The sequence below is a fragment of the Mus caroli genome, unplaced genomic scaffold (assembly GCF_978045245.1).
Source record: "Mus caroli unplaced genomic scaffold, Mus_caroli_1 scaffold_16, whole genome shotgun sequence".
Classification (NCBI taxonomy): domain Eukaryota; kingdom Metazoa; phylum Chordata; class Mammalia; order Rodentia; family Muridae; genus Mus; species Mus caroli.
This window is the reverse complement of record NW_028227271.1, coordinates 95,820,280-95,964,458: the sequence shown is the minus strand read 5'-3', so window position 1 is coordinate 95,964,458 and position 144,179 is coordinate 95,820,280. Positions and strand designations below refer to the sequence as shown.

At 43.4% G+C, this 144,179-nt stretch overlaps 1 protein-coding gene and 1 long non-coding RNA gene across 5 annotated transcripts; both read right to left on the bottom strand.

Annotated features, from left to right (window-relative positions):
- Positions 1-10,861: 10,861 nt before the first annotated feature.
- LOC147000811 (uncharacterized) lies at positions 10,862-18,986 on the bottom strand. 4 transcript variants are annotated; one of them, XR_015045524.1, is made up of 6 exons: positions 18,936-18,986; positions 18,347-18,680; positions 17,250-17,704; positions 16,157-16,586; positions 13,818-13,921; positions 10,862-11,229 (listed from the first exon to the last, which is right to left on the bottom strand). It is a non-coding gene; the product is annotated as an uncharacterized LOC147000811 (long non-coding RNA). The 4 variants fall into 4 exon arrangements; XR_015045526.1 differs by having other exon boundaries at positions 16,339-16,586; XR_015045525.1 differs by having other exon boundaries at positions 17,250-17,696.
- An 18,023-nt stretch (positions 18,987-37,009) lies between these two features.
- Slc1a3 (solute carrier family 1 member 3) lies at positions 37,010-114,921 on the bottom strand. Its single transcript, XM_021183000.2, has 10 exons — positions 114,768-114,921; positions 113,043-113,320; positions 90,719-90,856; positions 53,695-53,899; positions 52,394-52,436; positions 48,415-48,707; positions 45,699-45,932; positions 44,984-45,178; positions 41,900-42,034; positions 37,010-39,216 (listed from the first exon to the last, which is right to left on the bottom strand). Exons 2-10 carry the CDS (start codon positions 113,221-113,223, stop codon positions 39,009-39,011), a joined length of 1,632 nt encoding a protein of 543 aa, XP_021038659.1. The 5' UTR covers positions 113,224-113,320; positions 114,768-114,921; the 3' UTR covers positions 37,010-39,008.
- Positions 114,922-144,179: the final 29,258 nt, after the last annotated feature.

Genomic DNA, 144,179 nt, shown 5'->3' with positions numbered 1-144,179 from the left:
AAGCTCTCGTTGTCAATGAACACACACATCTAAGACTATGTGACTATTGACAGTTTGGAGATGTAGGTGGGGCATCCATGTTCTTGAACAGCATATGTTCACACTTCATCGTTTCATTTAACAAAGTTCTTTTTCTTGTGGTTTCAGCAGGAGATGTCTTGGGGTAAGAGAACAAGACCTGGATTTATGTGAATAGGGTTTTTTTTCATTTCATCGCTGAATCCAAATAGCATCTCCCTAGTGTGAAAGCAGATGGTAGAGACTTTATTTGTGGTCAAAGGTGCTGTGACTGAGAACAAACTTTGCTTGGCAGGCAGATTTGAACAAATCCAGGATGTGATTTAAGATATGACATATCTCCCAGGACCAAATCTATTGACAGGTGTTTTTATTAACAACATTTATACACTCAGACACAGTGATTTGGGGAAGCTAATTCTCATTCTGGCAAATCACAGTTGTTTTTTCTTTTTTCTTTTCTCGTTTGGTCATTGACTATGTATGTAGGAATTAAGACCAACTTGGAAAACCCAGCCCAAGAATAAATATTTGTAAATTTCTTTTTTTTTTAATATTTGTAAATTTCTTACATCCTAGTAGAAGAATGTCTCCTGACCTGGTTTTTGAGACTTCAGTGTATTTGAAAAGAATTGTTTTATAGGAGTAGCTAAATCTTGGTTTGCTATTTACTTTATTAGTCCCAAAATGGTGATTTTAGCATCTCCAACAATGTAAATTTTCACTGATATATTGCCCCTAAAGAATGATGTAATTATACTATAATATCATAAAATAAGAGAAATAATTAAAGAATGTTTGGAATCACAATTTACTTTGCAAATGTAAGAGAGTAATGCTATTTTTATAGCCTATAACCAAATTTCTCCTATATTCTCAATGGGAATTAGGCAACAAGTTTACCCCTTCATGCTTCTAGAGTCAAACTGGATTTAGAACCCAAATAGGACCTAAGGCAGTGATTCTCAACCTGTGAGTTGAGACACCTTTGGGGGTCAAATGACCCTTTTGTAGGGGTTGCCTACAACCATCAGAAAACACAGATATTTACATTATGATTCATAACATAGCAAAATTACAGTTATGAAGTAGCGATAAAATAGTTTTATGTTTGGGGGGGTCACCACAACAAAGGAACTGTATTTGTCAATATAGTAGGAACATTGAGAACCACTGGTCTAAGGAACACACATAAATAGGAGACAGCAGACAATTATAGTGTACTGGTAATGGCTTATTGTTGTCATCTATGCTGGGCTCAGCTTTCTTTGTGGAACTTCTCAGATTATAATTTCTTAATTTTTCTTCTCAGTTGTTTTTTTTAATTTTTATTTTTTATTTTCACTTTCACCAATAAATGCATTGCCTGAAATCTGCAGCAAAGGCAGGTTAGGTGCACCGTTCCTGAGCTGAGAGCCTTGCAGAGGACACACTGACTAGATCAATGACATCATCTCCTGGCCACTTAGAGCTTCCCGGGTCTCCGTTTCCCTAGCAGGCTGCGGCTTCTGGACAATTGAGAATCTTCTGGTTAACAATCGTCTTGTGAACGAAACAGGGCATCGACAGAAACAAAACCAGGTTCCGATCCAACAAGCTAACCTGAACTCAAGACTTCTCCCCATCATTCCATGCAATTCATGTCGCTGGTTGAAAGGTCACAGTTTGAGAAATACTACATAGGGACTCCTATCTGCATGGTGCCTTCACAGTTAAAACTTGATTTTTTTATTACAGAGACTAAAGTAACTTCTTCTTGTATAGAAGCAATGAGGCCTGCCTCAATAAACACAGATGAATCGGTGAGAATGACATGTCTTCTCTCTGAGGATTTGATGCTTCTGGCTCCTTCTTTACCATGATTGGAGATACAAGGTAAGAGTGGGTATGGAGATATAATTTGGTCACAGAGAACACAGAAAGCAGTGCAGGAACGCAGACCTCAGCTTTCAGTGGCCTACACTTGAATCATTCTTTAAGCATTGCATTTTAAATCAGTAAGAAGCAACTGGAGTCAGCCAATTAGTAGATAAACAGAAAACCAGGAGAAGCACAGAAGACAGTGACATAGAGAAGCAGGGACTTAGACAAGAGTGACAGCCCAAAGAGCTGGGAGTAAGATTACGTCAGGAGTGTATATGCACAAGGGAGTCCCTGTATCAAAATGGTTTCTGTTATGCATGTGTTTGTGTATATATACATATGTTCATGCAGGGGGGGAGTTCAGGTTAGGGTGCAGAAGTATGCTGTGTATGCTAGAATGTGCATGTGAGTGAGTGAGTGTGTGTGTGCACGTGCGCTTTTGACTTGCACGCTGCTCTCATGTGTGCAGCAGTGTATGTAGACCAGCAGACAATGTTGAGTCTCATCCCCAGGAATACATCTTTTGAGAAAGGGTTTCTCATTGTCCTGGGCCTCACCAATTAAGCTAGACTGGCTAGCCATAGGGCAGCTAGGATCCTCCAGTCTCCACTTCTCCAGATCTGAGATTTCAAGCATACGTCCCATCCCACCCCCGCCCCAGACCTAGCATTATGCTCTTGTGTGGCTGTCTTAGTGTTTCTATTGCTGCAATGAAACACCATGACCTAAAAAGCAAATAGGGCAGGAAAAGAGTTTATTCAATTTATACTTCCATATCACAGATCATTTACAAAGGAAGTCAGGACAGGAACTCAAGCAGGGCAGTGGCCGAGGGCAGGAGCTGATGCAGAGGCCGTGGAGGCGTGTTTGCTCTATGATGCAGAAGCCATGGAGGGTGCTGCTTGCTGACTTGCTCTGTGTGGCTTACTCAGCCTGCTTTCTTACAGCACCCAGGACCACCAGCCCACTCAGTGCACTCCTTGTAGTGATCTGGGTTTTTATTCTTTTTTGAGGGGTCAACTATATCTCTTAATTCAGAGAGGTTAACATGCTAACTAATTGCTGCAGATCACTGAATTCTAGCTTAAAACTCAAAAGCAAAGCAAAACAAAAAGTTTTGAGTTAAATTGTGCATAAGACAGAACACCGGGTACATTAACGTGCTGATATAATTGGTGCTATGACCAAATAACAGACAGAAATAACTTCAGGAAGGAAGGTTATTTCGACTCACAGTTTCAATGAGTTATGCTGGGAAGGGACTGCAAAGAAGTTCACGCCATGGTGGAGAGGACACAGAACGGAGAAGTCAGAGAAAGAGGCCAGGGCGGGATACATAGGCCCCAAAGAGTTCAACCAGGCTCCACCTTCCACCTGCAAATAGTCTATTAAAAAATCCATCGCGGGTGGGGAAAAATCCATCAATGGATTAAGTCCAGTCATTCTCTCCAAGCCCTTATAATGCAATCTTCTCTGGCAATGAAATGCCCTCTGGGGGGAATGGAGCAATGTATTAGGTTCAGAGACTTTTGAGAACAAAAGCCAAGTCAAATACAAGACTCGATTGGCAGAAATGTGGGCATGAGTTTCTCCTTTCAAAACTTTTGCAAAAGTGGACCTGAGCTGTTCCTCAATCGCTTCTGTGCGGTCTTCTGAGCCCTGATTGCACAAGCGGTCTCAACAGTATAGCTAGCGTCTGATGCCACCCTCTCTTCCCTGTCCTTCAATGTCTATGTCTTGATTGTGCCTCCTTTCCACGTGAGAGATACCAGCCTCTTTCTAGTTCCTTTATGTCCCATTTGTACTTAATTGTGCTCAGCAAAAACTTGTTGAATCCAGTTTGCCTGGAGGATGATAAATCCTTTCTCTACAAGCCTTGTGTTCAGAGGCCCGTGGAGTCTTCCACGACACCCTAACTACGTTGAGACCTCCCAATTAATGGAGCTTGGAAAGTAGCATTTTTAATGAGAGTCAGGGAGCTGAGATCACAGGGCCAGTGCCTTGGGGTGCTGTAACTGTTTTCAGCAGCGATTCATCCTGTGCTCTTTGTATCTGGTTGCGTTCCGATTACTTCACAGCCAGTAGCACTCAGAAGGGACATATATTTTGAAAAAACAAAAAGGATCCAGCCTTTTATTAAAGCTTTCTGTATATAATGAAGCACAAATGTTCTGGGCTTTTCTCCACCTAACTTTCCCCCTCTCTGTTGCAGCGATTGTCAGCAATGTGCAGAGGTTCAGCAGGAGACTGAAGGCTGCACTCCTCTTCAGAGAGCAAGCTATCCAACTGATCTTCAGTATGAATCTAGAGCCACCTACACGTGACTTTTTCTGGTTGCCATTTTTAGGTAGGCAGCTTGTACATTATACAGCTATCAAGAAGCAGCCACAAGTAGTCAATCTGCCCCCCCCCCGGGGGTGGTGGTGTAGTGAATGAGGAGTAACTTAGTTGTACTGAGTCAGAATCTCTAAAGAAGTAACGTTGCGGGGGGGGGGGGGGGGAAGGCAAAAAGCCCAGGACAGGGACAGTGGTTCTCAACCTGTTGGTCGCGACCCCCTCAGTAACCCTCTAGCTCTGAAAATATATCACGATTCATAACGGCAGTAAAATTGTGGTTATGATGATGATGATGATGATGATGAACTAGCAATGGAAATGATTTTATGATTGGAGGAGGGGTCACCACAACATGAGGAACTGTCTTAAAGGGTTGCAGTGTTAGGGAGATTGTGAACCACTGGCTTAGGAGATTGGTTTGAAGAGAAAAGTATCCCAGGAGGGAAGACAGGGGGAGCTCATCCGAGCGCCTCTGCCATCCCTGGATCTTCAGTTTCTCAGCTTCCTGGATAGCTGTGCATCACTGACATTCCTGACCTGTTCTAAGCAGGCCTCTCCTGCTCTCTTTAATTTCAAAGTATCCCAAGCACATGATTTGCTCGGCAACATTCACGTGCCTTATGTGCACGCAGCCGCCTCTGTCTGGGACATTCATCTCCGGTTCAATCGGCATTCTTGTTTCCTTCTTTAGTGCGACAAATCTGATGACCAAAAACAATCTTTAAAGGGAAGGGCTTATTGACATATGTTTCCAGGTCATACTCCATCATGGAGGGGACTCAGGACAGGAACTTGCAAGCAGAAACTACAGAAGAATGTAGCTTGCTGGCTTACCTTGGGGTTCACTCAAAGGTGCATACCCAGCTACAGTAGGTGAACTTTCTTACACTGCCCAGAATTGCCTGCCCAGGGATGGTACTGTTAAAAGGGGGCTGGGTCCTTCTATATCAATTATTCATCAAGACAGTGCCCCACAGACATCCCTACAGGCCATGCTGATCTATTCAATTTCTTGATAGAAGTGACCCCTGTCAGATGACTCTAGGCTGTGTCAAGTTATAATTAAGGGCTATTCAGGACAATAACCATCTAATTGGCTCTGGTATCTTTTTTTTTCCTAAAAAACAAAACATGATTCACTTGTTAAAAAACAAAACAAAACAAAACAAAACAATCCTTGGGGCTGGAGAGGTGGCTCAGCAGTTAAGAGCACTGACTGCTCTTTCAAAGGTCCTGAGTTCAAGTCCCAGCAACCACATGGTAGCTCACAACTATCTGTAATGGGATCTGATGCCCTCTTCTGGTGTGTCTGAAGACAGCAACAGTGTACTCATATACATACAATAAATAAATAAATCTATAAAAATATTTAAAAAGAAAAAAAGAAAAAAGCAAACAACAGCAACAACAAAAACCTCCTTTCTGGTGTGTGTGTGTGTGTGTGTGTGTGTGTGTGTGTGTGTGTAGGGCAGCATGTGGCATGGCATGCATTGTATGTCAGAGGATAACCTTGGGTCTTGGCTTTTGCCTTATCCCTTGTTTGAGAAAAGAGTCCCTGTTCCCTGCTGCATACACTAGGCTAGCTGGCACATGAGTCCTGGGGATTTTCCTGTCTCCACAGTCGTAACCATAGGGATGCTAGGATAACCGATGTGAGCTACTGCATCCAGGTTTTAATGTAGAATCTAGGGATCCAAATTCAGCTACCTGTGCTTGCTTGAGTAGTCTCCCCACTGAACCATCTCCCCAGCCCAGCTTTGGTATTTCAATAAAGAAAGAACATCTCTTCTTCTGAAGAGACCTGTTGTGGTTTGAATCTAAAAAAAAAAAAATACTCTCTAAAGGCTTGATTGCATTCTAGTGGGCTTTTGAAAGGCGATTGGCTCATGAAGGCCCTTCTTTACCAATGGATTAATCCTTGATGATTTCATAGCTGGATGGATTATTAGGAGGCCTGGTGTCTTAGTCAGGATTTCTATTCCTGCACAAACATCATGACCAAGAAGCAAGTTGGGGAGGAAAGGGTTTATTCAGCTTACACTTCCATACTGCTATTCATCACCAAGGGAAGTCAGGACTGGAACTCAAGCAGGTCAGGAAGCAGGAGCTGATGCAGAGGCCATGGAGGGATGTTCTTTACTGGCTTGTCTCTCCTGGCTTGCTCAGCCTGCTCTCTTATAGAACCAAGATTACCAGCCCAGAGATGGCACCACCCGCAAGGGGACCTCCCCTCTTGATCACTAATTGAGAAAATGCCTTACAGCTGAATCTCGTGGAGGCAATTCCCCAACTGAAGCTCCTTTCTCTGTGATAACTCCAGCCTGTGTCAAGTTGACACAAAACTAACCAGTACACCTGGTTAGAGGAAATAGCTCATTGAGGGAGGCCTTTCAAGAGTGTATCTTATCCTTGCCCTCTTCCTTTCTCTGCATCTTTCTGCTTCTTAGCTGCCACGAGATGAGCAGTCTTCCTTTAAAAAAAAAAAAAAGATTTATTTATTTTTATTTATACGAAGCATTGGCATAGACCAGCTGAGCATGGACTGAACAGACTCTGAACCTATAAGTCAAATCTTTCTTTCCAAGTTGTTTCCTCAGGATTTTGTGGTAGCACTGCAGAGTGACCCACACTGGCACTGTAGACATGGCTAGCACTTAGAATCAGGATTTAACGATGTAATATAGCACCCAGGGGCGTGTCCATGATAGCAAGAGCCGATGTGGACTGGAAAGCGCCTTGCTTCAATCTTTTCTAAGCACTGCATTAACATTTAACCCTTCAAAGCAGGACTTTGCCGTAAGTGTTTTACTATTCTCATTTTACAGATTAATTTACTGGGGAATAGAACTTGCCCAGCAGTTTATAGGTGACTCTGTGACTGCAAGTTACATAGTTAAGGAGCCTTAGAGCTAAACTGCTTTTATTTATGAGTATCAGGTTATGCTAGAAATTCAATGTAGTGTGTGTGTGTGTGTGAGTGTGTGTGTGTGAGTGTGTGAGTGTGTGTGTGTGTGTGTGAGAGAGAGAGAGAGAGAGAGAGAGAGAGAGAGAATGTTAAGAGGGAGAATACAAGACAGAAATTAGGTCAGACAACCAAGATTATTCAGAAATCCTGCACTGGAGTGTGTTTTGGGGGGCAGAGAGGGTTAAAAGACATCATAAGCAGCGAGCTAGGCAGAATTCCAGGAAGAAATCTCTGCTCGCTCTCTCTCTCTTTGTGTGTGTGTGTTTGTGAATGTGCATGTGCCTGTGTGTGTGCATATGCACATGAGCATTGTGTGTGTTCTCTTACTCCTTTCTTGACTTCCTATAAAGCAGTAGGAGTGGCATATAATTATCAATGGTTCTGTGTCCCCCCCCTCCCACCCCCCCCACCCCCTGCCATTAAATTCCTTCTTTTGGAGTCGTACCAGCCAGTACCAGCTGGGACCTGCCTCTGTTTGATAGACAAGTAGAGGATTTAGGATTAGACAGGAAAGCTGGGATCAGAGTGCATTTAAAGACATAAGAAAGAGGGGGGTATACATGTACTGTGGAGCAGCGTGGGGTTCACAGCAGGAATGCTGAAAGAGAAGATAACCGTATTGCGATGACTGTTCTTAGGATCCAAGCCCAGAACAGCTACTAAACCTGTAATCCAGTCTCCACCAGTGAGAGGCAATTATTCTAATAATTCAGGTGGAGAGGGAACTATTGAATTACTGGAATAATTATCTCCATTTACTTTCCTTCTTTGGAGAGAGAGAGAGAGAGAGAGAGAGAGAGAGAGAGAGACTGGTCTGCTCATGTCAATACATGCTACCTTACTGGTCTCAAGCTGCCTCCTCAATTAACTTTTTGAGTAAATATTTTTCTGAGTCGCTCTGGAGCTTGGCAAGATCTTGCTCCTGAAACTGATCCTTTCACCCTTTTTAGCTACCTTTCCCTTTCAATCAGTGCCTCGCTAGGTAATGGGAGCGGGGAGGAGACTCATTTGAGAAGAAAATGGCTATTTAGTGTCTCATGTCATTTGCAAGTCACAATCACTTTCTCTAGATTAGGAATGATTTCACAGAGTCTCCACTGAAGGCAGAGGCATGACGACAATGACCTGATCTTCCAAAGTCGAAATCGACAGGTGGGCTATGCAATGGGTAGCCTCTGCCCAATAGTTGATGCCCTGTGTAAATGACTATTTATATATCCAATTAGGTCTTGGTGCTGAGAGCTGATTTTGAAGGAGGGGTTGTTGTTCTCTGGGCCAGTGGTTTCTTTGAGAGACACAAAGATCTTCTGTTTTAGGCAAAGTGATTACTCCAGAGACCTTGGGAGTTTCAAGACAACTGAATGCAAGATAAGAAAGAGGATATCTTGAAAAAGATAGACTGGTCATCCCGGCGGGACGCTTCTGTATGGTACATTATTGACTTCAAGGCAAGAGGCCATGAAAGTGTTTTTCTTCAAGACAGTAAACTCTCTGTGTTGGGAAGTGAATTGGAAAAAAGGGGGTGTTTTGGTTCCCTGTATTAGTTTTCAGAAATGAGTAAATTGTACAATGCCTTTCAAACTATAATGCTACCGACTCTCACAGGAACCTGGATGGTTTAGAAGCTCCTTGGGGACCTCATCAAGATAAACAGACAATGTTCTGTGCTGCAGCAGGGTCAAGGAGACGTTTCTCAATGACATCAAGCAAACAGAAACAAATCAATAACTTGCCCTGACCCACAACTGTCAAAGGATTATACTAGATAGGTGTAAAGGAGAGTTTGCAAAGAGTTACCTCACATGGGCTCATTGTCATTGCTCAAGTAATGGGACAACAGTATTTGGGACTAGTGACGAGTTTAGTAGGTCTGCTCCCCGTGTCCAGCTGACTTGCCTTCTAACTGTGCTTTTCTGTACTGAAGATCGTGGAGTGTTCACATCCCAGTTCCCAGACTCCCTGCCCTCAGGGTTCTGGATTGGATTTATATTTAACTGTGATATTATATGAGTGCAAAGCTGGAAAGACAGCCTGAAGTAGGAGCCATACTTTTGCTGTTTCTATTATTCTTTTGCAACAAAACAAACAAACAAACAAACAAACAAACAAGCAAACCAGTTTTAGAGGTATTGCATTCTGAGTGTCGAGAGGCAGGCCATAGAGATTTCATTTTGCAGGCAAAAATAAAAACATTTCTGGCCTGGTGTAAACCCAACTTTCTGTCCAGGAGAGCTTCTACTCTGTGTGTCCTATAGTAAATCGCTCACTTCTCAAACTTGCTAGAATGGCTTATGTTCTCTTCAGTAGAGCTATAATTATAATTCCTTTGGTACCCAGAAGGCTGGGGACAACAGACTAAAGGAATTAGAACTCCAAATTTCTTTGTTTTAGCATGTTAGGCATGAAAGAAGCATTGTTTAGGTTAGTGTTAAAGTGTAAAATACTGGCATTGCCTGGCAGGTCATGGCAAAATAGTTAGCATCCATTGGTCACCTAGAATAACATATGCAGTGAAGGCAGAGAGAGTTGATGGCATTTTGTTGATTCATGACCTCCACCCAGAGGACCCCACTGCAGCTCTCAGAGTCCTGTTATTTCCCAATCTAAACCTAAACTTCTGTAAGTGAGACCCAGAGACACTGTGTCCCATTCCATCAACCCACAGAGGCAAACGGTAGTCATCTTCAGAATGCATCATCAGCTGACTTTGGTGGGCAGAGTACCTGAGGGGGGGGTAAGAATGAGGGATGTAAAGACTGTAGTAGACAAGGGCTGTTTCTCCTTACATTGAGAGAACTTATGGGGGAAAAAAGTGCTAAGGATTGTAAATTTACTGTTTTTTTTTTTAATTTATTAGGTATTTTCTTCATTTACATTTCCAGTGCTATCCCAAAAGTCCCCCATATTTTCTCCCCCCCCCCACTACCCTACCCACCCACTCACTCTTCTTGGCCCTGGCGATCCCCTGTACTGAGGCACCGGGATCCATCCCATAATCAGCCTCCAAATGCTGAGACCATTGCATACACTAGCAAGATTTTGCTGAAAGGACCCTGATATAGCTGTCTCTTGTGAGGTTATGCCAGGGCCTAGCAAACACAGAAGTGGATGCTCACAGTCAGCTATTGAATGGATCACAGGGCCCCCAATGGAGGAGCTAGAGAAAGTACCCAACGAGCTAAAGGGGTCTGCAACCCTACAGGTAAATTTACTGTTTTGAGGCGTAATCAGATGGGAGAAGAGAGCAGGGAGCTTTTATGACTCCCCAGAAGAATCATTCCTTCAACCATCTGCAAGACTGATGCATTCTGTTGACGAACACAGTGCAATCCTGTGGGCTGATGGAATGGGACCCATAGTGTCTCTAGGTCTCCCATAGAAAAGAACAGGTCTCTGAGAGCTGCGATGGGGTCCTCTCAGTGAGTTCAGTCAAACCGGAGTTCATAAGTCAACCAAATCCCATCAACTCTCTCTTGCCAGTAGAATCTTCTAGTCAATGAAAAGCCTAGTCAATCAATTGCTTGGAGACTTATCATTCTAGACTTGTAATAGAGTAACACTTTAACAGGCCTGGTAAGGACAGGTTCACATACCCAAGAAACCACACAATTTCCATCATTTATATCAGCACCCCCCCAAGAGACTGGAGAATAAGAATGTAAGATACAGAGAAAGAAGCACAAATTTTTATTGGACTTGATTCACTGCTACGGGGCAGCATTTCTCAGATACTTTGAACTCATTTTCCTAGTTGGCATAACTCAAAAAAATGACTGTGACTCAGCCTGTTTTATCAATTAGACACAGAACCAAATGGTGGTACACTTGGAAGGAAAGTATATGTGGGGGACTTCCTAACATTTAGAAGAGTTATTTAGATATACATGCCATGTATGAACCTAACCCACCAAAGTGGCCCTTTCACCAAAGCATTGTGAACAGAAGGTCAGAAGTACATTCTTGGGGGCAGTGCTGCAGTGAAGTCCTATGTAGGAGAGGAGCAGAGGTAGCCGATACTACTGAAAACCAGTGGGTCTGTTGACATGCTGAAAGAAGAGAAAAAGTAATACTAGAAGAAAATATTTTAAAAATTGAATTCTACCCCCCTCCATAGTGACTTCCTGACACTTCAATTCCCACCTAAGCATAACCCCAGTAAGACTTATTTCCAGTGAGTCGAACAGCTCTGGCAGCAGGGCAGGTTGCCATTTTATCTTTGCTGGTAGCTGACTGATTATTGAGGTTTTAGAAATTAAGAGATAGCCAGGTTACCAGGAGGACACACTGGAAGTTCATGTATTTATATCAATATGCGTGCATGCTGGTGCGTATACATAAATGATAAAAAAAAAAATACCGTAGATCTGGAAACCACTGTCACAAGTTGAATTGCAAAGGTGAAATTAGAAAGGCTTTAATCCAATTTTCAGACCTAAGAAGTTTATAAACCTAGAGCCACTGGCTGAAGGGGAAGCCAGAGTCCTGAGCCCTGTTAAGAGGAGCTACTATCACTAACTTTCTCACATATTTGAAGCTATTTGATATCTGAACTCTGCCCTGTGAAAAGGAAGAATTCAAAATATGAGCAGGTATATTGGTATATTAATTTCCAGAGACCCCAAACTGTGAGACCCCCGACTTAGAGCGTTTCTCCCTAGAAGGTAAGACCCCTGGACGTTCCCCAAGCTTGTTTTCCCTGATCTCTAAAAGTACAGCCAGAAAGAAGCTCTTTGTTCTCTATAGCCAGCAAAAAGCCTTTTTGTTTCTATACTGTACAACCAGAGATCCCTGCCTTCCTGTGCCGAGAACACGGAGATAAAAATTCAGAAAGAACTCACTCCCCACTCCTGCCTTGTAAATTTCACCAAGGACACCTGGAAGAGAAGAACTCCTCCCAACTCCTCCCAACTCTCCTCCCAACTCCTCAGCTAACGGTTAAAAGCCCCCTACTGTCACCACTTGGTGTCGAACTCCCCTGCCCTGCATGGCGGAGGGACTTCGTCCTCAGCTAGCTGATAGTAAAACCTCTTGCAGTTTGCATCAGGTGTGATTTTCTCTCGGGACACTGGGGCCAGCTCATCCCGGGACTTGAGCGGGCCCAGCATTGGGGGTCTTACAAAACAACAAAGAGGTTCTTTAGAAGTGGCAAATGAATCATGAGAGACAATGTATCTCTGCAGGTTTGTAAAGCCACCTTGTGATGGTTTCCCCAGCTTCCTAATAGTGTTTAGAGCAGACATTATCAGCAGCTGGATTGTGGGCGCATTGGCTTTGTGCTGTAAAGACTATTAACAATTAAGTGGCAAGTGGAACTAGAACCACTGAGAGAAAACACAAAACTGTGACACACACATTGTGTTATCACAATGAGAAAACAAACAGAAACACTATAACCCCATGGAAATCAGAGATCAGCACCTCCCAGAAGGCTTTTAAAAAGTGAAGGGGACAGTTGTTTTCCTCAAATTTGCCTTTAACTCGTCTATTTGGTCTTTACAAGAAAGGTATGAGTCTTGGAGACATTGAGTTACTTTAAACATTGTGTCATCAGATGGTGACACACTTGTATTCACTGTTCTACATGTCTGTCTTAGTAGGGTTTCTATTCCTGCACAAAACATTATGACCAAGAAGCAAGTTGGGGAGTGTGATGGTTTGTATATTCGTGGGCCAGGGAGTGGCACCATTTGGAGGTGTGGCCTTGTTGGAATAGGTGTGACCTGGTGTGGGCTTAAGACCCTCACCCTAGTTGCCTGGAAGTCTGTCTTCCACTAGCAGCCTTTGGATGAAGACATAGAATTCTCAGCTCCTCCTGCACCATGCCTGCCTGGATGCTGCCATGTTCCCATCTTGATGAGAATGGACTGAACCTCTGAACCTGTAAGCCAGCCCCAAATAAATGTTGTTTTTATAAGCCTTGCCTTGGTCATGGTGTCTGTTCACAGCAATAAAACCCTAACTAAGACAGGGAGGAAAGGATTTATTCAGCTTACACTTCCACATTGCTGTTCATCACCAAAGGAAGTCAGGACTGGAACTCAAGCAGGTCAGAAAGCAGGAGCTGATGCAGAGGCCATGGAGGGATATCACTTACTGGCTTGCTTCCCCTGGCTTACTCAGCTTCCTTAGTAACCCAGGGATGAACCCAAGACTACCAGCCCAGGGATGGCACCACCCACAATGGGCCCTACCAGCCTTGATCACTAATGGAGAAAAAGCTTTTTAACTGGATCTCATGGAGGCATTTCCTCTAGGGATGCTCCTTTCTCTGTGATAACTCCAGCTGTGTCAACTTGACACACAAAACCAGCCAGTACAATGTCCAACCAGTGTAACTTCTGTTCCTGGTATGCAGCTAAACTGGCAAATACTCTTTTTTATCTCCTTTGTTTCAGTTGATAAAGGATACTAGAATCAATTGTTCTTCAGCTCACAGAGACAGCTCATTCCATCACCTCTGGGTTGTGCCAACTACCAGGTTCTCAGGATGACTTTTCGTTATTATTTTATTCTCTTTTATATTAATTGATTGAAGATGGGTGGGCATGTGCACACCGCTATGTAAGTGTGGGTCTTTGCTTCTACCATGTAGAGCCTGAGCACCCAACATAGTTGTAGGGCTTGGTGTCTTTACCTGCTGAGCCATCTCAGCATGACGTTAGCTCCAAGAGTCATGGTCGACACACTGGGACATAGAACACAACTTCTTGAACTGGGGGTTGGCATCCTTTATGGGAACTAAATAAGGGGTTGCAAACAACAATAAATGCAACAGAAAATCATTTCTGGACTTACAATGAGCAAGCACACTGAATCCTAACTATTTCTGGCAGCACTTTGCCCACTGCCCATCATATGGCTTTATGATTCTAAGTGTAGAGGATGTATACTTCACACTGTGTGTACTGTCAAGACACGGAATGCCAATGAACATGCCCGGAACACTTGTGTTCAGAGACTGTTGTATCTTGTGAATGGCAGTGTTTTTAACTGTACTTAACAAAGTTTTTTGTTCTTAGCCATAATGGTTAGATTACAAAAACCAAGCAAACAAAGACACTTCTACTTTGTGTCTTTGGATGTCTTGGGTTACAGTATTTGACTTTAAAACTTGTTATTTGCCTGGCGTGGTGGCGCACACCTTTAATCCCAGCACTCGGGAGGCAGAGGCAGGCGGATTTCTGAGTTCAAGGCTAGCCTGGTTTTCAGGTCAGCCAGGGCTATACAAAGAAACCCTGTCTCGAAAAACCAAAAACCAACCAACCAACCAACCAAACAAACAAACACTTGTTATTTGAGTTCATGGCTTGAGTTCCCTGACAAATCATCAAGTGACTTCTGGCTTGGGAAGAGGACAGATTTTTTTTTTCAACAATATTTGAAGTAGTACTAAGCATGCATCTACTCTATTTGTGCAAAACCATGTGATTGTTATGGTCGGAAGATGGTCCAAGAAAGGAGCTGAGTGAGGAAAAGTCTGAATGCTTGTGCAAAAGCTCCAAGAAAGCAGACAAGGATCTGTGATCTCAGTCTCTTCAAAGCAGGAAGTTGTGTGCAGAATGTGTTTTTGTGCACCGCCCCCCCCCCAGGTGTATCAGATAGGAATGAGTTTTCTTCAGATTATTCATTACTTCTTGCTGATGTTATCAATCAAACATTTAAACTATCCTTTATATGCCTCTGTATGCAGCAAGTCCTTGTGATTGTATACTTTACTCATGGTATTCTTAAACTTTAGAGTATAAATAGTCTGATGCTCTAAATAAAGTTGGCTATCAAATGCGACTTTAGTATACTGCATTCTTACACAACTCCAGGCAATCCTCCTGTAAAGTAATACCTACAAACAAATTTCTCTATGATTTATTGTTTGATATAAACTTATTTATTTGTTTGTTTGATTTTAAAGAAAGGATTTCTCTCAGTAGCCCAGGCGGTCCTGAAACTCACTCTGTAAACCAGGCTGGCTTTGAACTAAAAAAACTGCCTGCATCTGCCTCCTGAGTGCTAAGATTAAAGGCATGCACTACCACAGCCCTGCATAGTCCATAACCTAGAAAAAAAATATATGTAATAATATAATATGTAATCTATAATCTAGAATATATATATACACATAACCTAGAAAAAATATATGTAATAATATAATATGTAATCTATAATCTAGAATATATATATACACATAACCTAGAAAAAATATATGTAATAATATAATATGTAATCTATAATCTAGAATATATATATATACACATAACCTAGAAAAAATATATGTAATAATATAATATGTAATCTATAATCTAGAATATATATATATACACATAACCTAGAAAAAATATATGTAATAATATAATATGTAATCTATAATCTAGAATATATATATACACATAACCTAGAAAAAATATATGTAATAATATAATATGTAATCTATAATCTAGAATATATATATACACATAACCTAGAAAAAATATATGTAATAATATAATGTGTAATCTATAATCTGGAATATATATATATATACACACACACCCATATATGTTTATATATTCTATATTACAGGTTTATCACTTCAGTAAAGTTTATGGAAGTCTGTGGAGCTTTGAGTAAGAAAGGTTTACATTAGCTCATGTATTTGAATGCTTAGCCACCAGGGAGTAGAGTAGAAGGATTAGGAGGTCTGGCCTTATTGGGGGTTAGGTTTGGCCATGTTGGAGGAAGTGTTACTGGGGGTGGGCTTTTAGGCTTCAAAAACTTGTGCTAGGCCCAGTTCTACACACACACACACACACACACACACACACACACACACACACACACACATCCTGCAGATCAGGAGGTAGCTCTTAGCTACTGCCATAGAGGAATTAAGGTTGAAGGTAGAATGGAGTTGTTAATCTAGACTTTGAATGGGGGAGGTTATTCTCATGGACACAATGTAACCATGTGATCCTTAAACTAAGAAGTTTAAGAACTTGCCTTGGTATCCTCTGACAATCCTAAACTGCACTGTCAAGAGAATTTGGTGTAGTTGGTCCAGACAGGCCAAGAATTCCCCTTTGCCACGTAATCTAGCATATTTTCAGCTTCCAGGGACTAGGATGCGACTTTGTTTTACGGACTCTGAGGAAATGACGCACAAGGGTGTGGGGAACAGATACCTGGGGACCCCTCTTCTGTACTTTTTGAATCAGAAGAGACAAATGGAGAGTCCATAGCTTTTTGAAATGGTTGTGCTGTTAGTTCAGATCGGGTGGGCTCTCTGTGCACTGAATATCAGAAGCATAGTTGGCTGGAATAGGTCGCTGTGACGTTAGACGATCTCTTGGGATTGTTTTCTGTTGCCACTTTGAACTATGTCCAAATGTGTATCACAATGTTTTGATGTTTAGAAACAGCTCTTGAATTCCTGGAGGCAAGGAGAATGGAAACATATAAGCCTTCCTGTTAGTCCACCTGTGTGCTCTTGTTAGAGATCAGGGAGCCCTCCCACAAATAGGGGATCCTCAAAACTAGCTGCTATTCTTTTCATTTTTTTAAAGCCACTCGGTAGTAAAAGCCCCACCACAGACAAGGTCTCAGTATACACCCCAGACTGGTCTTGAACGCCCCACTCTCTGCCTCAGCTTCCCATGCCAAGATGACAGCTTTGTACCACCACACCTGGCTTAACCATTGTAAAATGAAAAGCGTTCTTCTTGGAAGTTGCCCTCTCAAGTGCCTTACTCCACCGCCAGTCTCCATCTGCTGCAGGCTCGCTCACCTACTGCCTCTGGGGGCTGTTGCACAGTAATCCACCCAGACAGATTCATGGGGGAAGCTATTCCTCAGGAGAGCACTTTTGAGACTGTTTGTTTGTTTGTTTGTTTATTTGTTGTACCTGGCTGCATGACTGGTAACACGTACTTTGAACATTTTCTATGTCAGGAGTGTTAGAGTTATGACCCCTGATACTGGATGCTGGGAACTTAGCACTTCATTGCTGACATGTTACGGGCTAAGTGTTTCTCCAGGAAATCCCTGGCTTTGCCTATCAGTAGCTTACAGAAGTTCTTTTTGTTCTTTTGCCCACCTGATGTCAAAAGCATCTGGACCCACCCTTCACCAGCATCTCTATGAGCAGGTTAGTCTTCAGTCTGGTTCTGGAGCCACGTAGAAGAGGAAGAAGGGTAGGTTAGTCTACCAGGTCAGGAGCAAGCCCTGCCCCACACTGGCTGTCCTCTTGTGTGCACACACTTGCTGTCTTCCTGGAGATGCTGGAGACTCTTGATGTCCCTTGCTCTCCAGTCTGAGGTGAGCCTCTTGGGTCCAGTTCCTGCGATACCACTTTGGTTGCCTGGAAACCCCTTTCTCCGGTTGAATTGAAGCATAGCTGTAGCACCTGTGACGACCAGGGATTTTCTTCAGTCTTGATTTTCTATTTTTATACGTTGCTGGTCTTTATCCCAGCTTACACACTCTCATAGCAGTGGTGTGTGGTGATGTTGAGAAACTCTTTAAATCCTCTGTGGACCAACAGCTGACACACTGAACGTTAGAACACCAATGGTTAATACCCAGCCCCACCCCACCCCACCCCAGAGAAAAATTGGAGCAGAACACCAGCTATTTATCTCACTTCAGCACACCAACAGGCTGGAGAGGTGGAGGGGTGACCCAAATGCCATCCACTTCACTATGGAGATCAAGGACTTCTTGGTTTCCTTGTGAGGAGGGAGGCGCCTTACCCGATGAACTCCACTTTCCAAGTATTACAGATAGGTACATGGCCCATGAAGCCACGGTACCAGGATTGAATCTCAGGGGTGGGTAGATGGAAAAATAATCGCCACTGGGACTTTCGTTTTTATTAAGAGAAGAAAATAAACAGGGCTAATTGCATTTCCAGCCTTAGACTATGTTTTCTGATATGAAGGAAAACTATGGCATTCTAAACTCGATTGGTGGCATCTAGTGCTCATTCTGGGTGGAGCCTCCCGGGTATATTTATACCGAGGACGCTTGGAAGACCCTTCTGTTGGTCTCTCTTAGCTGACTTCTCTTCTTCCCTGCCTCTCACTGTCCATTTCTCCTTCACACTTCTCCCTTTCCTAATTCTGCATAGAGTTACCATGTGGGCCCCACTGCTGTGCTAATAATAGTGGTAGCTGCCATTAATCAAGCCAGTACCTCTTGCCAGGCGCTAAGTGGACACCCTGGCTCCGTCAGCTCCCTCATTCTTCAGCACAGCCTTCTTGGAGGATGGGGTTTAATTGCTCCGTTATGTCTTTTGTCAGCGCCACAAATAATAAAATTATTGACATTCTTAATATTTTCATGCTTGGCTTGGTAAATACGATGCTGGCCACTGGGAAAATTAAAAGTGGCAGGCAGACCATGGGGAATTGAGGTTATGTTTCATTATTATTTTAAAAAGTCTTTCCTTGAGTAACGATTACTGGCAGCCAATGAAAGTTCTGGAAGCGGTTGTTTGTTTCACATTGAAATTTAGCCGATTCCCTCTCTGCAGTAAAACAGATACCGGTGAGTAAAAGTAAGAGACAGCCAGGTGCTGAGCTGTGAACTCAACTTCTCCTGGTAGGTTTGGTATTAGTCATCATTGTCAATGCCTGATCACTTGAGAGAGCAAAAGCACCACGGCTCTACACTGAATTCCCCAGGGGAGCCCCCCACCCAGACGGTCTGCCAGAGCAGCCTTCGGGATGGAGACAACTGATGCTGGGTTTGGTCTTTTTCTCATTCCTGGACTGTGCGTTACCTTGGCTTGTACATAGCATTCTCCAAAATTCTGCTTCACAGGTAAAGTTCCGAAGGCTGTTTGCAAAGCCAAGGCTCTAGGGACCAGTGAATGTTCCACAGGCAAGCGACCAGTTGTCACGCAGGAGCACGGAGCCAACTTGCTCAGGCACGGCCCCGAGAGCCGGGCCTTACATCATCTGCGAAGGAGATTTCGTCAGTTGTTCTGCCATAGAGGCTGGAATCCCCAGAGCAATGGGACAGGAGGGGCTGGTAGACTGGGACTTAGGTGACCCTCACCCGTGGGACAATGAAAGACAGCATCTGAAAGTGCAGGATTTAACTGGAATCATAACACATCTCTAAGACGACCTCAAAGGGAACCAGATTGAGTCTCTCAGAGGAAAGAGAGCTATTGGAAGATGAGGGTTAGTAGAGAAGAGAGAATTGCCAGAATAGTTTCCTCTTAATTTAATTAACATAAATAGGGTATGATAGGCACTTTGGTCATTGATATTGTGAGTAATGTGTGTGTGTGTGTGTGTGTGTGTGTGTGTGTGATTCATTTTAAGATGAAGAGCTTCAGTATTTTTTGATACTTACTCCAGTGGGCTGAATTACAGTCCTCAAAAACACCAAGTTTTAAACCTTGGGACCTATAAATGTCATTTGTGTGTTGATGGAAAACCACAACTCCCCCCTCAGAGCGCTCTGGGATAGTTTATTCTGGAGCCCACTATGGGTTACCATAGCACAGATTTAGTTTACCCCTAGCTCCATACTCTAACATGGAAGCATTTTCAGGAAGTTTTTATTGCAACAGAAGAATCATTAATCAAGGTACTTTTCAAATATATGTTCAGATTTATTGGCAGTTATTATAGCAAGGCAGAAAAATTTCAGCTAAGGGTCTCAGATGCTATCGATGTCTCTTGGGCTTCCAGGAGGTAGGAACTATGATTTCATTAAATTAATATAGTCCAAAAGACTTGTGTCTATGAGTTATGGGTATTGGGCTTGATACAGGGAATTGGACAGGGAATGCTACTTAGGGGGCTAAAGATAGCCCATGATAAATTATAATTAGGCTCCAGACCTGCCACATTCCAACCTCCCATAGTCACTGACATTCTAATCAGCTAAGCCAACCTCCAGAAGCTCCGGTTGTGCCTTCTTTCTGGGAATCATCGCCCTCAGTTGGAAAAGTATCTTTGCAGATCTTGAGATGGAGGTTCGACCCCACCCCCATCCCCTTTACCCAGTCTGGTCAACAGTGTAACTTTTACAAGAGGGAAAGAGTCAGATTCAATACACACAAAAGTAAAGGCAACAAGACCACAGAAGCAGATCCTGGAGTGATGCAGCCGTAAGCCAAGGAATGTTCCAACCACCAGAAGCTGGAAGAGGAGAGCAACAGATTTTCCAGTAAGGCTTTTGGAAGGACCATGGTCCTGCTGCTACCTCGACTGTCGTCCAGTGATGCTGAGTTTGGACTTCTACAGGGAGAGGATAAATTTCTGTTGTCTTCAGGCACTACGTCTGCGATAGTTTGCTACGGCAGTCACAAGAATCATTTAGATAACGGTGAACTGGCTGAGCGTCATCACCTCAGAGAAAACAGCAAATAGTTAATATGTTTCCTGTGTAGGGCAGGTAATAAAATAAGTCAGTGAAGATACTTCTGTGCTCAACTTTGTATGTTTTCCTAACATTGGAGTCATTGCATAAGAAAAATTAGCATACAACTTTAAAAATATAAGACACATTGTTTGCCACATCCCTTTAGGATCACCCAGAACAAGGAATGGATGCAGAACCTTAAGGGATTTGTCTAGCATGTTTCTGGGATGCAGTATAATGTGTATGCATGTATGTGTGTATATGCATGTATCCATGTGGGTGTTCTTGTGTGTGTGGGTGTACCTGCCAGTGAAGGTGAAAGGTCACCCTAGGGTGGCATTTGTTTTTTATTGAGAGCGAGTTTCTCTCTGTCCTGGAAACTCATTGATTTCTCTAGGGTGGCAGGCCGGTGAGCCCTAGGGATTGTCTGCCTCTACCTCTCAACACTAGCAGTGTATGCCTGTACCTTGTGTCAAGTCCCCCAAGAGGGTTTGGGAGACCACACTCAGATTCTGTGCTTGCAAGGCATTCTCCCCAGCCCCGGGATGCAGGGGTCCTTGAGACTGATGTGAAACAGGGTCAGACTTCCACAGCAGCACTGGATGTAACATCATGATCTGATGTCAGATGTTACACTGTAATGGACTTGCTAGTCTGACCTGCTCTGACCACTTTTCTTGATGGATTTTAGATTCCAGGTACACAGGAAACAATTTCTTTCTTCATTTTACAACTAGTGCAAGACTGCTCTGAATACCCTGTGAGTGTTTCTTGCTTTCAAGAAAGTTAAACATTGGCTTGGGAGCAGAGATGGATGAAAAGGGAGCAGATGATGTGTGTGTGTGTGTGTGTGTGTGTGTGTGTGTTTTTAAAGATACCTCCATAAACTAATGTACATGTGATTGAACTGTGAAAGTGTCAAGCATCCTCCCGTGGATGCAGTTTACACAAAGCTGACCACTGAGCATAAATAGAAACCATCCTCCATTACTTCTCCATGCCAAGGGTCCCGCGTGGTTTCTTCCTACCATTTCCAAATGGTTGCTGTAAAATCAACTGACAAATGTTTATCCTCAGCCTGAGAAGTGTGGATGGAGGCCTACCAAGTGATTGCGGTTCTCACTCCAGCTGCAGCGTGGCTATACTCAGCACGAGCTGTGACACATCCACACTCCTCTGTCACCAGAGAATCCAGAATCTGCATCCTCACCTTGCCAGCAAGAGGCAGCGGTCTGGAGCTGCAGGGGCATCTGAACTGAGCATTCTGCCCCAGTGCCTTTGGGAAAGGGGCGGGGGACCCAACACCTGCAGTGTCTATTCTCTGCTAGGCACAGTTAAAATCCATTCACTCAGTCCTCTTGCCAGGACTCCAAAAACATCTATTAACAGCCCCCGAGTCCTGTGACAGAGGACGAGCTTGGAGTCTTAGAGAAGTCAGGCAAGTCATATAGCTGGGGTGGGACAATACAGCCAGGACACAGGACCTACTCCTGACTCGTAAACATATCACATTTCATAACTTCAGGAAATAAAGATAAATAGTTTTTACTAAGTAGTGTGAAGTAACTAATTAAAAGCAAAACAACAAAACAGTGGTTGTGTTGGAACTCTGAGCCCGTGCACTGGGCTCTGCTCTGCGCTGGGCTTTGCTCTGGGCTCTGCTCTGCTGCGCTGGGCTCCTGTTGTGGGCATCTCTGTTCTCACAGCTCCCTCCTATCCGTGCCATTTCTCTCCTGGAGTCCATCCTGCACACTGATCCTTTCCTTTTGCCTTCAGCCGCTCAGTAACCTCCTCTCTGATTTCTATTAATAACGCTGTGAGCTCTTCCATAGCGCTCTCCTGACGTGCCACGTCATCCACTGTAACTTGCATCAACGTGATTTTGTAATGAGTGTTTCTGTTTCTTCCCTCGTATTCTGAATTTATCACTCTCCATCTTTATGTCTCCAAGGTTTGGCTCAGTGTTCACGGAGTAAGTGATCAGCAATTATTTCTTGGCTGGAATTCCCTTCTGGCTACTTTTGAATGTCCACTGCAACTTCTCTTCCCTCACTGTGTTTCTTTCGTAGCTCTCCTCTATCCATGTGCTTTGGGAGAACCCAACAAACAAGGCTCTTTGCCGTGATAGCAATGTTCTATGTAGCATTTGTTCGCATAGTGCAGTGCTGTAGCCGCTGGCCAATGGTCGGCTATGGTGACCAAAGAATCAACTTGATTTTGTGGAGTTGGAGTTGGTTAAAATCAAGAATTAGCTTTTAGAAGCCCAGGGATGTAGTTGAGTGGGTAAAGCGCTTGGTTATACACCAGGTGGTAAGGCAGGAATGGCGGAACATCCCTGTGACCTCCCACTCAGAGCCTTGTTCAGTTATATGGTGAGTTCAAGGTCAGCTCCGGATTTTTCTCTCACTTCTAAGAGGGGAAAAGGATAAAAAAAGAATCAACTTTAATTGTCTTTGAAATTACATCAGCTGTTTAAATAACAACTGCCTATTGGACAGTGCAAACAGGAAACCCACTCCATCTGAAGCCACACCTGCAGATTAGCTACTTGAGAAAATTCCTCAGAAATACGTTGTTGAGTTTATACAAATTGTCTGATGGAGAGGTGTGGAATTCATTTCCAGGCGAACCATGACTCAGGCTTGCTCTCAAGTTGTTTTGATCGAGTCAGTCTGAGGACTAGCATGTTAGGCACTGCCTATTGCCCATAGGCGGCTCCATTAAGATGACATCCACATCTAAAAGGGAACGCAGGGAGACGATGAAGTGGGCTGTTATTGAATTGCCCTAAATTCTCTCCAAAGACATTGAGATGCTAACCGGGAAAAAAGATTTCTTCTCTTTTTCTTCCCCTTCATTTCTGTCAAATTTAATTTTCTTATTTTCCTTTTCTGAAATTGTAGTAGCTGTCGAAAAATGTACGGCTGGAAGCCAAATTCGTCATTTTATCTCCAGTGGTTGGAGAACTTTGATTTTTCTCTCTAGGAGTAATGTGTCTCCACTTAGAGGGCGCTAAGTGAAAGCGCTCTCCGGAAACCAGATTTGTTCTGCTGGCTTCCTTCAATTTGTCAAGAAGACAAAAACCTCGGCAGCCTCACTTGGTAATAATGCCTCCAAATTACTTGGCGTCATCTTCTGCCTACTTTTCTTGTCTCTGTTATCTTGCACGTGAAGTGGAAGAAAAGTGAACACGTTTACAACATAATGCTCTGCTTATACATAGATTGCCGAAGCTAATTGTTCTAAGTGAGATGCTTTTTCATCTTAAAGCAACCAATGCCTATGAGTATATAAGAAGACAAGACAGAGGGTTGGAGAGATGGCTCAGCGGTTAAGAGCACTGACTATTCGTCTAGAGGTCCTAAGTTCAAATCCCAGCAACCACATGGTGGCTCACAATCCTTTGTAATGAGATCTGATGCCCTTTTCTGGTGTGTCTGAAGACAGCGGCAGGGTACCCATATACTTTAAATAAATAAATAAATAAATAAATAAATAAATATTTCTAAAAAAAGAAGACAAGAAAGAATTTTAAGTCTTTCTTATGACAGTTAGCCCTTTCATGTGCTGATGACATAGATAAAGATGATACAAGGCCTTGCATGAGTAAAGATTGCCCTTCAAACCAGAAAGCTTAACAGTATATTAACTTACTGCAGGCGTTTCTTCTACCTGGATTGAAAAACTGGTATTCATTGAAAAATCTCCATTTGCAAAGGACACTGGGACCACCCATAATTCAAGGCTATCTCCTCTCTCTCATCCTGACTGTGTGTCAGCAGTGTTGGATATTAGCCAAAGCCTTTCCAATCCCAGCATCAGCACCACTTCAAGTGGGCCATTGACTCGCAACTCAAACCTCATATCTATAGCCTGTGTGTCTAAAGTTCACAGTGGACAATGGAAAATCTAGAAAAAAGATTTTTTTTTTTTTTTTTGCTGTTGTTTCAAGGTTGGTTAGGACGAAAAGGGCAAGTCTTCCTTGCTCTGGCAAGCAGACCAACATCTCTGTCTGTGCAGAGTCCTCTTATAATTTCACACCATCCCTATGGCAGGCAGGCTCATAACAACAATACTGTTGTTGGGCAAGCCAAGCTCACCAGCACCCAAGAGAGTCTCCAGGAACTTACAGATGGGCACGACTGGGGAGGAGATAGTGTTAGAGATGGAACATTCAAAACAGAACAGAACACCGTGAGCAGGCCCGACTCAAAGGAAAGTATATTCTATCAGAGTCAGAGCCACCTTTTAGCTATGTGGTTCTCGACCTGGGAAAGATCCTTCCCAGAAGGGCAGTTTCCTTAATGAGTTGCTTCACCCCAGATTCCAACAGAGAAACACTGGAAGAAGGGCTTAGCCTAAAATGGATGCTAACACAGGGCATTGGTCTATCACTCACTTCTCTCTCTCTCTCTCTCTCTCTCTCTCTCTCTCTCTCTCTCTCTCTCTCTCTCTCTATGCATCTATGCATCTATCTATCATCTATCTATCATCTATCTATCTATCATCTATCTATCTATCTATCTATCTATCTATCAGCTGTTTGTCTCTATCACATATCTATTATTTATCAATCAATCAATCAATCAATCATCTATCTATCATCTGTCTCTGTCATATACCTATCTATCATTTATCAATCAATCAATCAAACAATCATATATCTGTATCTATCACCTATTATATCTATCATTTATAAATCAATCATATCTATCTATTGTCTATCTCTATCTATCTATCACCTATTATATCTATCATTTATAAATCAATCATATCTATCTATTGTCTATCTCTATCTATCTATCACCTATTATATCTATCATTTATAAATCAATCATATCTATCTATTGTCTATCTCTATCACCTTTTATATCTATCATTTATAAATCAATCATATCTATCTATTGTCTATCTCTATCTATCACCTATTATATCTATCATTTATAAATCAATCATATCTATCTATTGTCTATCTCTATCTATCACCTATTATATCTATCATTTATAAATCAATCATATCTATCTATTGTCTATCTCTATCTATCTATCACCTATTATATCTATCATTTATAAATCAATCATATCTATCTATTGTCTATCTCTATCACCTATTATATCTATCATTTATAAATCAATCATATCTATCTATTGTCTATCTCTATCTATCTATCACCTATTATATCTATCATTTATAAATCAATCATATCTATCTATTGTCTATCTCTATCTATCTATCACCTATTATATCTATCATTTATAAATCAATCATATCTATCTATTGTCTATCTCTATCTATCTATCACCTATTATATCTATCATTTATAAATCAATCATATCTATTGTCTATCTCTATCATATCTATAATCTATCCATCTACCTATCATCTATCTATTTATTTATCATCATAATCTAAAATGTAATGCTTTATATTGGAGTACAATATGAAATAAAAGACTTTTTGTCTCCCAAAGAAAAATACCATCTGAAAATGAGGAGACATTTTACCACACTAGCAGTCGCCTGGGAAGCCGAGACATAAAAAGGAAGAATCTTCGAAGCCTTTCTGAGGGATCTGCTACCCTCAGAAGTGGATGATCAGGTAGAGGATGGGTAGTGTTTGGGAATGGGTAGCTGGAGTGGGCAATGATGCAAACATAGGTGTGTCAGCCTGGGATTCAGAGAGCCCAGTGCCGCTGGGGTGAGATAAGAAGTCGAGCCTGTTGCCCCCTTGGGTTGGGGATAACAGGATGAAGGCTATGCAATTCTATAGGAATGTGGGGTTTATCCTGGTGCTGGGATTGTGGTTTAAATCAATGGTGACAGAAACCCATGTCAGCACTGTGCCACAGTATTTAGAACCTTACTAACACCAGTATTGTCTTTGCCTTTACCTACTGGCCAGAAAATATGCTAAGAGAAGCCTAGGACATGGTCCTTCTTTGTTACGACTTACGATAGGGTTATGGAGTATTCCTATGGGCTGAGTGGGCCTCTCTTACTAGCTTGGCCTGGTCACAGCAGATACCAACAGCTGCCAGGTGAAGAAGGATTTGTGTGGACAGAGACTGCACAGTGTCTTCATAGCATCTGGGAGGCTGAAATCACAGGAAAGAGACTGGCTAAGGCTGAAGACTGTATCATCAGACTTTCCTGGATGTAACTCCAAGTTCACCATCTGTTCACTCTACAGCTAAGAGTAAGCCAGCCTCAGCTTCCTCACCTAGAGATGAGAGTAATGACAAGATAGCCGTCTATGGGGCTTCATGAAGTATACACAAGAAGAGCCCAGTACTTAGTAAGTGTTGAAAGGTATATGGAACTTAACATTGGAGGAGCTATTGGGGAGTAAACAAAATAAGATACCCTGATTATACTATAGATTTTTTTTTCTCATTGTGATGTCACAGGAACACAGGACAGGAGATGATCCTGACTCTAAGTGGCATTGCTGAGTCCGGCTGCATGAAGAAGCTAGGAGGAGGAGGAGGGACATAGAGAATTCTTCTGCAGAGGGGGTTCCCTGGGCCTGTGCTTTCCTTTCCACAGCCACCAGATGTCAGTGCTGACAGGAGTTGCTCCAGGGTGTTAGTTCCAGAATGCACTCAGGTCCTCATTGAGCAGATAAAGCAAGCGTCTTTCTTGCAGGTGACCATATTCAAATTTGTCAGAGTATGTGATGCTTTTCCGGGCAGTAGACCAGAAGACCACACCAACAGAACTCTGAACTGAATTTTCCAAATATGTGGTAGGAAAGCATTTGGCTTTTTAAAATCCGCAACATTACTCCCTGAAGAACCTGCCTCTAAAAGATGAACCTTGGAAAGCCATGAGTTCTGGAAACTGAAAGGTCCTCAAGTTCTTGGTGTTCATTGCATGGAAAATTATTGATAGGCTATCAGCTATTGGTCAGCAAATGCTTGGAACTAAAGCTTTAAACTTGTGACTTGTGAACTGTTGCTTAGAGTGAAAGCATATGCACGTAACGAAGAGTTGTCAAACTGGAGTTTTCATGTGTGTGACTTCAGATCCTTTCATTTAAATGTGCGATCTGGGGTCCATTAACCTCCAGACCCACAGATGAGTTAGCTTCCAGGGGTAGAGTAGGCCACAGCAGGGGGACACCTGCTTTAGATATAGACAAGGTTTAAATAGAGACTTTACCTCGAATAAACTATGTATCCTCTAAGCCTCCACTTTCTCGTAGGTAAGTAAATAAATTAAGGTCTATTTACAGGCTTCTTTGTGAGATGTTGACATATTTAAGGCTTTTAGCACATTCTTCCCTCTTCTGTATGTGAAGTTTTTATGCTATACAGAACAAGAGAACATTATAACTTAACTAAACAAGGGTATTTCTGATGTGCAAGGAAGACTGAGTACCAAAAACATAGGCCAGAAACACGTAGGCATGGGATAGGCCTACTGTGTAGTCTGTGTGTCATGATGCTTGGGGCAGCATACTGGATTAACTACCTCATAGAGATGTGGAGGGATGAAAACAGACCTGGCCCATAGTGTTGTCCCTTGGATGCCCTGTCTCACCCTCCGCGTGTAATCACCGCATGGATATCATTGCTACATTGTTTTCCCTGATAGGATCTGTGCTTGTCTAACAAGCAGTATTGATGAGTTAGTGCATAGTTATCATGAGCCTGGAACTGGTAGACCAGATGGTTTGCCTAGATGATTATCACTAGGGAATCTTGGGTGATGGGGACATCTGGAGTGTTGACACCAGGAACCTAGGATTGCTTCATTGGAGCTTAGGTAAGGTGGGCTGTTTGTTTTGTTTTTGTTTGCTTGTTTGCACACCAGCTTTTCTGAGTGTTGATCCCTGTTCTCTTGTGATGTGTTTCTGCATAATCTTCCTCACCAGAGCATTAACCCCCTGGACCTGTCTTGCTTGTAGTACTAAATTACCCACTTCCACAGACTGATGTGGCTTTAGAGCCGGGGAGCACAATGGTGACGATTTGCTGCCATCCTGTGGTGGCACTGCTTCCTCTGCAGACATAGCCCTGGGTGACGAAACTCAGGAAGGCAACACTTTAGCGTGGACACGTGTGCTAACTGTGGGAAACGTCTGTTGGGCCCCTGAGCTTTCGGAAGTGGTGTAACCACACAGAGTCCTGTGCCCAGACTGCTGTATAGTGTTCTGCCTAATCTCAGCCCTAATAAAGTTCTAATTTTTTTTTTCATCACTGTAGGTGCTGGGCATGAACCAAAGTGTGGTACAGAGATGTGAGGCCATGCGTGCAGGTAATACAGTGTGTAGAGAGAGGAGACTGTGGCTGGAGAGATGGCTTGGTGGGTGAAAACATTTGCTGTCAAGCTGGATGATTTGACTACCTGGAACCTAGATGGTGGGAGGAGAGATCTGACTCTCATAAGCTGTCCTCTGACCTCCACACATATCCTTTCCAATGGACAGATGATAGATAGATAGATAGATAGATAGATAGATAGATAGATAAAATTTCAAAAGAAAACAAAGCTCTGATGTGTGTCTGGAGCTTCAGGCTACACAGCCCGAGCACGGATGTAACTACCAGGAGCGACTCCTTGCCTCGGGAGCTCACGGCGAACACTGGGTGGGAACAGACTGTGAGCAGAAGCTGATGGGTAAGGGAGTTTTTCATTCTCCAAAGATGGACCCTTGATGTTCCTCTGCACAGTGGGATTCGGGTTGGAGATGCCGTCTCTGCCTTCCCATCAGGACAGGAAACCAATGGTTACTGGCTTTCTTCCCAACTATATCAAAGCTTTCCTTGATCTTGGAGAAGACTCCTGCTAACTTTATGTGGGGCCACCTCTCTCCTCACTTAGGTTTTCATGAGGAAAGAACCAGACAGGATGCAGGCGTGGCGTGAGCCAGAGCTAGAAGTTGGGGCCAAGACCCTTCAGCATCTGACTTCTAGGGTGGCCCATCTCTCTCTCCAGTGAGGGCTTTTACCCTTTTATCTTATGGGGCCTCTGAAGGGCAGGAAGTCCTGGGTGACCGGCTGGCACAGGCTGCAATTTCAAGGCGGGGAAATCTACGTGGAATAAATTATAGAGGCAAAACTCAGCGAGACAGAAAAGGCTTGAAGGGTTTGAGTTTCATAGATGAATAAATCTCCAGGGGAGAAATAGGAAGCAGGGGATGAGCTTTTGAAAAACTTGCATGAAAAAGAACCCCAGAGAAGAATTCTCTACTGCCAGGCCTTGATTTTTTTTTCTATAACGCTGACATAATATTTGAGGGCGAGCTGATGTAATTTTCTCTTTTACTTGTCAGAATACTCTCAGCCAAGCCAGCCAAGGCTACTTATTTGCCTGGAAAAAATTGGAATAATTACAGTAGAGAGAAATTGACAGTACTCAGGTTTTTGGTTCTCACAATAGGATCTCGTCTCAAGGCAAGAGGCTTGAGAGCATATATTACAAAGGAGTCCCATTTGCTAAATTCCCTCATTTCCCTCCTTTCTTATCATAAGCCAGACCGCAGGGTTCTTATGCAAAAGGAGAAGTGGGTAATGCCAAACCCAGTCTTGCCAGCTGTGGGCACGGCTGGAGAAAGAAAGGTTGACATAAGGGGAGTTGCTGAGGATACGGCCTACCCCGACCTCATTTCCTGATTGCCTTTTGCGCCCTGACCAGCAGAGGGCATAACTGGCACATCTGAATTTTTCTTACTCCTGTGAATGCGAAGGACAGGTTGAGAAACTGGAAGTCTCATGGGGCCCTGTGTCGATAGGTCAGCGGGAGCAGATTGAAGAATGTAGAGGGGAGAAGAGGGGGCGGGGAGACCAAGAGACACAGGGTGCCAACCATCTTAATAGGAAGCGGCTGCGTTAGCCGGGAGGGATTGCACGCCGGAGGACAAGCAGGTGAGTTACATATCGTCTTAGTCCCACTACAATCAAATGCCCGGCACTGGGGCATAAAGAGCAAGGATTTACTTTCCCACAATGCTACTGGCTAGAGAAATGAAGATAAAGGTTCTGTGGTCAGGTGAGGAATTCGTTTTCTGGATCGGGAGAACGCTGTCCTCACATGGTGGAAGGCTGGGGTACTAGAAACAGAAGGCTGCATGGAGCCTCCCCCCCCCCCCCCCGCAGCCACTGTCCACGAAGAAGTCCCATCTTCACATCTTAAAGGCCCACTGCTCACTATCACTGTGATGTCAATGTGTAAATTTTGACAGGGACACATTCGAATCTAAAGGAAAGATCTCTTAACCCTTACATTGCTGGAGACAACCCGGCACGCCGAGACTAAAGCCCTCTTCTCCTATGCGATTTGTAAGACCCTCTCAAGTGGACCCTTGGTCCTTGTCTGGCTCCATCCCCCATTCTGCCACACTGCCTCCTTGTGGTACTTTGCTTCCCCCGGGGATGCCCACCAATGCATACCTGAGGTGTTTTACCACCAGCTTTTTCTTCCCTATGAATCCAAGGCTGGTGCCTTCCTTCTTTAAGATCTTTTACAGGAGACTTGCCTGGGCAGCCTCCCTGACTACCCCGTCCTTAAAGTTCTCTAGTTCCTCTCCGGACGTCACCCTGCACTGCTTCCTTCCCATCAGTGACTATACCTGTCCTACATCTTAATCTGCTTGGGCTGCCTTAACACAACAGCACGGACTGGGCAGTTTAAAGGACACACAGTAATTGGTCACAGTCTGGGGGCCGAAAGCCCTTGGCGCGCCAGCATGTTTGACCTCTGAGCTGGTCTTTTCTGGCTTTCAGACACGTGGCCTTTGCTCTGAGCATGCTCTCTCTCCAAATACATGTTCACTGGGGTTGAGTTCCAATATACAAACATTGGAGGTGAGACATAGTTTAGTCTTCGAAAATCTATTTTACACCTGAATAAAATAGAGCTCCGGAGTGGGGGTGGTGGTGGAGTGGTAGCTTTATCTACAGTGCCCATTAATGTGCCTGACATAAGGTTGACACTCCATAAATACCTGGCAAATAAATGAAGGACCTGAGTTTTCTCGATGGGTACGACAAAAAAAAAAAAAAAAAAAAAATTATTACCTCAAATAATAAATTTATTTTATTATTTTTTTTTATTTTTTATTTTTTTGAGACAGGGTTTCTCTGTATAGCCCTGGCTGTCTTGGAATTCACTTTGTAGACCAGGCTAGCCTTGAACTCAGAAATCTGCCTGCCTCTGCCTCCCAAATGCTGGGATTAAAGGCATGTGCCACCACTGCCCAGCAATAAATTTATTTTTAAATTAAAATTAAAAAATTAAAATTTAATTAAAGCATTAGTAAGTCTTTGAACAGTAAGCATGCATGCGCATCAGTGACTTTTCCTTTGTTTTGTATCTATTCTGCCATAATCCTAGGAAATTAAAATGAACGAAGAGAGACATGGGAAGGTTTAGGGCCAGAGAAGAAAAGATAAGGACGCTGGTGGTTAGCTTCGTGGTCCTTGCCTTTTCAGACTCTGGATCAGAGGTTCTAAAACCTTGGCGCGTAACAGTCTTGTTAAAGCACACTGCTGGGTTCTACCTTCCAGAGTCCTGGATGGGGCCTGGGAACTAGCCTTTTCTGTAAGTTCCCAGTTACTATCCATCCCGTCCTACACTCTGGGAATCACACCGCAGACGCGGACTTACTCAAGTTCACTTTTCATTCGGGCTTCTGAGCTGTTTCTCGTTCCACAGCCCTCCTAGAGCCCATCAGTGAGGAGTTTCTAGAGAATGTTGGGTGTTTTATACGGTGTGGGCTGCTCTGGGTCGGGAGGTCCTTGCCACAGGGTGGCAGCAGTATCCCAGGCTTAGAGTGGCCTCCTCTCTGGGCTGCTTTAGTAGCAAATCTCCTGGTTCCCACCAGGGAAGGTTTGACTGGCTTTTCCATTCCCCCTTGGCCGGGAGGTGGGGGTGGGGGTGGGGGTAGGGGACAGCAGTGGGAAGGGGGCCGGCAGAGGGGGAGGTCACCGGCACACAGAGGGACAGTTTTGTTCTCTGGGAGACTCTGGGAGAGGAAGCTGGGTGGTCTCCCTGGAGTGTCGAATTATGCGCTTCACAAAACCACCATGCAGCGCAGGGCTGCTGAGAGAGAGCCAGCACTGACAAAAGCATCGCAGACACTGGCAGGGGAGTCTGCTCTGCCCCCGCCCGGAGCCCCTCCAGAAGAGCTCTGTCAGATTTTGGAGAGTCTGGTTTCCAGCCTCCCTCCCAGAAGACAGCAGTTTTTGCAGCTTCTCACAAGCTTCCTTCCATCCGTCCATCACATCTGTGGACCGCGAAGCCTCTTCTGTCTTCATTGGCCCGTTTCGTTATAAACATTTCAAGAGCTGTCCAGAGTGCCAAGAATTGAGCTGAGAATTTGATGAACACACATAAATGATGTATATGTGTCCCGTTTATTATGTATTTATTATTATGTAATTATGAATAATTACATACATCCGAGATAAAGAAGTTGAACTTCTTTATGTGCCATTTAACTAGCTCTCACTTCATGAGCATTCCTTCTAACATGGTAACCCAATGAGAAAGCTGGTTTGGGGATGGCGACTTTATCCGACCTCCACAGGTACAGAAGGGATCACTGAGGTCCAGCGACTTTTGCAAGCCGATTGAGAAGTCAGGTATATTATGACAGATTAACCAATCGGGTCCAGATTTGGATTTAAACAACATCTCTGAAGCTGAAGATCTTTAAGTTTCAGAAAACATTTCTCTCTCTCTCTCTCTCTTTTTTTTTTTTTTTCTCTCCACCCCTTTCTCTCTCTCAGGTTGAGACATGATCTCATTAGGTAGTCCTAACTGGTTTCAATCTTGTGGTACTTTGGCCTCAACCTGCTGAAGTATAATGACAGGCATAAGTTACTATGCCTGGCGTGCCATTTTCCTTAGGACAGCTGTGCTTTCTGTTTGTTTGGCATAGTTCTCCTAGGTTTAAAAGCAAGCTGGCTTTGGGATCCTGTTGTTTGAATGCAGTGGCTCTGGGTGGTAGTTCCTGACCGAGACCGTTTTGACCAGCTCAGTGCTCCGAACTGAGCTGATTCTAAATGGTCTTTATTTTCTCTTGCAATGGCTATGTCTCCAAACTCCTGTCTGGGCATTTTCAGGACTTTACAATTTCCCCAAACTTACACAATTAGAGAAAGTGCTCCTAAGTTGCCACCTGATGCCATTTCCCATTAGATTTATGGCGGTCTTGAAATCGGTTGTGGACCCACCATCTCCTGGGTGGGAGACGGTGTCTCTACTTGTTCCTTCTGCTGTCCCAGTTGGACCCTGCTTCCCACGCCATCAGACCTGGCTTAATGTAGGGGCTTTTGTGGAATGACTGCCATTTGGAATCTGGAAAAGATTTTGAAAAAAAAAATTCCCCATTTCCCTCTTTACAGCTCCTGGAAAATTGGTCATGTTTGAACAGGACAATAGGGCAGACATATAGGTACTTTTCTAAAAGACACCCTCAAGTAAAGGGGAAAATGTGCCATCTCTTAAAAGCAATGCCAGAGACATTTCTGTATTTTAATGGGTTACAGAGAATGTTCTATGTGGAGTAGGGATGGAGAGGGGATGGGGGATGAGAAGAGGAGAGTGAGAGGGGAGAGAAGCAGATGCCAGCTTTAAAGTACTTCAAGCACGGATAAGCTAAACACCATTTAATTTATTTAAGACAGTTGCATGGAGCCTCAGAAGCGATTCGTCAGGCTTTTAAACGGTGGCCACAAGATTTACAAGGACATAATCAGTGATAATATTACCAGGACAAAGAAACTGTAGGAAATTCTAGATGTGGGAGTTTTAAAGAATGTTTTTGCTTTCACTTAGCAATTAAAAATTGAAGTGGTTATAACAAAGACCCCCCTCCCCCAACACATATTTTTCCCATATTATGTCCACTGTACTAAGGCAAATAGGAATTATTTTCTATTTTTCACTTCACTTGTATGTGGGCTTCCCATATTATCAAATAATAGAACTTCCAGTGCCCTCCTTTTCATAATCACTGTATTATTGATTTAATTCTTACACTAAGACAATATTTGTTCCTTACCTGAAGTTTAAGTTTAATGGGATGCCGTATTTTATGTGATAACCCTTCCTTCAGAGTTAGAACTTAGTGAAAGAAGAGTGTCCTGAAACCCAAGGCTGGAGTAGCAGTTGTGTGGGCTGGACAGCTCTGTCCTAGGTTGGAAGGGGTTGCCATGTTATCTTCAGAGTGCAAGTGTGTGTCTGAGAAAGCGTGGGAGGATGAGAGTCCTCTGTAGTCTATAATCTACAGTCTAGAGCCGTGATTCTCAACCTAATTCTAACTCCTAATCCTGTAACCCCTGTGTTGTGGTGACCCCCAATCATAAAGTTGGTAGCTACTTTATAACTGTGATGTTGCTACTGTAAGAATCATAATCTCTGTGTTTTCTGCTGGCCCTAGGCAACCCTTATGAAAAGGTCGTTTGACCCTCACAAGGGGTCATGACCACAGGTTGTCAAGGATCTCAGAGAGGTGATGGGAGAGAAAAGCTGAAGGGTCCCTAGGAAAATGAAGCCTTTCCGAGAGACCTTGCATAGGTAAGGTGACCGAGGGAACCAAGAAAGGAGAGCCTTCGGGGATTTTAAGCCACTAGATGGCTTTTACAGATTGAGCCCATTAAGCCCTCCTGTTATTGCACTTTAGAACTAGATGTAGCTCAGGTGACTTCTCAGGTGGCAAACCAGAGCATTCTCACCCGTTTAGACACAGTGGATGTTCTCATCACTTCTTAGGACACAACTCCCCCGTTCCCTTCCCTCCCCATTCCCTTTTTGTGGGCTTATTCATTCAGAGTGTGCCCCAGTCGTAGCACTCAGCTGCCCTGGCCCCAAGAGAAGGCCACACAGAGCTAGGCATTGTTGATCCAGATCTGGGACCACCCGGGTGGGAGCAGTGGAAACCCAACCTAGTAACACAGAGGCCTCATGACTGACAGCAGCTTCGGGTCAAGTGCCCTGCGGGTTGCCCGGAAAGAGGCCCTGCATTCCGGGGGCCCCATCGGGGTCTCCTCCACAAAGCCCCATCCAGAGGGAAACAAACCCTCCCTCCAAGCTCCCTTCAGACTCTATGCTAGAATCCCTGTGCTAGAATCCCGTCCACCTCCCTTGAATACAGGAAAAGGAAAACAAGGACCTTAACTTCTGAGGGCCTAGAAACTTAAAGAAAATGTGTGTGTGTGTGTATGTGTGTATGTGTGTGTGTGTGTGTGTGTGTGAGAGAGAGAGAGAGAGAGAGAGAGAGAGAGAACAACCAACAAAACAAAAACAACAAACAACCAAAACAAACAAAAAAACCTAAATATATTTACTTAGTAGCAGTAGAAAATGTTAGCCTACTTTTTTTTTTTCATAGTTCTGTTTGTGAACAGACTTATGACCACCCATGTGGGGATCTCTCCCTCTTTCCTTCTCATTCTGGTCAGACTGGGACTGAGATTCCCTGTTCCACAGACACAATGGCCCTGGCCAGTCTCACACAGTCCAGCTTCTTAAGATGGCTCGGTGGCCTTCACAAACTAACTCCACCTTAGGCTGTAGAGTGCAGAGAAATTGGCTAAGAAACAAATACTTTGTAGCAGTGGGTTGACTTCCTCTGTGCTTCCCAGATCGCTTTCCAACGTCTAGAATATTCCACAGGCTTGTGGATATTGATCTCTTGTTGATAACTGAGTTTTGTTCTCTCTGTTTTGAGCCATCTCCTTCCTATTCCCAGATTGGCTACGTGAGTATCGTCTATGCCTTAGAAAAAGATTCAAATACATTGATTTATAAAAGAAACCTCCTATAGGAAAACTGATGAAAATTAAGAAAAATGCAAATGTGCTAAATTTTATAATATCAAACATGAGTCATTCTACTGAAGTCTTCCCAAGGATGGCCTACACTCTGCAAGCTCTATTTAGGAAACTTGTCTGTAGGTGACTGCCCCCTGCTGGTAGCCAGCGAGATTAAAGGCTATACAGCTAGAACTTCAAGCTGGAGGTTTTGTGATATTGCTCATCAGTTCTTTTATTACGAAGCTTGAAGGAGGATGGTCTCCCATAAGTGGCTATTAGTAACCGGGGCTGCTTTGAAATGTCTTTTGGGATCTAATTCTGTTCTTTCTCTAAATGGCAGCGGTAATAACAGAGATAAAGCTATTTAATTTGAAGGTCAGACTGTTTGAATGAGCCCCATGGTAGAGTTCTGCTTTTCTAAGCCCAACACAGAAATGATCCCTTTTATGTGTGAAATCAGAATCTGACCTGGGCAACCAAGTGCAAGTGTCGTAGCACCATGACTCCCTCATCTCCTCCTCCTTTTGACTCCTGTTTTAAGAGACTGAGCGTGTCATTACATATTGCCTCATGGCTGACATCCCCAGCTGATTCTGCCAAGATTTTACTGTCCAGAGAGGCATCTTTCTCTACACTTCTTGAGCTCACTACCATATGTCCATCAACGGGGAAAAGAATAAATAACATACAAATGTATTAATGTAAAACTATTTTTTCTTTATTGAAAATACATCTACAAAGTGAAGTTTCCCAGTCCACAGTGGGTACACACATAGGCAGAGCCTGGGATGGACCGGCAAAAGGATCACCCTAGTGGATCTGTTTCCGTAAGAAATGGTTAGTATAAAAAATATCACACCGGGTAAACAGCATTAATTTGATGCGATTAAGGTCTGTTCAACTAGTGTCGAAAAATGACTGCCACATAGATTAACCTCTGTAGTGTATTTCCCAAATAGAGCTGGCCATTAAATGATTACTCCCCCGTAGCCTAATGTTAACCTTTCTATGCATGGGATGCTCAGGATCTCTAGAAATTACCTCTAACTGTAGATTGGGAGATGCCATTCTAGATGCTCAGTCTGTTAGCATAATTATGTCCATTCATCATTTTCGGTCAGAAAGTCTGACACAGCTGGTACTGTCAGATGGCTCTCACTGAGTATCTTTGATTGGATATTCCTAAGGGAGTGAATATAATCTCTTTTAAACCTGGGAGCTGCCTCGCCTGAAAAGAATTCTCCTGCTGTGTTTTCTTCCATCCTCAGTGATGTTATTCTCATGGTGACTCATCTGTCTTTTTTTTTTTTTTTTGGTAGGGACATAAACAAGCACACTCCACTCTAGATGAGAGTTTTGAATGATTTGTCAAGAGACATCTCTATACAAAAAAAAGTATGTTGTTTTGTCATCCTAAGAATGCCTGGTTAAAATAGTAAAAACAAAACAAATAAAAAACCAAAAAAAAAAAAAATCTTTTTCAGAAATGAGACCATCCACCTAGCTTATGGATCTGTCCCAGAGATGCCATTGGTTGGACTGGGAGATAAGGAAGAAGTGGTGTTAGAACGTTGTTTCTTTGGGGACTGATCAGGAACTGAAGGCGGAATGTTTAGGCTAATAGAAAAAGGGTTGAGATGTAGCTCTCCATTTTAGTCTTGAAAGAAAACCAACTTTTCCTGATCTTTCAAAGACTCCTCCCTTTTGTAATGTTGGCCATACTCTATTCTTTCTCTACTCTTTAGTGTTCCATAGTAAGACCTTGAGCACACTTGCTAGTCTTCTCTTTATTTCCTAAACATCTAATTGTCAGTTGAAGAGACTGTCTTCCCTTGGATTTGGGAAGTGTACCCCAGAAGGGAGTGCTTTCTAGTATTGGAAAACAAAACAGGACAATAGGCCTTCTAGGATGGCCTTCCACCTGTCTATTTATAGAACGAACATTTTGGACCCAGGATCTAGTGAGCCACACACAGCCCGCCCCTAGAGAGAAACGTCCATTCCCAATAAGTGTCCTGTCTGAGATCCTCATGGTATACAGGGGCAGGGTCCTTCCTGATGTTACAGAAGTTTGGGCTAGAGAGGCCTATCCAGGAGTCACCCATTTTCCGGATGAGAACACTGAGGCCAACAGATGAGACAAGGCTCACTCTAGACCATTTGGGAGCCTCACTCTCCGCTCCTCCTCACAGCTGTGCTGTGTGCATGTGGGGATTGCCCTGATGCTGACAAAGTCGGGGCAGGAGTCAGAAGAAATGGGAAACCTCTCAGCTACTCAATAGGTAACTGATAATTGCTCATCAAGTTGTAATGTTTTAAGATTAAAACTCAGTTGCGTTCTGAAGGATTTTTACATCTTGAAAGTTGATTTTAAAACTTTTTTTTTTTGGTAGCCTATCATTTGCTTAATTCTTTTACTTACAGAACAACGCACAGGATCGTTTGCCACCTAAATTGGTAATATCGAAACTGTGTTTGATTGCAGTAACTTACTTGGTAAGAATAATAGGAAATGATTTAAAATTTTCAAATGTGGGCTAAAACAGATAGGTTTGGGCTGCTGCAGAGCCCTCCTTAGTGTTTGGCCATTTTCCAATCCTATCAGAGTAGGGAGGAAAGAGGGGCTCACTGGGAAAGTGAGCCCAAGGAGATGGATACATTGTAGAACAGTTTCCAACACTTGGTGCTTAAGAAAGCACATCTCTGTCAGTCTACATCTTGGTTTCGCTGTCTGCCACGGGTTTCTCGGGTTCATTGTCCTGGGCAATCAGCTGATACGGCTTCTTCATTTCGTTCTCCTCAATCACGGAGTTCCCCATTTCAACATCTCGGTTCTTCAGTTCATGTCGGGACAAGTGCTCAACGATCCCTGCTCCGAGGGAGTCACCCAGCACGTTGGTGGTGGTTCGGAGGCGGTCCCTGCAGGTGAGGAAGGCAGGAAGGAAAAGAGAGGGTCCCATGAAAACCACTAGATCCCAGCACCTATCGTGAGTTGGCTGGAGAAGGCTCTAGAAGGATCTTTTAGGGGCTGGAGAGATGGTGCAGTGGTTAAGAGCACTGACTGCTCTTCTAGAGGTCCTGAGTTCAATTCCCAGCAACCACATGGTGCCTCACAACCATCTGTAATGAGATCTGATGCCCTCTTCTGGAGTGTCTGAAGACAGCTACAGTGTACTTAAATATAATAAATAAAAAATCTTTAAAAAAAGAAGTATCTTTTAAGTTCTGGGTAGTGTAATAATGGAATGATTTCATACTTGAACCTACAACACCTACAACTAATTACAAGTGATTCGTTTCCAGCCATTTAGTGTGGCTATAAACAGAAGGTGAACAGTGAGGACTTTCGCCCCCCACCCACCACGTGTGTGTGTGTGTGTGTGTGTGTGTGTGTGTGTGTGTGCTCGAGCACTCGCACACGCTCTATGTGTGCATGTACATATCTGTGGAAGCCAGAAGTGTGGTCTTTAATTATTCTCCGCTTTATGTTTTGAAATAAGGTGTCTCACTGGAGATTTAGCTAGAGTGGCTTGCTAGCCGTTCCAAATCTTGTTTCTCTCTGCCTTTCCAGTGCCAATGTTGGAGATTATAGGTGTGTGACATTGTGCTCTGCTCTTTTTACATGGGCACTGTTCCGAGGATGGAACTCAAGCCCTCATGCACACATCAAGCAATCATACCAAATGAGTCATTTCCCCAGTCTTCTTTTCTGAGTTTATTTAACATTTTCTCTTTCTTTCATTCACCTTCCATTGTACTAACAGTTCTCAAAGCATGGGACAGAGTCTCCTTGGAGAAGTGTCCTGGAATAAAAACTATTTTTATACTAATACTATGGGCTCATTTGTTCTTTTTACTCTTTTTTAAAAAAAGGTTTATTTATGTATGTATATGAGCATGCTATTTCTGACACACCAGAAGAGGGCATCAGATCCAATTACAGATGGTTATGAGCCACCACGTGGTTGCTGAGAATTGAACTCAGGACCTCTGGAAGTGCTCTTAACTGCTGAGCCATCTCTCCAGCCCCTCTTTTAATGTACTCTTTATTTTCTCAGAAATTTCTCAGTATTGCGTAGACTTCAGCTGTATTACATCATAGAACACTGGATACAGGAGGAGCTGGGGTAGTTGTAGCTGTCTGATGTTAACCAAGACATTTTGGAGAATCACAAAATGTAATCCAGCAACATTCTTTCACTAAACATTTTGTTTAAAAGTGATTATTTTTCACAAAAATTGTTATCTATATCAACATATAATGAATCATTATTCTAACTTAAAAACATAAGAAAAGGAAATGTCAGGCATTGTGGTGCACACCTTTAATCCCAGCACTAGGGAGGTAGAGGCAGGTGGATCTCTGTGAATTAGAGGCCAACCTGGTCTACAGAGTTGAGTTCAAGGATAGCCAGGACTACACACCAAAACACCAAAACAAAACAAACCAAACAAACAAACAAACAAAAAACCTTGAGAGTAAAAGCTTGCATTCTACCAAAGTACTGTTTGGTTTTGCTGAGACAAGTTTTCATTTGGCCCAGGCTGCCTTTGAACTCATTATGTGGCTGAGGCTAGCCTTGAACTCTACTTCCCAGGCGCTGAGATTACAGGATTGAACAATCCTCCCTCCTCCCTCCCCTCTCAGTTTATGTGGTGCTGGGAAGGAACCCAGAGCCTCTCGAACACTAGGCAAGCACTCTAGCGACTGAGCTACATCCTCAGCCCCAAAGGGCTTCTGTCAGTTGATGCCTGGGGCCAGACCATAGGCTAAATTCTTACCTGTCATTGAATTTAATCCCTATAGTGTCAGCAGAAGGCAGAGAACATGGTAGGCTGACTACTGTCTAAGTGGCCTGGATGAGCTCTGTTCCCTAGACTCTTCCTAGGTGTAGTGACACCATTACACATGGACTCTGGCATCCACTGTGTCCTCCTGGGGCCCCTCTTTGAGCATCCCTTAAACAGTTTCTTCCCAGTAGAAGGATATTTATGAGAGACAAGGGACAGACAATGTCCCTGGATGGGTGAGGAACGAAGGCTTGATGATGGGCCCTACGAGGTGGGGTCTGAGGACACGTAGGGTACATTTCTTGGGATTTTCCTCAGAGCCCCAAAGCAATTTCACTTGATAATGAGAGCCTTGCTTCCCACTGTCTGCACAGCTATCCTTCACTTCATGAGTCTCAGAAACATCTGTCCTGCATTGTCTCACTGTAATGGGAAGCACAGGGGGGAAGGCCTGAGCTGGCACGTGGGGTCTGCAGCTCCAGCTGCTGAGAGGATATGTTGCGCAACTCAGAGAGAGTCTGGCTGACTTATGTCAGCTTTGCAGACAGTGAGTGGCTTTATGGAGTGGGAGGGAGATGTGCCAGATGTGCCCCGCCCGCTGGTTGAGGGAGGAGGGAGTTTGCCTGACATGTTAGGATGGGACTCTAGGTAAGGACTGGGGGTCTGATGATGAAGATGATTCCATTACAAGCCAGGGTGTCTTCTGCAAGCCCACTAGGCTGATACCATTCTAGAACTGTGGGGATACTGGAGGGAGATAGGCTTGAAGATGGGAATCTGTGTGTCAGCACACAGTCCTCCAAATACTCACAGAAACCAGTCCACTGCAATGATGAGTGTGATGTCATCTGTGGGCAGGCCCACAGATGTCAGCACGATGACCATGGTGACCAGACCGGCCTGAGGAATCCCGGCTGCCCCGATGCTTGCGGCCGTGGCTGTGATGCTGTTGACAGAGGACCAAAACCGAAAAGTTTATAAATGTCTCCTAGTGGAGAGTACCTCACAAGACTCGTGTTCCCATGCTCGAGAGGAGGACCTGCCTTAGAAGAATGGGAATAAATAAATACATAAATAAACAAACAATTCGCTGACTTAATGGTCAGACTAATTAAAATTGATCATGCACTTTTTATTAGGCGTCATCTAATATGCCAAGCATGCTTTGCCTCATTTGATTGTCACAATGGTGGGGTGGCCCACAGTGAAGTGGGCTTTACTTTGTGACCATTTTTTAAGTGAAGAAACTGGTGGCTACATTCTTTTCTATGTCCTTAAAGTCATTTTGTAAGGTACAACCAGCACCAGAAGGGGGGGATGTGACTCTGTGGTAGAGCATTTGCCTAATGCTTGTGGGGCGCTGGATTTACCCCGGCACCAAAATGGAACTTAGAGGTGGACTTGAGCTTTAAAGGCCCGTAGAGTTACAGCGACAACTTATTTCTAATAATTGCCTCATTCAAGAGACTGAATTTCTATGATTGATGTGGCCACAAAATTAAGTTTATTAATTCAAATGCAGAATGATTTATGAACAAAATCCTGTAGTGTTACAATCCTCTGTGTGTATGTGTGTGTGATTAGTATGTCCCCAGCTCGAATGTATGTTAAGTGTCTAAGACATATTTGATAGGGTGATGTGAGAGTGTGAAAATGTCTCTTCAGGAATAATAAAGCATTGGCAAGACTCCAGCAATATTAATAAAGCAGTGAGACCATGGGTAAAACACTTATGACTCCACCAAGTCCTACCATGCTACGGCACTGGAATGGCTAGTTGGTATGGCCACCTGGAATGGGAACTACACTTCCCAGACTCCTTAGGGGCACAGACTAAATTCTAGCTCGTGAAACACAGATGGAAGTGATTGGCCAACCTCTGACTTCCCCTCTTCCCATTGGCAAAAATTTGACAGTTTTGAAAAGCCACCGTAGATCATTTGGGTGAAGGGGATTCCTAGAAACTTTGCAACTGCAGCCTTTGTCCCTGACATTGCGGAATACCAAACAGCCTTGACGACTTTATGGATCAAACTTTAAAGGGAGTGTATTTGTACCTTGTTTAGGTCTTGTTTAGGTCACTGGTACCATTTTCATTATTAGCTCACATGAAGCTGAATCTTTGAACTCAGCCAATATATCAAGGTGTATGTGAGAATAGGTTATACTGTCCCAAGGCACTGTTCTCCAGCCTCCAGTTAGCCCACGATCCCTGGGCATGGTAACCTAACCTCAGCACTGTATGCTAATGCTTACTACAGCTATTACCCTTCTCAATGGTGTACATGCATACAGGATAGAAGCCATTTCTAAGGAAGTGTCAGGAAAATGTGGGACGAGTGACAGAGATTAAAAGAGATCACAAAACATACTTTAGGGTATAAAATCAAGATTCAATCTCTATCTGAGGAACAAGAAAACTGTTAAGGACATGAGGGAGGGGCAGTTAGGGGGAAAGTCTGAAGGTAGACCAGTACTCTGGAAGAACTTTTGAGATTCTATTACTGTGGGTACATAGAAGAATATACTTATTCTTAGAAGATGAATGTTGAATGGTGTAAGTGAAACATGACAGGAATATGAAGACAAGAGGGAGGGGGAAGGGAGGAGAAGAGGGAGAGGGGGAGATGGAGGGGGAGAGAGAGAAGAAGGAAGGGAGAGAAGGAGGGAGAGAGAGTGGGAGACCACAAAAATGGCAAAATACTAATTTCTAGATCTCAGTAGAGGATATTGCGATATTGTTTTAACATTTCTAAGGATAAGGTAATTTTCCTAGTAAAGAGCTGCAAAAATAAAAGCCTGATTTCTGAAATTGTTAATATTAGCTAAACCAAGCCCACAGCAATGAAGGGCACAGGTAATCTGAACTGGGGGTCTTTAAAGCCTACTGTTCATTGCCTTGGTCTCTCAGGCTCGTCATGCCTAGTCCAGTAGTAAGAAAGGGCGAAGGGTTAGATCTGCATGCACACATGGACTGTTTTTGCAGACTACAAGGAAAGCTGCCAGGAATGATAGCTGACCGTGCAGAATGAAACCAGGAGATCTGAGAAAAGCACAAATAGGGAAATTATTTTTCACTGGACATCTTAAGTTATCAGTCAAATGATTCTCCATAAAACTGAGTTCTCAGCCTCACTTGTATGATCTGTTATTCCCCTTATACTGCCTAAAAATTAACCCAAGAGAATAAGTTAACCTAGTTTTCAAGTGTATTTTCATTTTTTCAATATTGTCTACAAACATAGTTGAATGTTTTCAAAATTATAGTCTAACTTAATGGTTTTGGTTTGGTTTGGTTTGGTTTTTCGAGACAGGGTTTCTCTGTATAGCCCTGGCTGTCCTGGAACTCACTTTGTAGACCAGGCTAGCCTCGAACTCAGAAATCCACCTGCCTCTGCCTCCCAAGTGCTGGGATTAAAGGCGTGCGCCACCCCCACGCCTGGCTCTAACCTAATGTTTTAAAAATGGAGTTATCTGTACATATATTTTGTAGATATTTTTAGAAATGAGCTAGATGTATTTGTAAGTTTTGATTTGATAAGCAAAGCAATCAAGGAGCACATGATGTGTGTGGTGTGGTTAATTACTAAGAAGAAGTGTGCACATATCCTTGCACTGGGAGAGGTCTTTGGGAATCAGTCGTGGACAATGGTAACCTACAGAGAAATTTAGAGTGATATGGTAACAGGCAACTCATTCCTTCCAAGTCATATACGTCTGTATTATTTGAGAGAATATTCACACCAGAAATTAAAAAGCTGAGGAATACAATGGCTCCCTAATCTCCTATTTATGTGTGATTCCTTCCCAACCAATGTCTTCACCCAGCTCTCTCGCACTCTCATTGTTAAAAACCATTCTGAAGGAAATGATGAATGGAAATCTCCCGTTGTACCTTATTGTTATAATCTGTCCAAAGTTCAGGTCAAAGTTGTTCACTTGAGCGATGAAAATGGCAGCCAAAGCCTCGTAGAGGGCGGTCCCATCCATGTTAATGGTGGCCCCCACAGGGAGCACAAATCTGGTGATGCGTTTGTCCACACCATTGTTCTCTTCCAGGCACTTGAAAGTGATGGGTAGGGTGGCAGAACTGAGGGCAGCAAAACAGGGCATGTCAGCTGAGGGTGCCCCCGGGAGTTCTGTGGTTGGTCTTTGCTCTTTGGCACAGACAGTTCCTTCCCCTCTCATGTCCTGACTAGGTCAGCATTGTCTACAGTGCTAGGAGGTTAGGGGTAGTGCGGTGCCCTCACAGGGGCACTTGGGCACTCATCTGTGCCTGGATTCCTCTGAGGCATTACTTGGCACGATTCCCATACCATAGATGCCTGCCCCACATTGTTTTTCTCCCTTTTTCTCAGGCAGATGTCAGTGGAAAACAGGAAGTCTGTGGTTAGGAAAGGGTTTTCCCTTTGCCCCTAAAAGGACTTATAGATAGCCATTTTCCGGGACTCAAGGAGCTATGATCAGTATCAGAGGTGGAAAAAGCCAATTCCTGAGACTTAAAACCCAGAACACAATGACTCTACTTGCCCCAAACCCTAGGCTCAGATCCAAGGTAAAGGTTTAGACACACTTTCTTAGAGGAATAAACCGCGTGTATACATACATACCTTGAGGAGGTCCCAAGGGCTGTGATGAGCGCTTGCAGCAACCCTCCAATGAAAACCCAGGGGTTCTTCCTGGTTACCAGGAAGTAGAGGAGAGGCAGGACGATGACGGCGTGAATGAGGAGGCCGACAATGACTGTCACCGTGTACATGGCAAGCTGTCCCCCAATTACACCCATGTCTTCCATCTCAACAATCTTCCCGGCGATCAAGAAGAGGATGCCCAGAGGCGCATACCTACGGCAAAGCAACACATGCTCAATTGGAAGCTTGGTTTCCTATAACTTGTTGCATGTAAATTACCAAGTAGGAGAGAAAAAGGAATAAAACAAAGCAAAAAAAGGGAAAGACAGGGGATTTCCAAGCTAAGACGCGTAGAAACTACAAATGTCATTCTTTTCTATTTAAAATACTAAATTCCCCAGGCATCTCTAAATCCAGCCTTGCTTTCCCTCTGAATTGCTCTAGGACACCCCCACCCTATCCTCACTGGCCTCAGACCTTAGGAAGGAGAAGAATTTGGGTCCTCACCTCCACTTTCCTAGGCACAGATCCCTGTTTGGGTCTTCAGATGCCTGCAGCTCCCATTCCCTCTTGACTCCTGCTAAGCACTGGGAACAAGCCACTATACCAATATCATGCCTTTCAGAACGTTGTCCACGCCACAGCCTGCTTCCCAAGCTAAAGCAGGCAACATGCTATGGCATGCCATGCCATGCAATGCCAGTGTGTTAGATGTACACTTAACTCTAGTACTCTAGGGCACTGGGTCTCAACCTATGGGTCGAGACCCCTTTACTGTGTCAAACAGCCCTTACCACCTAAGACTATCCGAAAGCACAGATATTTACATTATGACAAATAACAGAAGCAACAAAATAATTTTATGATTGGTGGTCACCACAACATGAAGAACTGTATTAAAGGGTCACAGTGTTAGGAAGGCTGAGAATTACAGCTGTAGGGCCACTTTTATTGCTTTCTTCCATAGCTATGTCCCACCTAAAATATTACTCATTAATTTTCTTCAAGTAACCTTTCATACTTAAGTAAATTTCCTTTCACAGGAAATTTTATGTTACTATGTAAACTAAATACTAGTACCGCATGCCATAAATAGAAAACCATAAAAATAAACCCAGAGCTATTAAAATTAATAAAGTGTGTGGATGTACGACTACAGTTAGGTTATAGGCATTTGAATTAAGTAATTACCCACAGGCTGCTACTCACAGCCCCTGCAAGAATGGGCAACTGACCCCAAGATGACTCATACTGAATTAACCCTACTTGCTCAAAGGCCGATTTTCAACTCCCTTTGTGTGATGTGTGCACTAAGCTACAACAAAACGCACTGCCAAAGACAGAAGCCAATCACCCTTGAGGAGAAGGGTCTGCTGGGAAGTGCGGGGGACTCGTTGCAACTAGAGAAACACAGTGCTTCTTTCAAAGTTCCTTTAAAAAGGCAGGCTAGAAAATCACAGAAGTACCTGTTCTCAGAAATGTCATAATTCAATGTTGAGTGGGTAGGCAAATGTATAGCTAGAAGAGCCCCATGTGAGGTTCATTCAGTGGCCCTGAATGGGCTCCTTTCATAGACGAGGTGAAAGGTGGAGGGATTTTAATAATATGAAGATAAATGTCCACTTTCAGCCCAGCCAGGATTTCGAAGGAGCTTTCCAATTGAAGGCTCCTGTGGGGACCACATTCCGACCTGTCTTTGTGCCAAGTTCATATTCGTCTTGTGCAAACTCCTAAAGATGTGGATTTCTATGGGCTTTGTGGGCATTAGAGACAAAGGATATTTTTAATCCTGTTGGTGAGTGAACACTTTTCTTAGCGATTGATGCCTTCCTGCCCCGGGTGCCAAGAAGGACCCTAGATATTAAAAACGAAGGATGAAGGAAAAGCAATTTCCACACTGCTGCACCAAGCAAGGCTCTCTCCCTGCCTGGGAGAGTTTATTTTTCAAAGTGAATTCTCCCCCGCTCTCCCCTTTGGATTTAGTCTTTTCTTTTGTCTCCTGCTCCGAATCTTATTAAGGGAAGTTTGGTCCTAAGTTGTGACTGAGCACTCCATGATACTTCCTTTCATCCTCTGGATGCTGCCAGAGCTCTGCCACAGATACTTTCTTGGGGTTGAAACAGAAGGGAGAACTCAGCCCCTACTCCCACCCCAATGATCTTGGGCCTGTGTTTGCTTTTTCTCCTACTGGGAATGTTCTTTTTGTATGACAGGATGTGCCCAGTCATTCTGACCTGAGCAGAAAGAGCCACCTCAATCCTTTCTGTACCATCCAAGGCAGATGGCCTTCTCTCTCTTCACCACACTTATCAGGACCATGATATTTATTTGCTTATTCTTTGTTTCCTTTAGAAGTGTCTGAGATGTAGAGTACCCTTGCTGCTCTCTGCTGCAGCGGCTAGCATGCTGGGTACTCTAAACTAATCATAGAGTAGAGAAGCTCAGGAACTGTGTGAAGAAATAACCAAGCACATGCAAGTGGATGAATGCGGTACGGGAGTCAAACCTTTCCAAAGCAGGGGAGGAAATTTAGGCTCAGGGCCTCTGCAGTGCTAGAAACACACCGACTTTCTTGTGGCTTCCACAGGAAGATCACTGTAAGAATTCACCTTGGTGGCATCTTTCTCAGGATGGAACTGACACAGAATGCACTAAGCCTCTTGTACACAGGTAGGGAGCGCAAAGAAACACATACCACATTATCACCGCGACCAATCGCATGATGGCTTCATTAAGAGAATCAAAGAACTCTCTCAGCGCTTGCCCCTGCTCCTTCATGTTTCCGATCACAAAACCGAAGCACATGGAGAAGACAACTAGGCCCAGGGCATTGACCCCATTCACAGATCCAGGCACGGGCACCATCTCCTCCCGGATCCGGGTCAGAGTCTCCATGGCCTCTGACACGTTGTTGATCACGGCGCCCAGAAGTGTTTCGTTGGACTGGACAGGCACTTTAAAGCTTCTCTTCTCGTAGCTGGTTTTAAACTTAAAAATAAGAATCATAATAGGAATTAAGTGATTGCTATACTTTCTTGCTATCCAAATTTTCTATCATGATAATGTTATTTTGTATTCAAAGGATAATGTTACAGCAGTATGTATATATCTACCTACCTATGTATGGTCTATCTAATTTGTGCCAAGTCTTTGTTTCTCAACACAGACACACATACACACACACACACACTCGAGTATATAACAAATTACAATAAAAAGATGAGATCTGGCTAAAGATGTTAGACTCAACAACATACACATACATCTCTGCTTTTTTTATTTTATTTATTTATTTATTTATTTATTTATTTATTTTTGGTAATTGTAGTAGAATGACTATAATGAGATTTCTCAAAGGGCCCAAAACGCAAACAACCTTGAGTCCTCTTGCCTTCTATGGCCATCATGCACAAACCTACCATCTTTCTTTTTATATCCCACAGCTACATAACAGGATAGACACTGCCTTTACCTCACAGGGTTGTGGCAAGGACCACATTGGTGCACCACAGGGGACACCATTATATAAAATGTAAGGTATTTAACATTAATGTGGACTAATGGTGTTCAATGGCAATGGCCTTCAGGATTAGACCTGGTTGGAAACTTCAGAGGATAGGAGTGAAGATCTTCAAGTGACCAGCCTTCAAGTCAGTCCAGATGCTATAAATACCAATCCTTAATAGCTCCTTGGTGAGGAAAATTTGCTTGCTCCAAGTCACTTCTCTCCTAAGCTAACCCATTCCCCAACCCCACCCCATAGCTCCTGCATAGATGTTTGAGTCAGCCAGTGCTGAGAACTTACAGTGGATAAAATTAAGTCTATCCCACTTTGAACTCCAGAAAAGTGAAATTGCCACCCTGGCTTTGACAGCATTGGTAGGAAAGCTTCAATCATTGAGTAATGGTGTATGGACGCTGACTGGGTTTAGAATCTAGGAAGGCACAGCCACACATGGAGCGCTTGGCTATTTTTGTATCAAGAATGAACAGGAGACTTTCTGGTCTACTGGAAAACCACTGTCTCCAAACAAGGACACGGTCAGCTGTCAATACTGTGGATTGTTGGTAATTTTAAAAACACATAAAGTTCTAGTACACTCAACTCTCAGTCTCTTTGCTCTTGGGTATTTGTGGGTTCTGTGGATTCTCTGGGGGTACATTTTTCAAGCCTGGTTGTTTTGTCTTAATCCACCTACTCTTTACCTTTGCACACAGTTTAGAGCCCGCTCAGAAACTGCAACCTTATTTGCAGTCTAATCTAAACCAAATAGGTCTTAGGGCACCACGTCTGACCCCCCTTCCCCCCAGGGCTGCCAATGCATACAAGCTAACGGCAGGTCTGTGAAGTTCAGTGCTTTTCTCATCTAACAGAACTGGAGATCGGCAGTTTCCATATCACCCTTGCCAGCGAGTGAGCAGTCAGACCCATGATGCTGGGCTGCTGGGTTGGGTTGAAAGGGATTTATTATCCATTGTCATTGTAGTTCTTGAATAAAGAAAGTTAGATTTTTCACCTGCTTGTGCAATTTTGACTTTTGTCAAAATTGGAACTAAACTTAGGGTCTTTCATGTGCTCTCTAAGCATTCTATACCCAGACTGTACCCACATCTCTTCATACACACACACACACACACACACACACATATATACATACATATATATATATATATATATATATACACATACACATATATATACATATATATTTCAAACGTTATTTTATTTATAATGAATTATTTTAATTTTTTAGACTAAATATATTTAACTAAAATTTTATTGCATTTATCTCTCTAGTAGGGATAGGGACACATGCCATGGGGCCTACGTGGAGATCAAAGAGCAATTTGAGAGAGTTTGTTCTCCCCTTCCAACACGTGGGGTGCAGGGATTGACTTCAAGCTACCAAGCTTAGTGGCAAGCGCCTTTACCAGGTAAGCCATTTTGCCTGCCCTTTGCTTTATACTGTAAAATGATACCTCATTAAATGACCCAGGGTAGGCTTGAACTCACTCTGTAGCCCAGGTTAGCCTTGGAATTGTCATCCTCTTTCCCTCCATTGGCTTTTTTGTTGTTGTTGTTTTGTTTTTGTTTTTGTTTTTTTGAGACAGGGTTTCTCTGTGTAGCCTTTGGCTGTCCTGGAACTCACTCTGTAGACCAGGCTGGCCTCGAACTCAGAAACCCGCCTGCCTCTGCCTCCCGAGTGCTGAGATTAAAGGCATGAGCCACCACTGCCCAGCTCCGATGGCTTTTTATCTTTTTCTTTGTTTCCTCCCTCCCTCCCTCCCTCCCTCCCTCCCTCCCTCCCTCCCTCCCTCCCTCCCTCCCTCCCTTTTTTGTCTTTTTTTTTTAAAGAGTGTGTTTGAATCTTTCAATCTGCTTGTGCATTAGCTTTTACAAATAATCTAAGTGTGTGTGTGTGTGTGTGTGTGTGTGTAGGTGTTGCCTAACATATGTAAGTTAAAACACAGTGCTCGATGAGGTCAGACTTTGGTTTTATTTTGTATGTCTCAAGCCAAAAGGTTAGGTGATTTGATATCACATAAAGGAGTGCTGTGGGAAGTAGAATTTAATCTGCTATACGTTTTCCCTTTCATAGCTTGGGCAGCAAAGCTTTACTAATCAATGAACTATATTTCCCAATGCTAAAGGATAATTGTGTCCAACATATAGAGAGCCAAGAACGGCTTAGATGTGCGGCAGAAGGGTTGGACCCTACCATAGCCTCCAGGTGGAGTCTCTTGGTTGCCGGGAATCAGCATGGAGTGGTAGGAAGAGGTTGGATCATACAGATCTGATCTGGGCTCTGCCATTTCCTACGTGTGAGAACTTGTGCTCGTTACCTAATACCCCAGTCTCATAAATGAGTGAAATGAAGACAGTGGTACTCATCATGTTCATGTGAGGACTCAATCTAACACTGGTGCTTGGCACACAGCAGGCATTCCATACATGGCGATTGCATCCCTTTGTGATACGGGGCCTCTTTAGCATCCCTGAGGCCCTTCATAGACTTTTAATAAGTAGGTCAATGATTTTTAAATCAAATCCAGAAATAGAATAGTCTAACTTTAAAGCAAGTCATTAATGTATTTATTTATATTTGCATTGGCTTTCTTTGGTGCATTTTTTCTGCATGGGTGCACAAAGAGGGGAAGAAAGAGGGGAAGCCTCCCAATTAACCCTCTTTAAAATAACCCAATAGACCCAATGTGCTGTTGTGTGCAAGATGAATGTGCCTGGCAAGAAGGCCACCTTTAATACAAGTAAGGGACCATTGTCACTAAAGTTTCCCAGGTAACCCCTGATGCTTTCCATGTGGTTAGCCAGAAGTATTTTTTACTGCAGAGCAATGAGAAGGCAAGAGAAGAGGGTCCTACTGGCTTGCTACATCTCATTGTTTTTAAGTGAATGAGTGAGTGTGTATGTGTGTGTGTGTGTGTGTGTGTGTGTGTGTGTGTGTGTGTGTGAATAATATGCAGGTACCTGAAGAAGTCAGAGGTGTTGTTAGATCTACTGGAGCTGAAGTTCCTGGGGCTTGTGAGCCACTGGGCATAGGTTCTGAAAACCTAGCTGGGGTCCTCTGGAAGAGCTCTTTCTTTACAACTGAGCTACCTTTCTAATCTCCCCTAGAAGAATTTAAAAGGTGACTTGGTAACTGCACAGTATTTACCTGTTTAAAGCAGGCTTCTACCAGATTGGGAGGGAACATGTTCCTGCAAAGAAAACAGCAGTCATTTGCAAAACTTCCTGAAATATCACCGCTTCACTGTGTCTAAGGTAAGAACTGCATTGAATCAAGCTGCAAATAGATAAACGGAAATTGTGACTTGAAGCTGGATATGTGGTGGTTCCTAGGTATGGCCCATGCAATTCGTAGTTTTCTGGGGAAGCTGACAGCTTACAGAGCAGTGAGAAATAAAAAGTCCATATACATATTCCATTAGTACCCTGGTTCAGTTTGATTGACAAGCTCTCCTTGTCACTACAGTTAGAGCACCTACCCTGAGGCCCATAGCTGCAGTTCTTTCTGGGCTGCACTACCAGCTCCTTCCTGTGTCCCTTCACAGACAGGATTGATGACAAGACAGATCCCTACTTGTCTCATTATACCTTGGAGCCTCCCAGACTGTTTAAACACAAGGTCTTACTAGGCAGCCTGACTGAGGCCGGTCTCGAACCTGTGAGTCTCCTGCCTTGGTCAGCCAGTGCTGAGATTATAGTTTGCATGGCATGTTGACTTTCAAAGTTCCTTTTGAAGATGTAGTGTGCTTCTTGCTAGGTGCCGACTGATGCAAGGGCAGGTATGGAGAGAAAGAAGGAAAATGCCAGGCTCAAACTTGGCCTCCCATTGATGGTCATCAACTCCATTGCAAGTAATAGATAAGACTCGACTGTAATCAGTGTCTAGTTGTTTATAAAACACTACTAAAGAGCATCCTTCAATGTTTCACTCCTAGTCTGCCACATACTTCCTTTGCAAATAGTATAAAAGAAGGAGCATTAGTCAGGAGTGGTCAGATGAACACCGAAGTCCCTGCTGAGCTGCGTGTGCTGTTGTTTGCCATGGACAACGATACAGACTATTCATTTTAGGTTTGGAGTCTAAGGAACAGGTCACACTTTGCTGAAAACTAGCTCTACAGAGTTAAGACTTGGGAAAAGAACATTAAGAATTATCCAATTATTCCAGGGTGAAGTGCAGAGTCTCCACTTAGTGGCGAGGGTTTTGAAGCCTACAGCAGGGCTCCCCAGATCAGCCACTTCATCTTCACCTCACATCATCTATGTGGGATCAGAAGACACACTCAACACCAACCTCTGCTTGAGGAAAGGAGAGATGTGACTTCTACTTCAAGCCCGACAAGGCTGGCGCTGTCAAATCCCTCTCTGAGAGTTTGTTTGGCTTCCCAAAATTTAAGAGGGATCGGGAGGTCAGAGTACACACCCCAGGGGTGGTTTTCAAGGACATACCTGATCAAATCCAGGAAGGCATCTGCTGCAGTCACCTGCACGATTTTACCTTCTCTGTACATGTTTTCCTTTGTGCCCTTTCCAGGGTGGATGATGATGACAATGATTATGCCAATCACCACAGCAATGATGGTAGTAGTCATGTAATAGACTACAGCTCGCATCCCCATCTTCCCGGATGCCTTACTATCTAGGGCCGCCATTCCTGGGGAAGGCAAACAGAAGGTTTTCAGGAAGTCAGTCCAAGGGATTCTCCAGTGGAAGACGAGGAGTCAGCACTTCCCCCTACCCTCGATTTCCTCATCCCTCCCGAAATACCTACTGTGAGAATGCCAGCGCCTACGTGATCACCCATGTCTACTCCAGGAGTCGATTTCATGTGGCTAAGTAACACCAGCCTCCCCACAGCTTGAGGTGCAATTATTTTCTTCTCTCCATTATTAGTTGGGAAGCCTACTACATGTGTAAGCAGTGTGTGTGTGGATATAATTTCTTAAACTGATTTCCATCAGCATAGGCTAAGTTCACCTTGTGAAGAATTATTATTTTATATGTGTTTCGTGTAGTCGGGTATCTGTTCTACAGTGTTTGTTTTCATTGTACTTCAGGCAAACATTTGGGTCCTAAAAGCTAAAGTTCTTCTATTGCTTCTTTGCTGTTTTATTTGATCTCATTTAATAAAGTTGAAATGTTGGGTTTGTTTGTTTGTTTGAGAAGTTCTCATTTTTGTACCCTGTCTTCCTCTTTCCTGTCCTGCAGGCTATCTCACGACAGGTTAAAAATGGTTCTCATTATTTTCAAGACATATTCAGTGTCTACTTAAGGTAAATTCTAAGTGTTAATCAATGTGAAAAAGGACATTTGGTTTTTAAGGGCTCCTAGTGGTGTAGGATAATGGGATATACCTCAGAGTTTGTTGGTCTGTAAAACAGTGAGAAAGAAACCCTCAGTAGACTAACTCAGCCATAATAACACGGCACTTCCTGCTTTGTTTTTCCACTTTATTCTCTCCAATTCTATTACAACACTGAAACCTAATTATTATATAATCTAATCAGACTGCTTTATTTACTGTTTTTTAAGATTTATTTTTACATGTGTGTGTGTGTGTGTGAATATAAAAGTTCACAGAGTCCAGAAGAGGGAATCAGATTCCCAGGACGTTGTAAGGTACCCAGTGTGCGTGATGGGAATTGAATTTGGGTCCTCTGGAAGATCAGAAAGCACTCTAAGTGCTGACCCCATGACTAAGTTCTGTTTTTATAAACGTACTAAAAAACAATAGTGTATTCCTTTTTAAATGATTTTTTTATTTTTGTTTTATGTGTGTAGCTGCATGCATGTCCGTGTGAGGGTGTTCACTTCCCTGGAGCCAGAGTTGCAGACAGTGTGAGCTTCTGGGACTTGAACCCGGGTCCTTTGAAAGAGCTGCCAATGTGCTCAACTGCGGAGCCATCTCTCTAGGCCCAATGATGTATTTCAATGACAGGTATCAGTGCCCACATTTATACAGACATATTTAGGGTAAGTATTGGAAAAAGTATTTATGATTGTTAAGTAACTGGTTAGATTTGCCTAAAAATGTTGATGCATAGGTATTGAAAGAGGGATTAAAGTTATGACTTTCACCTTGTAATTCCAATAATATTCTAGTTATATCATTTATAATCTTCATAAGCACTTACTTAGTAGCACCTAAAGTCTAAGGTTTTAGTGACTAGCAAGTAGAACAGACTGGGGACTCAAATTAGACCATATGTCACTAAGTGTGGTAAGCGTGTTGCTCTGTGACACCCAGGATCAGCTCTCACAGATGAGGAGGCTGACCAGCTCTTAGCCTTGAAACCAGGGGCTAAGCATCCATTTACTGAGATGGCACTGCTCAGGGCTTCAACCAGTTACAGGTGGACTACTCTGTTCTCAGCGGGAGTGTCCCTCTCCATTTTCACTCTCATCTGATCCATGCACCAAAATATCTTTATTTGGCTGTAATTGCAATGACAGCTCCTCGAGGAGGGTCGCGCGCTATCAGGATGGCCTGGCTTGACAGCACTGTGCTGGGCCAGCCTTCTGGCTCTTTCCCTGTCTGCTTGGGGAGGGCTACAAGTGCAGTAGTTGCTATCTGGGCTGGGAGGTACCAGGCAGCAGGATTTCCTTCCTCCCGGAGGAGGCTTTCTTTTCCTTTGCCTCCTATCCTGCAGTCCTTCTCAGATGTCTTCTCTGATGCTTGTGCCCATGACTGTCAACCTATAACTATTTAGAGAGAACACTGGTGGTCAAGATAGCAACGGGGGTCCAAAGTTGCAGACAGAAGAGGAGGATTGCTTACCCTTCCCCCACCCTGGCCAGAGGGGTGGGGATGTCATCATGATACCCTCAGTGAAGGGACAGAAACGTCAGGAAATGATTTGTACGGTTATATATATTTTTTAACGCTGTGAATGAAAACCAACATAAAAAGTATCTTTCCATACTTTCTGAAATGATGAAGACAACCATCTGAAGGCATTTTCTTAGCAACGGGCATAAAAATGAGGCCTGCTAACCAAAAGCGGGGACTCTGCTACTTCTGCATATTGGCCCTTTCATCTGAAAGAAAATAAACTGCTCTTGTTTCAATCAAAGAAGATGCTTTCCACTAACCAATTCCCCAGGGAAGGACCACTTGCTCACTTCTACTCCTGCCATACTCCAGCTTGTAAAACTAAAGACCCCATTAAGAACAGGGCCATGCATTGTTGCCAGGAAAACAGCAGGGTGAGGTGTACAAGTTGTTCCTTGCACACTAGCCTTGAGACTGGTGGAGTCCCAGACACAATAGGAAAATTCCAGAAGACAAAACCGAGTGAGCAGGGATTGTTCTTCCTGTCCCACACCTGAACTCTGGTAACCATCTTCTCTCCCCAGCGTGATGAAATATGAGAGGCCAAGTTCTGCACGGGAGACTAAACACATGTAAAGAGAGTCTGCCGCAAGGCTAAGGCACTAAATCACTTGGTAGAAAGGGGGACTTTGGCAGGAATGTCCCAAATGGTTAGGGAGGGAAAGTTTGCATAGATCCTTGTCATTTGGTTTAAAATATAGGGAGAAAAGGGCATGGAGGTGGTGGGGAGATGGGAAGTCACTTGGGTGTGGGGGTGTGTCATGATAGCCGTGTATTTGCTTAACATGTCTGAAAAACACATTCCAGAGAGAGTTGTTAAGATAGAGAGCTCATTGGTTTCCTTTTGTTCGTTGACATCACAAATGTCTTTATTAGGAAAAAGCCCCACCCCCAGAATCCTGGAATCCAAAGAAATCCTCTACTGTGTTCTTCCTAAAGTACCCCTGTAGCTCTTCCAGGCACAGCAGTCGGCCCATACATTTTGCATACTTTGAATTAAGCTTTATTTTCATCCACAGGCTCATTCATGAAGCCCTAATGGTATACATTCATTTGACACCATGAAATGGCATAATGCCGATATCATTGATATGGTTTTGTAGGTAAAGAATCGAGACTCTAGAGAAGCAAAGTCGCTTGCTCTGTTTTACAGCTAGTAAACCTCAGCGGCAGGATAGAAACACCGCTTCTGAAAGACGGTCTTCCTGCTTCACGTTCTTCTGGGAGTTGTCCACATCACGCTTGCTTGTTACCCATGTTGACGCTCCCTAGCCTTCATGTGTTGAGATGAGATACGGTCCTTAGCTTGAGGAGGACACTATTACAGGGATGTCATTATAGAGAGCCTCTGCTCCTCTACATTCCTTAGATCTACCCAAGGGCCAGCCTGGTACTCCTAGTCACTGGGAGAAAGAGCCAGAGAGGCGATCCGACCCGGCAGTGTGAACCTCCCTCCCCGCACTCCTGGAGATGCGGCCCAGAACAGGCAGGCGTGCTGTCATGGAGGGTGAAAGGTGATTGATTTCAGTTCTGAAAATCTATTCATCAATAGCCAATCACCTAAAAACTATTTCTGAAAACCTTCCATATATTTAAGAGTTAAGTACTGAACAGAGCTACAACAGGGTGGGTTCTAGAATATCAAAGACTTAAAAATTGCTACAAACACCTGTGTGGCTGAGTTGGTCAGTCACTTGCAGATATGAAGCAAACTTCTCCAAGCAAATATAGAAAAACTGTTTTACTTATGAAGAAAGTCTTTTGGTAATCAGTTTACCATGGCAAGTGCACACCAAAATTCATGAGATATTTCAGAGGGGGAAGAGAGGGAGTATTTCCTGCATACTACGTGGAACTATGAATTGTAAATTAAAAATTTTTTTGATACGATGCTCTCTAGACTTGGATAAATGAAATATGTCTTCAGCCAAGTTTTAAAGGGGGACATAAATAACTCCAAGCTCCCAAGGTTCTGTCATTTTCATGGATTCCACTCTCCCATCTGCTAAAAAATGTATGCCTTTCAGATGAGCGTGTTTTGGTCTGCTTCCCCTCATAGTTCCTGTTTCTGGTTTTGGAACAAGAAATCCAAAGCAACCTTCTGTTTTGAATTGTCTTTCCACGTATCCTCATGATATTGCATTGTTCTACCAAGGGCCCTGGACCCAGCCCAGGGGGGACGGAAAAGGGTGACGGCAGATGCTGACTCAAGACGATCACTCTGCTTTGGTTTTGAGTTTTTTCAGCCATGCTCCTGCTCCACAATGCATCTCAAATACTCATCTAATGAAAGCCGCCTGTTTCCAGCCCTCCTAGGATTTCAAGATGGGCAAACTTACAGCAAAGAACTCAAGGATGAACACATACCGTATTCATGGGAATATAAGGTTATGTGATTTTTAAAGTTAGGAAACTTAAACTCTAAATACACAGTTTATTTCATATTTCTATCATGGATAGAGAAATTAGTTCTGGTATGTTGAACAGCTGCTCACTGCTGAGTATTGGGCAAACAGTCACCGACAAAGGGGTTGGCACCAGAAGGCCAAAACTCATAGAGAAAAGACTTAGGGAGTGGACACCCAGCAAGCCATTTTAAATCCCTGACTACAGCTATGCAAACATCTTTTGTATTACACTATTTTCTTCTGTTTCTTTATAGATTAGACTGTAAAGAAAATGTCTAGTTCTATGATTCTATTTGCCTTCCAGGAAATCTTTAAAAGGCAGGTTTTGAATTAATGGCAAAGAATGTGTGTGTCAAGCTGGAATTGGTAGTGTACACTCTAGCTGCTCAAGAACTCAGGAATGCAAGTTTAAGGTCAGGCTGGGCATCTCAAAGTGGAAAGTCCAAGGCAGGCCAGGGCTGCAGCTAGGCAGCATCTGTACATTCCTGTCTTAGTTTCTCTGCTTGCTGATACATTCCATTCTTTCAGGTGGGCACACCAGTGTCTTAGACAGGGTTTCTATTCCTGCACAAAACATCATGACCAAGAAGCAGGTTGGGGAGGTGGGGGGAAGGGTTTATTCAGCTTTCACTTCCACATTACTGTTCATTACCAAAGTAAGAAAGGTCACACAATGGCTGGGCCCTCTCACCACTAATTTCTTAGCTCCGGCTAACCAGCATCAATAGCCCCAGTAATGCAAAGGTTTCGTTTTAGTAGTTCTGATATCTTGTTAATCACAGCTGATTCTTCAGCCCCAGTTTACCAAAACTACAGAATCTTCACAATCAAAAAAGCAACAGGTCTTAATCTTCCCTCTGAAATTTCACAAGCCAGGCCTCCATCTTCTGCACTGTTCTCAACATTATCTTCCAAGCTGCTACAGAACATCCCACAGAGCCCTTAACATCCCAATGGCTCTTTCAAAGTCCTTCCACAGTCCTCCACCAAACATGGTCAGGTTGTCACAGGAATACCCCACTATGCTAGTACTAATTTGTTTTAGTCAGGGTTTCTATTCCTACACAAAACATCATGACCAAGAAGTCTTCAGACACACCAGAAGAGAACATCAGATCTCATTACAGATGGTTGTGAGCCACCATGTGGTTGGTGGAATTTTGAACTCAGGACCTCTGGGAGAGCAGTCAGTGCTCTTAATCACTGAGCCATCTCTCAAGTCCCTCAGCTTGCTTTCTTACAGAACCAAGGACTACCTACCCAGAGATGGCACCACCCACATTGGGCCCTCCCACCTTGATCACTAATTGAGAAAATGCCTTACAGCTGGGTCTTCTGGAGGCGTTTCCTGAAGGGAGGCTCCTTTCTCTGTGATACCCCCAGCTTGTGTCTAGTTGACACATAAGACCAGTAGAACACATGGGTGATTGCTATTGTTCTATCTTTCAAGACTTTGACAGAAGAGTGACTAAATCAATAAACAAACAATCAAACCACAAAAAAAGAAAGGAGGGTTCTAAAGAAGAGGCGCTCACTTCTCAGGTTGCAAAGTTGATCTAGTGGCTCATGACTTTATTTCTTTTAATCAACAGAAGAAACCAGCACAGAAAATACTAGACTATGTAACATGTAGTAAAGATGAGCAACATTTGCTGGAGTTGTCTTCAGCTTCCCAGCCATAAATATGGATGTGCCAGCCACACTGTGGGATGAATTTGTCATCAGATTTACAAGCACTGATTATAACCCCACTCAGCTGACAGCAGGGGCTTTAAAAAGGAACCATATACTGTGGTCTTCCCTTCACTGCCTGTGACTCTGGTCTCTTCCAGGGACCTACATACTAGCTTGCTTTCATGAGAAGAGGCCAAGGGAATAGGGTGTTGGTTTCCAGTGCCTGGTCAATTCATCTGAACAGAAATCTTATAGACATTATGATAAGGGAAAGGTCTTCAGAAAAGCTTCACTCCGTGCAATTTTCTGGAAAGAAGGTCATTTCTTCTGTGCTTGATGTATGCATGTATGCGTGCATTTTTGCATCTGTGTATGTATGCATGTGTGGGGGGGGGAGTGAAGGTGTGTGGAGTCTAGGAGGGATTCAGATGTCCTCATTTTTGCTCTCTGCCTCCTGAGACAGGGTCTCTCAAAGAACCTGGAGCTTGTGAGGTTTTGGGGGTACGCTGGTGCCAGCAAGCCCAGTGATCCTCTTTGATCCTCACCCCCACAGTGCTTAGGTTATAAGTATATATAATAGTAAGGTTTTTTTTATTAAAAATTTAATTTCCATATTATATATTTTGGTCATATTTTTTCCTCTCTCTAACTTCTCCCAGATCACCATGAGATAGAACCCATACCTGAGAACACTAAAGTAAGCGAGAACCTGAGAGGGGACAGATAGGTCATAGGTGAAAACCTACTACTATTACCCTACTAGATAAGAGTAGCAATGAGTCCTAACAACACACTGCTGCACCGTAACTCAGTGCCTTGATCAACCCTCATTATAGAAGCTTCTTCTTGCAGTAGATGTGAATCAACACAGAGACTCATACACTAGACAATGCACAGAGTTAAGAGTCTTTGTTGCCAGGACATCCAGAGCTATACAGAGAAACCCTGTCTTGAAAAACCAAAAAAAAAAAAAAAACCAAAAAAAAAAAAGAGTCTTTGTTGCAGCCCTCAGCCCTCCCCCCCCCCCCCCGCCACCCCAGGGTTCAGGGATTGATGGGAAAGAGACAGCAGAAGGACCCAGAGGTGCTGGATGACCCAGTGAGACAGGATCCTCCAGTCAGCACAGGACTAGTAATGCACATATAGATTCACAGAGACTAGGACAGCATGCACTAGACCTGTCCCAACTAGATAAGATCCCACTCCAGGACAGGCCTCATGCCCAGGAGTAAATAAATGGCCAACAGAGAATGGATCCCACTGCCAACTGTTACAGTGCATTCTGGGGATTCAAATTTGGATCCCCATCGCTATGCTTGCTCCAAGCTTGCTTTCTTAGTAAGTCATTTCCCCCAAAATGTATTCTCTCTCTCTCTCTCTCTCTCTCTCTCTCTCTCTCTCTCTCTCTCTCTCCCCTCTCTCTCCCTCCCCCTCCCCCCCTCCCCCTCCCCCCTCTCTCTCTGGGACAGGATTCCACTATGTAGCTATAGCTGGCCCAGAACATACCATGAAGCCCAAGCTGGCTTGCAGTCATGACAACCCTTCTCTCTCAGCCTCCTGAGATTGCGGGCTCTGAGCCATTCGAGAAAGTTAAATCATCTCCACAAAGACTTTGTAGCTTTCTCTGCCAGCCCAATTACAAGTGTTTTCATGCTAGCCAAAATCTCCTTCCTAATGATGGCTGATCATATCGAAGAACCTGTCACTTTGTTATTCTGGAATGTCTTTTAGCTCTGCAAGGTTATACACTTGAAGGCAATAGGCAAATAATAATTTGCTGATTGTGACGACATAAAATTTGTCGGGGGGAAAATTTTAGATTTTTTTTTTTAATTTGCTCCTTAAAACTTGTTAACACATCTTTGAGCTCTAGCGTTCCCTAGAAAAATGAAGTGCAGAAGAGTAAAGGAGAAAGTCTTTTTGAAAGATTGGTCAATGCCGGGCGTGGTGGTGCACGCCTTTAATCCCAGCACTCGGGAGGCAGAGGCAGGCGGATTTCTGAGTTCGAGGCCAGCCTGGTCTACAAAGTGAGTTCCAGGACAGCCAGGGCTGTACAGAGAAACCCTGTCTCGAAAAACCAAAAAAAAAAAAAAAAAAAAAAAAAGAAAGATTGGTCAATGGAAAAAGCAGTGGAGCGGACAATATTATTAGTGGCAGGAAAATGCCAAATAAATCCCTTTTCTCCTCAGACTGCGAGGACTAAGCAGACAATCCTTTTGCTTTTTCTCCAGCTATAGATAGCTATGGTGGAATTGTTTGGTTTCATTTCTTAACTTACATAGAAAGAAGCAGGGGTGGGAAATGGAGGTCCGCCATTGCTACCTCTTATATTAGAACCAAAGTGCCTGTTGGTTTAACCTTAGGTTGGAAGTGCCCTCTCTTAGCTATTCAGGCAGTGAGATTCCTGAGAGCCCACGCTTCCCCTCTTTCTGCTCTGGTCCTAATCCAGCCTGGTAATTCTGGGGACGCTGTTTACTCTGGAGCCTACCCCAGGGACTTCCTGTCACTCTTAGCAAGGTCACCGGAAATGGTGGCAGGGGGCAACTCTGAGATTCCCCTCTCAGAGGCTCCCAGCTGCGGGTGCGAGCGAGACCCCCTGTGAGGTGATTTAGATACCCATTTACCCTTCACAGTAGCCATCCTTCCCTCACAGTATTGGAATGCACCACACAATATGCTTTTTTGAAGAGGAACCAGAGAGTAATTCATCTTCTTTATGTGTGCTAAGCAGAGCAAAGGGAGAGGCGAGTGGACCCGCGACAGGCAGGGGAATAGTGATTAGTAACAGCTGACGGCCTCGGACCAAGACCCTTTCTTTGGTTACCTCACTGTAACAGGCCAGCACAAAGGGATCACTGTCTCCCTGCCAAGATTTAGAAAAGCCAGGGCCATGGAAAATAGCAGGAAAAAAAAAAAAAAAAAAAAAAAAAAAAGACAAGTGTGTGTTGGGTAGAGGGGACAGTAGGGTGACCAGAGAAGAGACTCTTGATCATACCTGGAGAGCTGCCTTTGAAAATAATCCTCTGTCTTGTGGGAAGACGTGCCTTCCCCTGCAAGGTAGGCATGCAGTGGCACCAGCAGGAGCCCCTAATAGTGGGAAAGTAGGCGAATTCACTAATAGAAAGAGCCCGCAGAGCCGGTCAATAGCTTTGGGTTAATGAGAGGAAGTTCTTTGAGGGCCAAGGGCTCCAACTGAGGGCCTTCTCTGTCTTCCCCCCTCTCCTAAATCACAACTAGCAACCACTGGATGAGTGGCGTGCAATTCCCAAATAGCCCTCTTTACAGCTGGATTGTGCTTCCTGCTATGGAATAGACCTTCCTGCACGCCTTTCTTATAAAGATGACCAAGACACTGTGTCTCCTAACTGCCAGAATGCTGAATGGCCATGATCAGATTCTCCAACTGGGCTTCACTTGTCCAAAGTTAACCAAAGGATGTCTGCCGTGCAGTGCAGAACATGTCAGACTCCAAGGGGAGGGTCGCCTTTTCTTCCCACGCAAGGCTTGTCCCTTACAGAAGAAAAGAAACTTGAATAAAAGCCCCATAGAAGTTGAAAGCAGCATAGATGCTGAAAACCAATTTAACTTGACCCAGCTCCCTAGAAGAACAGCTGTGGCAGGAAAAAGTGCAGGCCCAATCCAGTGTACACCTTCTAGGGTCCAAAGGCATGCCAAGATTTGATTCTGGAACCAGAACCAAATTCGAAACGGGCCTGACGTTCAAGTTCAAAGCCCAAGCGTGAAATTAGGAATTTTTAAAAGATGCATTAAGAAAAACAATCAGAATAAACCTGGCTCATCTATTTCCAGTTAAGTTTAAAATCCAGACGAGGCAGAGCTGGTCTCTAGGTTCTCCCAGCATCCCTCAGTCCCTACCTGATCCAGGGTGTGGCTAGCATACCGCACTGTCTGCCTTTCACCTAAAGGCTCTTCCCTATGTAATCCAGACCGTTTGGTTGCCTGTCCTTTTTTGTACCTTTGGCCTCCTGGTTGCTGTATTTGATTCTCCTCTCTCCTTTCCCTTTCCAATCTCCCCACATGGTTCAGGGGCATGTCCACTCTGGACTCTCCCAGATGTGTCTACTTCTGGCTATGCTCTCCCACATATCTACAATAAACTTCTTCCTCCACCATACCTAGGAGAGGATATATGTCTTTCCCTTTTCTCTTTACTTCCCTTTCTCATTCATTGGACTCCAAAACCTGGGTGAGAGGACACTTACTGAGTAAGTGGTGAGAGACAGATGTTTAGATAAGGTGGGGGGAAGAAGCAGCTGAAGAGGGGGACTCTAGGATCAAATTTGGTGGCTAGAAAAGCCAGGTCTTCAGGAGTCATCCCTCTAGGGAGCAGGGGCATTGTGAGCAGCCGATGCCTGGGGGGGACTACTGTGAGCATGCCCAGCATCAGTACCAGAGCCACAGCCTTGGTGACTTCAGGCAAAGCACCCTCAAACCTACCTCAAAGGGTGCCTCCCCTCCTAAACATGGGTCCTGGAGAACTGCTCTCTGCATACCTGACCCACAGTTACGATGAACTCCAGATGTTGCAGTCATGGCTGCTGATGGATTACTATGGAAAACCCGCAGCCCTTGCTGTAGCAAGTAGGGACTGAAGGATGCTGGGAGAACCTGGAGGCCAAGTCCACTTTGATGTGTTTGCACCCTCTTGTTCTGGGTGTGAACCTTAGCATCTCCTAAATTAAATATGAATCTCATTTACTCTTTAAAAGAATACATTTAAAAGCTAAATTCAACTTCACCTTCTGATCAGATGGAATGTGCCAAATTCAGGCTTTGGGGATGGAAGAAAAAAAAAAAAGAGTGTGTGGAGAAAAGAGAGTTGACCTACTGATGGAAAGAGAGAAAAGAGAAAAGACAGACTGTGAAACTAAAAAGCAGAGGAACAAAGAATGTAGAGGAGGGAAGGTCAGTGGGTGCCTTATCTTGGTGCTTGGTTCTTGGCTGTGGCCAACACAACTCCCTTTTGGTTCTGATTAGCTTTCTCAGCATTTAAAAGCTCATTGATTGTTCATATCTAATCTATACACCCAGGGGCTCAGAGATTATGTTCCCCCAGTTACCTTAGCCAAACAATAAAGCAATATCAGTCACTGTGTAAAACTTGGAGCCTGTCAGCCTTTCCCATCACTGTCTTTGGTGTAGTGTGACCGTTTTCCCCCTTGTAACAGGAAACGCCTTGGGTTTGACCTAGGCACAAGGATAACAATGGATTGGCATCTCCTGATAAGTTCTTCCAGCAGAGGCCAACACTTTCACAACTTCATGCTTTCTCCAGAAGGGAGCTTCTTCTGTGGCTGCTGCTTGCAGCATCCCATCTGCCCACCGCTTTCCTGTTTCAAAGGCTTCGCAAGGGCTGATTAGGATTTCTAAAAAACAACTTCCCGGAAGAAAATTGGACAGTTCCTAACATTAAACTATATTCATTACCAGGGATAATGGGAAGGATCCAAGATCACTATGTAACCCTAGCTGTCCTGAACTCACTGGGTAACACAGGCTGCTTCAAACATGCCTCAATAAGCCCCATTTATGAACTAAATAGACCAAAAGACCAGATATCTAGAAAGAAAAACAGAGAAGTGACATTTGGTTGACTTGACAGTGATAATGTACCGGGCTGGTCAGTAGAAAAAAATTAACTTAGCTCAGAATGTAAGAGTAAGGGTGGATGTTGAGGTAGCTACCAGAAGTGCACTGGGGGGGTGGGGGGTGGGGGTACTGTGGTTAAGAAAGAATATGGGGCTTACAAGCAAGGTAAAAGAAACAAGAGGCAAACATGGACTTTAAATGAATGAGTGAGGGCTGTGGCTGGCCCACTACAATAATGAAATGGGTTGAAGTGGCAAAGCTGTATCAGTAGCATCTTTCTCTTTCTAGGGTGGTGGTCACTGTTGTAAGGATCTTTTCGCTTATTCTGCATTACTTCCTCATGAAGCATCCCAGGTGAAAGGCTTGCCTTGTCTGTGGCAGCTATCAACTCCCCGGCTCTGAAACACTACTTCGCCTGGGCAGTTTTGATTAAAAACAAAACAACATCAGAGCATTGCTTAAGAACACCTGATACCCTCTGAGACACACTTTAGCTTCTGGAAGCAGCTAGAGGAAGTCTGACCCACGCCCATCAGGCGAATGTGGCCATCTGTCCTCTTGACTAAATACCCTTCTCTAAGGGTTGCTGCGCGTCACTACTTCCCAAGGCTCATTGACTGCCATGCCTTTCCCACCCACAGTCAGTGTCCTCACGCTCTGTCCTAAGCTTTTCACAGGTCATTTCCCCACTTGGGCTTACCCTGCACTTTCAGACAGCCTGGACTGCTCAGTATTCCCCGGCTATGCCTTTGAGTTTTCCTGTCTCTGCATCTTTGCTTCCAAGGCTTCCTCGTTTCCTGTACAAACCCTACAGCCACCCCAGCCCCATATTCCCACAGCACATTCTTTGTGCTGCTTGCTTTACTAGTTTGCTTTGTTTTAAGGTCATGCGCCTACCTGTGTGGCTCTCTCCCATTCTATTCCCAAGTCCTTGAGGTTAGAGACCAGCAACGACTCTTCCCAGCAATATTGCCTGCACTAGTTAGCATGCTGCCGGCTCGGAAACAGGAGCCCCCATAAACGTATCTTGGACCGGATTCAACACCCTCTTAATAGCTACTCTGCGTTGTCAAAGTCCCCACTGAATGTGCTTGGAATCCTGCGTGTTACTCCCGACTCAGTGTGACCACCGCAGAGGCAGAGTGAACTATTAATATTTCTACTGAGGAAGCACACAGCTATATTCATCCCTTTTTAGCCATCACTTCCTACTGTTGGTTCGTATTAAAGCTTTTAGTCCCAGGAGCTGCAGCCAAGCTCAGTGGCTCCCATCCTGTAATTGCGCAACTGCCTTTTGAATCTAAAAGTAGAAGCGAACATCCCTCGCCTGCTGCACTTGGTCCTGTTGGTCTCCATCCAGCATTGCAGCCTATTGAAGCAGATTTCATTGTGAGTGCAGGCAGTGCTGTGAAAGCCTATGGGGGAGGGGGCCTGTGGCATCCGAGACACCAGCAAGTGCTTCCCAGGTCTTCAAGTTGTTGATGAAATAAGGAACAGGATGGGGAAAGTACACACAGGGCATTTTTACAAGGGATGGTTCCAGGTTAACATGAAACTTTAAACACTCGAGATATAAATGTCCAGTTGTGTTAAAATCTAGATCACTGCTTCTTTGATATTGCTTATTTCTTTATTTGTTAGGGACAGGGTCTCATTATGTAGCCCTGATTGTCCTAAGCTCATTATGTAGCCGAGGCTGACTCTACACGTGCCCCAGTCTTTCTGTGTCCACCTCCTGAGCTGCTGGGATTAAAGGGATGGGCCACTGCATCTGATCACATCACTCTCTGTATCCAACCCTGCCTCACTGATAAAGGTATTAGGAAAGATTCTACATGCTTCAGAATAGCCGAAACAAAATTTTATCAGGAATCTCACAACCAAAAATCACTGTGGTAAAGGAGTGTGTTTTAAAAGATAGAAACAATTCTCATGGTACAAAAGCTATTACAAGATGCTTTGTGGGGGGGAAAGAGTTAGGTGGAGAGTATAACTTTAGGAAATAACTTCTATAAGAGTATCTTAGCATATATGCTAAGCAAGTATTCAAGTTTAGTAGCTGGTACATCATTTATACTCAATAGCTGCTAGCAATTGTGCCAGATTAAATTGTAATGCCACCCATCAATCAGGACAAACCTATAGTGACCAAAATCGTTTTACCAGATTAAGGGGGACATTTGAGTGATCTGCAGAGACTGGAGTGGTCTGAATGACAATGACCACATGGTTCAACCTCAGTATCTTCAGCTTCGAGCAACTCATCACATAATCACTGAGCTTGAAGCTATTTTATTTTATATTTTATTTTTGGGGCTGGCCATAGATTCCAGAGCTGAGAACAAGTTGTAGCAAGCAGTACTGTACAGTCACATTCCTAATCTCACCCTTGTTTTAATGCAAGAGCAACTGAGTTACAGAGAACATAAACCCACAGGGAATCCACAAACACCCTTGGAACCCAAGTCTATCATCAGGAAGCCCAAATTAGCCATCTTAAACTGGGGCTAAGTTAGAGCTGAGGCCCTCCTGGTTTGGCAAATGGTTCAAATGACCCCAAAAGGCTCACTGGTATACAAAATGACACTATTTGTTACTGGTACGGCCAGGACTGAATGAAAGCTTCATGGTCTTTTGCTAACACAAGTCAGCTTAAGGCTGCTCTTAAGGGTACTAAAGTTAACATTAATGTTGTTAATGTACTAGTTACATTAACAACAATAACATAAATCTCCCCATCTTTCAAAGTCATGTGCTTTCTTGACAAATTCCCTTTCCCTTCCTCTTTCATTTTCTCTTCCTTCTTTTCTTTTTCTTTAAAAAAAACTCTAATGTCTAGGGAGCAGCATCCACACGCCGGATTGAGCAGGACTGAAAACCCTAGAGAAACATACAAGTTGCTATCTCTGAAACTCTCCAGCAGTGGCCAGTGGGGATGCCAGGAGGGCCTGGGCCACGGCTAAAATAAACAGTGCTCTCTCGGCTGACTCTCCATGTCAGTATGAAAAGGTCTTGTGCTTGACACTTCCCACCAAGAAAGGCAAAAGGGGTTTTGAAGTTTGTATTCATGGTGCTAACCCAGAATCTAAGAGTGTCCCTTCTCACCGACACTAGCCCAGACTCAGGTAAAGAAAGGCGGCTTGAAGTCTAGGTCTCCACCAAGTCACCTCCCCAAGCAGGGAGTTTTTCCAATGCTCACACCGCTACTCGGATTACTCGGCATCTTGCCAGAGGAGTTGGATATTGAGTGAACGAATAGCCTAAGCTAGGCATGAACACGCACGTGGTAGCTGACGCAACTATTTATGGCATGCCCCGCTGCCCAAAAAGAGCTCTAAATTGAAAATGGCTTCCACGACCAGTCATGGCTGAGTCTAGTGTAGAACTAGTCTGGTAGCTGCTAAGTTTATCTTCTTAAAAAAAAAATCAAGCAAGGATTACCAAAAATAAGCCACGCACCGTGGCCTGCAAGTTCTCTGGACTTCTCACTGGGCCCCAGTTCAACGTTTCTGATGTCAACATCTTGTCTCAGATGAGGAAGATGAAAGGGCTGGAGGCCAAGGTTAAGCAGTGTCCTGCCTCCCCTCATCAGCATCTTGCCAGAGGAGTTGGATATTGAGTGAATGAATAGCCTCAGCTAGGCAGTTGCTGCGGGGCAAGACTCAGAGCACCATCGCAGTACAGGATGGAAAGGAAGGAAGCATGAATGTACATGCTGTCACTGTCCCAACTATTTACAGCAATGTTCAGTGAAAGCCCAGAGCTATGAAAGGTTTGACAGGGAAGTAAAGGAAATGCTGTTAGGTCACGCCGCCGAGAGCCATGTCAACCGTTCATGGGGAGTTATGGTACTTTGTCAATTGTCTCCGGGATGCTGTGGGTAATCTTTCAAAAAAGCATAAACACCAACTATCTTAATTAAATTGGGAGGTGGAAGAGAGACCAATGGGGTGTTAATGAATGCGGAATCAGATCATAGGCAGTCCGATGAGCCTTAAGTCTTGTTCTGAGGCATAAGGACTTTCTCATTGGCACAGACAAACCACACTACATTTTCTATGTACCTGAACAATCTGGGGGGGGGGGGGGGCTTCTCAGCCGCTCCTGAAGGGCCCTCAGAGTCTCTCAGAGCAGACTCTGAGAGTTCTGAGATTCAGTTAGAGAAGAAGAAGAAGAAGAAGAAGAAGAAGAAGAAGAAGAAGAAGAAGAAGAAGAAGAAGAAGAAGAAGAAGAAGAAGGTATCATCATTTTCCATATTCTTAGCTAAGCCTCCTTGGCTCATTTGGGATGTATGTATGTATTCTGTCTATTGGCCCCACTTACTGGCTGCTAGCTGTGGGGGCAATAGACAGAAAGCAACATAGTGTGTGTGCTTTCAAAGCTTGACCACTCTGAGGAGTACAGAGGTCTTGCCAGATCTGTTTCATAGGGTGTGAGGTTGAGAAGGGCTTCTCCTTGTGGCAGGAAAAGAGAGGGGACCCAGAGAAGGGGACTTGGAGCTAATAAGGTATAAGTTAGTTTTGTGGCAACACTCCTGGGGTCAGCTGGGAAAGCTCACCTCAAGAGAAGGAGTGTTAAATCCCTTAAATGTGCCAGGTCAGATCAGTTCACCTCTGTTTACAGGCAGACTGGGAGCCAAGGGTTTAGCAGTGGACTCATCGGAATCAATGAATAAGTTAAACTGATATGAAGAGAAATAGCAGCTCAATGTTATTGTTGTTGTTTGTAAACACACGAACAAGGGAACACAGGAAAATCCTAAAGGCTGTGAAATGTTAAATATGAGACCTAAAATAACCCAGCGTTGGGGGGTGGGGGGGGCGCGCTAGCATCTCTCACAACACCTAGCATCTGCTCACATCTAGTATGAGCCATCTTCTAGGGGAAGGGCATGAACGAATAGAAAGCAGCCTCAGGGGAGTGTTCCCTCACTGCAAACATATTTACAAAAGGGCTTGTTGGGGGAATCCATTCCTGAGCCAGCATGCATTGTGATCAAGCGTTGTGGGGAAACTTGAGGAGGCCATCTTAGAAAATGAATTAAGAGGCCAAAGAGATTGAACTTGTGTTCTCACACAGCTTTTCAAAGCTGCGCCCCTGCTCTCCAGCAGAGGCTAGAGCTTAGAGCAGCCATATTAATTTCTTCGGGTCAACTCTTGGAGGTATTAACTTTATTCTGGCGTCTGGAAAAGGGTGTGTGCGTAACTTTCCTAAGAGCTATTCCTGGTTAAAAAAAAAAAAAAAAAAAAAAAAAAAAACTCCTTGCTTTGTGCGCTTCCATTCTACGGTGACTTGGGAAGAAGCCATGCGTGGTACAGCAATGTTACGGACCCATAGCTAGATCAGGTTACTTCCTTTTTTCACTGACCATTCAGGCCCAGTTCTTGCTCTGTGGGGAACTATGGGAACTCTCTGGAGGCCTACAGGAGATGTGAGTCTCGTGCTTTGTGTCTGTAACTGTACACCTGTTAGTGATGCGCGGGAAGAAAGGAGCGCACGAATCACGCGTTGTTCTATTTTTAAGCGATTGTGCTCAGCTCTGAGAGAGGGAACGCTGGCCTTTCTCCCCTTGGAAGTTACTGAGAGCTGGCTACTATGTTGTAGTGTAACTGTAGCTCCCTAACTTTGAGGACTCGTAGTCCTAGGTACTGAGGGAGACCAAATGGCGGTGGTGGTGCCGGGGAGAGCGTGTTCACCCATGCGTGTGCATGCCCGCTCTAGTTGGGGCTGCGATGCCAAAATATTTCTTCGCGTCCAAAAAGGCCTGTCAGAGAGGCGAACTAACTGGCAAACAGAAAACTTCCGTGTCATGCTTACTGTTTTCCCGGCAGGCTGACACACTCATGTATCCTCGGGCGGATTGCATGCCACAGCTTTAAGCGGACATTCCACCAATATTAACTAAAAGATTTAGTCAGCGAATCTTTCCAGGAAAGCACTACAAAGCTTTCTGCCTGTTGGAAGAGAGGGAGGGAAGAAGAGAGGATGGAAGGAAGAAAATTCAACTGCATAAATTGGCAGTAGGATATAAAATCTCTTAAGTTAAGGGTCTCTCTCTCTCTCTCCCTACCCACCTCTCTCCCTCTCCCTCTCCCTCTCCCTCTCCCTCTCCCTCTCCCTCTCCCTCTCCCTCTCCCTCTCCCTCTCCCTCTCCCTCTCCCTCTCCCTCTCCCTCTCCCTCTCCCTCTCCCTCTCCCTCTCCCTCTCCCTCTCCCTCCCTCCCTCTCCTACACTGGTAGTGTAGTACCAGACCTGGGAAAATTAAGACCTTCTCTTCCCAAAAGCACCTCTGTAAAGTCCTATGCAGTATAGAAAGCTTTCAAAAGTGAAAGTGGAGACATTCAAGCTACACAATAACTTGTCATGATGATCTCAAAAAACCCTACAGTTGCCAGTCCTTAGGGATGGGGTTATTGAATGCAGTGGTTTTTGCATACAGGTAACAGTTGGCTAGAAGAGGGAAGAAAAATAGTGGGACCACCAAACTACAATGCCAAAGTGGAAGGGGGTTCCTGGAGCCAGTGACTTACTAGGTAAGACCTGAGAGTGAGTAGGGATGTCAGGTGAAGAAGCTGAGACGAGTTCAGGTAGACACATTGGCAGTAGCGCAGGGAGTGGCTGGACACAAGGGAACTGAGGTGGAAAGACAAAGACAGGACCCATATCAAAGGCATTTGAAAGTTTGGACTTTATCCCAAAAGCAACGTAGGGAGGAAGCTCAGAGCTGAGCTTTGGAAAGATCATCCTGACTTCATGTAACAGAAAAAAGTCAGCAGGAAAAGAGCCAGAACCTAGAGAGAGGGGTTGGGAGAAGGCAGACCAGAAAGAAAGGTCATTGTAGATGACGATCTACATAGTGCTTCCTGAAGGTGGGTGCAGGAGGTAGCCGAAGTCAGAAGCCAACAAAGGAGGTAGTCTCAGCCAGTATGGCCAATGGAGGAGTAACTCAATGATGGACCAACTTCCTGTGTTAACCCTGAGTTTCTGTATTACCTTTGTTTTCTTCTTCATTTTCTTCTTCATTTTCTTGTTCTTCTTCTTGTTCTTCTTGTTCTTCTTGTTCTTCTTGTTCTTCTTGTTCTTGTTCTTCTTCTTCTTCTTCTTCTTCTTCTTCTTCTTCTTCTTCTTCTTCTTCTTCTTTCTCTTCTTCCTTCTTCTAAACAAACTTTTCTATAGTTCTCTTTTTTTTTTCTTTCAAAATCTAAAATAGGTGACTTCTACATGTTTATGTTCTTTTAAAAAAAATGCATGCACGAGAGAGAGAGAGAGAGAGAGAGAGAGAGAGAGAGAGAGAGAGAGAGAGACTTGGCATGTGGGCATGGTGGTTCATACCTTAAATCCAGGCACTCAGGAGGCAGAGGTTAACAGTTGTGAGTCTGAGGCCAGCCTGGTCTACATAGTAGGTTCCAGACTGGCTAGAGCTATACAGCAAGACCCTATTTAATAAATACCAATGATCCTGAAACTTCTAAGTACATTAAAGCAATCTGGGAAGGAACTTCTTGGAGAGGCAGATCTCATCCAAGTGCTGAGAAGAAGAAATGTGTTATGGGGATATTAGAGTAACTTTCAGAGTTCTTAAGACCTAAGTTTGCATAGTTTGTCCTGCTTGTTCCACATCACATCAACAGTCAGAACAGAGCCAGCAATCTCATTGCTCTCATTAACTGAGAGAAGGAAGAGCGGTCTGTTCTATCCTGTCAGTGTCTGGGGACTGGCACATCTTTGAGATGCACTGATCTGGACTTTTCTTCAGGGCATTTTCTCAAAGTGGTCTATACGCCATCCTTTCAACAATGTTAGGGGTTGTTTTAGAACAAATCTGTTGGAATGAAGAAGCTCTTGAAAAAGACAGAAATACCTTTCTTTTTAGCTGGTAATGAGTTACAGAAAGGCTGGAGCCCTGCCTTTTATGCCTCATTTTAATCCTAAAGGCCCCTGTTACACAGCACTGGGATTATAGGTGTATAATCCCACCATGCCCAGTTTTATGCTATGCTGGGGATGGAACCCAGGGCTCTGTGCATGCTAAGCAAGTACTGTGCTACCACTGAGCTACTTCCCAAGCCCCACCCTCCGGGAGATAGCGAAACTTAAGGAACTCAGTGTATAAGTGTCCAGAAGAACAAAACACTCTTCCCTGCATCTCTATGTGCTTGGTCCTCAAAAAAGTGAACCTGCACAAACCAAACAATCAGCTTAATGCCATTTGATGCCTCCACCAAACGAAACATTTAAATGGTCATGTGAGACCTTTCTAACTGCAATGCTGTGGGCAAATATTGATGATTCAAATAACAGGACTCCAAAGTCTTTTTCCCAATCAATGCAGGCATGAAAGGGAGGCCACGGAGTTACTGTGATAAACCAGGATGTAGGGAATGGCTATAGATGATGATAACTGTAGCGCTGATTCCTTTTCTCAAAAAACCAACTCTAGTTATAACATGAAGGAGATCTCTGGAGTCTGGATTCTTACTAAGGAAAGGTCCTTCAGTTGAATACAAATCTCCCTTTTAGTGGAGATCAAAATCACCATCGTTGGAAAAGTTACCGAGTTTCCCCTCCCCCCTTCTTCTCCTCCTCCTCCTCCTCCTTCTCCTCCTTCATTTTTAAAGATGGTTTGGTTTCATCCATGCTGGCCTTGAACTCCTGATCCTCTTGCCTCTCTCTTCCATGTCCTGGGATTACAGGCATGGCCGCCACACCAGGCTCTGTCTCAAGTTTACAGTGGGTAGCACAGCACAATTCACTTGCCAATGAAGATTTTCCTTTCACGGATATATTTGGTCTCTCGCCTCCTTTATTTTGGTCCGTGTTTGGAGTGATTTTTCATGCCAAAGGAAATACTCCCCTATTGAACAGTCCCTCTGAATTTGAGTATATCTTGATGGAATGTCAAAAGTAAAAACATTTGTTTGGAAAAATCAAGGATGCTTTGTTCCAGTGAAGTTCGTGGCAGCTCATTTTGCCTTTTGTACATAGAAAATCGGCAATTTATTTCGTTTAATTTATCTTAGGAGGTTGGATCGTGAATGGTATGTGGCTGAAATTGGAAACTGGTCAAAAGTGAGTGTTTGCTGAGAACTTGCAGGACCCAGAGGGTAATTCAAGAGGAAAATGATCAAATGTTGACTCTTATTTGAAGTGTGTGTGTGAGAGAGAGAGACAGAGAGAGAGAGAGAGAGAGAGAGAGAGAGAGACAGAGAGACAGAGAGACAGAGATAGAGACAGAGAGAACACATTTCCAATAGAGTAATTAAAGGAAAACAAATGAAAATGTATTTCACAATAGATAATGTTCCTTGGCCCCTGTATTTTATTAGAAAAGATGGACAGGGGGCAGTTGACTAGTGACAAGAGGGCTTTGGAGTGGAGATCATTTCAACCAGAAACATTTTATGGAGCCAGTTCTATCCCTCAATAGCACAATTAATGTGGGTGAGTACAGTGTGCTTTTAAATTACTGCCAGTCCCTCTGCCTCTCTCATTGCCAACCACACCACACACTGTCCTCCACTGAGGCAGGATAGGCCTGCACCTGCAGACTTAAAGATATATATATATATACATATATATATACATATATATATATATCTCAGAAATAACCCTTTCAATATTATTTTTAGGCACTGTTGAAATAGAAACATTTCAAAGACTTGGGGGAAACTGTGGAATTTCCTCCTCTAGACACCACAAAGTGACACTGTGGTGTTTCTCCCTGCTGCACAGGAAGGAGAAGCATCCTAAGGAACTTTACACACAAAGTCTTGCTGGGTGCCCAGCCATGGGAGCAGCTGCAGGTCCAGGTGGACTGCAATGCTCAAAGCCGAGTCACTTCTCTGCCTTCAAGCATCTTGTGCTTGGAGAGGCGATTGGTGCCGAGCCACTAAGAGCGAAGCACAGGGTAGAAGAACAAAGCCCAGACACATACCCGAGTGTGGTTCTGTCCAACCACAGTGCACAGTGGGCGGACAGTGAGAAACAAGGTCTAACATTCAGATTTCAGAAAAGTTTGGGATAGTTTCTCTCTCTCTCTCTCTCTCTCTCTCTCTCTCTCTCTCTCTCTCTCTCTCTCTGAGGGTTTGTATTTTATTATGCCCCTGTGTGGATTTCAACACAGAAAAGATAATCTGCAGAAGCAAAATAAACAGAGGAAACCAATTGTTAGGGGGAAACAGACATCCCTTGTCATCACAGAAAGCATGCAAGATACAGTCAGTGTTCTTAACATTCCAGTACATCCTTGGTCTTAGTAACAACACATCTCCTTGCCGGCAGTTACAGCAGCAGGGGGTTTAAGGGTGACAGTGTGGCCCTCCTTGACACCAGCTTTGGAAGGTTCAACCATCTTTCGTTTTCCCTTACTTAGCTGTTTCTTTAAAGATCATTTAGTAGCTTACATTTCAGTTTTACTAGGGACTCTCCTGGAGTGTTTTCTTGAGTGAGTTTAATAGGATGACCTGTGACCTACACATGCATCAAAGTCAAGCTTCCATATCTATGAACTTCATACCTGTGGATTCAACCAATCACATATAGAAAACATTTGGAAAACACTTTCACTTGTCCTGAATGTGTACAAACGTTTCCATGCCTTAACGGTACTTAAATATTAAGTCCACCACGGGTATTATAATCTACAACGAGGGGGATCGTGTAGGTTACATGCAAACACTACAGCATCTTGTCACCAACTAAAGTCAATATTGAAGAATGATTGGCTTTGTGAGGCAGGATGGAAAAAGAGAAAGAAGATGGAGGGTGGGCCTCCTCACTCCAGAGTCTGGTTGAAGCCTCTTGGTAGCTGAGAATCAAGATTTCTAATACAGTTCATGGCATATGCTTAAAAGTTTTTCTCCAGCCGGGCGTGGTGGCGCACGCCTTTAATCCCAGCACTCGGGAGGCAGAGGCAGGCGGATTTCTGAGTTCGAGGCCAGCCTGGTCTACAGAGTGAGTTCCAGGACAGCCAGGGCTACACAGAGAAACCCTGTCTCGAAAAAAAAAAAAAAAGTTTTTCTCCTTCCAACTAATCTAAATTTTCCAAGGAATCTTATCCGAAACCTCACTCTGTGTGTGTGTGTGTGTGTGTGTGTGTTCCCAAACCCTTTGTTCAACCCTAGTGGTTCCTAGTTTTACCATATCAAGTCTTCTTGTCAGACTATAATTCCATTCAAGGCACCTCTAGAGCCACCCTAAATCTTACTGAGAGGGAGAGGGTGTGGGTGGGGTGGGAATGGAACTGGGTAAATTTCTCAGTGATTAAGAGCATTTGCTGCTCTTGCAGAGGACCTGAGTTTGGTTCCCAGTACCCATACCACAGGTCACAACTATCCATAACTCCAGTTTCAGGTGATCTCACACCCTCTTCTCACCTTTGAGGACACCAGGCATGGACGTGGAGTAGCTACAACCAATCAAAATTCAGAGTCATGGAGCCCAGTCCCAATGGACACATCTACAAAGCAACTCTCAAACAAAGGCTAGGGATCATTTTATAAGAGGGGGATGGGAAGATTGTCAGAGTCAGAAGATTAGAAAGTTGCTGTGAGATTGTGTCTCCTGGTAATGTCAGAAGCTACACCCATAAAACCTCACCAACCTGATTGCCTAAGCGTGACCTGACCAAAACCATGTTAAAATGATGGAGGAAGCCTATAGGAAGCCTCAAACCTACACAAAAAAACTACAGGCAATTTGGGAATGCTGACAGTAGGGAAAATAGTCTTCCGTCAGGGAAGAGTACACTAACTGGTTATCCAATACCAATGGTCAGCCCCCAAAGCACACAGACAAGTAAGATTATGCAGACAGACTAGGTTCTATTTGTGTCTAGAAGTATACATTTCTCTCTCTATGTAACAAGCAACCCAGTGAAAAGAGGGTCCTGAATTTGAAAGGCAGCAAGGAAGGGGTATATGAGAGGTAGGAGGTAATTATATTATGTGCCTCAATAAATGATGTAATTATATTATAACCTCAAAAGTAGAATAAATAATTCTAAAAGGGAGGAAGGTACCCGATATTGACATTTGCTTTCCACATGCACACACAAACAGCAGCACGTACATGTGCATGCATACACACATGTACACACAGGGCTTTGGAGGCCATCCTTCTAAGATGCACAGTATAAAATATGGATCTGAAGTGTTATTTATGCTTTTGAAAGAGAAAGATGCTCTTGTTCTTACCTTCTTGCTCCTGTTCTGTCCTTTTGCCCTTCCTCCCATTCCCTTCCCTGCTCTCTACACATGCTCATGGCTGGCCTCTACTCCTCTATTCCTCCTCCTTCTCCTCCTTCTCTCTCTTTTTTCTCTCTCTCTCTGCCTTTCCCTGTCTCTACTGCCCTCTTAACTCTCCCCTCCCCATGCCCTGAATAAACTCTATTCTATACTAAAAGAAAGAAAGAAAGAAAGAAAGAAAGAAAGAAAGAAAGAAAGAAAGAAAGAAAGAAAGAAAGAAAGAAAGACAGACACTGGAAGCACAACTTGAGGATTTTTTTTCTGGCAGACTCTTAAAACAGACTTATAGAAAGCAAGTGGGTACTTTCTGAATTGAAACAACAAATTTTAAGCTTTGTTGAAACAGAAACAGAATTTTACAGACTATCAATTCAGTCTATTGTTTCAAAGATCCAAGCAACTTACAGCAACAAAGTCATTCTGTAAGTTGAGCTGTACCAGGAGACCAGGCGGCCTGTGAAATCCACTTCATACCAATGAGATTCATATCAGCACTCTGGTCTTAGCGTCCACATTCCGTGGTGGCAACTCCTGTATGTATAATCCAGTGGGTTTTAGGCTTAAGTTTGTGCCTTTCCCAACACCTACTCTGACCCTAACCACCTCCTTAGGTCAGTTACAGGGGCAGCTGGAGAATGTCTTAAGAGACAGCTAGCTGAGCATTGCCTCTGACACTTCTTGTTCTAGATAACTCAAGTATTTGAATGACTCATCTCAGAAAGCAAAACCAGACAGGGGAAAGCTGTCTAACTCCAAGTAGCAAGTGGAGAGCTTTGAAAGCTTTAGCAAAACATTGCAAACTAAATAAGACACAGAGACAGTAGTAACAAAACAAACTGTAGTAGGTTATATCTATAGGCTAGTATGAAGCATTTAGACTATCCTTGGAGTTTTGTTCAGTCACAAAATTAAAATTGCCAAGTGTGATGATGCATGCCTTTAACCCCAGGACTCGGGAAGCAGAAACAGGCTGATGTCTGTGAGTATTGAGACTAGCCTTCTCCACAAAACGAGTTCCAGGCCAGCTGGGGTTACATAGTGAGATATTGTCAGAAAGCAAGCAAGCAAGCAAGCCTGAGAAAAAAATGAAGAAGAATCATATTATGTTTGTTGTTTGCTGGAAGACAGATATAACTGGCTGGAGATGATCGTATTAAGCAAAACAAGCCAGACTCAGACGCCATGCTTTTTCTCATTTGTGAATCAGAGATTGCCTATAGGCATGCCCTTCCCCCACTTCACACACAGTAGTTGCTATGTAATCTAGTGTATTCAATTTTTAAAAAAAAAAGTATGAGTGCTCTGTCTGCATGTACACCAGCATGCCAGAAGGGAGTGTAAGATCCCTTTATAGATGGTGGTGAGCCACCATGTGGTTGCTGGGAATTGAACTCTGGAAGAAGTTAGTGTTCCTAACTGCTGAGCCATCTCTCTAACCCCCCAGCCCCCATGTATTAAATTTTTAAAGTGCAATTTTAACATAGAAAATAATTGCAGTTCAGTAATAGGAAGGCAACCTGACTAAAAGTAGATGAGGAATCTGAGCAGACATCCTTCCAATGAAGATTTAACACGGCCACCACAGATGTCCATATGTGTACGCATCGTGAAGATAACTGCAAGTCTGTGGGAGTCAATGGCTATAGCAGGGCATGAGGGTAAGTTGAGGATGGAGCGGTAGGATCAAAGACCATGATTGGTTTAAAAATGTGTTTATGAAACCCATCACCACATATAATAAATATATGCCGATGAAGCTTATATTTAAATTATATCAGCCTTTACATTTTTTATTTTTGAAATTAAAAATGTAGTTATATCATTTTCCCTTTCCTCCCTCTAATCCTTCCCATGTACTTTCTTATTCTTTCTCAAACCCATGGCTTCTTTTTTATTAATTGTTACACACACATGCGCATGCATGCACGCACACACACACACACACACACACACACACACACACGCACGCACACACACACACACACACCTCTGGATAAATAAACGCAAACTGCTCAGTCTGTATAATGTGACTTGCATATAATTTCTGGTCTGACTCCTTATCATTGGATAACCAATTAGAGGGGCTGTTCCCTGAGGAAGGCTGTTTTTCCTTCTCTCAGCAGTCTCTAGTTACCCATGGTTCTTTGTCTAGGGTCCAGGTTTTTAAACTTTAACTGTATAAAGTCATATAACACAGTTATCCTCCTTGGCCTTTGTAAAGCACACTGCTCAGTAGTTTTTATTTAAATTGTATGTTAAGTGCATCATTTAAAAATTAACTTCAGAGCTGGGTGTGGCGGCACACGCCTTTAATCCCAGCACTTGGGAGGCAGAGGCAGGCGGATTTCTGAGTTCGAGGCCAGCCTGGTCTACAGAGTGAGTTCCAGGACAGCCAGGGCTACACAGAGTAACCCTGTCTTGAAAAAACAAACAAACAAACAAAAAAAAACAACCAAACTTCATTTGTATTAGCTGTAACTAGAGAAGTAACTACACACTTATTCTAATGTAAAAACATGCAATTGACAAATTTAGAATGCACATTTTAAAGGAATTCTGCAAAGTGTACATGCACTAAGACTCCTATCCCACAGGTGTGTAGGTTACAGCTAAAACACAAAACACATAAGGCAAACATCTCCGTGTGCTTTAGATGAACAAAATGTAGTTTAAATTACATTGCAGTATATTAGACAAAGTCATCTAGTCACTGCTCTAAAGGAAGGGCTAAGTTTTATTTCAAAAGTAAGCACAGATTAGCATAAAGCTGCTAACGTTTGCAAGTGTTTTCTTCTTTCTATCATGTTTGTATTTATGACTGTTCACATGCAGCATTAACTAAAAGAATCTTCAAGAATAATCATGACCATCTTATGACAAATTATACATGTAGTAATTGCTACTATTATTTAGTGTATGAGGTTCTTTTTTAAATATGATTTTAACATACAAAGAACATACAATCCAGTACTACACAGAAGGGATCCGAAGAAGTGTTCCTCCAAAGGAGAGTTAACGGACATCAGCACGCCAGAAGATATTCAATGTCATCATCTGAAAAACCCAACGGAAATCACGGGAAGACAATATTTTGTACTGGTTTTGATAAAAATACTTATGTCAACAAAGTGATAGTTTCTAACAAGCATTGGCAAGAAAGTAGCGAAGACAGAACCGTCCTACTGTTGGTGGATAAAATAGTGCTGCTGCTTAAAAAGCTACTCTGAGTTTTTTAAAAGGCCAAAGGAAGGAACTGTGACGCACAGCAATGCTATCGGAGAAAATGATATGCCTGTGAACATTCACAGCAGTCTTCCTTATACTAGCTAAAACTACATCATACAAAACAAAAGTGAGAACCATTCAAATGACCACTGACGAACTGAAAATGAAGTGTGGTGTGGCTGTCAGTGGACGAGCAACCTGCTATAAATAGGACCAAAATAGTGATGTGTGAAAAGAACGGGAACCAGGCTTGAAAACATGCTAACATGAAAGAAGTCAATCACAAAGGAGCATGTACGAAGGTACGGCTACAGTATCATGTGACCTGTGGATGTGTGGAGAGTGAACATCGATTACTGTGTGCTTAATGCTTAATGGAGGAATTTGAGGATGATGGCTAAGGAATACAGTTTCTTTCTTTCTTTCTTTCTTTCTTTCTTTCTTTCTTTCTTTCTTTCTTTCTTTCTTTCTTTCTTTCTTCCTTCCTTCCTTCCTTCCTTCCTTCCTTCCTTCCTTCCTTCCTTTCTCTTTCTCTTTCTTTCTCTCTCTCTCTCTCTCTCTCTCTCTCTCTCTCTCTCTCTCTCTCCCTCTCTCTTTTTTGGGTTTTTTTTTTTTTTTGGTTTTTCAAGACAGGGTTTCTCTGTGTAGCCCTGGCTGTCCTGGAACTCACTCTGTAGACCAGGCTGGCCTCGAACTCAGAAATCCGCCTGCCTCTGCCTCCCAAGTGCTGGGATTAAAGGCGTGCGCCATCACGCCCTGCAGTTTCTTTGTGAGGTGATGAAAATGCTCTAAAATTGATTGTCATTATGACTATGCAACTTTGTGAACACAGTAAAGGCCACTACACTGTAGACTTTCACCTGTATGTACCAATAAAGTGTGTGCATGTGAATGCTTTTCTAACCAACCTAAAAACTACGTGCAACAACAAAAAACAATCTAAGGCTATTGATAACAAGAAGAAATTTTAGAAGATTCATATAAATGAAGTAAGTTGATTTTCAACTGTGAAGTAAGTTTCTTTCACTTAAGGTATCCGGCAAAACCATATAGATGACAATTTTGGCAGCAAAGTATGTTCTAACAATCGAAGGTCTGACACACTTTGATACAATCACATCTGCCATATAAGGAAGATGTGTTCACTGGATGGATGGATGGGGCACTTCCCAAGCATCTGATCTCATTCCCTAAAGGTCAGGTGCTTATTTAATGGTAAATCATATTTGGCTGCACGGCATGTCCCTACAGAACACCTGTGCTCCATGAGGCATATGCAGATTCTTTCAGGTAAAATAAAATGACACCCTGTGCCCACTTCAGAGGAGGAAAAACAATAGATTAAAGGTAGTAGATCAAATTGTCTCACTATTAAGAGGTTTTTTTTCACTATAACATTTCCTTCATCCATCCATCCATCCATCGCTCTAGGTTTTCTAAATACTAACAGAAAGGAACTCAGCAGCTCTGAAACATTATACCTACAAGATATTGGAAAACCGAAATTGTTAATCATACTTAGATTTAATAGCTTTACATTCATGGAAAATTAAGCTTTGTACTTCATAGGAGTTACACATTCCCATGGCAAATACTTCTTAATATAGAATTCAAAACAGTCGGGTTTTCCTTTCTTTTGAAACAGGTTTTCTCTGCATAGCCTTCGATATCCTGGAAGTCCTGGAACCTGCTCTGTAGACCAGACTGGCTTCCAACTCATAGAAATCCACCTGCCTCTGCCTCCTAAATGTTCAAGGTATGTGCCATCGCCTCCTGGCGATGATAAGATGATATAAACATTTTAATTGTTTTCACAACAATGCTATGCATTTTTATTTTGCTTAGGTATTGCGACAGTAAAGTCTGGCTTGTTTGGTGGGGTTCAATCAAAGGAATGAGTAGGATAGTTAATCATTAGGTCAAGACAAGACTAAAATTCTAGCCTCAAGTGAAAAGGAGCCAAGAGAGAAATATAACAGAGGAGCTACTACTGCCTCCATTTTTTTCATAAATACTCAGTGTGGGGTATAAAGATGCTGACACCAGGGGTCTGTTTTCTATATTGATGCCTATATTTCAATTTTGGAAATTTCTGCAATACATTCTGAGGTAGTCAGCCCTAAGATAATAACAGACCAGCTTGCAGCACGCCCTTAAAACAATGTGTTCAAATTGCACATATTGCAATTCAGTTCAACTAGAAACTATTCAGTGTTGGCAAATTCAGGTCATGTTTTTTAATCAATCATTTCAAACATGCAAGGCATTAGAACAATTAAACGAAGTACCTTCACTTGTACTTTCCAAAACTAAGCCTAGTGTATTTGCTTTGATGGCCTTAACTCATTTCCTTAACTACCATAGCTACTCCAGGGAGAAGATCCTTGCTTTCCAGTGGAGCCAGCCAGGACAACTTTTTGCCAGGTCTGAAGGCTAAGCTGGATCTTGGAGGGGTCAAGGGTCTTCAGTGGGGCTGGGGAAGAAGTCGTGTCAAAGGGTGAAGCACCTGAGGGGGAAGAGTGAAATACTGAGGGCACTGAAATATCGAAAGAGGAAACTGTCAGGGGGGCAGTGGATCACACAGCTAGCACAGAGCTTTGGGAAGTCTGTCAAGGGTCCTGTTTGCCTTGCCAAGAAATTGTTAGGCAATGCAAAGAACAAACAAGGCAAATGCAGTATTCTCTCAAAGCCTTTGTGAGAACAGGGGGCAGATGGTGTTGCAGTAACTATGAAATAGAACCTGCTAGAGCAAAAGTAGGGGGAAGCCAGGGATGGCTTCCTGGGAGAGGGAGCAACTGAACTAATTAGGGATGGACCCAAACAGCAACACTGGTGACCATAGGTCTGGAAACCAGAGAACAATTCTATAGAAACTATAGCATGGTAACTCTCAACCCTAAGTCCACAGTGGAACCACCTTGAGAACTATTAAGCAAATGTCAATTTTGGGGGTCCCATTTTTTGATCAGGTAATTGAAAAACTTGTGGGAAGAGTGATTTGGGGTGTGTGCAGTCTCCAGAGGGTGTGATGAATCTGAATGGGGCAGTGAGTCTTCTCAGATCATGAGCTCTGGATGTCAGAAGACCTAAGACAGTTATGACGGTTAGGTGTCACCGGCAACTTGACACAACCAAGAATCATCCGGCAAGACAGCCTCGGTGAGGGACCATGAGTTGGATTTGGATGTTAAGGCAGAGGTTGAGTTTGCCCCAAGAAGTGAGCCAGGAAGACTCTGTTGGAGTAGCTGTGCTTACTCCCAGTGGAATCCAGGGTGCTCTACATGGGCTGATTTTTCTCAGGGAAGACCGGGAAGTTGTATAACCAATGATAATATTTAGAATTATGCAGCTGTGATCAAGGAAATCGAATCTCATGCTGCAGGGCAGAAACCAATTGCCTCTAGTGGTGAGGGAGGAATTCTCTCTGGCTCCATGCTGTTTCTGGATTAACTTTCTGGGTTATTTAATTTATTTTAATGGGAGAGTGGTCGCTGCAAGAATCATAGACAAAGGAGGCTTATGGAAGCCACAGTGGTTATTACAAGCCCACGAGCTTGAGTCCTCTGTTCTCACTGTTGTGTTTCTGTGTGTGCAATGAGTGGACAGCCCTTGCTGCTGCTGTTCTTGCTGTCATTAACTGAGCACATTCCAGGGGCCAGGCTGAACCTTCACACTGAGCCCACAACATGCACCCCACTATCTATGTTACAAAAAAAAAAAAAAAAGAGAAGCCTAAACATGCCCTGCTCTTTAGAGTGGTGCCTTTTATTCCAGCTAATGGAAATGAGAAGCCTGCCTTGAGTTCTTGTCCATTAGTACCCAGAGTATTCAAATTGGCTTTAGATACACGCCAGATACTTGGCAAACCAATAGTTCAAAATATTAAATTTCCCTTAACTGACCCTGGCTCTCATTTTTGCAGGCACTCAACATGCGTTTCAAAAGGCCAAGAATGAAGAATTGTCTAGCTCCGGTTTTTGGTTTTGACTCCTTGTGTTACATGACAAGATTTTAGTTGGTTGTGAAGTGTCGCTTTTCTGAATCCAGAGTGCCATAGTTTGAGGCAAAACGTTTACTGCTTTCATTTCCGTTATTTTCTCAGTTAGAAGAACCCTTTGCTGACAGTCCCAGCTTATCGGCTTTGTACATAGTCAATTCTTACCTCCAACAGGATTCACACTGATCTATGTATTTGCAAGGAAAATGTCTAAGTAATATTTAACCACAAGAGAGCCTGTCACACAGGGAAGGGGATTACGGGCAAGTGGTATTTTGTTTTTCTGGTTCTTTTAAAGTTTTGCTTGTTTTATTTTGGGTACAATGAGAACCATTAGTTTTACAAGGAAAAGTGAGTTCCAAGGCTCTCCTGTTCCTGGAAATGTCTGGGCAGAAACTGGACAACCATTTGGAAGGGAAACTGTAGGCAAGGGTGAACAACACCAGGGTTTCCCAATGAGAGGTAAATACAGGGTTCTAGAGGAAGAGAAACACTTTCCTCTTTTGTGTGAAATCAGACAGAAAGTGAGAAACCTCTTCTGTTAAATTACCCTTCCAGTCTTTGGGTCAGAGGAAAGAGAAAGCCCTCGGGGTTAGTACGCCTTACCATCTTATGACTGCTAATTATCTCTCTTTTCCTTCTTAAACTATGACAAGGAGGGTCTCAGCAGCAGTATCAAGTCAGGATGTCGTGGCATTATCACTCATTATCTCTTTCACATTCTTAGTAGCGATTTGAAGCAATGTAAAAATTGTGTTAACTTGAAAAAATTGTTTAAGGGTGGATATGAATGCCATCTTTGCTGGTAAACTCTAGAGCAGTTGACGTCAGGTGGGGAGATGCCTTGAATTAAGAACATCAGATTTGGAATCATATTCTAAAAGGTGAGCCAAGGGGAGGAGAAGGGTGGATATGATTTAAATACATTGTATACAGACAGGAAATTGCCAAAAAAAAAAAAAAAAAAAAAATCAACCAGATGGCCTCTTCCTTTTGGCACACGGAGAGAACCAGTGAAATTCGTTCTCTGAGAGTTTGCTCATGTACATTGTTTTGTGAGTTGAGGACTTTAGGGAGCCTCTCTCCATCTAAATGGATATACAGAATGGACCCCCTGTACATCAACTTAGGGACTTTTTCTTTAGGTACTTTATTCTTTTAGGTACTTTTATTTATTTATTTATTTTTAGGGACCTTATTCAGGTACCTCTGGTGCCTAGCTGAGTATATGACATAAAATAAAACTATGAATGAATGAATGAATGAATGAAACAAGATGAACTTCTTCTATTTTGTGATCCAACCTCTGGTACGCCCCAAACATAGGTTTCAAGCTGCTGCTATCATAAATGTGCCTAATATACCTCCCTCATCTCTTTCTCTTACACCATGTCCCATGAGAGACTGTCTGCCAAAAGCCTTTCCCTTACAGAAAACCAGGGCTGACAGAAAAGCTTTCCTGTGCTGACGGGTCTCAGGAAGATGAACACTTAGAATAAAAACACAAGAAAGCACCAATTTTTGAAAAAAAGAAAGGTTCAGGAGTAGGGCTAGCTATATTCACTCAATATAACCAGACATGGCATTTAATTATTATCCTGTGCGTTAAATCAGGCTAAGCCGGCCAAACCAACTCATATTTCTGGCATGAAATAGCTAGTTTGGCTGCTTATCCTGACCAAACCAATAGAAAATGGTGCCAAAGTCTTGTTTTATTGTGTGGGGGCGTTGGCATAGACCTATTCTTCTTGTTCAAGAAAAGGGGGGGGGGGGAAGGTACTTGAGTACAAATGTAGCCATTGGGCTTCCTCCCAGATTCTCACTGGAGCTTCTGGAATGCTAATACACACCAGGGATGTTTGGGAAGACAGGATTTCAACTCAGGACAAGAATGTGCCTCATGGAGCTTTAATGCCTCAGCTCACAAACACGAGTGTTTCAAGTACAAAAATCTGTCGCTGAGCTGTCTGGTAAGTTGGTCTGGGCACATAGTTCATCGGGAGAATGGGAGAGTGTTGGCCCGGCATGTACAAGGTACTGACTTTTGATGACTAGAACCACAACAAAGAAACAAATATTAAGAAATAAAGCATAATTTTGGTGTCTCTATGTGTTTTGGTATATTCTCTAGAATCTTTGAAAACTAAATGCAATAATTATTTTATTCAACTTAGTTTCCATCTTCACAGACCACCCCTCCCCCACCCCTGCCCTAAAGCTTTTGAACTTGAGAGAACTAAGGTGTAAAGCATTTTCCCTTTTTTTTTTTGGGGGGGGGGGTGGTTTTTTCGAGACAGGGTTTCTCTGTATAGCCCTGGCTGTCCTAGAACTCACTCTGTAGAGCAGGCTGGCCTCGAACTCAGAAATCCGCCTATCTCTGTCTCCCAAGTGCTGGGATTAAAGGCGTGTGCCACCACTGCCCAGTGACCTTTTGATTTCTTACTATGATGCTCTTGTCTGATACAAACAGAACAGTTAGGATCACACTCAGAAGATGGAGGGAAAAGCCTTTCCAATCACTGTTTGTTTAACAGTAATGAACATGGTGTCTGGTAGTGAATTCCACTGGAGGTGAACTATGTTTGGTTTAGGATTAACTGGTGGGGAAACCAGGTAACATAAAAACCAGTAAACGAGCCTGTGCTTTAACACTCGGATTTCAAGGGCTAACTGAACCAGGAGAAGTCCTTTGGTTGGCTACCTTGTCCTGTTTTGTGAATTTTGATCAAAACTGAAAACTCGGGAAGCTCTCTTAAAACCTTGGATAACTAAATTCTCTTGAACATTGGCCATGTTTCACTCTTGTGGACACATAGTGGCAACTTGTTAAGCTGATTAATTTTGTATTTCTCAAGTCTCAACAGCCTCCTTGCTCCACTTTGGGCCACATTATTCTACAGTGCAGTCAGACTCCACTTAATCATCTCACTTAGCCCAGCTCTCTCTCCTGTTGGAGAAAAATATTTCCCCGTATCCATGACTATCAAAGTAGGAAAACATAAAGTAGCCTGAAAGGGCATCTTCATGTATACACGTCACCCACTTGATGACTGCGAGCTTTGGGGACTGCTTTTTTTTCATTCTTGAATAATGGAGCCTTACTTTGCTACCTCCCAGGACAACGCATTTCCCCAGTAACATCTCCCAGTGGGCTCAGGGATCCTCTGGGGGCGAGGGACGGGGAGGTCTGTGTAATTTGCAAATATTTCCTCTTCTAGGTTCCCACTTTTGAATGTTTTGTATTTAAAGCCACAAAGGAAAGTCTCCGTGAGTCAATCAATCATCCAATTGGTCCTAAGTATCTGAGTTACTGTGTAGCCTGGGGACTCAGCCTGGGAGACGAACACTGCTAAAACATCTTTGGCTCAGCTAAATGCTGCTTCTAGGCCCTTTCCTTGACCCAGTCCTGAGAAAAAGGATAAAATTCCCTTAATGGTTCCATGTGACCACTCCCAACTTGCAACTAGGTTATGTTAAGCGCCCATTTTATATTGGTTGCTTGCAGCTTGCTAGTCTCTCTTCTTTCAAAACAAAAACAAAAACATCCATATTTTAAGTGTTGCTAATTTCTCCAATGTTTGACCAAAATTTTCTTTTTAACCAATGAAAGGAATCAGGATCAGTGTAACTTTTGTCTGAGAAATTATCCAACCAAAGCTCTTGTTCCTTTAATAAAGTTGGCTACTAAGTATCTAAATAAAACACAAGGGAATTCTGCTTCAGGGGAGAGGTCAAGTAAAACTGTTTCTAAAGTGAAACAATGTTTTTTTCCCTGTTGCACCAGGGGTTTCTGGGTGCGTCCCCCAGCCCATCAAATTTTTAGCACAATTGTGAGAAAGCAGAAACAGGGGTTTCACTATAGAAGTGACAGTAGAAAAGAATATGAACACACTCTGTGTCCAGAGAAAGACATTCTCAGCCTAGAAGTCAGCTGCTAGTGTTGATGTAGAGAGGGACTCACTGCCTCACTCAGTAAAATGGTGGATATGGGCTCGGACCTAATAGTGATTTCTACAAAGAGTTCCTCTTTAGAGAGAAATGGTTAATAAAATGAGAATGTGTCCCATGCCAACATTTAATAAAGCATTTGTAGTAAGAATTGTAGCTTCTATAATTACCCCTACTCAGCAACTGACCAGTCCAGTTTTGTAAACAGGTATGTCAAGGATGAGAGGACTGTTTTGTGGGCCATTTATCCTCCGCTCTGAGGTTGTGGACATGCAGTTACTTGTTTAAGGCCCTGGACAAGTGGAAGGCAGATCAGATCTGCAAGGCACCGAGGAGCACTCCGGCATAGTTTCTGTGCATGTCATAGCTAGCCCTCCAAGGTATGTAGCAGTCAGAGGGCTGCCCTATGACCTTTCAGATGCTCTGTGAAGTTCTTGTTACACGGAAAACTTGAAAGATTCTCTCCTTGAAAACCCAAGGGAAGAGGGAGAGGGATGCAGCTTGCACAGAAGTGCTCAAGGACAGTGACCACAGGTAAATAAAGAGGTCATTAGTACCTGAGGTCGGGGCTTTAGCTATAAACTCAGAAATCATTCTGCTGGGGAAAGGTTATGGAAATTCTCTAAGTCCGAGACGAGCAGTGGGGAAAGACAGAACAGTAGGTGGGAAGGAATGGATAGTATCATTTTTTCCCCCTGCAACTTTTTACCCTGTCTGTATTTGTCAACCATACAGCTAATGACTCTTCAAACTGTAAGCTGCTGCCTGCTGTCACACTAGAGAGACCCTATCCTGTGACGCTTCTGCTGGTTAAAGGTCAGTGTCGGTGGCAGAGTAGCCAACGGGGATATCTCCCACCCCCTCCCCGTTCTCCCACCGGTGTAAAAGGTAGTAGGGGGCGGATGGGGAAACTGGAGAAGGAAATGAAACCATGCGGGTACGCCAGGAAAAGGTAAGTGTTGGTGGCAGCGGAGTTGGTGAGTGTGTTGTGGCATTACCTCTTGATGAGGCTTCCAAGAAGGCTCCCGCTCATGTCCTGGTGGCTCTGAGAACAAGCATTCTTGCATCAATAGCTAATAGGCTGTCCAACCAGATGTTATCTGGGTGGGATAAGAGGGTGAGAAAACAGACCTGTTGTACGCTGTTGTCAACTACATCACTGTGGTCAGAGAAAGGCTGTTTGTGTGGTGTTTAGCAGGGCACCTCATTCACGGTGAGGCAGACCAGATTACGTGGCTGTTTAAATCCGTTTCCTCTTGTGATTGGTAAAAATGCAAGAGTTCATAATCATTCATGCATTAGCAAAGTCTCCTTGCCACCGTTTCCAAGGGACTTTTTCTTTTTCTTTTTTTTTTTCAAGAACAGAGCATGCATCCAGCAGAAACCTAAAGCATTGACTTTTCTAAGCGTTCTTTTGCAAAAAGCACACTTTAAATAGAAAGAAAGAAAGAAAGAAAGAAAGAAAGAAAGAAAGAAAGAAAGAAAGAAAGAAAGAAAAAGAAACCACACAGCGAAACCTGTCCGTGTCAGGTACCTGTGACGAGACTGGAGATGATCAGGGGCAAGACCAGCATCTGTAGCATCCTCATCAGAAGCTCCCCGGGGAACGAAAAGTACTTCACCTCGCGGTAGCTCATTTTATATGGTCGGAGGGCAAACCCAAGGATTGTACCTGCAGGGACAAAAGAGAAAGAGAGAGAAGGGAAAATGAGGCTTTTAAAACTAAGGCAACAGCTTCTGAAAAAGCGAGCAAGTATCTGGTGGGTGGTTCTTGCAAGTTTGACACGAGTAATTTATTTAAGCAGCAAATATTTATCCAGCATTGGGAGGGAGCAAGGGATGAATCTGTCTTTGCAGTCATTACGTGGAAGACTTTGTTGAGTCCATGCCTTCAAGTAGCATTTGAAGAAAAAAAGGCTTCTGGGCTGAGTAAATGAAAATGTCTTTGTCTACCTTGCATGCAGTGGGACCTGTTTTGACTGAACTTGGTGTATGTATGAAGACTGGGGCATAATTTACAGACAAATCTAACCGTCCCGAGGAAGATGAGATGGGAAGAAAAGGTCTCACCAGAAAGTTCCCAAAGAACAGCTGGCAGAACTGCATAAGCACTTATAAAAAAACAATGAGACTTTCCAGTTTCAAAACAAAAAACCAGAAAACCCTGGTGCTCACGTTGTTAATCTATGTGAGCATCACCCTGTCTGTACATACCACACTGTCTCTCTCACAGCCTGGTCTTGACATTGGCTTGGCGACTCTATTGTGTATACTCGCTAGTCGCTGACAAGAAGACTTTAAAATGAGCAACAAATTTTCCCCACAAATTTCCTGTTGAAAATTTGATGAGGAGTAGGTAGAGAGAAAAGAAAGTGATTCTCTCCTTAGCTTTCCTTCAGTCTAGAAACTTTGAAATGTTCTTTTAGAATAATAAACTCATACACAAGCTAGGTGACTCATGACACCTGCTGACATCCAGAAATTAATCCTAGTATCAAATACATTTACTCCCTCTCCTATTTCTTCAACTTACTTTCTTTGCCCAAGGGAATTTAGTCATTTCAGTATTGTAAATATTTTCAAACATTTGCCTTGAGTTGAGATTTCACTTTTTAAAAAGCCCAAGTAAACTATAGAGAAAATAAAATACCTAATATTGAAGTATTCTTAAAAAGCCAGAGGTCAGGGGCGGGAAAGGGGAGGAGTGAACCCAAAAGGTCCTTACGGAAACTAAACTTTCCCCATTTCTTATGAAATGGCTTCTCTGTCTTAAGAAATGGAACACAAAGTTCATTTGAATCTCTACTGCAACTCCAATTTCAGTTCTTGGGTCTCGGCAACCACTGCTATCCATTCTCCAACTTTAGACCGTGATGTTGTAATAAAAGGCACCTCGATGTATGTGACTAGAAAATCCTGTTGACCCAGGTCTCAGGAAATGTAAGACTAATAGGCAAGAGAGGAAAACACAGATAGCTGGAAGCAGAAGCTTAAATAAGAAGAAGGTAACTGAGGTTCCCTGAGCTCTTACTGTAAGCCAGGCATCGCCAGTACTTTGCTCCTGTTAGCAATTTAATCCCCACAACAATTTCAGGATGCTATCTCACAGTTTACCAGTTAAGAAATCTGATCTCAGTGAATGTAAAATTTGTCCAAAGTCAAGTATACCCAGGTGGCAGAGCAAAGACTCAAGGCCATGGCGTTTCCACTCAGGGCTCACGTTTTCAACCATCACTTCCTGCCTTTCATGATGAACTCCGTTAGTGGTCCATAGTGAGTTTATTTCTAGAATGTTCTGGTACATAATTTCATATATGGGTAGTGTGCAACTGACAAAGTCTCCTCGTTCTCCTAACTACCCAGTAGCTATTGAACAATGTACAGAAAGACACCCAGGGAGACAATGTCTCAGGAGATGATATCCTATGTGTACTGGCTGGTTTTGTGTGTCAACTTGACACAAGCTGGGGTTATCACAGAGAAAGGATCCTCCCTTGAGGAAATGCCTCCATGAGATCCAGCTGTAAGGCATTTTCTCAATTAGTGATCAAAGGTGGGAAGGCCCAGCCCATTGTGGGTAGTGCCATCCCTGGGCTGATAGTCCTGGGTTCTATAAGAGAGCAGGCTGAGACAGGCAGGGGAAGCAAGCCAGTAAGGAACATCCCTCCATGGCCTCTGCATCAGCTCCTGCTTCCTGACCTGCTTGAGTTCCAGTTCTGACTTCCTTTGTGGATGATCAGCAATGTGGAAGTGTAAGCTGAATAAACCCTTTCCTCCCCAACTTGCTTCTTGGTCATAGTGTTTTGTGCAAGAATAGAAACCCTGACAAGACACTGCATGCCTCCTTATAATTAATCAACAGACTGGTCCTGTTGGGCAGTGTAGCCTGGACATCAGTTCCTCTGGAGTGTGTCTCAGTTTCTTTGTAGGTTAGCATACAGAGTAACAGGTTCCGTTTGACACTTTCACACATACAGGCATTACCTTCACTCCCTGCTCTGCACCTCCAGTCCTGCCCAGGTCAGGTCCCCTTTTCCCTTTGGGTGTCACCGTCTTCTGCTTTCTTATATATGGATTTCATTTCCCTCTCTTCTCCCCTCCCAACTCTGAGGATCTCTTCCTTCCTCTCTTGAATCCTTTTCTAGTTTCATGACCTCTAGATTCTCAGTGTAAGCACACACACACACACACACACACCTCTGTTTCATATAAGAGGAAAATATAAAATTTGTTTTTCTGATCAGGCATAATTTCATTTCCATCCCTTTTCCTGAAAATATAATTTCATTTTTCTTTACAGACGAATGTAGTCCCATTGTGTATATGTACTCTCTATATTTTTTAATTCATCTGTTGCTGATGGACATCTAGATTGATTCCATTTCCATTTACTGGCTATTGAGAATGTTACAGCAGCAAATATGTATGTACCCTTATTTCTGTGATATGAGACCTTTTAAAAATCTCATTGAGCCGGGCGTGGTGGCGCACGCCTTTAATCCCAGCACTCGGGAGGCAGAGGCAGGCGGATTTCTGAGTTCGAGGCCAGCTTGGTCTACAAAGTGAGTGCCAGGACAGCCAGGGCTACACAGAGAAACCCTGTCTCGAAAAAACAAAAACAAAAAAAAAAAAAAAAAAATCTCATTGAAAAAAAAATCTCCCTCCTCCTCTATTGCTGGGGGTTTAATTAGGGTCTCAAGCATGCAAGGTATGCACTGTGAACTACAACCTCAGCCCTGCACTCTGCATCTAAAAGTTCTTTCGTGGTGTGGGAGCAGCAGAGATGAAGGAGCTTTCGTTTGTGTGGGAGCAGCAGAGATGAAGGAGCTTTCGTTTGTAAGGGACTGCCGCTTTGGAGAGTGAAGTTGCTAGGGTGGAAACACTGCGAGTCAGATTTGTCCTGGACTAGGTTTTGCGTTTTCTATCCCTGCTTCCCAAGTGAGCCATTTCTACCATTGGGAAAGAGAAGCTTATATTGGGGAGGGGGGGGGGGTATTTATTGAGCCCTTATTATGTGTCAGTGGTAGTCTTTAGCCCTCATCACAACTTTATTAGGTAGATATTAGCATGTCTATTTTAAAATCAATAAAATGATGCTAGGAAGTCAGTTAGCTTGCTGGTGCTTAGAAAGCTGACAAGTGGCCTGGAAGCCTTCGAACACAAGCTAGTGCTTTTCCTACTATATGTTGGTAAAAGTCCCCTAAATGGAAATGCATCGTTGTAGCCTGGGTCTAAGAGTAGTTCAGACAAACTTATCCCCCTGGTTCTCAGTATCTTTAAGTAGCATGTTGCTCACAGCTTTCGGTAATGTTGGATTGCCCAGAGATACCACAAGGGCACCCGTCACACTGTGAAACAGTGATCTTTCCATCTGCTTCCTCTCCCCACACCCCCACCCACTGCACCCCTCTCTCTCTTTCTCTGTTTTGGTTTTTCGAGACAGGATTTCTCTGTGTAGCCCTGGCTGTCCTGGAACTCACTCTGTAGACCAGGCTGGCCACGAACTCAGAAATTCGCTGCCTCTGCCTCCCAAGTGGCAGAGGCACCACTACCCGCCTGCAAATCTTTTTCTTAAGGAATAGTTTAAGTAACTAGATGATTTTATTTAAATAAACTGGCCTGTCTTTACCATGGTATGCACTCACTTATAAGTGGATATTAGACGTAAAGTAAAGGATAACCATGCTACAATCCACAGACCCAGAGACGCTAAGTAACAAGGGGGTGGGGTGTTAATGGGGTGGGGGTGGGAGGCTCATGAATTTCACTGTAAAGGGAAATAGAACAGACTTGGCATGTAGATGGATGTAGATGGAGGGAAGGGGGCTGGATGAGGGTGGTATGGGCATGGGAACAGGTGAGATAAGGTCGGGGCAAGGACAGGGGAGAGAATACTGAGAGAGACAACTGGAATTGTGGTGGGGGGGCATCTCTGGGATGAACTAGACATCTAGGGCAATGGAGACTCCCAGGAATCTATGAGAGTGACCCTAGCTAAGATTCCTAACAATGGGGCATAAGGAGCCTGAACCAGCCATCTCTTATAATGATTCAAGGCTTCCAGTGAGGGATTGGGATACCAACCTAGCCACAAAACCTTTGACTTACAATTTATCCTTCCCTACAAGATGTGCTGGGGTAAAGGTAGCTCAGAAATTATAAGAGTGGCCAACCAAAGGCTGGTCCCTGGTTTAGCTTGAGATCCATTCCATGAGAGGGAATGTACCGTTAACATTGCCTAGATGGCCAGGACCCAGAGACTGCATAGTCCAGAGACCTCGAATAAAATCAAACACTAAGAAAAAAAAATGATAGTCTACTATACTCAGAGATTGGTTCCTAGCCCAGTTGCCATCAGAGAGACTCCACCCAGCAACTGATGGAAACAGATGCAGAGATCCACAGCCACACATTAGATGGAGCTTGGGGAGTCCTGCTGAAGAGGGGGAAGAAGGATGCACAGAGCATCTGGTGCAGACCCATGCAGTCCTTCTGCATGCTGCTTCAGTCTCTGTAAGTTCCTAGGTGCCTTGATTGGTTGATTCAGAGGGCCCTATTCTCCTGGTGTCCTCCATCCCCTCTGGCTCTTCCCCTGGGAGATAAGATCTCACAAGCATGTTATCTCACAGAGACTGTTGAGGCCAGGACTATTCATATATACACCAGAAAGAACAAGAGTCATTGAGCAGGCAGGTCAGGAGCCAGCACCTCACAACTGGTCAACAGTGGCACTTTGGTGGGATTAGAGAGGGTGAAGCTGTTTGCCCACAGTGAGCAGCTGAAGGGGCCAGGGCACCCAGGCTGTCGGTCGCACAGCCTCAACCTCTCACTGCTGGGTTAAGGAGCCTGCGTGACCGCACCATGCTTGATCTGCTTTTAGTTCTCTTTCAAAGCAGGGGTAAACAGACAGTTCAGGTTAACTAATTCTAACAAGTTCTAGTGCTTACATGGGAGAAAGGTGCTAAGATGGCTTTGCTTAAAGAAGCTCCCCTCACGCTCCTATGTTCAGTGAGAAGCAAAGACATTTTTCTTCAGTTTTCTGCTCCTGGCTAGTTCCAGTTGTAGGTCTGCTGCTATCAGCACCAGATCATGAGAAAATGCTCTGAATGAGAAAACTGCCTTTTTCTCTTCTTCTCCCCTCCCCTCCCCTCCCCTCTTCTCTTCTCTTCTCTTCTCTTCTCTTCTCTTCTCTTCTCTTCTCTTCTCTTCTCTTCTCTTCTCTTCTCTTCTCTTCTTTCCTTTCTCTCTTTCTCTCTTTCTCTCTCTCTTTCTTTCTTTCTTTCTTTCTTTCTTTCTTTCTTTCTTTCTTTCTCTTTCTCTCTCTTTCTTTCATGAGCAGTTAAGATCTTCTGCCTCTTGATTTTTTTTTTAAATTAGGTATTTTCTTTATTTAAATCTCAAATTCTATCTATCTCCTTTCCTGGTTTCCTCTCCAAAAATCCCCTATCCCCTCACTCCTCCCCCTGCTCTCCAACCCACCCACTCCCACTCCTGATTATTTTTATCCCAGCAATGAAAAAGAAAAAAAGAAAAGGAAAAAGAAAACAAAACAAAACCCACTTCTCTGAAACCCAGCCTGACCTCATCATTCCTACCAGCGAGGGCGGCAAAGTGAGGTCTTCCCATGAACTCCAATGAGCTCAACTGGCTCCCCTCAGCCCAAGCAGGCAAGTCCCTGAGAAACTGATGTCTGTCAGTGGGCACTCACACACCGCCTGATAGTCCCAGAGCTCTATGGAACACATAGCTTTACGGTGGCCACCACAATCTCAGTGCAAAAGGAGACATCTTTATTGTTAGCCAGTCTTCAAAAATGACCACACAAAGTCAGAATAACTCTGTTAGAGTCAACACATGCTTATTCAAATTTGTAGCTTGGTGACAGTAACACAGAGGTCATCATGTTCGTGCTTAGCCTGCAATCTTCCATCATTCTTGCTTAACTATGACACCTGGAATCTAGGAAATGCCTTAACTGAGATATTTAAGGTGGTGAATCCACTGTGTGGTTGGACCTAAGAACAGTGGTGAATTTTTGCTTAAAGACAGGTTCTTACTTATGAAAATGAGTTCAGCTTCTTCCTGCAGAGGGCACAGGAACCCTTGTCTTGGAAGACTGATTACCTATCATTTTCTAAACCCAGACAAAATGGGCTTGTTTTTTAAGGCTAAGTCCTCACAGAAAGTTAAAGGTATTAAAAACTTGCTAATATGTCAACTGATAAAATCACGGAAAACACAAAAAATGGAAGAGGACGAGATGCAGTTGGTTAGGACCAGGTCACTGCATTTAGCTTCTGGTGAATGCCAGCGTTTGGAATAGCAACATCTTGCTAAACTTCTTCTTTACCCATGAGCCCTTGCATTGAACAGATTGGCAGATGAAGGCCTTCTGGGGTCATTTCTCACAGTGCAGAGTGCTCCAAGGAAGGCACTAGAGAAGCCAGGTGGCGCTAGAATATCTGAAGGAAACCTGCTTTACCTTAGGTTCTGTTGCTTAGAAACAAGTCTCAAGTCCCAGGCAGTCACACATCAGGTCGGATGGGGTCTCGTGAACCTGCAGCAGTCTATGGATCTTGTTACATACACTGCTTCTAGTGTGTAGAAGCATTCACAGAGAACACTTTACAAATGGCCCAGCTCTGCCTCTACCTTACTCCATGATGCTGGACATGCTTTGAGAAATGAATATATACATATAATATATAATATGTAATACATATATAATATATAATATACAACACATATATGATATATAATATGTAATACATATATAAAATATGTAATATATAATATATACACTCACATGCATATATATCTATATCTATCTACATATTCTATCTATCTATCTATCTATCTATCTATCTATCTATCTTAGGGGGCTGGAGAGATGGCTCAGTGGTTAAGAGCACTGATTGCTCTTCCAGAGGTCCTCAGTTCAATTCCCAGCACTCACATGGTGGCTCACAACCATCTATAATGAGATCTGATGTTCTCTTTTGGAGTGTCCGAAGATAGCTACATATAATAAATAAATAAATAAATCTTTACTTATATATAATAAATAAATAAATCTTTAAAAAAATAAAAGATCTTAGATACCATCTATTTCAACCTACTCCTATTTTGCAGGTTAGAAATAAAAAAGAAGAAGAAGAAGAAGAAGAAGGAGAAGGAGAAGGAGAAGGAGAAGGAGAAGGAGAAGGAGAAGGAGAAGGAGAAGGAGAAGAAGAAGAAGAAGAAGAAGAAGAAGAAGAGAAGAGAAGAGAAGAGAAGAGAAGAGAAGAGAAGAGAAGAAAAACCCTCTGAAGGTTTGAAGACTTTCAGGGAAGGAGTCTGAAAGCTTGTTTTGTAGCATTGCTTACTACAACACAAATGGCTTACCACACCTTGTCTCCTCATCAGAGAGAAATGATGAGTCTTGTAGATTTCATATGGGGATTCAATCATTTGTATAAATTATCTTGTAGCCTAACTTGCTGGTGGTTCAGGCCCCAAAACATCATCCCTGAACTCCCAATCTTTCTAAAGAGCTACACTCGTTCCCTACCTGCCTAAAAGCCTACCTCACGAGAGAAGGTTCTGGCACAATCACGTCAGTCTTCACTTGGGAATCTAGAAACTCAAGCATGCAGGATTTCATAACTTGTTCAAGATCCAGGGGCACAGTGCAGGAAGGAGTCACACTGTTTTAAGCAGAAGGGCTGTTCCTTGGAGTAGGGCTGTGCTCACAAAGTGTAGTAGGACATAAGGTTTACTGGTGTTACAGACCCACGAGATTCTTACCGACAGACGTGTGCTCCACATCGTCAGCCAAGAGAAAATCAGTCCTGTTCTTCCTTTGGTCATTTACTCAGCAATACATTAAACATCTATTATGGACCAAGACTTGTTTTAGGGACTTAATATATGTCAGTGAACAGAACTAACAGGGATGTTCATCTTTACAAAGTATGAATTTTAGGAGAGAGAGGAAATAATAAATATTATAAACTGAGAGGGGAGAGATAAGAACTTCAGGAGCTGATGAAGCTGGCTCAGGAGAAGCAAAGTCAGGAGAGGCATCATGAAGGAGACACAGAAGCTAAACTTTAGAGGAAGCACAGCCTGTGACTATCTGGGGATAGTGAGTTGGAGACAGAGGAGGCCAGCAGCATCACCAGCAGGAAGACGGAGGCCAGTGCCACGCTGTCACCAGTAAAGCCTGAAGAGCTCACCTAATTTTAGAGGACCCCAACTCAGGTTAAATCCAAGATTCAGGGCTTCGGTGTGGAGGAATGAGACAGTGTGAAGCAGAGCTGGAGTTTGTTGAAAAGAGAAAGTTGTCAGGAAAGAGCAGAGCTCACTATAGCCATGGGGCAAGCTTCTCAAAGAAGTGCTGCAGTTACGTTAAAGACATTTTAATGTAGATTTATAAACACAAAGTGGGAGTGTTCCGAGAAAGAATAAGACCTACTCAAGTGTGGATATGGACTTGTTTGTTTGTTTATTTTATTTTTTTTAAAGATTTATTTTATGTATATGAGTACACTGTAGCTGTCTTCAGACACACCAGAAGAGGGCATCAGATCTCATTACAGATGGTTGTGAGCCACCATGTGGTTGCTGGGATTTGAACTCAGGACCTCTGGAAGAGCAATCAGTGCTCTTAACCACTGAGCCATCTCTTCAGCCCCCTAAGATCCCTTAGATCTTTAAGATTCTCAGCTAAATATTTGGAGTTATATAACTCCAAGCATTCACTTGAATTCAGCTTATTTTTTCTAATGAACTCTAAGCTCTCTCATAGGCATGTAAGAAATGCTTGACTACCAGATTTGCTTTTTAACTTCACATGCACAGGTGCAGCATGCTTGGCTGTTTATGTACCGCTTGAGTGTTTGGTGCCTGTCGAGGCTGAAGGCCCCTCCCTCCCTTTCTGTGGTGGACAGAAGAAGAAAGCATAAGATCTCCTGGAACTGGAGTCACAGATGGTTACTAGCTGCCTCATGGGTGGGTGCTGGGAACTGAACCAGGTCCTCTGGAAGAGCAGTCAGTGCTCTTAATCAGGGAGGCATCTCTCCTGTCCTCTATTCTAGTTTTATAGCAATAAATGATTACTTGAGGGATTGAATCAATGTTTCTATTTCAGGATTTATTTCTCAATTTGGAGAAGTTGTAGGCCAAGCTCGGGCCAGTCTGGTGAACCTGGTAGTGTAACTTTTCACCAACTTGTTTTTAAAGCAGGTCAAGGGCATAATGGAGAATTTACCAGACCAAGAGCTCTGCTGGACCCTTATCCCCTGCCTTTTGTTTCCATTCAAACTTCCACATTTCCTGGTAAGAAGCTCCTTTGTGTTGGAGGCAACCTTGCAGCTCTCTCCCACATCCCGGAGAGATTCCAGCCCGGGCTTGGGTCACTCTTTTGTCCTGTGGTATTTCCTGTTGCTGAGGTGGGAAATACCTGTTCCCACCTTGCTTCACCCTTATTACTCAGAGGAGCCTGCTCAGGGTGACAGATGGATGGCCAGAGTGGAGACACCAGGACTGGGAGCAGTCTGGGAACCTTTTAGTTTTGAGAAAAGCCAGGAGCTCTGTTCCTAAAAGCTTACTACCAACACTGTGTGAATAGAAGCACATGTTTACTCTGGATTCCCCACACTCCCCCTCCCCCACCCCCACAAAAAAAACCCTGTGTGAAATGAAAATTTAATTTACAAATAATCCAGAAGGGTCTTTTACATGTCCAATATATTGTTTAGAGCAAAGCAAAAAAAAAAAAAAAAAAAAAAAAAGAAAGAAAGAAAGAAAAGAAAAGAAAAGAAAAACCTCTGAAAGATAATTTTTACACTAAAGAGCACAGTCAATATCCTTAGAATCTGCTGATTTCCTGCCTTGAAAAAGATATTACTATGAGTGAGTGGAGACTCAGAATGAAGTTTGGGCAAACATTTCCAATTCCCCAAGGTACCATTCGTGACCGTGTCCTAGGCTTGCACAATCAGTGAGCCAGTTCTACCTGCTTCCATTCCTTCAGAGCCTCTGCTCACTGTGTACACGTCTCTGTGTAATACAAGTGTCATCATTCCTGGACTTTATCTTCTTCTCTGACACTCAGTGAGCCCCTCTTGTATTCAGATTCTCAGGCTATTGGCGCAAAAATTCTGGGAGCCTGTTCATGGGCTGCCTGAGCCTGGGAAGCCTCAGCTAAGAGCCAGGGCTGGCCTGGGAGGCAGTGCCTCTCAGCTTTTTGAGTCTGATTCCCAGTGGTCTCTTATTTATTATTTTTTTTTTTTTTTTGGTTTTTCGAGACAGGGTTTCTCTGTATAGCCCTGGCTGTCCTGAACTCACTCTGTAGACCAGGCTGGCCTCGAACTCAGAAATCCTGTTCCATCTCTTTTGGTTTGAATGAAGGTCATAAATGATAAGGGATAAGAAAGTGCCTTAAAACTTCAATGACGGGCTGGTGAGATGGCTCAGTGGGTAAGAGCACCGGACTGCTCTTCCAAAGGTCCAGAGTTCAAATCCCAGCAACCACATGGTGGCTCACAACCATCCACAACGAGATCTGGCGCCCTCTTCTGGAGTGTCTGAAGACAGCTACAGTGTACTTACATATAATAAATAAAATAAATCTTTAAAAAAAAAAAAAAAACTTCAATGACTCACACAAATAACTGCTTTGGACATCTCATCTGAGGTGAATCCAAACTTTGGAAGGAGACAGAATACCAGAATTTGCTTAATTCTAGCCCCCCAAATTGTATTCCTTTATAAATATTTCTTTTTTCTTTTCTTTTTTTTTTTTTGGTTTTTCGAGACAGGGTTTCTCTGTGTAGCCCTGGCTGTCCTGGAACTTACTCTATAGACCAGGCTGGCCTTGAACTCAGAAATTCGCCTGCCTCTGCTTCCCAAGTGCTGAGATTAAAGGTGTGTGCCACCACGCCCGGCTTAAGCTCACTCATTCTTTTTTTTTTTTTTTTTTTTTTGGTTTTTCGAGGCAGGGTTTCTCTGTGTAGCCTTGGCTGTCCTGGAACTCACTTTGTAGACCAGGCTGGCCTCGAACTCAGAAATCCGCCTGCCTCTGCCTCCCGAGTGCTGGGATTAAAGGCGTGCGCCACCACGCCCGGCTTAAGCTCACTCATTCTTAAATCTGGCAGTGATAGCAGAAAAGAACTTAAAACAATAACAAAACCCTACAATTCAGATAAGTAAATTGCTATAACCTCTATGGAACAGAAATGATACATGTTAGCATTTTGTCTAAGCTCCACCCTAAAGTTTCCGGGCAATAGCCAGGTGTTCCTGACTCACTATAAAAGGAGCTGTTTGCCCCTCCTCTTGCCCTTGCTCTTGCCTTCCTGTTCCCTCTCGGTCCTTTTGCCCCCTCCCCCCTCTCTCCCGTCCCCCCCCCCCCCCCACCTCTCCTCGTGTTCATAGTGGGCCTCTATTTCTCTTCTCTTTCTCTCTCTCTCTCTCTCTCTCTCTCTCTCTCTCTCTCTCTCTCTCTCTCTCTCTCTCTCCCTCCCTCCCTCCCTCCCTTTCTCTGCCTCTACTACCCTCTAAACTCCCCTTCCCTTGTCCTGAATAAACGCTATTCTATACTATACCTTCATGTGGCTGGTCCCTCATGGGGAAGAAATGCCCCCACACCTCACTACACCTCCACAAAACATATCCCCTCCTCTCTTTATATAAACATCAATATATACTTATCAAAACTCATTCAGACACATCAACTTTATTTCTAAGGCTATAACACACAATTCTATTTTACCAGCATGAAATAATAATACAATATTTATCCAATACAATATTATCCACCACACTGGTTTTATAAGTGAGATATAACGGCTAAAACAACTCAAATGTTCATTAACTATGGATTGCTTAAATAAATTATGGTACCCACAGACACTGTGGTTCAGAGATAATGAAGAACTACGTGTCAATAAGAAGTAACATCCCACGGTTGGAGATGGCTCAGTGGTTAAGAGCACTGACTGCTCCTCCAAAGGTCCTGAGTTCAAATCCCAGCAACCACATGGTGGCTCAACCATCTGTAATGAGGTCTGACAGCCTCTTCTGGTGTGTCTGAAGACAGCTACAGTGTACTTAGATTAAATAAATAAATAAATCTTTAACAACAACAAAAAAAAAAGTTGGGTTCCCAATTAACCAGGGTCTTTCCTGAAGAGGAAGAAGAAGAAAGAAGAAAGAAAGAAAGAAAGAAAGAAAGAAAGAAGAAGAAGAAGAAGAAGAAGAAGAAGAAGAAGAAGAAGAAGAAGAAGAAGAAGAAGAAGAAGAAGAAGAAGAAGAAGAAACATCCAAGGTACAGGGGAAAATAGAAAGGCAGAAAGCAAAGTTTTTATACCATGCTATTATGTGTACAAGAGGAGAAAAACAGTCAGAATTATAAAATAAAAGTATATTCTTGTTTTTATGTTCACTAAATAAAAACATACAAGTAATGGGTAAGCCATCAAATCTTTCGATCTCTCATTAAAAAACAAAACAAAACAAAAAAAAAAAACCTTATTGAATTTGTTTCTACATTAGCTCTTCATTTCTTCTAAGCGGTTTCTTTTTCATTCTGAGTTGGTTTCTTTTAAGTTCTGCTTTAAATTGCTTCAGTAAAGACTTTCCTTAGTCTGAACCAGTAGAGGGAAATGTCATCCTTGGGGACTGGATGGACTCTGACCAACAGCTCTTTCTTGTCGATCTGGAACTGAATCTAGAACTCTGAATATAATTGTCGTTGCTGGTGTGTGTGCTGATTCAATCACTTAGCCCTTAGAATCGCGGTCCCCCATGCCACAACTGAGAACACAGCACCTCGTGCAGCCAAGGCAGGATGCTCTCTGTCACCCAGTGCTCTGTGAGAAGCATGGTGGCTGTGGAACTGATAACACAGGAGGAGTTTTACTGAGTAAAGTAGTGGGAGGCTTTTTCTTTTTGACAGTATTGTTTCATTTTCCTTAAACTTAAAATGAAAACCTAGGAAAGCAAAGATGAATTGACAACAACAAAAGTCACTTTAGGCCTCAGGCCGTCTGTTAAATAGACTCTGTTAAGTTGCATCTTGCTGCCTTTACTCTCACGTTCATCAAGAGCTGAATGAATTGAACCAGCAAGCTTTTCAATCACAGGACCCCGGGGTTTTTCCTTCTTGCCCTAATGATGGGTTTAAAGGATGCAAGGTCAACAACTCTGGTCACCCTTTCTGAGTGAGGAGGGCAGGAACGGCTCATCTCTACCCTCGAGGGATACTTGAGCCTCTTCTTACAAGGACCTCTCACTAACAAAGCCCCCTCCCCCCTCCCTGATGACCTTTCTCTCAAAAAGACAGTCCCTGTCCTCTGTCTGAGATGGGCAGCAGTTGGTGGACACCTAAGCAGGAGAACTTAAGAAGTCTCTTGGGGAGAAGGAAAATGGAGTTGTTTCTCTGGAGACAAGAACTCAGCCTTCAAATTCGAAACTGGCTTGTGCTTCCCGATTTGCTGCTTCTAATTTTACTTTCAGTTCTTTGATTCGCTACACAAGAAAAGAGGGCGTGTCTTCCGTCTCTGCCTCTACCTGTCTATAGTGTACCTGTCTCATCTAAGCCTCCTTATTTGGTCTTTTATCCTCCTTTTGTAACATCAAGTTGCTTGAATCTCTCTCTCTAATTCTTTAATATGTGAATGGTCCTTTACAATATTTAACTTTTTCGGAGCTTAGGGAGCTAAACATTACATTTTACAGTATGTGGCTTTCTAGCCTCAGAGGCAGGAAGGCAGTTTTTGCTGTATGAATCTACTAAGGGACTCCCTGAACTTCCTTGATGCAAGCAACCTTGTTTGAAGAAGAGCGTAGCTTTTGATTGGTCTTGGAGGTGGGACAACTCTTGGCCTAGGAAATGAGCTGTGGGCAGTTTTGATTGCCCTGAACCTTGACATAAAACTTTTAATGCTTAGACTTAATGAGCATTAATGGCTCAACTTGGTGCCCTGAAATGCTTTGTGTGTTCCCTCATCTCCTGGCAGTAACACAGCATCCCGGCTGCCAGATCAAATACCTGATGAGCGATAGCATCCTACTACCCTATAAATACAGCGCACTCTCACACCTGGAGTGTAGCACCTGGAAAGATGGTGCCGAAACACTGCTTGCTTCCCTGCACAATGTGGCCTCGGTACAGTCTCGTTTGTATGAGTACGGAAACAAAGACTCCCTATGTTCCATCCCTGATCCTTGACAGAGGAGCAAAGCTGGCTTTTGCAGTATGCTCCCCCTATGTCCTTGAACCCTACATAGAGAACACCCAGCATCAGACACATGGCCAGGTCTATAATGACCTTTTTAAGAGATAAGGTTTCATTCTTTGGAGAAACTGTCTTAAAGGAGTAGGAGATCATCAGGCCCAGGAAAAGGGTCCTGCCGTGGTCAGTGTGGTCATGGAAAGAAACACTGTTCCATCCAGCCTGACAATTTAGAGAAAGGTAAAGTGTGCTTGTAATATAGAGGTTAGAAGCAGGCATTAGATCAAACTTAAGTGGTGAGGAGCTCTGAGGCCAAGAGATTGGTATTCAATCATCAACTGAATAGAGTTGTGTAGCGAGCAGGGGTTGTATCCAGTGCTTCTGAGCTACACTCCAGAAAGCTACAGAACCAGGAGGCCGGTGGGCTGGCTATGGCTTACATGGCTGCAGAGAGTACATACTTCATAAACTGTAGCCTCGTGAAAATCGAAGGCATTATAACAGTGGGTAATTGCTCTGAACAATTTGATCGCCCATTCGAAAGAAAAATTAGAAATGGCTTGTTCGGTTTTCTCTCTGTCTGGATTAACAATGGGGCAAACATAGCAAATAAAACCCAGAGATAATCTAAGAACATCAAGTCTTCAGTTCTTCAAAACAACCTGACCTACTCTCTTGGGAAGCAGTCACGTTCCTCTCCCCGGCTCTGCTGCTCCTGCCAGCCCCCAACTCTGATGAGTGGGGGGACACAAAAATACTGGAGAAAAGTAGGAGAGTGGAGGGGAGAAGGGGGAGAGGAGAGAGAGGGAGAGAGATCTCCCATGGGCCTCAAGTAGCATGAACAAAAACCCAAACTCTTGAGTACAAAACACTGTTCCCAGAAACTCCCCACTCTCCTGAGAGAGTCATCTGTCTGGTGCTAGGTACTCTGTGCTCTGATAATGGTTGCCTGGGGATTCTCCCGGCTCAAGAGGCCATGTCAGAAAGGGTCAGATAGTGATTGTATCACTTTCTGGCTTTATTTCTGCCTCTCAAAGCCCTTTACAACTATCAGGTCTCTTCCTACAACTCCCTTGGTGTTCTTCTCCAACCAAGGAAACACGAAACGCACCTCTCAAGCCTAAACTAGGTTAAGTATCTTCTCTCATTCCCATGCCTGGTTCTCCTAAATCCCTGGATCTGGCTTTTTCTAGCCCACAAACCCCACCAAAGCTGTATAATATATGGATCTCTCCATGGCAACGAGTAAGCAGAACATAGGCCGATGCATATACTAGGGATCCACTTTGGTTTCATGGCTTGTGTGAAGCAGAAAGTTTTTATATGTAACAAAACAAAGACTTGGATCAAGCAACTGGTCTATAAACCTAGGCTGTCGGATTTCAGAAACCAGAGCTCTGATCCCCTTTTATTCTGCACAAGACCACCTACCTGTGTAGAGATAGTAGCTCCCTGGAACACTCTAGTTGGCATGTGTGCCAGATATTTGCCCCCATCAGCTCTGATAACCTTTCTGAGGCTCTGCTTCTGAGCATGTGTGTGTTGATGGGAAGGGGGAAGGGAGGCAGACCCAGTCTTTACTCCCAATCCCTGTGCTATTTCTCCAAGGCAAGCAGATGACTTCCTTTCCCCACAAGTCCTTCTGCCCCAGAAGCCTCTGAGGAGCGGCAACATGGACACCTTTGGTCACACCCAGGGAGGGTTTGTCACGGTTACCATTCCTCCCAGCCCTCTGAAGTTCTGTTCTCATCTTCCAGAGATGTTAAAGAAACCATGGAACCTAAAAAGCTGTCTGCCGGGGCTGGTGAGATGGCTCAGATGTTAAGAGTGCCGACTGCTCTTCCAAAGGTCCTGAGTTCAAATGCCAGCAACCACATGGTGGCTCACAAACATCCGTAACAAAATCTGATGCTCTCTTCTGGAGTGTCTGAAGACAGCTACAGTGTACTTACATATAATAAATAAATAAATAAATAAATAAATAAATAAATAAATAAATATTTAAAAAAAAAAGCTGTCTGCTATTCTCTGGATTCTGGTTGTTCAGCCTGTGGGGAGATGCCTCCTGCCAGGGGCTTTAGGAGACAGAGGGACATGAGGGTGGGTGTAAGACTGTGCCCACTCCACGGCTCAAACAGGTGACCAGTGTGGTCTCACTTGAAGTTCTCCTCAGCCCTCCAGCTGATAGCAAACTATACTGTATCCCTGTGGCTTAATCTATTTGGCTAGCCCAGCCAACTGGAGTGGTGCAAGTGTCCGAAGCACAGACTATGTGGTGGCGATTCTGGAAGTCGCTGCTTTCATGGGCCAAGCTTATACAGGATGATGACTCCCATAATCCAAAGCCATTCCTGTCCTCTACAATGTGCTAGCAATACCCTGAGTGCTTAGGGCAGTGAACCGTGTCCACTGTCTAGTCACAGCAGGTACATTCTGTCTCAGACTCAATGGGATTCCAAACAGCTCATTCAGTATTAGAACATACTTTGACTCCTGGATCTTTCTCTTGTATGCTAGCCCGTGAATTCAACCACCTGGTCATATAAGAGTTGGGCCACCATCCTCTTTCATTTAGTCATCACATCTCACGAGTGCCCTTTCTAATGATCTCAGCCCCTCCTTCTCATTTCTCACATGGAGGGCTCCATCCAGGTCTTTAGTAAGAGACAGCAAAGCAAAGGATGGGACCAGCATGCAGAGTGTGGATACCAGTAAGAAGCTGGAGCTAGAGTGGTGTGTGTGTGTGTGTGTCTGTGAATGTGTGTGTGTATGTATGTGCATGTGTGTGTGTCTGTCCATGTATGTGTGTATGTCTGTATGTGTGTGCATGTGTCTGTGAATGTGTGTGTATGTGTCCCTTTATGTGTACTTGTGTGTAATGAGCTCTCACTCTGATTCTTGGGTTCATGTGATCCTTTGGTTCTAGACTCCTGAATGCTATGAGTCACTATGTCTGCCTGGAATCCTCCTCAATATGCATCAACACTGAGAAAGTGTCTGTGCTTTAGTTTCCTCATCTTCAAAACAAGAAGAATAAAGGTGCTTCCCTCTCTGGGTTGCTGTAACGTCCATGAAAGGTTAATAGAAAAGAGTGTGTGGCACCCGGCACAAGAAGTGGCTGATATTTTGATGAAGGATGAGGAGACTAAGCCTCAAAGAGATGAAATACTTTTCTTGGGATTATACAGATATACAAAAATACAACTGTTGTAGGAGTCCAGGTATATTCTTTATCAAAAGCACAGATTCACTTACTATTAATATGGTATTTTTAGGGCTCCCAAATAGAGACCTCTGGGGTACCAACAGGCAAAGAGTATCTACTATAACAAAGTGTGTGTATTATCTTATTTTAAAGGTTCAGATTGCTGGGCGTGGTGGCGCACGCCTTTAATCCCAGCACTCGGGAGGCAGAGGCAGGCGGATTTCTGAGTTCGAGGCCAGCCTGGTCTACAAAGTGAGTGCCAGGACAGCCAGGGCTACACAGAGAAACCCTGTCTCGAAAAACCAAAAAAAAAAAAAAGGTTCAGATTACAAACTTCTCTGTTACAACCTTTGGCTCTTGTGTATTTCTTTTCCATCTTGCTTTTTATCTATCTCTCCCAGTAAACTACCTGAGATCAGAGAAACTCACTGCAAAGCACAGGAACAAGTATACAACCTCCAGTAGTTGTATAAGTACTTTAACTTATTATTTTAGTAGACAGAAAGCAACAGTTGATAGTATATAAAGGAGATAGAAAATTCAAACTACACAGCAATGAAATCAGAGGAAAGTAATATCCCTCTGCCTAACGTCCAGACGCCCATCTCCTATCCCAAGAGGCAGCCACACGGCCACTTTCTTGAGATGTTATTGGATTACACTGAATTTTAGTCTATGTAAGTTTATTGCCAGAAGTTAGAGAATGTGATGAAATGATATATTAAAATGTAGCTAATATATTTCCTTTTCTGGGAAGTCAATTGCTTTCAAACTCAGGTAAAGGATACTAACTTGCCTTGTGTGTGTACCAGCAGCAAGACCATCAGTAAGACAAGATGCCAGCCATGGGAGCCCCACAAGGTAAAACATCAGGTGCTGTGTAGGTCTCCCTGTGCTCAGATTCCCATCCCTTGCTGTTGATCTCATGACACCCTACTCCTGGTAATTTTGTGGGGAAAACACATTCTCTTGACAGGGACACATCCTGTGTCTTCAACAAGACAGAGAACTTCCCCTTTCTTTTCAGCAAGATGTGAGGTCACGCTAACATAATCAACCAGAGCTGGGAATGAGAAAGTGTTTTGTAGCGGGAGGGAGACAGCAAACCCTCTTCTTAGTGCTTAGCCCTTTTTATCAAACGTTTGCAGTAACCAGGAAGACACAAGCTGTCTGAGGCTTTCCTCATAAACTCTTCCAAATGGACTTGGAATTTGCTGCCATCTTCTAACTTGCTGCCAACTTTCCCTAGTTATATGAGGTTTTGTCACAGCACAACACGTTCACACCTTGCCACTGCTTAGAAATGGCACCTGACTGCCCGTCTGTACTTGGAGAGGACATGATGCTGAAGTCAGTCCAACTCTCTGCTTTGTTCTAGATTCATGGAGTCATGCATCTCTACCCCTAGACTACAGTATTCTTGTCTAATTTCCATTGCCACACTAAATACATATTCATCATATCTGAAAAAAAAAAAAAAAAGAACACAACACAAAATGAATTGGATAAACTTTTAAGCACCTTTCCCTGAGAGCTGACCATGCCTAAGAATTTTGGAAACTATTATCTATGATTCACAATCACATTTGGGGGAAATAATTTCTCTTCCTCCTCCTCCTCCTTCTCCTTTGTTTTGTTTTTTTTTTTGTTTTTTTTTAGATTTATTTATTGTAAGTACACTGTAGCTGTCTTCAGACACTCCAGAAGAGGGCGTCAGATCTCGTTACAGATGGTTGTGAGCCACCATGTGGTTGCTGGGATTTGAACTCAGGACCTTTAGAAGAGGAGTCAGTGCTCTTAACTGCTGAGCCATCTCTTCAGCCTTCTTCTTCTTCTTCTTCTTCTTCTTCTTCTTCTTCTTCTTCTTCTTCTTCTTCTTCATCCTCTTCCTCTTCTTCTTCTCTTGGTAGCATCTGTCTTGACTCCTTCACCCATTTAAGTTCAAATAAAGAATTGACATACAGACATATTCCTCCCCCATTGTTTAGTTAAGGGCTAATGTAGACATGGACTCCAGTCACAAGTAGAGCCTTTGAATTGGCTAGGCCCTCAGTGGAAGACACACCAATAGATAACAAAAGGCATCTTCCTTTTCTCTTAATCTGTTTGCTTATAAGTTGTCTGTTTGCTATTCAGGCCCTTTGGTGTAAACTCGGTGGTCTCTCTGACTGTCAATGAGCTCTTCTTTGTGTCTCTTTGTGTTCTTCTTCTTACTGCTTCTAACTCCTCAGTTTCCATTAGTAAAGCCAACCATGAGGGCATCCAGCCAACTTATTGGCTCCAGCTCTGCCAACTTTGAGTGCAGTTCTCACAAATCTGAGGAAAGCCCCCACCCGCCCCCACTGGGCTAGGAAGTGAGAGCACTAGAGAAAACAGACCCTTAATTCCTGGCGTTTTCTTCCATGAGTAGTGCTGCTGTGTCTCTGTATTTAGCAACTTCCTTCTCAATTAATCCGACTTCCCTCCCCACACTGTATTTTTCCATTCCTCTATTCTTTCATGGAAATATTCCTGTCTTACAGAATGAGCTCTCTTGGTGTTTAGAGCACCATTTTGAATAGCTGATTCTGCCTTTTGCAAACATACTGAGTTCCATGCAAGTGGTACTAATGCAAAACAAGTGGGTGTGTATTAAACGGGTGTGAGATGAGACCTAGTTGTAGAAGAACGAGCTTACACTTTCCCTTGAGTTTCACTGTCAATCAGTGGTAGCGTGCTGATGCTGAAGAGCTGCATCAGTAGTGATGCCTTGCTGGCTGGCCTCCACACCACAGGACATTCCCCTTCTTAGCATTTCTCATCCAAGTCAGGAATCAGTAGGGCAAGAGCAAGATGGCTCTTCTGTTAGGAGACCAGTGTTTGGCACCAGACTAACGTCGCTTCTCTTCTCCAGCATAGAGACTCAATCCCTTTGTGAGCAGTTCCATCCATAAAATGAGGGTGTCTGTACTGTCATATCCACCATCACAAGTGTCAGCACATGAAACCCTTGGAGGAGGTAGTCTTATCTAAACCCTGTGATGACTATAAGCTTGACAACAGCTTTGACTCAGAAAGAGACAGTGTTAAAACTCCTTTTCCTAGAACGCATTCAAAGCTGGGAACCTACTGAAGAAAGCGATTATTTTCTCTGGCTTAATCAGGACATGTCACCTTTGCGTTTTTTTTACAATGAATCAGAAACTCATTAATCAACAATGACTAAGAAGGGCCAGAGCTGTTAAAATGGGATAAATCTAAAGTGTATGGCACACTTCCCTCTCCTGCTGTGTTTCTGTTTGTCACCCCTAAAGTCAAGTTTCTGACAAAGTTATATCTATATGTTATACAAGTTTCTTAATTTTTTAATGAAGTCATTAATTCTTTAAAATTTATGGATATCTTAGAGTGATTAAATTTTTACATGAATGCCTTTTGGAGGCAAGTTGGTAGAAACTTTATTTTAGAACTTATTATTAGTTTCTATGTTTCTAGCCTAAGGATGTCTACACTGGTTGGATCAAAAATTTCAAATACTTAGGTTTTTTTTTTTCCATCTGTATTTTAAGGCAAGATCTGTGTTGTCTGTTAAGTAATAAACTAAAACTTCAAATAGCCGTAAACCAAGCAAACAAAAGTTTGATTAATATAGATTGCCATCAACCATGCTAAATTAATAAGGGACTGAAATATTTTAGAAATGATGTAGCTAGCTATGGCAGGCTCCATGAGGCAATGAATGAAAGAGACCTGTGTTTGCCATCTCCCAGTTTACCTTCCCAAGTCACTGCATGAGAGCATCCAAACATAGGACAGATTTGACTTCCATTTTTAAGCACCGATACTCAGTTTCAAATCGTACTAAGGATATAATTATTTTCAGAGGACCATGATTCATCTTGGGCCTCTTATATAAATCAGTTTTAGGTAGCAGTGGCACACTGGTTTTTGTTTTTTGTTTTTTTGATTTTTTTGAGACAGGGTTTCTCTGTGTAGCCCTGGCTGTCCTGGAACTCACTTCGTAGACCAGGCTGACCTCGATCCACCTGCCTCTGCCTCCCAAGTGCTGGGGTTAAAGGTGAGTGCACAGTGGCACACTGTATAAAGATAACATTTGGTCACGTCTAGCCTACCTAGTGATTCAATGATCACTAACATTTATCTCATTTCTGCACACAACCAATGGATGCCCATGAGGCTTACCAACAATTCTTTTTGGTTGCCACGTGTTTAGCTCCCAACAAATGGTTTTGTTTGTTTGTTTGTTTCTGGAGAGGGGAAAAACAAAACAAACAAAACAAAAAGAAAAGCCAACTTCTTCAAATGCAGAGGAGATCCTGAATGACCAGTTTGAATACCTACAATCAGTCTATCTGATAACACTCCCCAGGCATTCATGCATCCCAGAGAAACAGGATACAAGCTTTTGTAATGTTGGTGGAGGACAAACTCACCCACAATGACAGCAGTGACCGTGAGCAGGACAAAGGCATTCCGAAACAGGTAACTCTTAACATCCTCCTTGGTGAGGTTCTGAACTTTCTTCTTGGCCAGAAGTGTCCGCTTGCGGACCCCTTGCTGGAATCTCTCCATCCTGCCCCCCATCCTGGGCTCTTCTCCGTTGCTTTTGGTCATATTTTATCTTTCTAGGAATTTATCACGTCCTTGCGCGTCAGTGTCTTGCACTTGTTCCCAGAAAGTGAATTCTCCTCTTTGGTGTTAGAGAGGACAACTAGAGTGGAATAGAAAGGAAAAAAAAAAAAAGTTACAGCCTCCTGGGCTGAGCAATCGGGACCCGCTCACAGGATGGCAGGCGGTGAGTTAACGGCACGAGAATGAAAAGACGGAAGAGCTTTGGTAGCAGGCCAGATTGTGTGCATTTTACTGGACTATGTGTACGAAATTAACGTAAAGTTAGAATAGATGAGCAAAAAGTTGTGTTCCAGTGTGCTCTATCCCCTCAATGAGTAAGGGGTTCTTCAGGGAGCCTAGCCAAGTGCCTCGCACAACCCACACACTCTTAAGTGCCTGGCTGAACTAAACAGAAAAATTCCACTTGAGAACTCATGTCGTGTATGTGGTTAAAGCTATATAACTATGTCCAAAAAAAAGATAACTGAGATACTGATGTGTAGCCATTGGCATATGTAGTGTGAGTCTTTGGTATCATTTATTTACTTCACTAAGAAAGAAACATGAGCCAATTAACTTGTAAATACGGCCATAAAAAGAACACAAGTGCCCAGGTGATAGTAGAAATGCAATTGAGGCTTTTACCGGGAAACCTTTTCTGTGAAGTTAGCATATTGCCCTGGGCACATCTATAAATGATCTAAAATCACAATCCATTTTCATATCATTAGAAGTAGGAGCATGAAGCACCATCTGTGTTCACGGCAAACCCGCGAGCCACGCGAGGAGGAGACCTTCACTGCTGTCTCCGTATTTTGAAATTTAGGATTTTGGAGATAGAGGAGGAGAGAAGTCAGCTTTCATTCCAAACATTACAGCGTGTGGTTTCTGGTTTCTTTAAAGTGCTCTTAGGTTATTCAAATACAAACGCCTAACCATTTTCCTTGCTGGCAATCAAGGGCTTCCTCCTGCCGCTGTGCTTGAATCCTAATCCCTAGTCTTTGGCGATGATCAGCCGCGCCTGTGGACGTGTGTATCTGGCAGAGTCGGAGCCAGCGTGTGCATCTGTGGGGGAGGTAGCTGCAACTCGCAGGCTTTCGGTAAATCCAAGGTTGGAAAAAAAAAAGACTTAATAGTTTTGACTTTTAAATAAAACTGTAGGTTGAGATCATTGATAGTAAGACCTGCAGTGTATTTAATACTTTACTAGATTAAAAGTTGAAAGAGGGGGGATAAAGAGAGGAGAGTCCAGATTTTATTTTTAAACTAATAATTCTGATGTCCTTAACCCGTCAGTTCCCCTTAAAGTACACCCGTTCAATCTTGATTTTTATTCTAGATCTCGAACGTCCGTCTACTCCCCCACCCCCAACCTCGAACGACTGAATTTCAAACCCAGAGAGGGCTTGCAAAGTTAGCACACGCTGGCTGCTCTCGGTCCGAACAGGACCTTACCTACCAATATGGCTAGCTTTACTCCGGCGCTCAGCAAACAGAAAAGTAGGACGCAAAACTGAGCCCCGCGGGCTACAGAAGGCTGCGCTTACCTTTTCTGACTCTGGGACGGGAGGAAGACACCCCGGGCTACGTGGAGGTGAATTCCCCAGCAGGTAGCTCGGAGTAACAGCTTAGCGAGCGGCGGGGCAGGCTGGCCCTGACAACATGCATGTGCTCTGAAACCGCCACTTACTATCAGGCAACTTAAGAAAAGAGGAGGAGCCTGTACTGGGGAAAGGGGGAGTGGGAAAATGAAAACAGCAGGAGGAGGGGGGAGCCCGAGCTCCCCGGAATATTGATTAATCTTGGCACAACAGAAGCACGCTTTATGGCTTTGTTTTGCCTCGTAGACCACGTTCACGCCTTGTTAGTTCACTTTTATTAGAAACGCAAAATCAGGTCCTGGGAGAATCGAAAACTAAAGCGCGCGCACACATGGACGCTGGAAGTCCGGATTAGAACGTCTGGGAGACTTCTCCAAGGCCAAGTTTAATTACCTCATTTCAGGTTGCCTCCCCTTCAGGGGACGTCAGAGGATGTTCTTTTGCCTGCTCACACAACTGTTGTAGCACCCCACGCCTTTAGCATTGGGGACATAACTGAAATTTCTTGGAAGGATCCTGAATACAATTAAGTATAGAGAGGAGAATGCTTACTGCCGCCCTCTCAACTTGTATAAAGTTACTCAAAACACAAGGTGAGACATGCCCCTGTTTTACAGTTTAAAACTCCAATATAAGGAATCTGATTGGGCTCTGGCTGCCTGCCCTGCGGACAGAAAAAGGTAAGAAACACACACACACACAAATCAGGATCGCTGCCAAACTAGAAAGTAAAGTCTGTTTTAAGACCAAGAGTGCAGATGCACATTCATGACTTCCAAAGGTAAGTTCCCTTTCAATTGCTTCCCTTTAAAGAATGCTGAGTGCCCCCATCCCCGTTTTCAGGAGTTAGAAAGTTCTCTTGGTTTTTGTTTTCTTTCTCTCCTTTTCTGTTCTCTTCCTTCATCTCTTCCTCTCCCCCCCTCTCTCTTCCTTCTTGTGTGTGTGTGTGTGGTGTATGGTTGGCTAGTTGGTTGGGTTTTGGTTTTTCAAGACAGGATTTCTCTGTGTAGCCCTGGCTGTCCTGGAACCAGCTCTGCAGACCAAATTGGCCTTGAACTCAAAGATCCACCTGCCTGTCCCTGCCTTGCAAGTGCTAGGACAAAAGGTGTGTGCCACCACACCTGGCTTTTTGCCATTTTTCTTAAAAGGAAAATGGACTGCACAAATAGACAACCTGCAAGTTAAAAAATGAGTCGTTGAGAGTGACTTACCCCTCCCTCCTCAGGTTTAAAAACTTGTTGAGGTGAAAGAAAACGGCTCACTAGAAACATGAAAACATACCCACGATCACAGCCCACATTCTACTTGCTGGTTCCCTAAGATCCTCACACAAAGTCTGCTCAGTTTTCGTGTCTGTCATCCAAACACCAAAATATGTAATTTTGTTCCTCATTAGCAAATCCAGGGAACTACGTTAAAAAAAAAAAAAAAAAAAAAAAAAAAGTTCCCTGCCAGGCTTAATTGTTCATGTCTGTGCTTCGGAACAGCTGCTAGTTGGAAAGCAATGGTTGGTTCTAAGAGTGCCTGACCTGTCAAATTAGCAGCAATTGTAACACTTCCTACCATAGCACTACTCTAACAATTTAATGAGAATCTTCGGTCTCTTGTCAGCCTCAGCTCTTGGTGATCTTTTCTTTCCTCTGGTCCCTCAGATCCCTTAGCATCTGCACTCGATTGCTTAACACTTAATTATGTGCTGCCTTGGCCCTGTGCCCTTGATTCCCAGATCAGGTCAAGTCAGGGCTTCTCAATTCAATGATAAGTTCTTTGAGGGCAAGAGTCTGTCTTGGGCCTGATACCCAGCGAGCATAAGCAACTCTGAAGGCCGGCAGATATAATCTAAGAGATCAGATCAGATCCCTCGTTTACCACTTCCTGTGATAAGCCGCAGCTCCTGGTTTCCTGTTGCTACCTCAGATGTGCATAGACCCTCATCTCAACCTGAGCCATGCCTTTGTCACCACTATGATTGCTTTTTTTTTTTTCTTTTCTGTATATGATTTGCACTTTAAGGGTACTGGAGAGAGAAACAGGACACTTTTAAGTGGCGTCTCAGTGACATTTAAATCAATAACATTTCTGCTTTACCTTGCCCACTTTCCAAACCCAGCAAAAAAGAAGGAGGGGAAGGGGGGCCTGACAAACCATTCTGGTTAGCACAGAGGAGAGCCTGCCTGGGTTTTCTCCCTTCCTCCTTTGGAAATCCTACACTCTGGTTATTACCATTTTACTATTTCAATTTGTGCAAAAACCATAGGAGTCTGGTGTTCATATAGAAAGGAAGGAATTCTCCCTTGGAAATTTTGTTGGTTGCAATAAAACCTAATGGGGAGACTGAGATGCAAAGAGTCTCACAAGTTCAGAGCTCATACGAAGTGCAAGGTTTGAGTCTGGGCCCGCTATTGGGAATTACTTCTTCTGCATGTACTTAAAAAAACAAAACAAAACTATAGCAGTAATGCCCTGGGGGGCAACCTGATTTGTTCTGGGTACTTCCCCCACTGGCCCCTGTACTTTAGAAGCAGGACCGTTGAACTTTGAAATGATTTCTCTGCCTCTCCCTCTTCAAACAAGCACCAAATAAATGAAAGACCAAAACCATTATGAACCGAATGTTGTATTACATGTCAAGTACTCAGATTCTGGGCACGGAGTTCTGGAAGCTTTAGCACTGGAGTCGCAGATGAAAGCAAAGTAAACCCGAGAAACACACAAACACACACACACACACACACACACTCATGGCAAACGCTGTTCCCTTTTGAGAAGGGCAGCCAACTTTTTTCTTTTGAGCATGTGATGGCAACCTGTGGTTTAGGTAAATTCTTTCTCCTGGGAAAAACAGGACAGTAAAGCAGCAAAGCATCCATCTATAAATGAGTCCCTCCCCCACCCCGCTACCTGTCGGGCAGCAAGAGTGACCATGACCATGAGTACTAAGGCATCTACACAACTGTCAGACTGTAGAGCCCACAGTCTAACTCTAGGGAAATGGGAAGGACCTGACTTACTCCCAGTGTGTAAATGTAGAACAGACAGAGAGAGCAGGAGAAGATGCATGGATGAGAGTAGATGGTCTTTTATTTTGCTGTATACATACATACATACCCCAGAAATATCTGTAGTGAACCCCCAGGGTTGTTGTGGTTTTAACTGACTGGATTTGATTTTAAAATCCTACGAGGACTTAAAAACGCCACTGTGTTAACTGTGGAGATTAATAGGTTTATAGTGTTTGTTGGTTTATGTGTTCAGTCAACCAACACGAAGCAATCACTGTGATTCAAGCATTGGGTTCTTTCATAACCACACATCCATAAACATTATGCAGCAGACCAGAGAGTGTTATGGGAATCTGTAGGGAGCCCTATTAGCCAGTTTGCTAATGAGATTGAGAGCAAGATGAGGAACTGAGCTATGTGGATTCCTGCTCGATGTGCAGTCGTGGGGCCCCATGGCAAATTTAACATGTGGCATTGTGGGTAGGATGGAGATTCCTTCTGGGGAAGAGGCAAGAGTGTCCCAAAGCATCACCCTGGCTATGTAGTGAGTTCCAGGCTGGCCTAGGCCATAGAATAAGACCCAGTCTCAACTTCATTCTCTCAAAAGAACTTGAACTATGCTTTTAAGTAGTAGGAGCTATGAGAAATTAGCACAGGTGTAATTTTGATTTTAGAAGTGTTATGGTTTGTATATGCTCAGCCCAAGGAGTGTTACTATTAGAAGGTGTGGCCCTTTTAGAGTAGGTGTTTCACTGTGGTTATGGGTTATATGACCCTCATTCTAGCTGCCTGTGAGTCAGTATTCTGCTAGCAGCCTTCAGATGAAGCTATAGACCTCTCAGGTCTGCCTGCACCATGCCTGCCTGGATGCTGCCATGTTCCCACCTTGATGGCAATGGACAGAACCTCTGAACCTGAAAGCCAGTTCCATTTAAATGTTGTCCTTATAAGAGTTGCCTTGGTCATGGTGTCTGTTCACAGCAGGAAAACCCTAACTAAGACAGATAGGATCCAAAGCAACTCTTAATGAACAACTCTTGAGTTAGAAAGCTGAAAAAATGAACACCACCCAAAGAAGGTTCATGTTCACGAAAGCTGGCATTCTGCCGAGGAATGTGGGACGCTCACAACACCATGGCTTTGAAGGCATCAGTAACGAGGAGTTACGGCCCCTTCCTAGGAATGCTTTCTCTTCAGGCCAATGGCCTGCCTGTCTCACTCTTTTCTATTACAGCACGTGTCTCTGGCAGAGTCTAAGGGTTTGACCTCTTATGGGCTTTCAGAAGAGGTCAGAGCAAAGGTAGGGATCCAGAGAACCCTTATATAAGGGAGAAAATGAAAAAGAGGAGAAATCCCTAAAACAGATATTCAAGCAGAAAGAAGTTACAAATTACAATTTTTTTTTTAATTACAAAGTAGCTAAGAATTGGTCTTAATCAGGACTTTAAGAAAGCTCGGTGGATTTATTTCCTTGATATGAAACTAGAAGGGGTCTGCCTGTAGTGCAGATTCCATCATTGCTATTAATATTACTTGTATTAGAAGGTACATTTTCAGGCTGGAAAGATGGCTCAGAGGGTATGAGCACCGACTGCTCTTCCAGAGGTCCCGAGTTCAATTCCCAGCAACCACATGGTGGCTCTCAACCATCTGTAATGGGATCCGATGTCCTCTTCTGGTGTGTCTGAAGACAGTGACAGTGTACTTGTATAAATAAAAATCTTTTAAAAGGAAGAAAAGAAAAACGAAAGTGCATTTTCCTCAGTTGCATAGCACAAGCCAGATTTCTATAGCACTGAAGTCTTGGTTTGCAGGGAAAGAGCATGAAACAGCAAATGTCAACCGTAGTAGTATTTTTTTTTTTTTTTTCTGAGACAGGGTTTCTCTGTATAGCTCTAGCTGTCCTGGAACTCACTCTATAGACCAGGCTGGCCTCGAACTAGGTAGTAATTTTTTTTTTTTAAAGATTTATTTATTTATTATATGTAAGTACACTGTAGCTGTCTTCAGACACTCCAGAAGAGGGCGCCAGATCTCGTTACAGATGGTTGTGAGCCACCATGTGGTTGCTGGGATTTGAACTCCTGACCTTCGGAAGAGCAGTCGGGTGCTCTTACCCACTGAGCCATCTCACCAGCCCCGGTAGTAATTTTTAAAATAGGGTTTCCTAGCTATGTTAGTCTTTTTTTTTTTTTTACTTTTGCTTTGTGTGCTTGTAGGGACTGTGGAGGCCAGAGGGCATCAGATCCCCTGGACTTGGAGTTACGGGCAGTTGGGAAGCACCTGATTGGGTGCTATGAACCCAACTCTGATCCTCAGAAGGATCAACAAAAGTCCTTAACATCATCTGTGTTGCTTTGCATGAAAATGGCCCCACAGGTTCAGAGAGTGTGGCACTATTAGGAGGTGTGGCCTTGTTAGAGTAGGTGTGGCCTTGTTGGAGAAAATTTGCCACTGGGGGGTGGGCTTTGAGGTTTTAGATGCTCAAGCCAGGCCTAGTGGCTCTTTCTTCCTGCTGCCTGCTGTGTAGATGTAGAACTCTTGGCTCCTTCTCCATCACCATGTCTTCCTGTGCACCACCATGCTTCCTGCCAATATCATAATGGACTAGACCTCAGAACCTATAAGCCTGTTCCAATTCAATGTTTTCCTTTCTAAGAGATGCTGTGGTCATGGCTTCTCTTCATAGCAATAAAATCCTAAGACAACATCAAATTTGATCTTCATGATAATAGTTTCAGATATTTTCTGTTAATACTAGTCCTGTGGGCTCAGACATTGAAATGGAGATTTGTAGAGATTAAGCAACTTCCCCAGGGTTATAGTGAAAAGAGGGCTTCTGCCTAAATCGTTCTTGGAACTTCAATTTCTAATCTTTTTCATCTCCTTCCAAAAGAAGTCTGCAGTAGCATTTATTAAAGAACCAATAGGAAAGAAAGTAAAGAAAATGAAAGCGAAGGTCTTGCACCTGCCTTTTCTTTTGGCAAGCCAACTCTAGCCCCTCCCACCCCACCCCACTCCACCCCCAAGCCAACTCTAGCCCCTCCCACCCCACCCCCACCCCCAGGCCCAGGCCCAGCTGGGTAGCTGTCTCAGCTCCTGCTCCTTGGGCATTCATTTCTAACTCACTACCCCTCACTGTGTTATAGTTCTCTCCCTCAGTCCATCCGCGATTCTAACCCTTGAGGAAGGCTTGTCAGTAAACCTCAACCTCCAAGAAGTAAAAAGGCAAAGTCTTCCTCTCAGAACCGTCACCATAGAAAACACACTCAAGCAGGCTGCTCTCACTGAATCGGCGATGTGCTTGGTTCAAGCCTTCCTCAGTTAACTCCTCCTCTCTCTGCCAATTACCCCACCCCCACCCCAGGTCTGTGGGTTGACGTTGCACATCAGTTTGGAAACAGATGAACAAGGAAGTCAAGTCAACATATGCCATAATTCTTCAGCGTCAAGTTCAGGTTTAGAATTAGGGTCCCTTGACTGGTCCTGCTGTGTTTTCAATCACAAAACTGCATGCTCTTTTCCGATTTTGAGTGCCATCCTTAAGGTTAGATTCGACTAGATTATTTGCTTCAAGCCCCTTTAAACGATTCTAAGTCACATCATGCTAACAATGGGCTTGCCGTCTCCTCCTTGGTCTGTGTATTTAGGGACACACATTTTTATACATGCTCAATGATTAATAGCTTCTCATTAGGTCCCTCAGCCGCAAATTAAACAAACATAATACAGTCACCAGAGGATGCTTACTGAAAAGCAAGGGTTTCATGAGTCACAGCGATGACATGAGTCTTTTATAACTGTTTGTGGGTATAGAATCATAATTACAGCCATCAAGACAGATACACATCTTTTGTAAAGGAAAAAAAAGTAATTATAATTTAAAAGCGCACAGCTCAAAGTTGCCATCACAAAAACGACTATTATAGCAACTATTTTGCGTTTGGACATTTTTTTGGCAGGAGGTCTGAGCATTGTTTATTGTGAATCAGCAACCAGGCACTGAGAAAATATGCAAATTTTTAAGCAACAGAAAATGCAGCTTTGAGCTGAGAAAGTAGGGGGATGGTAGAAACTGTCTGGGCCTTGGTCACAAGTCAACCTCAAGGCTGAAATCATTTTTGGTTGGATGCTGTTCCAGCAACCTGGGGCTAAGGTCAGAATAAAGTTAGTTTATGTATTATAACATACATTTAAGATTTATGCTGTGCTCCTGAGCAAAGGCCCCGTCTTCTGCTAGATGGCACTAAATTGAAAGATTAGGGAAGAAATGACGTTAGGTCACTAGCAGAAATATCACCTTCACGCGACAATTCACTTCTGGGTTATTGAAGATGCAAAGGTGAGTCTCCTTCAGCTGCCTCCTCACAAGGAGAGAGAACAAGTTTCTGAAGTAAAATTAATGCATGTTTGATAACCAGCCACGTATGTAACAGGAGAAACAAGTAGTAATAAGACAGATGCGTTTGAGAGGCTGATCATGTTTGATGGCCTTGTTACCCAGTTAAATCCCAGGATGAAGGCGAGAAATGAAACAACAACAACAAAAAAATTAGTTTGCCCAAAAGTCAGCCAAGTGGATGGCAGTGGCAGGAACAGAATCTAAGCTTGGTGGTGCAATGTTAACCATTTTCAGAAAAACATATTGTCCTATGATACCAGTTGCATTGTGTGCATAACGGACATAGCAGGATTTCTGGATGAGGGGGGAGTTTTCCATGCAATGCTATGAAGCTATGGTGCCCAGTATGATCATTACGAGTCATTTGGAGCTTGCGTTTGGCTGGTAACTGTGGTATTCCGTTTATACGTAGAACACACATTGGGTTTCGAAACATTGTCTCCCCCCAAATGCCTAGTGTCTAATTAACAACCACCGATATTGATTTTATGTTATAACAATACTATTTTAGTGTGCTGGATTGAGCAGAGTCCATCACCCTTACCTTTTCCATCCATTGCTGGAACAGTAGCTGCCAAGTGATGTTCAGTCTCATGGGAACTCCTGGTGAAGCAAGAGCCCAGAAAAGCATTTCAACACACCATTCATACCCTCTGGGGGCTTGTGCCTTGTCCCCTTGCCAGAGACTTGTGACAGAAGTGCAATGCCCACTCTCCACCCATCCCAAAGAATGAAGTTCTGGCTGTGCGAGGATATTAATGGGTCCTCAGACTAGCAAAGCAGTCCAGATTCCCAGGAAGAAAAATGTCCTTTACATCCAGGGAGAACAGCAAGAAAAGGTTAATGGCACAGCTGTCCATGTAGGCATTCACCCTGGCACAGTTGCTGTCACCAGGTGACACTGGAGAAAGACAGGAAAAAGCAGTGGAGACATAGAGATGACCCAGGAATAGAATGATCTGAAGCTCAGCTTTCACTGAGAACAGGTTAAATAATAATAATAATAATAATAATAATAATAATAATAATTTTTAAAAAAAAACCCTCATGTAGAGATCAATCTCACGTTTCCTTTGCTTCTGTTGAAATAACTAGTAGACATTTTAAGCTATACACGAGACTCACATTCTCTTTCTATCTGGTAGCAAGCCTACAAAATGATTACTCCTTACAGAGCCCTGTTAGATGGAGTTGGCAGGACTAGTGAAATTTCCTCTCCAGACCAATATATTTAAAATAGATTAGCACGTGGTAAGGGTATTTTGGTTTCTGTACAGAGGCTTAATGTTAAGAATACCATAATAACCATAAAAATCTCGATCACTCATTAAGTCTCTGCAATGCTACGTTCTGTGCCAGGTCCTTTCTGTTTACCTCATTTGCTTGTCACACCGATCTGATTGTCAGCAAAGTTATTATTCCCACATTAGCTATGAAGGAACTTGGATTCCTAGAATTAGCAACTGCTGAGGTCCAAAGCTGGTTGCCCATGCAGCTGGAGCTTACCCCAAGCCTCTGAAAGCCCAGGAGCGTGGTGCCACATAATTTCACTTCATTGAGATAACATCCCCAAGGAAACCACTGTCCTCAGAGTTCTGAAAAATCCCCAAGAAGCTTGAAAGCAGTAGATGGAAGGTTGGATATCCTGGGGGCTCAAAACATTTGCAGTCCTTAAGGATTTTGAGACACAGCAGGGAAAATAAGCAGAAGGAGATAAAGGCAGAGGAAGAGCTTGAGGCGCTATTGCACAAGAGTGAGATACAGGTAAGAACAAAGCTGCTCATTTCAAAAGCCCAGAAGAAGCCAGGCAGTGGTGGCACATGCCTTTAATCCTAGCACTTGGGAGGCAGAAGCAGTTGGATTTCTGAGTTCGAGGCCTGGTCAACAGAGTTCCAGGACAGCCAGGGCTACACAGAGAAACCCTGTCTCAAAAAAAAAACAAAAAAACAAAAAAAAAAAAAAAAAAAAAAAACCAACCTCCCAAAAAAAGACCGGAAGAAAGGATTTGAAAGTTTTTACTATAAAGAAACAAACAATCCGGGCTGGAGAGATGACTCTGCGGTTAAGAGCACTGACTGCTCTTCCAGAGGTCCTGAGTTCAATTCCCAGCAACCACATGTGGTTCACAACCATCTGTCATGGGCATCCGATGCCACCTTCTGCTGTGTCTGAAGACAGTGACAGTGTACCCACATATATGAAATAAATATGGCAGGAGTGAGGCTGGAAAATGTTAAAAAAAAAAAAAAAGAAGAAGAAACAATCCATCTTTGAGGAATGAATATAGCTAACCCTATCTTTCTATCTATTTATCTATTTTTAAAAAAGGCTTATTTATTATTATATCTAAGTATACTGTAGCTGTCTTCAGACACACCAGAAGAGGTGTGATAGATCTCATTACAGATGGTTGTGAGCCACCATGTGGTTGCTGGGATTTGAACTCATGACCTTCGGAAGAGCAGTCAGTGCTCTTAACCTCAGAGCCATCTCTCCAGCCCAGCTAACACAATTTAAATGTTATACAACCTATAGAAATATTACATGACACCCTAATTAACATGCATAACATTCTGTTATTTTCAAAAACAAGTTGATGAAGCAAAACATTAGTTTATCAAAACAAAATTACCCAGGCAAGTAGGAGAAAGATTAATTCTAGTCATGGAGGGGGAAACAAAAGGTTTCATAGAAAAGGCAGCCTGTCAGATGGAACTCAAAAGATGGACTTTTTTCCCATAGTCAGGAACAGCAAGAAAAGGCATTTCTGGTGGGGAAAAATTGTCAGGAGCAAAGATATTGTAGAGAGGGAGGCCAAGGGAAGGCCTGTAAAGTGCTCTGTTTGCATATCAGAAGAAGAGAGAAAAGGTGTGTGATATATGGAAGGGGTGAGGTAGGGAAAAGAGGGGGGAGAGAGAGAGAGAGAGAGAGAGAGAGAGAGAGAGAGAGAGAGAGAGAGAGGAGACTATACTCTATATGAGAGTACAAGATGGAAAGTAAAAAAGAAACAAATAGAGCAACTATACTTTGCTTTCCCAGGAAACATTGCAGCATTCGGAGGTCAAGGGTAGGTTTGCACTGAGGTACTCCTCTTAGTCTTTGCTCAGCGTCTCAACATCCTGTAGGACAAAGGAGCAGTGTCAGACAGCAAACTGGGATTCTTCAGCCCTGCACACTGGGATGTCTCTCCATCTTCCTCCCCTTTCTATCCAGGCTTTGGTCAGAGCCTTGGGGTTTTGTTCCTTTGTTTTGTTTTCCATTAGAAGAAGCCTGTCTTGAGAATGATAGACTTACCAAGGAGCAACAGTCACTAACATTTCAGACTCAGGCAGAAAAGGCTTACGCCACCTAGAGCAGTGATTTTTGTCATCTGTGATGCATTTTAGATGTAATACTTGATTTAAAATGAGCTTGCCCCTCATATCCTGGACACATGAATACATTCTCCCTTTTTAAATAGATGACTGCTTGGACTTCTGTCTTTCCCAAAAGTCTGTTTGGATTTAAAGTTTTTTTTTCTTCTATCTGGTTTCAGATTCCTTCAGGGTTCCTTCTCCTTCTCCTTCTTCTTTTTTGGTTTTTCGAGACAGGGTTCCTCTGTATAGCCCTGGCTGTCCTGGAACTCACTTTGTAGACCAGGCTGGCCTCGAACTCAGAAATCCGCCTGCCTCTGCCTCCCGAGTGCTGGGATTCAAGGCGTGCGCCACCATGCCCGGCCCTTCTCCTGCTTCTTTTGAGAAATTTAATAATTAAAAGTAGTATCAGTGGGGTCCTAGCCTGGGGTCTTGCTCTTGTTAACTTGTGTGGGATGGAGGATGGGAAGAAGGCCCGTAGAGGGTACCTTCCTACTGCTTGTCTTTTTTTTCCAGGCAAATTCCACTCCTTCCAGAACTGATTCTAACAAGAAACCATTCAATGAGAGGCATGGTAGTGTCAGCACTGGGGAGGCAGAGACAAGAGGTTTCCCACAAGTTCAAGGCCAGCCTGGACTGCTTAGCAAGATTCAGGTTAACCAGGTGTGGGGAAAAAAAAAAGATGCCATTTCCAAAATCTAAAAACAACAACAGAAACTACAAATAAACAAAACCCCAAGCAAACAATCACAAAAGTCAATCCTGCAGATCTGGAGCTGCTGTAAGCATTTCATGTAGATGCTAGGAACAGAAAGCAAAACAACACTCCCTCATAGATCTTCAAGTCCTCAGAGTGTGGCACTCTGGCTGGCTGGACAGAACTCAATGCCTCTGTGTTGGACAATGGGTATAAAGAAGGATCGATAAAGGTGAAGTTGAGGTTGGAGGCCCGGTTTGAACTTAAATGAACAGAAGCAAAAGCCGGGCGTGGTGGCGCACGCCTTTAATCCCAGCACTCGGGAGGCAGAGGCAGGCGGATTTCTGAGTTCGAGGTCAGCCTGGTCTACAAAGTGAGTTCCAGGACAGCCAAGGCTACACAGAGAAACCCTGTCTCGAAAAACCAAAAAAAAAAAAAAAAAAAATGAACAGAAGCAGAGAGCTGGGGTTGCAAGGAGCCCTGTTTTGGGTCCTCTCACGTGTTTCCAGATGGGGGCGTCCAGGTGGCAATGACATCCTAGAGATGAGATTTGGTACTCTACATCTGGGACTTGTCGCTCACATGGAATTTGCAGCTCTGCGCAGACGTGCCAAGAAAGCACGAGAATGTCTGGCATTTGAGAGAGTTCACAAATGGAACTGGGGAAAAACGGGAAGTGAAATGGAGTTATTTGAACATTGACTGTGCGAGTTTACCAGGAAACTACAAAAGCTGGTATAATTCGGATCTCGGCTTCACTTTGCTGCCAAACTGTCATTGATTGGCTCCGAAAGGATGACATCAAAGGATTTCTGGCCCGCGCGACCGGAGGAATCTAGTTTTACTGATTGGGGGAAGGCAGAGGGTGGGTTATGCAGGGTGTGGTCAGGAAGTTCAAACAGGGCAATCAAACAGGGAAGTTGGGTAGACTGTAGAAAGAGAAGAAAGAATTCCGGGGAGAGGCTTGGCTAGAGATTAGATTTGGGTTTAACCGCATACCCATAGAGATTTAATGGGATGCAAATGTTGCCAAAGAACAGATTTTGGGGCTGGGTCCTCACATGGGTCTACGGGGGTGGGGTGGGGGGGTTGGGGGGGAGATATGGAGGCAGTAAGTCAGGAAGGAAGGTAAGTCAGGAAGGAGAGCTGAGTTGGTGTCTAAAATGCCAATCATATTAACTGTAAAAGAACTTAAAATGTCAAAGAGCCTCAGATGCTTCCGGAGCTCAGGACCTCAGAGCATTAGGTTTGGTTTCAGACAAGCTTGTAGTTAATTGCATATCTCTCCCGGATTTTAGAAACACACCTGATAAGAATGTAATCACACCACCCAGACCTTCTTTGAGTTGTTTTCTCAAAGCAATGTTTGGAGATACTGTGTTCTTTTACAGTGTTGCCCATTGTTTAGGGTCTTTGGTCGTGTGATGCGACGTACATGGGACTGCCAAGCTAAAAGCCACAGAGTCCTGTATTTGAGAGATAAGTCAACACCTAGTGGCTTCCTGTTTTTATCTGAGCAACTTGATTAATAACTTGATTGCAGTTTGCAATTTGCCATTCCTGGTTTTTCTAGATTTTCGTTAAGATCTTTCCCTGGAACATTGGCATCACAGAAATCTCCTAAACTGTTCAGCTAGAACACGTGGGTCTGTGAACTTGGGTGGGAAAGGCATTGCAAGTTTATTTATGAACTTTTTAATAAAGTCCTATTCCTTCTTTGATAGATGGAGGAAGCTTATCACACCGGTTTCTGGACTTTGTCACTGACTGAGAACTGCAGCTAAGTTCACCTTATCTTTCAATCCTTCCAGGTATTTCCAAGGTCTTTTAGGCTCACCACTGCTTTGGAGTACTTCTTGGACTTGGTGGTATCTCTATTTATTGGATTACAGCACAGCATTGGGCTGGAGAGATGGTACCAAGCTTAAGAGCACTTGTTGCTCTTCCTGAGGGCCTAAGCTTGGCTCCTAGCATCCCCACCAAGTGGCTCACCAACAGCTTTAACTCCAGTTCTAGGGTGTCTGATGCTGCTATCTTTCTGCGACACCTACATGCACACCCACACATATGCACCCACACATATACACACAATTAAAAATAAATTTAGAAGGTACAAAATGCACATCTGTATTTGAAGGAGAATGGGTCCCTCTGTGCTCTTTTGGGTTTGGTTTTTTTGCTAATGTTCATTTTATTTTGATGAGAGAAGGGATTTCATTGGTCTTGATGGGGGCAATGCAGCAGACAAGTTGAGCACCTTGCTGACTATAAATTTATATTCTCCATGCATCTGAAGGTGTCTTGTAAGACCAGTGCGAGCCTTAGCTTACTGGGGACCCCCTCAGTGAACCACATGGGAATCAATACAAAAAGCAAGAGTTCCACTGCACTGGGGCAGTCCCAGACCCAAAGGAGAGGCTGTGACCAAACCCCCCACCCCCAAGCTTGTTCAGTGAGCAATTTATACAGTTTTCAGGGCTGTAGCCATTAGGCACAATGTGACTGGCAGAACAGTGTGACTTTTTAAACTGATTGGTTTAGGGAATGAGGTGGCAAGGACTTCCCTTGTCTGAAGGAGGGCAATGATCTGTCCTGCGGCATGTGTCCCCACCCTCAGGTTGCTGCCCCCCCCCCAGGAATGTTAATTAGCCTCTCCTTTCTGGAGGCTCAAGTGTTCAACGACCTTCCCAAAGTTCTTGAGCTGACCTTTTCTGTCTCATTAGCATTGATATGGTACAAGCAATACTACCAGAGCCTCAGCTTGATGAGATTTTTTTTTTCTGTTAGGAGTTTGATTTGTTAGATGGTGAACCTTTCATTCACTCTTGTTTCTCCAGGTTTTGAATATTTCTTGGCAAGGTTTCCTCCACTCAGAAGTTATAAAAGTATACTGTACTTGCCAATATTTTCTTTCAACATTTTTTTGTGTATGTTTTTGTGTGTATGTTTTTGTTTTGTTTTGTTTTGTTTTGTTTTGTTTTGTTTTGTTTTTTGAGACAGGGTTTCTCTGTGTAGCCCTGGCTGTCCTGGAACTCACTCTGTAGATCTGGCTGGCCTGGAACTCACAGAGATCTGCCTACCTCTGCCTCCTAATGCTCAGATTAAAGGCCATTTTATTTTTGTTTTTTGAAACACTGTTTGCTATTTTGCTTTGGCTGGTGAGGAACTGGCTTTGAACACCAGACATGCTTGTACTTGAGGTAATCCTTCTGCCTCTGCTTCCAAAGTGGAGCACTAGCCACTGCTCCAGCTTCTTCCAATGTTTGCTGTGGTTTGTTTGACAGGGTTTCTCGGTGTAGCTTGACGGTCCTGGAATGCACTCTGTAGACCAGGTTGGCCTTGAACTTGCAGAGATTCCCCCTCTGCCTTCTGAGTGCTGGGATGAAAGGCATGCACCTCCACTGCCCTGTTTCTTCCAACATTTTAGCAGGGCTTTTGTTTTTCATCCAGTATGTTAATCCAATTGGGATTTGTTGTAATGTAATAAACTAACTTTTTATTTGTTTCCTAAGACATTAGCAAAATGTTCCATTGGTTGATCTTTTCTTAGTTCACCCTATTTTTTAAAAAAGCATCTCTATAGTATAATTGACATACAGTTAACATGTACAGTTAGGTAAGTCTTAACTTTATATAGATGTGTACAACTACCAGTGTGACTAAGATAGTAAGTCATATATATATATTTGGCTTTTCGAGACAGGGTTTGTCTGGAACTCACTTTGTAGACCAGGCTGGCCTCCAACTCAGAAATCCGCCTGCCTCTGCCTCCCAAGTGCTGGGATTTAAGGCGTGTACCACCATTGCCCGGCCATTTATATTTTTATATTTGGTGAATAGATATATTTGTGTGATTCAAGATTCAATGACACATTGTTGTGTATTGAAATGTTTCTGTATTGCTACATACCTAACCCCAGCTCTAATTGTTAAGTTCCCTCTCTAGAAGCAACAGATGTCATTTATTTCTTTTGTATTTTAGTGCAGGTATTTTATATAATATAAAAAGGAACATATATATCATACACAAATATTACATTATATTGTATTTATTTTTTAAATTTACATGTTTTTCATATTTCTATTTTCCCTTATTAATATTTAAATATCATTTCATCTCTATATTTGAAAATTATTTATGCTTAGAACAATCTTTTCTAAGTATTTATTGAGATTCTACCAGGTATGAAGCACTTCTCTCACCTTTGATATGTCAGTTAACAATACACATGAGAACTGCTTACCTTACGTCATATGCTAAGTAATAGCTATCATTAAGTACCACTACTCCTGTGGTGATTTAAATAAAAGTGACCCACACTGGTCCCTAGGGAGTGGCACTATTAGGAGGTGTGGCCTTGGAGTAGGTATGGCTTTGTCAGAGGAAGTGTGTCAACGGGGGAGGGGCTTCCAGAAGCTCAATCTAGGCATAGTGGTTCACTGCCTCATCCAGCTGCCTTGGAATCCAGATGTAGAACCCTCAGCGCCATGTGTGCCTGTACACTACCACGTTTCACGACATGATGATAATGGACTAAACCTCTGAACTGTAAGCCAGCCCTTTATAAGAGTTGCTGTGATCATGGTGGTGTTTTTTCAGCAATAGAACCCCTAACTAAGACAGACAGCTCCCTAATAAGACATTCAGGTGATTTCAGTATTTTTCTATTATGTGAATTGCTATAGATAACACTAAGCTGCTTAGGTTGTTCTGGGAACAATGCAAACACATTAACAGGAGGCAGCTCTAGGAGGGGGATTTTGTGTGCACATGGAAAGTCTGACTGCTGTAGTCCAACTATTCACAGTAGAAGTTGATTTGCACTCCTAAGACAACACATTGATACTGCTGTTTCCTCTGTGAGTTATCTTGTGTAGGTTTAGTTTTATTTACTAATCCCGCTGATGATGGACACTGAGCAGTGCATGATAGCTTTAGAAACTACTCTATGCTGTATCTTGTTATAAAATTATCATTATTACTTTTTAAAAGGTTTATTTATTTAATGTATATAAGTACATTGTAGCTGTCTTCAAACACACCAGAAGGAGGCATCTGGTCCCATTACAGATGGTTGTGAGCCACCATGTGGTTGCTGGGAATTGAACTCAGGACCTCTGGAAGAGCAGTCAGTACTTCTAACCACTGGGCTTCTAGCCCTTAAAATTACTTTTAAAAATTCATGCATATATACAATATGTTGCAGTCTACTTACTCTCTTTTCCTTCTTCCTTTCCTTCAGTCACTCTTTGCAGCTGGTCCCTCCCCTACTTTAGTGTGTGTGTGCACACACACATCTCACTGACCTTAATTAGGGTTGTTTATCTGATCGTGAGTGGAGATCTATTTACTGGAGCAGTGGGCACAGCACAGCACTGAAATGACTCCCTTCCCAACCAGTAGCTGCCCATAGCTTCTTAGGAAGAGGTGAGCTTCACAAGCCCCTCCTCATCCATGACAAATGTCTTCTGCAGGCCTTGTGTACATAGTCACAGCAGCTGTGTGCCCAGAGTCACAACAGCGATATCATATCCAGAATGTAGAATCTCATCGCACCTCTCTTCCTCCTCTGGCTTTAGACTTGGTTCTCTGGCTGGTGGTATTGTTTGGGAAGAGTTAGGAGGTGTGACTTTGTGGGAAGAGGAGTTTCACTAGGAGGCAGGCTTTGAAGTTTCAGAAGCCCACATCATTCCCAGTTAGCTTTCTGTCCCATGCTTCTGGGTTAGATATAACCTCTCAGCTACTGCTTCAATGCCATGCCTGCTTGCCTCACCCTCTGAAACTGCATGTCCCCATTAAATGCTTTTTTCTATACATTTCCTTGGTGACAATGTTTTGTCACAGCAATAGAAAAGTAACTAAGACAATGATATTCTCTGATCCTTGGCAGAGGTGATACAGATGTGTCCTCAACATAGGTGATTTAGGGTTCAGCACTCAACAGTCACTTGTTCTCAGCCCTTTGGTCAGTTGCGAATCCCTTCTCACCCACCACAAAAAGGAGCTTTCCTGACCAAGGCAGAGAGCAGCATTATTCTGTCTCCGGTTATAGTCTATGTAGACCTTGGGAGGCTGTTTGATTACATGCCAAGTTCATGAAACATCACAGTAGTAGATTCTGCTAGGGGCCTGGGACCTCCCCAGCCATAAGATTTGAACCAGGCTCACAATACAGGCATGAATCCCCTCCTGTGGAATAGGCCTCGCATCCAATCAGAAAGCAGTTAGCTCCTGAATATCCATGGCACTATTGCACTGGTGGGCGCAGCTCGTCTGGTATGTGGGTGTTGTAACACACAGTTCACAGCTGGGAAGATTGTTGATGGCTTTCCCCGGCTAGCAGCATGCATAGCCTTCTGATTCTGTGGACATTTGTCTGTGATGTGTCTTCTGTGTGTTTATCTATTGAGTTATTGGTCTTATTTTTAGAAGCTTCATGTGTGTGCTTCATCTGTTTTTTTTTGTTTCTAGTGTGCATTCAACCAGTCAATTGATTTTACTGTGATTTCTGTGGATTTTGTTCTTCTTAGTTTTCATTTTATGTAGGTGAAATGATCAATCTTTACCTTTATATTTTCTGAGAATTTTTATGATCCTCTGAAAACCTTTTTCCAGTCCTTTATAAAAACAAGTCAATGATTTTTCTCTTTGAATGTTAGTACTTAGTTTTTTTAAAAAAGATTTAGTTATATTAGTACATTGTAGCTGTCTTCAGACACACCAGAAGGGGGCATCAGATCTCATTACAGATGGTTGTGAGCCACCATGTAGTTGCTGGGAATTGAACTCAGGACCTTTGGAAGAGCAGTCAGTGCTCTTAACCGCTGAGCCATCTCTCCAGCCCTAATACTTAATTTTTTAACTTAAGTGTTTACCATAATTGGAACTATCTTGCCATAAAAAAGAAAGTATGAATATCACTTATTTTTTTATATGGCTTATCTAATACTATTTAATCAACAGTCTTCACTTTTCTCTACTGATTTACATGCCATATTTATAATTAGTATATTTCTACAATATATAAGTCTATTCATGGACTTTCTAATCCAACCCACAGGTCTGTTTGCATATTCACTGTATGAATACTAATAGTTTTAGTCATTATAGCTTTATAATATAAAGGCCTCACTGTTCTGTTCTTCACAGCTGCCTTGGCTAGTCTTGCGTCATCACCATTATTATTATTTAATGTGAACATATGGTCTAGAGAGATGGCTCATTGGTGAAGAGAATTTAATTTGCAATAATGAAGATTACAGAACCAACATAACAAGTGGGGCTTTCCTAGGAACACCTTTAGCCCCACAAGCACCTGTAACCCCAGCTCTAAGTGGATAGAAACAGGACAACACTGGGATGTGCTGGCTTCTGACTGAGATAAGGAAATGTGGGTCCCAGGTGTAGGATGAGACCTTGCCTCAAAGTGGCAGGTAATAGAAGGGCATACCCTATGGCTTCCATATGTACACACAGACATATGTACTGGTGCATAGATATGCATATATGCTCACATAAACTCACAAATACATTTCAAAAATAAGTTTGCATTTATAATTAGCTGATGCATTCTAATATTTAGTAAAGATTTCCAAGGTTGCCTAATAAACCCAAGTCATCAATTTACATTGTTCTTCCTTGAAAAGATTTATAAATAATGATTGTCATAACATTGTAGACATTGAATGCTTAGTTTTCCCCTAAGAGTTCGACTCTTCTGCTGGCCCATGTCTAAAAAAAGCATCATTTGTCTCTCTTGGAATCCAGTTTATTATTATTATTATTGGTGTTTTGAGACAGGGTTTCTCTGTGTAGCCCTGGCTATCCTGGAACTCATTTTGTAGACCAGGCTGGCCTCGAACTCAGAAATCCACCTGCCTCTGCCTCCTGAGTGCTGGGATTAAAGGTGTGCGCCACCACGCCAGCCTCAGTTTATGATCTGACTGCCTGAGTGATACTGTGCTGGCCATATAGTGCCCCCTTCATCCTCATAAAGTTATCCATGAGATAATAAATATGGATCCCAAGTCTGAAAGAAAAGACCTAATGTGACTGTGACTTGGTGAACCTGAAACTTAGATTATTCAGGAGTTATCACCAAACACCTGCCTACTCCTCTCCTCTCCCCTGGGATTTGGCTGTGCCCAAAATGACCAGCAAGATTGTAACCCTCCTTACACGTCCATTCCTCTGCGTGGTCAACCCTCCTTACCTCTGTACCTTATCCTAAAACATGGCTCTATGGAGCCCCAAGACTTAGACATTGTCCCCCAATTTATGTTCTGTGGCAGATAATACTGTGAATTGATCTTAACTGTATATTAGTAGGAGGTTGAAGAAGAATGGATTAATTTTGGTATTACTGATGAAAAAAGAATTAAGCTTCATTGCTTAACTTGCCGAAGAATGACATCATTTTTTAAAAGGTCTTTCTCTGTGTATTTTGTTTTAAAATTTTCGGTTTCAAAACTCATTCTCTAATTGTGACTAAGTTCAAGTGCTCTCAACTGAAAGAGTCTGTTAGTTAGTGTTCCTCACGGCATCTGTATTGTATTTTGGGAGGTCCATGGAACTTAATTAGAAAGAAAGTTGGCTCCGGTTTCTTCTTTTTGTCTCCCTACTTGAAGAAATAAAGCCAGGCTGTTTGACGACCCCTTTAAAAAAAATTCTTCAACTTCCTCTTGATTCGTGTTTGCTGCTAGGTTTTTCCCAGGGGAAGGCTGAAGGTAACCTTAAAACAGTTCAGACAGACTCCCCTTTCTATCTCAGGGCTCCAGATAAGAGCCCTAAGGATAGGAACACATTCAGTCCTCACAGCAGGACATCAGGACTTTATAACAACCTCCCCTACAGCCCAAAGGCCTTAGCATTATTCATTTGTACCAGTACCCTTAACACAAAGGAAGACTTTGAAAGTCCCGGGACCCCACATCCCTGCTGAGAGCCCAGGCTACAGGATCCAGCACAGCAGTCATCAAAAAGCCCCCTAATTTTATTTCCATCTCTGGTTTCTGGGCCACAGTCTTTTGCTTGAACAAGGGAAAGTACAGCTGTGTAAATAAATGCAGATGATCACAACAGGCTGCATAGTTTCCTCAGTCACTGCTTGTAGACTCTGATGATAGTGTTTTAGGATGGACAGAGACACAGTGAGGGCTCACATATACAGTCTTCTCTGATGATACATTTGTCAGTTCTTAAGCAACTAGGAGAGTGTTCTGCATGAAATAGGGCTTCCGTACTGCTGGGTAGAGAGAAGCAATTGCATCATGCTGAAGTTAGGAACCCAAAAAAAGCAAACAAAATCAAAGCAAAGCAAAGCAAAACAAAACAAAACAGAACAATGTTTCTAATGTAAGACCAACCAAGCATTCTTTTAGCGAATGATTATTGAGCATGCAACAACTCCCAGAGTTTGTGAAGACTTTTTTCACAAGCTTAAATACGTTATGTCTATTTTGGCTGTGAAACAAAGATACAGGAAGTCATTAACAGCCTCTAAATCAACTTGACAGTAGTCTAACTCCTCCACTTACTAGCCGTGTGGTCTTGGGCAAGTCGGAAAGCCTTTCTGTGTCTGACTCTTGTTTAGTATTCTTTCCCGTAATGCTATTATGAGGGTTAAATGATATGATGCACAGTGTCTACTCAATAATAAGCCCCCAATATAAACGTTATTATATTCAGTTAGGGTATTACTAAATTGCTAGATCAAAGAGAGTCAAAGGCCATGAGATAGGAAGTACCATGGTGTTGTGCCAATGTAAGAGGTTTGGAACTATACTGGCTTTCCTATGCAGCATATAGCTTCCATCTCTCAGACCAAGATGGTTCCTTTAGCTCTTACCACACCTGAGATAATAAGAAAGGGAATTAGTCAGATGAGGACATGTTTGATCTTCTTAATGACCTGCATGTAACACATACCATTCCTGGTTACAGCTCATTTACTGGATCTAATGGGGTCAAGTTGCATTAGAAGGATGGGACTTATCTCTAGCTGGCCATGGACCAGCCCCTATCATGTAAAACTCCTAATTTCTGTCATGGGAGGGTATATCAGAGCCATATCAGCTGTAGCTATTATTATAAGTTGTACTGGCTGGTTTTGTGTGTCAACTTGACCCAAACTGGAGTTATCGCAGAGAAAGGAGATTCCCTTAAGGAAATGCCTCCTTGAGATGCAGCTGTAAGACATTTTCTCAATTAGTGATGAAGGCTGAGAGGGCACACTGTGGGTGGTGCTATCCTCTTGCGCACGTCCGACTCGACCAGCAAGAAAGACGCTGCAACAGGATCCTTCTGCACGCGTTTATTGGGAGAGCTTGATTGCAGAGGCGAAAAGACCCTCAGCCCAGCCCTGGTGCTGCTTTATATAGGCCTAGGAGAGGCGTGTCTCACACCCGGATTGTGTTGTGTTTGGTTGATGCTTACTACCTCATTTGCATTTCTACATCTGATTGGTTACTTTCTCTCTTATCTGATTGGTTACTTTCTCTCTTCTGATTGGTCAATTTCTCTCTCTTCTGATTGGTCAATTTCTCTCTCTCCTGATTGGTCAATTTTGGTCAATTCTCAAAACCTCATCTTGGCAAAAAACTTTCCTGCCTATGTATGCGTGGTGGCCAGAAGAAGCCTGTGCCACTCTGCAATGGCACATGTGGCTTCCCACACCATCCCTGGGCTGGTAGTCTTGGGTTCTATAAGAAAGCAAGTTGAGCAAGCCAAGGGAAACAATCCAGTAAGCAGCAACCCCCCTCCCCCCCATGACCTCTGCTTCAGTTCCTGCCTTCAAGTTCCTGCCCTGTGTGAGTTCCTGTCTTGACTTCCTTTGGTGATGAACAGCAATGTGGAAGTGTAAGCTGAATAAACCCTTTCCTCCTGTACTGGCTAGTTTTGTGTAAACTTGACACAGCTGGAGTTATCACAGAGAAAGGAACTTCAGTTGAGGAAATGCCTCCATGAGATCCAGTTGTAAGGCATTTTCTCAATTAGTGATCAAGGGGGAAGGGCCCCTTGTGGGTGGGAACATTCCTGGGCTGGTAGTCTTCAGTTCTATAAGAGAGCAGGCTGAGCAAGCCAGGGGAAGCAAGCCAGTAAGGAACATCCCTCCATGGCTTCTGTATCAGCTCCTGCTTTCTGACCTGCTTGAGTTCCAGTCCTGACTTCCTTGGTGATGAACAGCAGTATGGAAGTGTAAGCCGAATAAACCCTTTCCTCCCCAACTTGCTTCTTGGTCATGATGTTTGTGCAGGAATAGAAACTCTGACTAAGACAAATTGGTACCAGCATAGTGGGGTATTCCTGTGACAACCTGACCATGTTTTGGGGAGGACTGTGGAAGGACTTTGGAACTTTGGGCTAGAAAATCCATTCGGTGTTAAGAGCTCTGTGGGATGTTGTGTAGGAGCTTGGAAGAGAATGTTGAGAACAGTGCAGAAGATGGAGGGCTGGCTTGTGAAATTTCAGAGGGAAGATTAAAGACTCTTTTCAGGGCCAATGCTATTTTGATTTGGAAGATTCTGTGGTTCTGGTTAGCTGGGGCTGAAGAATTAGCTGTGATTAACAAGATACCAGAACTACTAAAGCAAAACCTTTGCATTACTGGGACTATTGATGCTAGTTAGCTGGAGCTAAGAAATTAGCGGTGATTAAGAAGAGACCAGCATCACTGAGGTGAAATTTTCTGGGAAGTGTTTTCTGAGAGCACAGAGGCTGTGTTCCAGAGATAGCCAACTTAGTACCTTGTGCTGTGGCTGGACTTGGTAATGTGTAAGAGATACCCAGGTGGTACTGGTTTTGAAGGCATGAAGGGGTCATGAAGAGCAGCTGAGACTCAGCACTGTGAGAGGCCATGGAAGGCCATTGGAGGTGCAGCCTCAGTAGCAACTGATGTCCCAGAACTGAAGGGGTCCAAAGGAGTTGAGGCTTAGCACCATGAAAAGAGCCTGTGAGAGGCTATTGGTGAAGCCTAGTTACAGTGGAAGAAGGCAGCGTTTTTGAGATGACATTACCATGAATGACCACCAAGAACAGCAGCAGCAGTGAAGTACAGGCAGCTGGAACCTAGAGGACGAGGTGTGTGCTACAAAGGGCAAAGCTGGAGAAGTGACCCAGGCCCTTGGAGAAATCCAGAAGATCGTGAGTGGATCCCAGACATTGGACAGTTAGAGATTGATTTTTGCTTTTCACTGTGACTGTGCCCTGATGCTTTTCCCTCTTGCAGGAAGTATTTTAGTGGAGCCCACAGTTAAGAGACTTTTAATTGTAAAGACTTTGGATTTTAAGAGAGATTGAAATTTTAAAAATTTGCAAAGACTGTGGGACTTTTAAAGTTTTTTACATCTTGGGGATGAATAAGAAAGTAAGGGTTGAGGCTTACTAGTGATGTGTTTGTGTGTCAAGTTGACAAGGGGTCAATTGTACTGGCTAGTTTTGTGTCAACTTGACACAGGTGGAGTTATCACAGAGAAAGGGGCTGCAGTTGAGGAAATGCCTCCATGAGATCCATCTGTAAGGCATTTTCTCAATTAGTGATCAAGTGAGGAGGTCCCCTTGTGGGTGGTGCCATCTCTGGGCTGGTAGTCTTGGGTTCTATAAGAGAGTAGGCTGAGCAAGCTAGAGGAGGCAAGCCACTAAAGAACATCCCTCCATGGCTTCTGCATCAGCTCCTGCTTTCTGACCTGCTTGAGTTCCAGTCCTGACTTCCTTCAGTCATGAACAGCAATGTGGAAATGTAAGCTGAATAAACCCTTTCCTCCCCAACTGCTTCTTGGTCATAATGTTTGTGCAGGAATAGAAACCCTGACTAAAACACCTCCCAAACTTGCTTCTTCTTTTTACTTTTTGTTTTAGTTTTCTTTTTGTTTTAGTTTTAGTTTTTTTGATTTTTTTTGTTTGCTTGTTTTTGTTTTTTTGTTTTTTGGTTTTTTTGAGACAGGGTTTCTCTGTAGTCCTGGCTGTCATGAAACTCACTCAAGGCTGTGGCTTGGGAGCCAGGCTGCCTTTCCTCTTTGAGCTACATACACACTTGCTGTGCCATTTCATGGGGTTTCAGTTCCTTTATAGCATAAACCTGGATAAAGAGACAAAGATGTTCCCTTTACTTGGTATTGGGGGTTGTTAGGGATATTTAGGTTGGGGGGGGTCTGATTTTAATGCACTTTAAAGAAAAATAAGCTGGGGAGCAAGATGGTCAGACCTGACAACCTGAGTTTGAGTTTGATCCCTGGAGCCCACAAGGTAGAAGAGAACAGTCTCCTGCAAGTTGCCCTCTATCTTTCACACGGTCCATGATATGAATGTGCTCTCCCAAATGTAATGTATATATATATATGAGAGAGAGAGAGAGAGAGCAAGAGAAGACTACCAAAATATATGATTTTATTATTATACTTATTCATGATACAAAATTCATTTTGGCTAAGTGTATTTGATCTCTCTTAAACTTTTTTGGAAAATTTTTTTGTTTTTTGTTTTTTGAGACAGGGTTTCTCTGTGTAGTTTTGGCTGTCCTGGAACTCACTCTGTAGACCAGGCTGGCTTTGAACTCAGAGATCTGCTTGCCTCAATGTCCTGGGATTAAAGGTGTATACTACCTTGCCTGGGCCTAAACTTTTCATGGCCACTATACCTCAATATCTCCATGTCAGGATCCAGATCAGAAGCCTGTGTCTTCCATCCTCAAGATTGGGATCACTGGTGTGTCCTCCATTTCTGAATTGTAGTTCATTTCAGATGCAGTCAAGCTGACGACCAGAAATAGCCATCACAGGGAGAGAGACTGGAGTTGGCATGCTTGCTCCGTCTTGTCGTGTGACACCCTCTGCCATGCTGTGTGGTGTGGCAAGAAGACTCTTACCAGCTGCCACGCAATACTGCTTGGATTTCCCAGGCTCGGGAACTATGAACTGAAACAAACCTCTATTCTCTACCAATGACTTGGCCTTTGGTATTCAGTGACAGCCAAAAATGGACTAAGACAAACCTCATTCCCTTTTAAAATTCTGGTTGGGTAAGACAAATAGCTTTTTAAAAAGCTTTAGTTGTGTCATTAAATGAATAAACCAACAAAAGAAGCAAGTAAAATAAGAACTATCTGTCCATCATAGAATTCAGAAAAATATTAAGTATTCTTAGAAAACAAAAGCTATGCCTACTTCTGGTATCTGTGAACAGAAATCTTAAATTGGCATTGTCTTTGAGTAGAACAGATAGCTAGAATAATAACTAATTTTTAAAACTTAACATTATCATATATGTATTTCCCCAGAGTTCCTAATTTCCCCTTTATCTGTATTATTTTGGGTGAGTTTCTCTGTTTCTCTTTGGCTTCACTGTCCTCATGTATAATGGAGACTGTAGTAATACCTCCTTTTCTAGATATATCAGGACTAAGATAATATATACTTCACACACATACACACACACACACACACACAGATATATAACCCCTATATAAGTAATTGGCATATGGTAAATATTCATTAAGTGTTAGTTAATATTTTTATTTCATAATTTTGTTATTAAAATACAATTTTAATGAGCTTTCTTTTTTTTTTTTTTTTGGTTTTTCGAGACAGGGTTTCTCTGTGTAGCCTTGGCTGTCCTGGAGCTCACTTTGTAGACCAGGCTGGCCTCGAACTCAGAAATCCGCCTGCCTCTGCCTCCCAAGTGCTGGGATTAAAGGCGTGTGCCACCACGCCCGGCTTCATGTTTTGTTTTGTTTTGTTTTGTTTTGTTTTTTATGAGCTTTCGAATACTGATCTGTACAATCTATGTCAGTGCATAGCCATGCTATGATTTGATTAAATGCTTCCATGTCTTTAGTACTCTATATTGGATGGAAATTTCACCACTAAAGATCCTAGCAGTGAACGCCATTCGTCATAAACCTGCTCTCAGGTGAAGTGCAGTCCAAGCAGAGGCAACTGATGAGAGGAGAGGAAGAAACAGGCACAATTTAAATGTTCCCCTTCACCTCAGTGCACACTTTCCCTAGTTCTCATAGGGTCCTGAAGAGGGTAACAGTTTGAGGAGGCTTTTCGAGGATCCTGGGTTAATGGAGAAAGGGAGACATTTTAGAAGATTTTTAAAATCATCTCTCTTATCTATCTCAAATTCTCAAAAGGATAAGAATCCTCAACTTAGAGGTTCATGGCTGTGACCTGCAAGCTGCTTGTCCCCCACCCCCCACCCCAGCTTCTCCCTTGAAAATGAGGAATCTGGGCTTCCCTTCTAAAAAAGCATCATTGAACACTCGCTGGCGTTCTACAGCTCCAAGACACTGACAGAGCCAACACCATCCCACCTCACGGTTTAATGGGCTGTTTATAGTTAATGCTATCTTTATTCATTCAAGAACCATCTGCTTGTGCATGCAAGTATCACAGAGACCAGTGACCTAAGCTCTCATCCTCAAGGATGCAGATGGGACAGAGAAAACATTGTATCGACACACTGTGAGGAAGGCTGTAATAGAAGTTATTACTCTGCCCAGCAGAAGGGCAGGAGAAGAAAATATCTGGTGACCTGTCCAGCAGGTCCAGTTATTTGAGGGTCTCGAGGGGACCTCCTCCTAAGAACCAAGTGGGGGGTAGAGAGGGACGAGGGCCTTGTGCGAATAACGACATGGAAACCGCTCTGGAATGCATCAAGGCCCCAAATGTATTAGTCAGGCCTGAGGTTTAAATGCACAAGCAAAAGGGGAAGTACAGATACTTATCAGTGGGAGGGTGTCTTAGTCAGGGTTTCTATTCCTGCACAAACACTATGACCAAGAAGCAAGTTGGGGAGGAAAGGGTTTATTCGGCTTATACTTCCATACTGCTGTTCATCACCAAAGGAAGTCAGGACTGGAACTCAAGCAGGTCAGGGAGCAGGAGCTGATGCAGAGGCCATGGAGGGATGTTCTTTACTGGCTTGCTTCCCCTGGCTTACTCAGCCTGCTCTCTTATAGAACCAAGACTACCAGCCCAGGGATGGTCCCACCCACAAGGGGCCTTTCCCCCTTGATCACTAATTGAGAAAATGCCTTACAGTTGGATCTCATGGAGGCATTTCCTCAACTGAAGCTCCTTTCTCTGTGATAACTCCAGCTGTGTCAAGTTGACACACAAAACCAGCCAGTACAGAGGGGTAGGGCAATACAAGCAAAAGGAGAAGTACTTATGGGAGGGAGGGGGCAATAGAAATTCTTTCTTTTGGCAGCTATGCGGGGAAGCAGGAACTTGGTGGTATCAGGGTGTGGTCAGGACATCTGCGATGACTTAGGGCTGGAACATCCCGTGGTTGTTCTCAGAATCCATGTGTCAGTGGCCCCCTTGACCCCTCTTTCTTCTCGGGGGGAGAGGCCCAATTTAGAGATCAAGAGTTGTCTTAATAGCTCCCAACAATCTGGATTTGTTGTTGTTGTTGTTTGTTTTGTTTTTGAGACAGGGTTTCTCTGTGTAGCCCTGGCTGTCCTGGAACTCAATCTGTAGACCAAGCTGGCTCAGAAATCCACCTGCCTCTGCCTCCCAAGTGCTGGGATTAAAGGCATGTGCCTCCACCGCCTGGCGTCTGTTGTTTTTAACAATGCTGGGGATATATTTTGAAGATTTTCTTTTGGAGTCCCATTTGTATATGAACCTAAGCTTAAGTATCAATAAACACATATGGGCTGGACAGATGGCTCAGCGGTTAAGAGCACTGATTGCTCTTCCAGAAGTCCTGAGCCCAATTCCCAGCAACCTCATGGTGGCTCACAACCATCTGTAATGGGTATCCGATGCCCTCTTCTGGTGTGTCTGAAGACAGCGACAGTATACCCAAATACATGAGACAAATAAATAAATTAAAAAAAAAAACCCACATACACACACTATATGTATATATGTGTGTATATATGCATATATGTATAAATATGATCTTTTTTTGTTTTGGTTTTTGGTTTTTGGTGGTTTTTTTTTTTTTTTTTTTTTTTTTTTGGTTTTTTGAGACAGGGTTTCTCTGTATGTCTGGGCTATCCTGGAACTCACTCTGTAGACCAGAATGGCTTCAAACTCAGAAATCTGCCTGCCTCTGCCTCCCAAGTCCTGGGATTAAAGGCATACTCCAGTACTGCCCGGCTATTCAATCCTTTTATATCTCAAAATATTTCTATACAGCAGACGTTGGGGAGCATCTGTGAAGTGGGAGAGAGGGAGTTGATTATAAATACGAGCAAGATGTTGGCTTTTCCCTGGCGGGTAGTGATGGAGCAAGGGAGCTATGACCATAATTAAAGGAGTGGGAGACCAGAGTGGTTTATGTAAGGTTCTGTGCATGCTCTGGGGGAGCAGTGGTAGAGATCTACAGCTTCATGGTCTGACCGCTGTGGCAGAAAGGGTAACCCTTTTGGAGTCTGTGGTCCTAGAGTAGGGGTCCGTTCCTGGTGGCACCCATAAATAGTCCCCGAGTACTTTGAGGTGTTGCACGTAAACCTGGAGAGTACTCAGTGCTCCGCTTGGAAGCTGTCTGTCCTCCAGGTACTCATCTTTGGCCACAGCTATGGACTGGAAGAGAGAATGATGCATTTCTTTCTGAATGACTGTAGATGAAACGATGTGTGTGGAGACATTTAGTGACCACTAGAGCATGACTGTGGTTCTGGATGAGGGAAGATATGAGCTGACCTCTTAAAGAACTGACCTCCTCGCAGGCTTTTTGAGGAAGAACCTGACAGCTGTCATGGATTGTGGCTCTTAGCAGAAAGGCCCTGCTCAGGAGCATCTCTGAAACAGTGCTTAATAGTGATGAAAAGATGCTTAGGGAAATGAACAAAGCATGGGGGGGGGGGGGGTAGGGGGCGGGGCTAGCTAATCACGTGGCAGTTAGACCTGGCCCAGGGGGCAGAAAGAGAGGCGTTCATATCAGGTCGGGCC

Bases quoted from the DNA above. Each gene is read 5' to 3' on its own strand.
- Slc1a3 (XM_021183000.2), bottom strand. From the start codon at position 113,223: ATGACCAAAAGCAACGGAGAAGAGCCCAGGATGGGGGGCAGGATGGAG. The intron at 90,857-113,042 runs GTGAGTTTGTCC...TTGTCCCTGCAG, and splicing joins GGTCACTGCTGTCATTGTGG to GTACAATCCTTGGGTTTGCC. The intron at 52,437-53,694 runs GTATGTCCTTGA...TTTTCTTTGCAG, and splicing joins GCCTTCCTGGATTTGATCAG to GAACATGTTCCCTCCCAATC.